The sequence below is a fragment of the Sminthopsis crassicaudata genome, chromosome 4 (assembly GCF_048593235.1).
Source record: "Sminthopsis crassicaudata isolate SCR6 chromosome 4, ASM4859323v1, whole genome shotgun sequence".
NCBI lineage: Eukaryota > Metazoa > Chordata > Mammalia > Dasyuromorphia > Dasyuridae > Sminthopsis > Sminthopsis crassicaudata.
Genome location: NC_133620.1, coordinates 442,125,869 through 442,244,102, shown reverse-complemented (window position 1 = coordinate 442,244,102; position 118,234 = coordinate 442,125,869). Strand labels below are relative to the sequence as shown.

The 118,234-nt window shown below is 37.9% G+C and overlaps 3 protein-coding genes across 8 annotated transcripts; all 3 read left to right on the top strand.

Annotated features, from left to right (window-relative positions):
- Window positions 1-673: 673 nt before the first annotated feature.
- On the top strand, window positions 674-40,290 carry HORMAD1 (HORMA domain containing 1). Of its 5 annotated transcripts, XM_074263417.1 has the most exons (17): window positions 685-760; window positions 3,278-3,403; window positions 5,951-6,027; window positions 7,698-7,764; window positions 8,511-8,655; window positions 9,705-9,768; window positions 10,221-10,257; window positions 11,279-11,299; window positions 11,464-11,490; window positions 14,664-14,731; window positions 15,191-15,342; window positions 15,734-15,984; window positions 21,600-21,666; window positions 21,744-21,820; window positions 25,045-25,128; window positions 37,022-37,093; window positions 38,846-40,290. In XM_074263417.1, the coding sequence occupies exons 4-17, from the start codon at window positions 7,732-7,734 to the stop codon at window positions 38,927-38,929; spliced, it is 1,182 nt and encodes a 393-aa protein (XP_074119518.1). In that variant the 5' UTR covers window positions 685-760; window positions 3,278-3,403; window positions 5,951-6,027; window positions 7,698-7,731; the 3' UTR covers window positions 38,930-40,290. The 5 variants fall into 5 exon arrangements, with proteins under 5 accessions (XP_074119522.1, XP_074119521.1, XP_074119518.1 ...); XM_074263420.1 differs by lacking the exons at window positions 3,278-3,403; window positions 5,951-6,027; window positions 7,698-7,764 and adding an exon at window positions 1,263-1,368 and having other exon boundaries at window positions 678-760; XM_074263419.1 differs by lacking the exons at window positions 685-760; window positions 3,278-3,403; window positions 5,951-6,027 and adding an exon at window positions 6,777-6,855 and having other exon boundaries at window positions 39,579-40,290.
- Window positions 40,291-41,086: 796 nt separating this feature from the next.
- Window positions 41,087-68,436, top strand: GOLPH3L (golgi phosphoprotein 3 like). 2 transcript variants are annotated; one of them, XM_074263423.1, is made up of 6 exons: window positions 41,131-41,268; window positions 44,718-44,909; window positions 45,028-45,094; window positions 63,681-63,812; window positions 64,430-64,544; window positions 66,253-68,436. In XM_074263423.1, exons 3-6 carry the CDS (start codon window positions 45,029-45,031, stop codon window positions 66,678-66,680), a joined length of 741 nt encoding a protein of 246 aa, XP_074119524.1. In that variant the 5' UTR covers window positions 41,131-41,268; window positions 44,718-44,909; window position 45,028; the 3' UTR covers window positions 66,681-68,436. The 2 variants fall into 2 exon arrangements, with proteins under 2 accessions (XP_074119523.1, XP_074119524.1); XM_074263422.1 differs by lacking the exon at window positions 45,028-45,094 and having other exon boundaries at window positions 41,087-41,268.
- Window positions 68,437-96,474: 28,038 nt separating this feature from the next.
- ENSA (endosulfine alpha) lies at window positions 96,475-104,977 on the top strand. Its single transcript, XM_074263416.1, has 4 exons — window positions 96,475-96,674; window positions 99,962-100,087; window positions 101,405-101,571; window positions 104,233-104,977. Exons 1-4 carry the CDS (start codon window positions 96,618-96,620, stop codon window positions 104,246-104,248), a joined length of 366 nt encoding a protein of 121 aa, XP_074119517.1. The 5' UTR covers window positions 96,475-96,617; the 3' UTR covers window positions 104,249-104,977.
- The last annotated feature ends 13,257 nt before the right edge of the window (window positions 104,978-118,234 follow it).

Genomic DNA, 118,234 nt, shown 5'->3' with positions numbered 1-118,234 from the left:
TTCAACATTAAAAATTGATATAATTTTACAGTGGAAATGGCATTAAAGAAAAGGCATTATCTTCTGCTTTTGAGCTGTACCTTAAAGACCATCATACTTGCAGTACAAAAAAAATCTTCCATGTGTGTTCCCCTCCTTAGAATGTGAAAGGTTTCAGAAGGGACTGTTTTATTTTTCTATTTAGATCTCCAGAGCTTATTACAGTGCTTTTCAGAGCAGTACTAAATGTTTTATTTGTTCGTCTATGTGTAAATATGTATGTGTGTGTGTATATGAAGACTAAGTCACCAAAAAAAAAAAAATTTCTTCTCTGGCTAGGCTAACTTGTGATATGGCAGGAGAAATGGAGGAGAGCTATACTCATGTAGCTCCTGTTGATGAATTATATCCAAAGTTGTTTTGAACTTTCTGATGGATAATTCAGTGTTGGTATTGTTCTACTTATTACTATTGTGTTTTATTGCTTTTTCTTCCTTGTTAAAAGCATCTTAAGCAAGTAGTATTTTGCATTATTATGAACTTTACATTTAATCTTAGGGTGGATTTAATGTCCCCTTCCAAAATGATTATCAGAATATTGAAAATTTTTAGTAATAGGGAGAATTCAACACTCCTTTCAATAGCTTCTTTCCCAGAGTCAGATTCTGTTGCTGTATCTTTAAGAGTGGTTTTAGAACCTTGAAATGACAGCTTAACTGCTATTCTTGGAGGAGGAATCGGTGAAGACTTTTCCTGTCCTAATAGAAAAAGATTGTGTCAGGTACAGAGAAAGGGGATGAAAAGAACTTTTTTTTTTTCTTTAGAGGATTCGACTGGTGGGGCTGTGCTACCAAAGTGAGAAGCTGGGTGGTGGTCAGGGTGCCTTAGTTGCTGTTATCTTTCTCACAGATTCAATAATGTCAATAAGGTTTTATCTCACTTTGTCTTTTTCTGGGTTGTCTTGTTAATAGCTTAGCTAGTAACTTTTATATTCAGTTAAGCCTAAAAGATTAGGAATTCTGATAAAGAGGGATTAATATCTGCTTATAGAAAAAAAAAAGTTGCTTCAGTTTGTTTAAATGAGCAATATATAATAAATTGAGGTGGAGGCTCTGAATAATCAATCAAAAAAAAAAAAGCATTTCTTAGTCAATAAGAATGTATTATTAAATCCTTGCTATGTGCTAAGCACTGTACTAAGGATACAAAGAAAGGTAGTTTTTTAATAGTCCTAAAGGAGCTCATATTCTAATTACACATTACACATTGGTGCACCCATACAGCCCCGGACAGACACACATTTACCTGTCTCAAAGGGGAAGCCATTAGCAGCTGAAGAAATGAGGAAAGACTTCCTGTAGGAGATGGAATATGAATTGAAACTTGAAGGTAAGAGCAATCCCTGAATGAGGGACAGCCCCATGAAAGGCACCTAGTGAGACAGGTAGGTGAAACAGAGACTAGAACATTAGGTTGGAATCAGGAAGATCTGAGTGCAAATGCGGCCTTATACATTTACTACCTGTATGACCTTGGGCAAACCACTTAACTACTATCTACCTCAGTTTCCTTAACTGTAAGATGGAGATAGTTACTGTGCCTATCTCCCAAAGTTGTTCTGAGGATCAAAAGAGATAGTGTTTATAAATGACTTAGCACAGAGTTTTATTATTATTGGCTATTATTTATTATGCATAAAAATTGCAAATAAAGTGTCACATTTAAATAAACTTGTCTAGTTGGATTATAAAGTATGTGTTAAAGGAGTAAGTTGTAAAAATACTGGAAAGCAGGAAGAGGCCAGCTGATGAAGGGCTTTAAATGACAGAGACCTGGATTTGATCCTGAGAATAATAGGAACTCACTGAATAACAGAGTAACATATTTATACTGTAAGAAAACCATTTTGACAGTTGAGTGGAATATGGCTTGGAAAGAGTAAAAGGACTTGAGATGGGGAGAATTATTAAAAAAACATTGCAATAGTTTAGTTGAGAGATAAGGCCTGAATTTCATGAGTTGTATGGATAGAGAAAAAGAGAAGCAAACAAAAGGAGCTGAAAAGAGAGAAAAGTCAATATTTGTCAGAGGATTATATATGTGGAGGGAGCATGAGGAATTAAGAATGACACAGGTTGTAAATGTGGATGACTAGGAGCATTAATGGTAATCTAATAGTGATAGGGAAGTGTGGAGTAGGAAGGGGTTGTGGTGGGACAAGATAATGAGAGATGGTGCAATGTTAGTCATTAATAGACATTGTATGCCATAATGGACAAAGCCAGCAAGACTTTAGTTCAAGCCTTGCCTCTATGTGACCGGGACAAATTATTGACCCTCTAGAAGTAAAATTTCAAATTGCAGAAAATTGCAGTCTATAAATTGCAGAAAATTGTAGGTGAATTTCTTCACCCTGAAGTTCCCATACCATTGAAACTGCAGATCTAGACCCTATCCCTATCCAGACCTACCCATGAATTATTCAGGAACTCAGGATTAGAAAGTAGCTGATTAAGGGAAGACCACCTCACTTGGACTACAGATGACTGTAGTTGATTCCAAAAACTCTGTTATTGTAGATCTATTGTTATAGAAATTTTTTTTTAAATATGGATTGGACTGGATGGTGGTCGTGATTTTCTGATTCTGGACAAAAGTTGATAATATAAACTTAAATAGTTTTTAAAATTTAGAAAAGGAATATTAATCTTGGCTTCAAGAACAATTTATGCCACACTAATCTCGTATCTTTTTTTCATTTAAAAAGGCTTGCTAGACTGGTAGAACATAGAAATAACTAAAAGTCTTTCCATATTTCTGCTTGTTGAAATTTCCCTTTTCCTGAAGGCTTAGTTGAAATGCTTTCTCCTTCAAGAAGCTTTCCTAATTCTGCTCATCTAAGTGATTGATCATTAGTCAATCTCCTGCCTCTCTTTTGACTTCTCCAGTGTACTTCATTCTGATTTGTGTATTTGTGTACTTGCACATATTGACATGTTGTATGTGTAACTTAGACACACCAAATTGACCTATCTCCTAAATTTGACATTTCATCTCCTATTTTCATACCTCTATACAGGCTGTCACTCATGGCTGAAATACCCTCCTTCTTCACCTGTTCTTCTTAAAGAATTCTTAGCACCAATTCCAATAGACTTGTTATGGAAAGTACCATCTGCATCCAAAGAGAATTATGGAGACTGAATGTGGATCAAAACATAGTATTTTCACCTTTTTGTTGTTGTTTGCTTTTTTTTTCTTATGCTTTTTCCCTTTTGATCTGATTTTTCTTGTACAGCATGATGAATATGGAAATATGATTAGAAGAATTATATGTTTGACTTACATCGTATTACTTGCTGTCTTGGGGAGAGGAGAGGAAGGGAGAGAGGGAGAAAAATTTGGTATACAAGGTTTTGCAAAGGTGAATACTGAAAACTATCTTTGCATGTATTTGGAAAAATAAGATATTTTAAAAATAAAAACTGCCCATTTAAGTGATCAGTCTTATTTCCTGTTTAATGGAGCTAACAAGTATTAAAACATGTTCTACTAACACAATCAGTTGTTGGGGGGATTAAAAATTCAACTTTGACCAAAAAATAAAAAAATCTTTAGCACCCTTCAAGACTCAGTTCAGATGGCATTGCCTATGGGCAGTTCATACTAATGAGATAACAGATTCATCAAAGTCTTATTCTTCCTACTAGACCCTAATTCTTTTAAGTCCAGGGACTTTTATTTTTTGTGTTTGTATTGCCAGGAACTTGCACATGATAAGCATTTAATAAGTGTTTATGAAATTAATTTTCCTTCAGTGCCTAATACATTTTAACATTCTCTTATCATTAAACCATTCATTTTTGCATCATTATCAAGTCACTGTAAATGCAGTGTCATCTTACCATATAAACATATATATGTCTATGTAGATGTATAGATATATATTACATACAAATATATATTTATCTGAAAAGTTCATTCTATGATAACTGTGATATTTTTAAGTTCTAGGACTAGTTCTGGCTATATCCAACATAATAGCAAATTGAAAGAATTTTTTTGGCGAACTTATAGTTACACTTCTCGTTTAAGTGTCATTTGCTGAAATAGCAATGAGAAAAACTTTTATGATTTCTTTTCTAATCATTATTGTTTTAGGCTAACACTGACATTGTCAGATATGCTTATAAAGAAAAAAAAAACTTTGATGCAAGAGTAATAAATATAAAAAAGAAAGCTGGAAAAGGTGGCAGAAAAAACCTGAATTCAAATCCTATACTTATAATTTATAAGACCCTTAGAAAGTCATTTAATCCCAGTCTTAGTTCCCTCTTCTATAAGACAGGCCTACTTCTTAAGACAAAGTAAAGAGAGTACTTTATAAATTTTAATAATCACTTATGGAGGATAATGAAGAATTTGCCTTTTTCTTCTAATATTGCTGGAACAAAGTATAATGTCCTTAGATTTAGACGTGTGAAAATATATAAACATGTATACTTTCATAGGCTTATTTCTTCAGATGTCAGAATGTTAGATTGCAGAAAAATACTTTGATTTCCACCTCTGACTATTTGAAGAACTGTCATCTAGAATAGGAACTAGACTTTATCTGTTTACTTGTAGAGTTTAGAGCTAGAAAGCAGGTGAAAGTGACAGGAAGGCAAGAGAAAGAAAAATGGGCTTTCTTTTAGATAGTGAATTTACCGTCACTGAAACTGTGCAAACTTTCACATGATCTGTCATGGTTTTTGTTGAGGGAGTTCTTAATTGGGAAGAAAGACAATTTCTTTTAAAGTTTTATTGCTACCTTTTGTTTTCATACAGTTCAAGCATTTCTTTTATTATCTGCCACACCATAATGAACACCCCATAATTGCAAAATTTTTTTTAATAAAACTGATAAAGCTATGTGATATCTCATTCCTCTCCAAAAGAAAAAAGGAAATGTTTTTCATCATGTTATCCAGCACCAAGATTGTTTATTACAATTAATCTGGCTACTTTTTAGTGACATTTAAAAATATATATTATTAAAGTAATGATATGTATTGTCCCTCAGTTCTATTTCCTTTTACTACACAACATTTGGTATAAGTTTTCTCATATTTCTTGCATTTGTAGTTCTTTTGGCATAAATATATTCCATTATATTCACATATACTTCAGTCTTTCTCTAAATTAAAGAACATAAAGTGATGCTCTCAAAAATTTGGTATATCGTGAATAACTTTGTCTTTGAATGGGTGTGAATGATTTAGTGGCTTTTCTCATATAATTCTACGTTCCCCATCTCAGAAAAAAAAACAACACTGGTACCAATTGATAGATCTACCTATCAACAATGCCTTCTTCTATTTACATTTTCCTAATTGTGTTTGAGCAAAAGCTTTTCAGTTTTCTGTAACCAAATTTTTTATTTTCAAGAGTCTCTCATTTAGATAAGAATTTAATTCCTTAGCACAAACCTAAAAGATAACTTTTCCTCCTCTAATATTTAGATGTGACTTTTTATATTTACGTCATACTTATGAGGAATTTATTGTGACATGATCTATGCTACTATGAAGTTAAACCTATTTTGACAAATTTCTTAAGTTCTTGTAGTAAATGGTTTGACCTCTCCAATTGCTAGGATACCAATTTCATTTATTTTTCAGTCTTTAGGTTTTTATGCCCAATCTGATGAGTGTTTGTTTAAGTCAGAGGAAATGAAATCAAGCTTTGCCCAGATACAGAATTAGCTTTTCTTCTGTTATTTCTTCGGAATGTCCCATTGACAAACGTTTCATAGGCTGATCATTTTAAAAGAGGAAATGCAATACTAAAAACACTAGTCCTTCCTTTTTCCACGGAAGGAAACACAATACTAAGCACTTAAGTCTTTCCTTTAAAAATAAAAAAATTATGGAAGCACACTCTTATATTTTACAATAATTATCTAACCAAAAAAAAAAAAATTCTGTAGTTGATTGAAGAAATCACAGAAAAGGAGAAAAAGAGAGAAAAGAGGACAAGTTATGAAGAAAGTCAAGCTGAAAAGAGGTAAACTGATTCATCTTCATCTTCCTCACATTTAAGCCTGATTAACTTGACATTGGCACTATCACGAGAAAAAAGCACTTAAGGTTACTGAAGTTACCTTAAGAAAAAAAGGTATTTATTTGGGACTTCAAGCCAAGGCCAAAAAAAAAAACCCTAAACAAAACCAAAAAATTTAACAGGAAAGGCGAGGTAGCCCCTGCTCTTTAAGAGGTCCCCCTAACTGGGAACTACGTACAAAAATGGTGCAAAATTAATTTCAGAAGAAAAATAGTCCCAACGTGAAGAACAATGTCGCGCAGGCCCACGAGGCCGGGAACCCTTTTGGGCCCATCCTTCTTAAGTGGGGCAGGGCAGGACGCACGGAATGCACGAATGCACCAGTCCGGGTTCTCGAACAGGGAGAGGGATTCTCGGGGGTACGCAACTATCACGCCCAGGACCCGAGTCCCCAAGGCCACGCGGGGAGGACTGAGGTAAAGCACGCTTCGGGCAAAAGCCCGGATGTACAGCACGCTTCGGGCAAAAGCCCGGATGTACAGCACGCTTCGGGCAAAAGCCCGGATGTACAGCAAGCGGAAAGTGCCTCTGAATGGCGGATTTTGCCCGATTTGATGATTACGACGTGACGCTTTTCTGGCAGGCGGCGGGGTTGGGTTAATTGAACGGGAAAAGCGGCCTCGGGATTGGCCCGCGAGCTCTCGCGCTTTGGGCGTTAACCGCTGGGGGTGTGGCTTAGCGAAGGTTGGTGCGTGCGCAATTCGTCTTGCGCAGAACCGAGTGGCGCCCGAGAAATTTTCCTTCGTCACGATTCGGCTTCCCATACGTCCTGTAAAATATGTCTTTACCTCGTTATTTCCCAATCTCTAGTTACTCAGGCTGAATCCTAAGGGTTCTTTAATGCTTATTTCATTTTTTTTTTTTTTGAATGGGCAGAATGTCCAAATAATTAAAAAACCAAAAAAGACCCAAAGTTTATCATTTTGCAGGCTCATGTTGCGTCCAGGCCACATCTCCCTAATAAGGCTAATCTAGGCGCTCCAAACGTATGCCGAGCCCTGGTTATCTGCCGTAAACATTTAAAATAAAAAGTCATAAATCCAAAGAGACTGCAAAAGATTTGTTTAAAAGTATCAAGATGCCTAAAAAAATGAATTTTTTTTTTTTTTTTTTGCTAGCTTTGAGAAAATTTCTGGAGTCAAATTGGGTCTAGGATGTTTCAGTAGAGGAAGAATAACAATGTTAAACTGCTGACTTAAAAGAAAAAGAAAATGGAATTATTTTGAGGGGGGGCAGGGAGGCCATGAAGGGGTAGTGGGGTGACAACTTTTATTAGTCTTTACTGAGGGATTTTCCAGGTGCGACAGGCTGACCAAAAAAAGAATACGTAGAAAAGAAACGGGCAGTATTAATTCTTTTTTTGTTTTTACGAATTTTTTACTTCTGTAACTAAATTTCACAAACCATTAAACTTGGCTTTTTACTTTCTCCCATATGATCGTGCTAGTCAAAGAATAAAAAATAAGAATGCGTTCAACTCTTAGTCATTGGAAATTCTTTTCTACTAAGTATAGAAATGAGATTTTAGAATGGTGAGAATAAGAATAAAATCTGGAGTTAAAATTTGTTTTTTGTTGTTGTTCGTTTTTTGTTTCGTTTTGTTTTTTCACAAGGTTGGAATAAACTGGACACTTTTTGTGAGGAAAAATGGCCACTGCTCAGATGCAGAGAAATTATATGGTATGACTCCATTTATATGAGTATGATACTTTGCCACCAGAAGTATACCAAGAAGTCTTTAAGTGGGGTTCTCTGATTTCCAATTACTTTATAATGAATTTTTTCATTTAAAAAACAATAATTTCATGTTTTGTGTCTTATTATGTAAATTGTTTTCCCAAGAAATAATGATCAATTTGCAAGTGCTTGACATGTTGAGAATACGTTAAAAATGGATTAAAAAATTTGGGGGGAGTTTATGCTTAAATTGCTAGTTCACAGTCATTTTATACTGTATTTTACTGAGAGTTGTTTATTGTCTTTAAGGAATTTAAGTTTGTCAACTTCTGTCCATCTCTGAAAAAGGAAGTTCATCCCTCAAAGACAGTTCTATCTGTTTTTCTTCAAAGTGCTTGTTGTTCTAAGTGTAGAAGAAGCTTATGTCTGTTGTTTCTGTCTAGACAATGACAAAAAAAATTATCTGGCAGGTCATTACTATTGTGTACTTGCATATAATTGTTCTGTTACCAGTTTATGTTAGCTGAGTGGTGTAAATTTGAGTTACAAAAAGTCTCCTTTTATTTAGCATGGGATTCCTCAAAATATATTTAATCTAAAAGAACCTACCCGTTTCCAGGGTTCTTAATTACTTAAAAGACTAGTAGGGGAAAGTAACTAAACCTATTCAAAATTGTTATTGCACTATTTTTGTCAACCTTTTTTTACAATGACATTTGGAAAATGTTTTAATTGTCCTTAAATTTTAGAGTGCAGTGGTGTTTCCCAATAAGATTTCAACTGAGCAACAGTCTTTGGTGTTGGTGAAGAGGCTTCTAGCTGTTTCTGTGTCCTGCATAACATACTTAAGAGGAATATTTCCAGAATGTGCTTATGGAACAAGATATTTAGATGGTAACAACTTATTAAAGACCTTTTTAAAGGATGTGTCATTTTAGGTTTTTTCTGTGTTAAAAATTCTAAATTAGCTTTGATTTTTTAACATTTTAATTTTTAAGGTTTTAACAAATCCATTTGAAGTTTTGCATGTCTTTATATGTATAATGGGTATTATATTTCTTACCTTTTCAGTGGGTGGGAGCTGGAAGAAGGGAGAAATTTGGAATTGAAAATAAAAATAATTTAAATAGAAAAAAGAATCCATTTGCCCCCTCTGCTCCCCCTTTTGAAGGCCAATGAAGATTGTTATTTATTTTATTTTTTATTTTTTGGCTTTGTTTGAATTATTTTTTCCTGCCATTATATGTGAATAGTACAGTGTATTGTACAGTCATATATAATAATATCTGTTATTGTGTAAATTTAAATAAATTAAAATAATATGGGCATGGTATACTCTCATTGATTCTTTTTTAGGCAGTCAGTTTCTTGGTTCTTTATATTTCAATGAAGATGATAGAATGTTTTTTCTAATTTTTCAAGATTATATAGTAATCCTTATAAGAACTTACTTTAATAACTAATAAAACAATGTGTTCATATTTTTCTTGTTAAAAAAATACACATTTAGTAATATTAATTAACTGTAAATTAACTGCTAAAATTCAACAATAATGTAAATTTAATCCTTGCTATGGAGTACTAGGTGGTACAGTGTATAGAGTGTTAGGCTTGGGGTCAACAAGATTCATCTTCCTGAGTTCAAAAGTGGCACAATATACTTACTATTGTGTGACCCAGGACAACTACCTTAATACCCTGTTTGTCAAATAAGCTGGAGGATGAAAATGGCAAGCCCCTTCATTATCTTTTCCAAGGAAACCTGAAATGGTGCTGCCTGAAACAGACAAGACTGAACAACCAAAAAACCATTGAAATATCGTTTGCCATTTCATTCTTACTTAGTTTTACTGTAAATATAATTTCATTATTTCTAAATTTTTATGGTTTTTTTTTCAAGAAGCAAAATATTATAAGCCTCTTTCCTATATTTTTATGTTTAGATCTTTGTGTCAAAATTCTGAGAGAAGATAAAAACTGTCCAGGATCCTCCCAGTTAGTGAAATGGTAAGCTACCTAAGAGGAGAGCTTTCCCTTAAATCACAAGAATATGTGTTGTTTTAGCTATGCATACTTTAAATTATTTAACTGAATTTCAGTGAACCATTCAGCCCTTACAAATTCATTATGTTTCTTCATATTTTCTCAGGTTCTATAACAATACAATAGCCTCAATTTCTTAATTACCTCTCATTACCCTCTTCTCCAATGGCTTCCAAAATCTTCATTTTTGCCTTTAGAATAATTCCTCTTGTCTCATTTCTTATTTCCTGCTATAATTTTATAATTTTTCCAGACTGTGTAAAGGAGAAGACTCTAGTTAACTACAACAGTGAAACCGTTTTAAAATCACTTTTATAATGAGCTATCTTGAAGACTTATGCAAAGAACTTAATTTTCTGGAAATTGAAATATGCAAGAGTTCAGGATAGAAGACAAATAATATTTGATTTTTTTAGGATGCTAGGATGCTATGATGCTTTGCAGAAAAAATACGTAAGTCTTCCATCGTCATTTACTTTTTATATCTGTAGATTATGTTAAAGGATTACTAATTAAAACTAAAAAAGGCACACTCCAAATTAAATAAAAACTGATTTACAGAATATTTATAATGAAATAGTCTTGTTACTTTGTCATTTCTATCAATTGAAATTAATACTAAACAAGTGTTCCCAAGTCCTGACAGCGTTGTTTTAATTAATGGATTAAGACATGTTTTGTTGTGAATGATTATTAACTTAAAAACAGCATATTAAAGTTATGTGGATTAGTAAGCTTTCCATAAGCTTTCTTTTTCCATAACTTCCTCAGCATATCTTTTAACCATAAGTGTCAGCATATCCTCTAACCATAGTGTCAAATATGTTAAGTTTTATATGAATTAGCAGAGATTGCATTAATGAGAATTAACTCCAGATTTCTAATATACTAACTTAACTAAAATTTGATATGAGCATAAGTGTATATATATATATATATATATATATATATATATGTACATACATTATACAGAAATTTAGCCCTAGAAAAACTTGTGAAATAAGCTATTTGTAACAAAATTCATCTCCCTTTTTAGGGCTCTCTCAAACACTTTATTGGGGTCTCTTTCCTTCCTATTTTAGGCATTCATGTTTTACCTTTTCTTTCATAAAACTAGCTCCCAGAAAAGGAGCAGTCATGTCATTCATGTAAAAGTATAGATTATTGATGTATTAACATTTTAAATTTTTCAGTATTTACTTTTAAAACTGGCTTTAAAGTTCTTATTTTATTTCAGCCAAAAAAACTGACAATTATTATTGTTTACATCTCTTATTCTGAAATTTTGAGCAGTAAATTGTCTGATAGGGGATAATTGGGGGACAGGAGGGTTTTCTTAAGCCATCTGTTTATGTAGTTCACCTTATGCCATAGTAATTTCCTGTTGGAAACATAGTGAAATGGTAGTTTTAAAATGTTAATGACCTATCATCAAATGTTTTACCAAGTTTTTGTTTTTATTTTTGTATTTCAGCTAAGGATGATTGTTCTGGCAGTAAGTATTTTTGATTCTTTCTTTTCAAGATTATTTAATTTGGTCTTCTCTAAATGATTTCAAAATTAAAGGTAGTTTAATCAGTTGTTTCTTTTATTGAATTTCCCTAATGAATTTAATTAAAATAGACTTAGTCTTAAATAACTTTTCATTATTTTTTACAGGTTTACAGCAATCCAGAAGACCCTCAGGTAAGTCTGATTGATCAAGTTAAATAATGTATAGCTTTTAATGTCTAAAAAGACTTTATTTTTTTGACTTATGATATGACACAGGGAAGATATTAGACAACTTTGTCGTTTTCAGGAGCTTTCACACAATTCCTTATTGGATAAGGAAGTTAGGGCTCCATGGGGATGGCAGGATTGAGAGCAGCAGGAGCTGTTGTGAGGGGTGTGCCCTGTAGTAGGAGGAGGGCGGCTTGTAAGTAGCTGGGGAATAGGATGGAGATAGGAAGAACCTGGACACAGAGTGTTACAGAAGTGCTTCGGAGTAGCTCTGTGGACTACCTGGCATGCAAGGGGGCATTCCAGGAGGGTCGGGTTCCACACATGCATAGAAGTGGAGGCCTGAAGGGCCCTCACATATGCAAGGAGTAGAGACAGGATAGGACAGGAGAAAGGAAAGCAGAAAAGCCGTGCAGGGTCTTGAATGCCAGGCAGAGGGCTCTGAGCTTTAGTGTTTCTGAGAAGAGGGGAGGCATTGCCAAATGCAGGTGCAAGGAGTAGTATTCTGGAAGGAATACTGAGGAAATGTGGGGAAGGCGAGAAGACTAAGGAGGCTAATAGGGGGAGGAGGTGAACGTCTCTACTCATTCTTCTGGGAGTGAAATAAAAGGGAGAGGGAGAGAGATGTGGGAGACATGATGGTGCTGGGACCTAGGACCAATAACTGCATTTGTATGATGTGCATTGGTATAAAGAATTGCAGAGTAAGAACTCAACTGCCTTTTGTAACTTAAGAGTGTTGAAGAGCTGGCAAGGAAGGTTAAGTGGCTTGTCTGCACAGCTAGGAGGTAGTAGAGGCTAGATTTCAGTCCAGGACTTTCTGGTTTCAAGGACATTGTCCATCCTTGGACTGTGCTGCCTCTCATAACTGATTGACTAAGAGAGGGACAATTAATGATAATACCAGGGATAGAAATAGTGAAGCAATAATGTTGAAGTGAAAACATAAGCTTGGCTTTGGACGTATGTAGTTCTGAGTCCCTGGTGACATACTGAAGTGAAGTAAATAGATGAAATTTAGTTTTCTTATCTGTAAAATAAAAGGATTAGGTTATAAGATTTAACTTCTTTTCTGCTACTAAATCTCTTAGAGCAATGATGAGATTTGGGAGCTGGCTGCATAGAGGTACTAATTGAAGCCCTGGAAATAAATCATTGTCAAGGGAAGAAGGTGTAAAGGTATAAAAATCAAAGAAAAGAGGAATTGAAAACACTTACATTAAGAGATTGGTAAAGGATTAGGAACAGACAGAAGGAAGGAGAGAGAAAGGGAAAAAAAGAGAGAGGGGGAGAAAGAGGGAATGGGAGGGGGGAGGGAAGGCAAGTAGGCAGGAAAAAGAATGGGAGTGAGAGAGAGAGAGAGAGGTTGGCAGAGATGTATGAAAAGAATCAGGAAAGTGTGGTGTTTGAAGATAGAAGGAAAAACAAACCAATTGGAAAAAACAATAAAATAGTATTACCCTTGCAGAAAGGCCAAGGAGAAGAACTGAAAAAGAGACCATTTCCTGGGACAATGACCTAGCAGTTTCAATAGAATGATATAAGGCTGCAGTGATGCTGTTTGTACTAGGATTACTTGTCTACTGCTTTTTATTATACAAAATACTGCTTCTCAACTAAATCCCAACAATATTTGATGTCAGACAGAAGAAACTAACATTTTCTTTGATCTTCAAACTCTCAATAAGCATACTCAGTCCTTTTGCTACTCATTTGAAATTTGAAACACATTTCAATCAAGGAAAGAAAAAGGTCAGAAATGAAGAGAAAGGTGTAGGGAAATTTATAAAGACAGTAAAAATAAAACAAAGAGTTCCAGAGATACTTAAGACAATTCTGAAGTGAGAGTAGAATGAGAAAAAAGTCCCTTTCCATTTAAAGTTTTAGATTATGCAGAAAATAATCAAATATCAACATTTCTTGAAGAAAAAAAAATTTTTTTCCTGATTCTTTTGGGTATCCAAATGAAAATACACATGATTGTAAGGCCTTATTAATCATAAAAGGCTATGGAAATGTGAGTTTTAGGAAATAGAAGATAATAAATTTATGTTGATAATAATAGAATATGGCACTTAATCTCATTCTCTACAGGCAATTTGAATGACAGTACTGTTGCTTTGATAAAAGGGTGTGCAGAAATTGGGTCTTATGCTGATTGGTGGAAAGATTAAATATATAAATAATCTATCTTATACCTTGACCATAAAGCCCTACCCTCAGTACCATCTTGTGGTAGTGAACATGATTTCTTGAAGACATCACCAAGACACAAGTTTTGTCAAGTGCTACAGAGTTTTAAATAAGGGCTCAGGGACAGTGTATGTTAGCCAAAGACTAGGCTAGACAAGTTAGGAGAAGACCATCATTACCAAAGAGTTGGGCACCAGATAAATATTTTTGTTTTTTGTAGTACATAAAGATTATCTACAAAGGCATAGATAGAAGGGTTGCAATTATGGCTCCCTAATTGTAGTGAGTAAATGAAACTGTAAACAAGTCAATATATTTCAAAATTTAAAATAATAGCTTATGTCTACATATTGTATTACAAGTTGCAAAGGAATTTAAATGTTATTTAATTCTACAACAGCTCAGTGAGGTAGACAGTGCAAGTATTTTTATGTCCATTTTTAAAATGAAAAAATTGAGACCTAAAAAGGCTACTTGCTATGCACAGGTAGTTTAACATTTTCTGTTACCCATAGATGGTTATGTACTTTGCTCACCTTTTTTTTTTTTTTTTTTGTATTTTATCTTTTTGTATACAATTATTTATATATATTTATATATATTTATAATTGTAGTTAATATAAATATAAAAAACATTTTCAATTTTATTTAATTTATAATCTCTACATTTTAATAGTAAATCAAAGCAGCAAATAAACATTTGGAAACTAACATTCTGGGGCATCTAGATGGCACAATGGATAGAGCACCAGCCCTGAAGTTAGGAGGACTTGAGTTCAAATGTGGCCTCAGACACTTAACCACTTCCTAGCTGTGTGACCCTGAGCAAGTCACTTAACTTCAGTTGCCTCAACAACAACGAAAAAGAAAAAGAAACTAGCATTCTATATTAAATACATAACTATAATTTTTTTTTTTTTTTTTTTTTTTTTTTGTATTTTAAGACAATTTCAGAATGTTATCAATTTAAATTCAAGTATACCAGCAACGGACCAGTCATGGATCTCACAAGGTATTTTTCTGCTAGTTTCTTCCTTACTGAGTTTCACTTATTTCCATTAATAAAACTAATATAAGAGTTTTTAAAGCTATTCAAGCTACGCTATCTGCCCACTAATGCAAAGCTGTTAGAGTTGTGATCCTTTTGTAAAGCGCTATACAGCATAATTGTGTCTCAGGAAATGTTAGTCTTATGAAAAATCTGAACGAGTAGAAAGGTGTTGAAATTACTTAACTATTTTATTTGGGAATTGGAACGAAGTAAAATTAGACAACTCTAGTTTCTTTTGAATGCTTTTATTTTTTAAAATGACTATTAAATTACTACTATTAAATTTAAAAATAAGTGTTTATTTTCATGAAAGTTTTTACCTGAATAATGTTTTGATATATTTGAATATATTTTAAAACATTAAATCTGATGTATAAATTATTGCTACTTTAATTTCTCCAATTTTTTTTCTTTTTTTAGTAAAAGCAAAGGCAGCTGTTCCAACTTCTCATCTTCTGACACAAAGAAAGCAAGTATTCTCTTAATTCGCAAGATTTATGTTCTGATGCAGAACATGGGACCTTTACCTAATGATGTCTGTTTGACAATGAAACTTTTTTACTATGATGAAGGTACTATTTATATTGCATTTTGTTTTAGCAAATATAAACAGGTTTTATTATTGAAATAATTGAATTTAACTGTCCTTTAGCTATATGGTCTTATAGCCATACCATTATAAATTTCAGGAAACTTCCTATTTAATGTCAATATTTGAGAAACCGACTTGGAATAATTTAACTATATAAAGTGTTAGTAGTTAGTACTATATATTTTTCTAAAATGACAAGAATATGTTTTAGGGGCACTTGCCTCTCTAAGTTACATATATTTTATTTGACTATGACTTACTTGTTATATTAAGAATTCAGATAAGGCCTTGTAAGTTGTACTATTAATTTTTCTTTGAGTTCATAAGAAATGAAGTTTATATTTATTTATATATATGTGATTTTTTTGTAGTTACACCACCAGATTACCAGCCTCCTGGTTTCAAGGAAGGTGACAGTGAAGGAGTATTATTTGAGGGGGAACCCATGTACCTAAATGTTGGGGAAGTTCCAACACCTTTTCATAGCCTGAAAGTGAAAGTGACAACTGAGAAAGAACGAATGGAGAACATTGATAAAGCAATATTAACACAGAAACAATTAAAAACACCACTGCATGAAATCCTGATGGATAAAGATGATCTGGAAGAAGAATTTATGAATGTAAGACTTTGTGAAGGTTTTACTCTTAACTCTAGTAGTCGGGGGTTAGGAAAAATGATCATTTACCTTATCTTCTGTGAACTTCATTTAGTACAGTCTAGGTAGCACATTGGATAGAGGGCTGTACCTGGAGTCAGGAAGACCAGAATTTAAATCCAGCCTTAGATACTTACTAGTTATGTGACTTTGGGCAAGTAACTTAATCTCTGTCTGCTTCAGTTTCCTCATCCGTAAAATGGAGATAATAAAAGTACCTATTTCCCAGGGTTATTATGAGGATAAAAATGAGATAGTATTTGTAAAATACTTTGTAAACCTTAAATATTAAATTTGCTAAATACATTATATTATTAAAATAAAAGTTAGCAATTATTATAGACTTAATTTGAAAGAAAGATAATTCAAACTGGGAAGAAAAAAAATTTCCCTATTAACTTTGCTTCATTAATGATATATGATGTTATTTAGTGCATTTATCTTGAAATATTCCAAAATCTTTGATATATCTCCTTTAAAATATCCTCAGGTATTATTTTAGATATTATTGGGGCATACAGATTATTTTTCATACTACTCTGTCACTTGCAATCTTCTGACTAAAGAAAAATATAGGATCTGTAAGAAGTGATTTGCTAAATGGTGATATCTGGGCTCAGTGCTTCCAGTGATGCTAATCTTTATTTCAACAATTATTTCTTTATGTTCTGATGTAGAGTTGGTGTCCTTTACCTCATTATGCCTCTTTATCCATGATCCTTTTAAAAAATATAATGTTCAATGTACTAATCCTAGGTATTGGAGATACAAAAAAGACACCTAATGTAGATGATGCTCTTAAAGAACTTAGGATCTTGGGCGGGGGAATACCTGGAAACAAATAATCTGTGCAAGAAAGGATGTGATAAATATTAAAGAGTCACTTAGGTAGAGTGCTCTGAGTGATTTGAAGTAGGAAGAGATCACTTTCATTTGGGGAAAAGGTAGAATCCGAATTGGGCCTTGGAGGAAGAGAGAAATTCAAAATATGTGACTGAGAGGAGAATAAAGATAGTCCATTTAAGCATGGTGCTCAAATGAGAAAAGATGAGATTGGAAGGGCAAGGTGAGACTAGAGGATAGAAAATAAGAAATTTTGGCTGCAATTGTGAAATGAAGGAATAAATGAAGGAGTAAAAAGCAAGATGGTGTAATGGAAGTCAAGTAGACCTGAGGTCAAATCTGTTTTTACAGTAACCAGTTGTGTAGCCCTGAGCAAGTCATTCAATCTTTGTCTACCTGTTTCTTCACCTGTAAAATGGGGATAGTAATACCTACCTCCCAGAATTGTGAAACTCATATAAAGTGCTTTGCAAACTTTCAAGCACTATATAATTACTAGATAAGATTTAGTATCATGTGGATTCAAGGCCCTTGATTGCCATCTTCTGGACAATCTGCAGCTCATCTTTGACCTTCTCAAATAATAGTTTTCAGAAATGAACATAGTACTGAAGCAGGGATGCCTTAATTATACTGGGACTATTTTCTTTCTATTCCTGGAAGCTGTGCTCCCCTCAATACAATTCAAGATTACGTTAGTTTTTTGGCTGCTACATAATATTGCAGAATGAATGAATGAATAAAGCATTTCTTAAGTGTTTATTATGCAAAGCTTAGTATGTAAGCCCCAGGGGATATGGACAGAAAAATAAGACAGTCCCTTCTCTTAAGGTACTCACATTCTAATGAGAAAGACACTCACAGGGTTGAGTTATCATCCTTACTCTATCTCAGAGGAAAAACCTAGCTTTTATTCTTTCCTGGAAAAATTTAGAGTATTTCTAGGAAAACTAAAAATGAGTTTATTTTTTAAAATGTTTTCACAGGAAACTTTCTTAAAAGCCTTGGTAAAACTTAGATAAATTATATCCACAGCACTCTCAATTTCTAGTTTAGTAATTCTATGAAAAAGGAAATGAGATTAGTCTCTCGTGATTACTGTCCCTTTGCTTGAAGAGGATATATTGGCTTTTTTAAAACACTGCTTCCCTTCCTAGATGCTGTATCTTTAGCCATCCAGTCTAGAATTTTCCAGGAATCAAAATCAAGCTTGCTGGACTATCTGTAATTTGCAGACTCCATTCTTTTCCTTTTTTGAAAATCAGGACATCATATTCCCTTTTCACAACTATAAAAGATGGGTTTCTATCATTTTGCTGACAGTGATTCAATCATCTCAGCCAGCTCTTTCAAGACTCAAGCATATCATCCATTTGGGCCAAGTGACTTGGATTCAGAAAAGACAGTTGGTGTTCTCTAGGCACCTCCTTATCTTGGATATCTGCTACATATAAGTTATTTTTGTTTTATCTTTTCTAGTATAAAAGTCATTCTCCACAGGGAAAACCAAAGAAGAAATCAGTAGCTCACCTTTGTAATTCTATTGTCAGTCATCATCCTGATCTCCTGAAGAACCACTTTGGTCATCCTCTTTCTTCCATTATAACTTTAAAAAAAAAATTATCTTGCACTTTATTTGCCAGAATAAGCTCATTTTGAGCTTGAGTGTGCCTATTACAATTTTTATAGGACTGTGCCTAGTTTCTTTCTTTTTTTTTTTTTTAATTCTCTATTGCCTGGCCTTTACCTCTGTGTTTTGAAATTTATTTTTATAATCTGATTTGTTACTAAATTCCTGTGATGTTTTCAGACAAATCTTACTTTTATTGAAATTATTTCCCTTTGTGTCTTTAGAATTTCATTCTTGAAATGTCACATCTGAGCGGACTTCCTCTGAAATATCTTTTCGCTAAATACTTCAAATTCTTCATTCCCCAAATCTATGTAATATGTCATAATATGTCTTCATTACCTCTCCTTTAGTAGAAAATTGGGGCAAAAAAATGCCATCTTTCCACAGGATTCATATACTTTCCACTCTATTGATATAATTTCTCCCTATTAGTGAAATAAGATCCCAAATAGAATTTCTCCTTTTTAGTTCCTCTGCTTTTTTTTTCCTGCTGACCTGTATTCAAATCCTGCCTCAGATCTTTACTAGCAGTTTGACCTTGGGCAAGTCATCTCTCTCAGGCAGTTTCCTCATCTGTAAAAGAGAGGTAATCCTAGTACCTATCTCAAGGATTGTTGTGAGAAGCAAGTGAGTTAACATGGAAAGCACTTGGCAAACTTTTTTTTTAAAAAACAGCTGGAAGGATAGACATTTCAGGAATAGAGTTCAGTATATGCAAATGTTTTCCTGACTCCAGGCCCAGTGCTGTATACACTGTACCTCCAGGGTGACTCTAAATATTTTTTACAGAGTGCTCTGTAGCTGGAGTCAAGAAGATGAGAGTTCAAAACCAGATACTTACTAGCTGTGTGACCCTCAGCAAGTCTTGTCATAGAGAGATAACATGCTCACAAAGATGTTTATAACTGTCAGGGAGAAGATCTAATGGTATTTTAGTTGAAGCAAGATAGGAAAGTTTCATAGATGGTCAGGTTTGCATATAATATTGTGCTTATTGCACGAAGGCTAGAATACTGCAAAGCTTCCTAAATGAGATAATTCAGAAGTTTGCTCTATCTATACCAAAAAAAAAAAAAAAGATAAAAATTCTAGTCATATATATTAGAATATATAAAATATATAAAGCTTAGTATTTTATATGTATAAATATATTTTAATGTTTTATTTTTATATTTATAAAGCAGTATTTTTACCTTGGACAGATATTGAAAATAGAAAGTGACCTGAACACAGAATTGAACAGAGGAAGAATAGGTTAAATTTTGACATATTGTAAATTTCCTTTAATAATCTCCATTTGTTCTTGAAATTAAGGCTTATCTATTTAAAATCCATATTATAATGCTGCTATTGTATGACTGCAAATCATAATCAATCATTGTCTCTGAAACACTGAGGTTAGAGATCCCAGAAAGGGTCTCTGGGCACCATACAGTGTGCGTGAGTGAGCTACAAGAGGACTTCCATTAGACAAATCATTTGCCTGCACAAAATAGGCTTTGGTCACAAAATAAAAGGCAGGATACCAATAAGAAGTCTGTGTGCTTCTGTGTTATCTGTGAGGTAACCAGAAATCCCAAAGAAAGGCTCCATGGTCCCTTGTTCCAAACATAATGAGAGAACAGGATTAAGAGTCAAATAAGACTTGACAATGTATAATCTGTCTCATTATTTGAATATTGGAGTGATAAGCCTGTGAGATATTCTTAGCCTTATTTTACAGATGAGTAATCTTAAATGTTAAAGATAAGTGCTTCTTTGTGCTTGCTTCAGCAGCACATATACTCTCAGTTCACATGATTATTGTTAAAAGTATGATTAGAAGTCAGGTTTTTCTGACTTTCAGGTCCATTGACCTATTCATTACACTGCATGCCTTTCTAAATATGAAAATAGTAGATAAAATTAACAGGGTCTGGTTGTGGAAAGTGAAGGAAAGAAAAGTCAGAAGTGGCTACAAGGTTTAAAGATGGCAGACTGGAAATCAACTGGAAATAGAGCAGATTTGAGTAAGAAGATAATATATTTTTTGACATATTGAGTTTAAGATGCTAATAATTTTTCTAAATATAGATGTGAATAACCAGTAGGCAATTGAAGATACTGAACTGGATCTCTGATACAGTTTTTTAGAAGCATCACATTTTAATGAGAAACACTTATGATTTGCAAGAATTATATTTCTACAAGCATGCAGCAGATATAGTATCATATTATGTTTAATCTTTAAATGAAATAAATATGTTTAAAAATATGTAACTATCATGAGAAAAGATGGGAGATATAATTTCAGACAAATCTGGGAAAATTTGCATAAACTAATTCACACTGAAGAGAGAAGAACTCTGAGAACAATTTATATAGTAACAACATTTTGTAGAAAAACACTTTGGAAGACTTAAAGACACTGAACAGCAAAACAACCACAACTCCAGAGGATAGATGGTAAACCACCACTCCAGAGTGGTGATGGACTGAGGATGCAAAATGAGATGTACATTTAATTTAACACAGTGCGGGAATGTGTTTTTGTATTACAGCACATATTTGTTTTTTTGTTTTTTTCCCTTTTTTCTGAGGCTGGGGTTAAGTAATTTGCCCAGGGTCACACAGCTAGGAAGTATTAAATGTCTGAGATCACATTTGAACTCGGATCCTCCTGAATTCAAGGCTGGTGCTCTATCCACTGTGCCAACTAGCTGCCCCCCTAGCACATATTTGTTACAAGGATTTTGGTTTTTTCCAAATTTGGGGGAAGGAAGCAAGAAAGGAAAATAGAACTAGGGATAAGTACACTTCTTCCTCCAAAGAAGAAGAAATCACAGACAAGCAGGATGACTTTAAAGGTTGCATCATATTAAATTTATCATATACTTTAAAAGAAAATTAAGTTCTGTATTTCAGCTCTATATGTAATCATCTTTGATATTACAATTCATACAGAAGTGCTAAATTTATTTGGTGTTAGGTTTCAAATACAAATAAAGTTTAAATTTTTTAAAATTAATTTTTCATGGTAGAAAATACTTCCATCTAGCTGTTTTTGTGTGTCTCAAAAATATGTACATTTCATTCTTGTTTTCATTATATGCTTTCTATATAGGAAGATTTTTTCGGTAGTGATAAAATGACAGAGGAGGGAAAAAACGATGAATCTTCAGAAGTTGGAGGTAAGTTTATGAAAATATAGATTAATTCACCTTCTTAATTTCTATTTTATGTCATTTTAATCTTATTGTTTTTACAGAAATAAGTTTAGCTTGTGAAGAAGATGAAATTATGAGGTCTGAAGAAAGTCCAAATCTTTCCATCTCTCATTATCAGGTATAAAAACATTTTAATTTCACTTTAAAAGGACTTCAGTTTTTCTCAAAAGAAATCCAAGCTATTAATAGCCTTTTGAAAAAAATGCTCTAATAATAAATAGATTAGAGGAACAGAGATCTCTCAGATCTGTGGAGGAGGAAGGAATTTATGACCAGAGGAGAACTAGAGATCATTATTGATCACAAAATAGAAGATTTTGATTATATCAAACTAAAAAGTTTCTGTACAAACAATACTAATGCAAACAAGATTAGAAGGGAAGTAACAAATTGGGAAAATATTTTTAAAGTTAAAGGTTCTGACAAAGGTCTCATTTCCAAAATATATAGAGAACTGACCCTAATTTATAAGAAATCAAACCATTCTCCAATTGATAAATGGTCAAAGGATATGAACAGACAATTCAGATGATGATGATCTCAGATGATGAAATTGAAACTATATCCACTCATATGAAAGAGTGTTCCAAATCACTACTGATCAGAGAAATGCAAATTAAGACAGCTCTGAGATACCACTACCCACCTGTCAGATTGGCTAAGATGACAGGAACAAATAATGATGAATGTTGGAGGGGATGTGGGAAAACTGGAACACTGATACATTGTTGGTGGAGTTGTGAAAGAATCCAGCCATTCTGGAGAACAATTTGGAACTATGCCCAAAAAGTTATCAAACTGTGCATACCCTTTGATCCAGCAGTGCTACTACTGGGCTTATATCCCAAAGAAATACTAAAGAGGGGAAAGGGACCTGTATGTGCCAAAATGTTTGTGACAGCTTTTTTTGTAGTAGCTAGAAACTGGAAGATGAATGGATGTCCACCAATTGGAGAATGGTTGGGTAAATTATGGTATATGAAGGTTATGGAATATTATTGCTCTGTAAGAAATGACCAGCAGGAGGAATACAGAGAGGCTTGGAGAGACTTACATCAACTGATGCTGAGGGAAATGAGCAGAACCAGAAGATCACTGTACACTTCAATGTTGTATGAAGATGTATTTTGATGGAAGTGGAAATCTTCAACATAAAGAAGATCCAACTCACTTCCAGTTGATTAATGATGGACAGAAATAACTACACCTAGAGAAGGAACACTGGGAAGTGAATGTAAATTGTTAGCACTACTGTCTATCTACCCAGGTTACTTATACCTTCGGAATCTAATACTTAATGTGCAACAAGAAAATGGTATTTACACACATATATTGTATCTAGGTTATATTGTAACATATGTAAAATGTATGGGATTGCCTGTCATCAAGGGGAGGGAGTAAAGGGAGGGAGGAGATAATTTGGAAAAATAAATACAAGGGATAATATTATAAAAAAAATTACTCATGCATATATACTGTGAAAAAAATTATAAATAAAAAAGAAAAAAAGAATATATAAACACATAATACTTATTAAAATGAAATAATGTGAACAAAATAAATGTAAAAAGGAAAAAAAAAAGGAAAAAAGGCTCTAAATCACTAAAAATTAGGGAAATGAAAATTAAGCCAATTTTGAGATTCTACCTTATATCCTGTTGATTGTCAGAGTTGACAAAAAAAAAGGGGGAAATGAAAAATGTTGGACTTGTAGGAAAACAGGTACATTAAGTACATTAATTCATACTGATAGAGTTATAAATTGTTCCATTCTATAAAGCAATTTGGAATGAAATGCAAAAAGGCAATAAACTGTATGGCATGGCAATATCACTATTAGACCTTTACCCCAAAGAGAGTAACTAATAGGAAAAGGATCTGTATGCTCAAGAATATTCTAGCAGCTCTTTTTGTAATAGCAAAGAACTGGAAACTAAAGAAGCATCCATTAATAGGAAAATGGCTGAACAAATTATATGAATGTAATAGAGTACTATTCTGCTGTAAGAAATGAACACTGGTTTCAGAGAACCTAGGAAAACAAATGAATTGATGCAGTGTGAAATGAGCAGAACTCATTTTATACAAGAATGACAATATAATGATAATACAACTTTGGAAAACTCAAGAACTTTTATCAACATAATAACAACCATACTTCTCAGAGGACCTGTGACAAAACAGATTACCCATCTCCTGACAGAGCAGATGGACAAAGGGTGCCAGGGAGATATATTGTTTTGGATATGGCCTTGTGGGAATATATTTCATTTGACTACACATATTTGTTGCAAGAGCTTTTTTAAAATTTCTTTTTCAGTTGGGATGGGGAGGAAGGTGGAAGGGGAAAAGAAGGCAGATGTGGGTTAAATTTTTTTAAATTTAATTTAAAAAGAAAACAAAAAGCATTTATTTCCCAAGAATGAACTATTTCATTTATTTATTTTGGCTAGATGTATTTTTTTCTTGTCTTTTTTTTTTTTTTTTTTTTGGAGACAGTTGGGATTATGTGACTTATTTAGGGTCACACATCTAGTAAATATTTGAGGTCAAATTTGAGCTCAGGTCCCCCTGACTCCAGGATCTTGGTCCCTGGCTAGCTATGTCTTATAATTTATTGGCTTATTTTCAGTTCTTCAAAAATAATGTCCATCAATTTGCCTGTTTTAATAAAATCTTCCTACTATGTTGGCAGAAAGTTATTAGAAGTTGGCAGGTTCATTTTATAATAATCTTACAGGCCATTCATATATAATCATATATTTTCATGACTAAAAGGGATTTTATAGATATATAATTATAACTCTTATTATTTTACATATGGCTCACAGAATGCTGTAGCAGGAAGGGTCTTTAAAGATCATATGACCTGGAGGCAGGAAGACCTGAATTCAAATGCATCCTCAGATACTTATTAACTGTGTGACCCTGGGCAAGTCACTTAAGCTCCATCTGCCTCAATTTCCTCATCTGTAAAAGGATAATAAAAGAACCTATCTACTAGGGTTGTTGTGAGTATAAAATGGAATAATATTGGTAAATTGTTTAGCAAGCCTTAAAATGCTATACAAATGCTATTTTTCATCATTATTATTATTATAGACTAACCTCCTTGTTTTACAAGTGAGGAAACTGAGGCCTGTGAAATTGATGTGACTTGTCCAATGTCACACAGTGTCAAAACTAGCTGGCCCAGTGCTCTTTCACTTACACTAAAACTACTTTAGTACCTCTGATGTTAATCTCTTATTTTTTTCAAAGTTAGAACAAGATATTCTTTAAATGCACTTTTCACATGTAATGTTTTGTAGTATTGTACTAAAATGATATTATCTGTTTTAGGTTGAGCAGTTGATCAATAAGACTTCAGAACTTGATGTGTCTGAAAGTAGAACAAGAAGTGGAAAGATTTTTCAGAATAACCTGGTAAGTCATTCAGAATATACTAGTTATAAAATTAGTTTGTTTTATTTTTTAATCTCAATCATAGTTAATGGTGTTGCAGTTTTTAGATGATATTAAGTTGAAAGGGTGTGGCCAATTGGATGACTGCTCAAATTAAGATTTATGGGATATCTTTATCTTAGAGAAATCAACACAAATCAATATGGTATTTAGCTTTGTTGTTTTAGAAACCCAGCTTTACCAGTTTACCAAGTGGTGATCAAGCAAACTCAAAATAAACCAAAGCACCAAATCTTCCCCTCTCTTGAACTTCCCTATTGTTGTCAAGGGCACTACTGTCCTCTTGCAACTTCAGTGCCGTTATAGACTTTTTATTCTCACTCATCCTATATATTATTCATTGTTACCAAATCTTCTACCTTTACAATCTTTGCATTCTCTTCTCTACTCATAACCATCACATTAATTCAAGTTCTCATTGCCTTTTGTTTGGCTTATTTCAATATTGTCTCAGTTGGTATTCCTGCCTCACATCTCTTCTCACTTCAGTCTAGCCTCTACCTAGCTTCCAAAGCAGTTTTCCTAAAGCATAGGTCTGACCATTTCTGTCCCCACTCAGTAAACTCCAGGGGTTTCCTTTTATCTTCTAGGATCAAAGTCCTCTGTCATTTATATTATTTCCCTCCATGAAGTCTGTTTTCTACTCACTTCTGACTCTTAGTTATAAAGTATCTTGTATCTGATCTTCTTTAGTCATTTGTAATTATTTTCTTTATATTTATAGCACTCCTGGGGATACTTCACTAATTCCCTCTCATATTGACCAGATAGGTTTCCACAAGACAATGGGCTATCCTCAGAATTTTAAGGATAATTCTGAGGTATTATTTTTTAATAATGTCAGTCATGAGCCCCATTTGGTCTATTCTCTATTGATTATGAGTCTTCCCAAGTTGATCATAAATTTGTATCTAGTTTTATACTTTTTGTTAATAGGTTCAATCAAAAAATCTAGGCTTTTTAGGTTTATGTTAATTGGGGTGAGGGTTTTTTCCTTGCTCTTATATTTTCTGTAATACTTGTATTATATGTGCTTATCTACTCTACTTCAAAGTAGGGATTGTTTCATTCTTTATATTTATCCCACAGAACTTAGCATAATAGAACACATAGAAGGTGCTTAATAAATGTTTTTTGATTGATTGCAACAATTGGGGCCCTGAAATACTTGATAACTGATCCCTTTCTACTTTTCCCAGATTCAGGTTCAGTATACTTATTCGGAGTAATAAATTATGTAAATAATGCCCAATTCTCCACCCAGGAGAACCAGACCACCTTTTAAAAATCATCCTATCCTATAGCAAAAGCATTTAATAAAAACGTAAAAAGCAATGTGCATAATTAAAGGAGATAAAAGAGTATAATTATTCTCTGTCTTCCTCACACATACAGTTTCCTACACTTCCTCAGATATGAGATGACATAGAAATCTCTTGAGAAAAACTTACACAGGATGGGGAAGTGTTTTCAGCATGTTCTGTGTTTCCATTTGCAGAGATTCAACCTGCATTTAAGGCAGCTGGACTCAGCTGAAGCTTCAGGTTGGTTCTGAGGTTTTCAGAACTAACAAATATACATCATGGCAGCTGTGCTCCAGAGACTCCCCTTTCCATCCCACAGCTCTGTTATGCCAACCTAGGAAGCCCATGCTTGACCTTGGAACCTCTCCAGGTCACTTCCTATCTCTTCTTTTTCTTTTCTCCACAGATTCTATTCTCTTTTCTTCTTCACTAGATTTGCACTATTTGACTCAATCTCACAGTCCTGCAATATCCACTCAATCCCCAAGACCTGGAAGCTATGCTTAGACTCACAGAATTCCTAGAGCTGTCCTTGGAGAGCTCCTGCCCAAGTTACACAGTGCTCTGTAGTTTAAAATTTACTTTCCTTAAAACAAGTCCTGATTTAGACTTAGCACTGCTTCCATTTTACAGATGAGGACACAAATGGAAGAGGCTAAATGATGTGCACAGGTTGGTAGGATCACCCACAATTTAATAGAATCAAGGATCAAACCGAGGAATACAGTCCAGTGCTCATTTCTCTCTGCTGCACTTTCCCTAGCCAACGCCTAAAGAATTCGAACAGAGAACACTGTGCAAAAGCCCAGAATGGTTGACTCTATAAAATATATAATAATTTTACCTTAAACAGATCTCTTACTACCTCACTAACTTTTCTAGACTCTAGGTAAGCCATTATATTTTTGTCATTGTGTCATTATCTCATGAGTCATGTTGCCATAGTTATATATTACCCCCTCTCCTTTTAGGACCAGAAAAGTGACACCACACAGACCCCTGTTGACGTTATTGACATTGCTATTCAGCCAAAAGAAACAGGGAATTAAAAGAAAAGACATTTCATGAAATATCATAGAAGGAAAGCAAAATTAGCTTATTCTCCCCCCAGAAAAATATTACTTTGGGGACACCAAAAATGGACAACCCTCCCAACTCATTTATCATCAATAGGAAGAGTAGACACCTATAAGGATCATACATGAGACATAAAAAATGTATATAGGGATGTATATAGGGCACACACATGGAAAGGCATACCCGTATGGAACACATGTGGCCAGGTCATGTATGTGGGTGACACATGGAAAGGCATACCCATATGGAATACTGTTTTCTAGAATCCTCAGCTAAGAACTACAAGGTCTCAACAAGAAGATGAGTATGAGTCTCTGTCCTTTCTCTTTTAGCTTAAACTTCAAAGGCAGAAACCTTACTTAGTCATTAAACCAGAGGAAAGTTGCTTTTGCTTTCTAACAGGGTTCTTAATTTGGTGTCTGGAACTGATTTTCAAAATATCTGTAACTATTTCAATAGAATTAAGTTTCCTGTGTAATCTTATGTATCATAAGCACTTAAAAATATGATTCAGGGAAGAAGTATATAGACTTCACCAGATTGACTACCAGAGGTGGAAGAACTTAAGTATTTTGAGGAGAAAGTGGTCTCTGCTTGAGGATAGAGCTAAGCTTTTTTTTGAAACAAAAGCCAGTCAGCTAGTTAGAACTATAAGCATCTAAAATTTCTTTTGAATTTCCTCCTGACAGAATTGTCTGTCCCAGCCTTTTCTCTGACTTAGAGCTAAACTATTTTTGCTAGCCCATTAACCAAGGAAACGCTACAGAAGTTACATGGGTTGGAGAAACAGGACTTTTCCTGAGTCTCCAAAGCAAGTGAATGAGTAAAAGACAGACAAGAACAAAAGGCTGGGGAAAGGGGAAAATTATATGTAAGGCTTCTGCCCTCATTCCCTGCAGTTCAATTATTTTGTTATAAATTCCTTTGTTCCACATGCAAGTATAGTCAGTAACAAATCTGTGTTCTTTTAAGCTTTCCTATAATCAGATTACTTATTATTTTATATTGGTTACATTTTTTAATGTTTCCATGATGTGATTTAGGTGACAGTGTAGTCTCATTAGCATCATATTTACAAATATCTCTTAAGATGAACAACTTCTGCAAATGGTTAATCTTATTACATCTTTATATTAATTTTTTTGTTTTCAATTTTAGACCATTTTCCCAAATTCAGGGGGGGGATACTTTATTTAACTTGCATCCCCCTTATGCATAGAATTTAAAATTTAATAACAGCTTTTTAAAACATATTCAAAAAAATTTATTCTCAAAGTTCACATCAGAGATATAGGGATATAAATTACAGTTTATAATAAAGGTACTACATTGTGCCTCAATATGTAGTATACAAGCGTGTATCTTGTTTTCATTCTCAATGAGAGAAGAGCACATTCCTAATGATAACCATTTATATTTTTATTAGTTTGGGCAAATCTTTGAAGACTCCTCTTAGTGGGAGTATGCATCATTTTAATAAATGGTGAATGTTGACGTGAAACAGTAATGAAATGAATCATGACTTACGGTCTATTTCTAGCTCTTTGAACATATAGCAGGTATGTACAAAGAAGGATTGAATAAGCTTCTTCCCCCTCTTTCAAGGAAGACTGCTAGAACACATTAAGAAATAGGGGAGCCAGGGGCAGCTAGGTGGTGCAATGGATAGAGCACCAGCCTTGGGTCTGAGTTCAAATGTGATCTCAGACACTTAACACTTCCTAGCTGTGTGATCCTGGGCAAGTCACTTAACCCCAGCCTCAGAAAAAAAAAAGAAAGAAAGAAAGAAATAGGTGAGCCTATTCTGTATGAGGGATTACCACATGGCCATAAATGGAAGACACATAGTTAAGCACACCATGCAGACTTGGAAAATGGGGGGCAGACCAGACAAGACAGAGATGTTAAGATGCACGTGATCCCGAGAAGAGGCCTTCATTGAAGAATGCTGCATTCACAGGCACCTGGAGGGAAGGACATGGCAGGAAATGGCATTAGGTAGACTTACTTAGCTACAAGACTACCTAGAAACAGTCCTACACTGAAGGGCAGTGCACCCATACAACTCTAGAAGAAAGGAACAGGTACCAGATGAAGATGCTGAAACATAGGTGGACCAATAGGGGTGTTGCAATAGGGAGAAATACCAATATGGTCAGACTCTGGAAATGAGGACTAGGGGAAAGGCCAGAACCAAACAGCAATAAATACAGGACTGTAACCTGAAAGAGCAAACCAGAACCTTGCCTTTTCTTGGTATGGTGAATCCTATAGATTCCATAAGGTTCCAGAAGATCTAGATCCAGGTGAATGTCAACTCTTAAGCCCCACATGGTACAGCGATGAGATGAAAGTAAATAAATAAATAAATAAATAATGTATAGGTCCCTGTGGGAAGTGGAAGAGTTTTTTTTTTGTTGTTGTTTGTTTGTTTGTTTTTTGTTTTTAACTATTGGCTTGAGTATGGGTTCTTTTTTTCATTTTTTGTACTAAAAAACAAAATAAAAACATACTCAACTTTTGTATAGTTAACAACCTTTCAGTCCAAGCAGTCAGGTGAGAAAAAATCCAGGAGAATTCTTAGTCAGGAAAACCTGGAAAGAATGAGTGTTCAGTGGAGAAGGTGTTCAACAGTGTTAAGTGGAGCAGAGAGGCCAAAAGGATTAAAATTCAAAAAGACTTGTCAGATTTGGCAGTAAAGATATAAACTTGGTAATTTTGGAGAAAGCACTTCTGTCACTGAGACCTTGCTGCCTTGACAGTCCTATCCAGTATTTCTTGGACCTTCTCACATTCTCCTGTTGCCACTTCCATATTCACATTACTCCCACCACTCAGTAACCTTCTCTGAGATTCACTGTATTCAAACTTATCACTCACTTCAGTTCTTGAAGACTGATAACCCTCATCTCCCTGCCCTACTAAGAACTTCTTTTCCCCTATCGGAATCCAATCCCTTGCTCACAGTCTTTTTCAGCTTCAAATCTTGCTCTCATTTTGGGGACTTACATAAAAACTAGTTTCCAAAATAGCCTAATCTCCCATTTTCTCAATTTTATCAATTCCTCTGACCTACTCCTCTCTCCATTTCAACTCTACATTGTTTGGGGTCTCTATCTCTCATTAGTGTTCTATTTCCATTTTCAAGAACTCTGAAATTCCTTTTTCTTATCCTAATTTCCGTTATTTCCTATATTTATATCCTAATTTCTGTTATTCATCTCTCTCTATGCCTTACTTTTCTTAAATCTAACCCTTATCCTTAACTGAATCTCCAGCTTTTCTACCTCTTAGTATTTCCCAAGCTCTCACCTCTGTTCTGCCTATCTCTCTGTTCTTTTCAGACTTGAACCTTAGTGAACTAGTTCAAATTGACCTTATTCTCTACCTTGGAGTTTCTTGCTCTCTTCTCCTGCCCATGCTCATCATGCCTTTGCCAAGGCCTAACCCCATATTATTCCCACTATTTGCCTTCTTTGCTGCTATTCATGTACAGGAAGAAGTCATGCAACTGCTGCTACAGATTTATTACCCATTCTTAACTAAGCTTTCACTGAAATAAGATATCTTTTTACTCCTCCCTAATAAATATCCAGTTTTCACAAGTGTCTATTTCAAGTTTTCCATCTCTTCTAAAGTCTCTCAATCTCATCCATTAATCTCTTCTCATACTTATACTAATAAATTCCCTCTTCTTTCTTCCTTATCTCACAAGAACTCTTCATTTTAAGATCCCTTCACATCCTCCCTTCTTTATCATCATTTATTCAATTGATCAGCAAACATTTCCCAAAAATCTATTATATACTAGAAAGGGCAGGGAACGAAAAGAAAGGAAAAACATTTCTATAGCACCCACTGTGTGTTAGGCCCTGTGCTAAGCATATTTACAGATATGAGACCTCTTGCACTAGCTGCCATATAGGTGAGGACACTGTGATGCTAAGGTATTTATTCATCTCTTAGTCTCTCATTTTCAGTATTATTCCTCCCAAGATTCTAACCTGAACCATCTTCTCCCCTCTAAATTCTTTACCTTGTAATCTCATGAGTTCCCATGGCATGACAACAGCAATAATAAAAAAGATAACCACAAAACTAAGTGAATTTTATAATGTTTGTGCTTTTTTCAAATATGGCATCTGATTTTGTCTATTATCCACATTTTAACACAATCACAATTTGATGTTTAAAAATTTTTAAATAAAATTATACTTATTTAAATTATTCAAAAGGTAGCTTTTGATAATGTCTTATCGTATTTTGCCTGTGGAACATCCTTCCTTAGCATCCAAAAGTGGTTGCTTCAGTTATATTATCCTAGTACCACTTTGTCTTTTTTGTGATTTCTTGATGGAAGCTTTCCCCATGCTTGTTACTTATAGCATGTAAGTTTTCTGGAAAGTCCAAGTGTGAACTTAAATAAATAGATGCTAAATATGGGAACAGTAAGATGATGCAGTGGATAAAGCACTAGCCCTGCTGTCTAAAAGACTTGAGTTCAAATCCAGCCTCAAACACTTAATACTTCCTAGCTGTGTGACCATAGGCAAGTCATTTAACCACAATTGCCTTGCCAAAAAAAAAAAAAAAAAAAAAAAGGAAAGATTTTAAATATGTTACATTCTCTACTTGTGTAAGCTTTGAAAAACATCATTGAGAATTCTTTGGTAATTTCCTGTTTCCCAAAAAGTATTTGGTCATTTAAAGAAATTATTTCCATGTAGCTTCTTTCATTCAACTGATCTTTAAAGTACTCATCTTTTTATTTTGAATAATATTTCTCCCTCTTATAAATAAAAACAATTTTTAACATTCTTTAAAAAATTTTTTCAGGTTCAAATTCTCTCTCTCCCTTTCCTGAGATGGAAAGTAATTTAATATAGGTTATAGTATGTAATCATTCAAAAACATTTCCACATTAATTGTGTTATAAAAGAAAGCAAGACAAAAAAATGGGGAGGGAATGAAAAATAGTATACTTTGATTTAAACTTCATCAATTTTGTTGTGTTTTTTTTTTCCCCCCCTGGGAGTACATAACATTTTTCATCAAGAGTCCTTTGAAATTGCCTTGGATCATTTTATAGCTGAGAATAACTAAGTCATTCACAATTCTTTTGATTCTGCTCATTTCACTTTGTATCAATTATGTCTTCCCAGATTTCTCTGAAATCTTTTTGTTTTTCATTTCTTAGAGCAGAGTTAGTTATAATCATATGCTACAATTTGTTCAGCCATCCCCAATTAATAAGACATCCCATCAATTTCCAATTTTTTGCCAACACAAAAAGAGTGGCTATAAGTATTTTTGTAAAAATATTCCCCACCTCCCTTTCCTTAAAAAATCTCTTTAGGATTTAATTTTGCATATGTATAGCATCTAGTAGTGGTGATTGCTGAATCAGAGGGTATGCACAGTTTAGTCCTTAAGGAATAGTTACAATTTGCTTTGCAGAATGGTTGGATCAGTATCCTCAAGTTATAATCCTAATTCAAGAACAGACACTTTATTTTTTATTATTATTATTATTATAACTTTTTATTGACAGTACATATGCATGGGTAATTTTTTACAACATTATCTCTTGCACTCACTTATGTTCCAACTTTTTCCTTCTCTCTCTCCACTCCCTTCCCTAGATGGCAGGCAGTCTTAGACATGTTAAATATGTTATAGTATATCCTAGATACAATATATGTGTGTAGAACCATATAGTTCTCTTGTTGAACAAGAAGAATTGGATTCAGAAGGTAAAAATAACTTGGAAAGAAAAACAAAAATGCAAACAGTTCACACTCATTTCCCAGTGTTCCTTCTCTGGGTGTAGCTGATTCTGTCTATCATTGATCAATTGGAACTGAATTAGATCTTCTCTTTGTCGAAAATATCCATTTCCATCAGAATACATCCTCATATAGTATTGTTGTTGAAGTGTATAATGATTTCCTAGAAGAACAGACACTTTCAAATCCCACAGATATGCCAAAAACATTTGTAATACTTTTTGGGCAAATTTTGATGTCTCTTTGCAGAAGATCTCATCCTTTTCAGACTGATTTAGAAATGTTAAGTTATGACAAGATTACTTAAAATACAAGACTGCTTTCCTGGTTTCTTATTTGACACAGTGAGTCTCATGCTTATAGTCTGAATTATCAGTTCATGCTTTTCATCCAAATTCTAGGTTGCCGGTGCTTTTGGTCCAAATAATTCTTCATTGTATTAAACAGTTTTTATAACTTGTGGTAGATTTTGGATATTACACATTATGTTTAGTGTTGAAGTATATTTGTTCAACAAAAATAGTAATCTTTTTAATAGTCTTTTGTTGTTTTGAAATTATATAATGTAATATACAGTGTGAGTCAGTTAACAGTCTAACCAAAAGGATGTGGTACAAATAAAGGGTGTGAGCCTTATCCTGATAAGAAAATTTTCTTAACTAGAAGAGTAAAATTTTGCTTCAGATTTAAAGAATAAGTTACATAACAAAAATTATTTAGATAATTTACACATGAGGCATAATAGGAATTTAATTTACAAAATAGAAGACAATTGAGAAAACAATATTAGAAACTGTAATGCTGTTCACTTAATGGTCCCTGACACAACTGAACAAATATTTGCTTCATGTTGAATGTTTCTCTATATATGATAGTAACAGTCTCAGCTGCCTTGTCACAAAATAAATACCTAATGATTTCTTACTCTTTATCTTCCTTAACCAAATCATACTTTATTATTTATATTGCATGTGTAGCAAGGACGCTCTGATTCCCCTTCCCAGAATCCTGGACACCTTGAGGAGTAGGAGTATTTCTCTTATCAAATATCCTTGACTTTTAAGTGCCTGCTGTCTTTTTCTAGTAGTTTCATTTAATGACTTAAAATCAACTAGCTTTTATAAAGGGATATTTATTTTCTAGATAATAGCAAGAACAAATATATAAATATTTCCCTTAATAATTTCCGAGTCATACTCCCAATATCACCTCAGTCTCAAGGGGAAGGGGAGGAGAGGAAGAGGGAACTCATAGCTCAGTTCAATTAATGTATAGCATTTTGTCTATCCAGTATCTAGTCTAGATGGGACATCACTGCTGGAAGTCCCAAAAGTTACCCTAAAAGATTTGCACTTTGGGGGATTGATGTAAGCCTGGCAGCAACATCTTGCTTCAATTCTGACTTTCAGAATTGTTCCTGTGGCTCATTCTTTTGACTATGAAAAAATAAACCAAATGGCCAAGAACAGAGGTTCATTTTGGGGGAAAGGGAGAGGAGGAGATTCTATGGCCAAAGGGGAAGAATGCCTTAAGGTCCTTTTCCTTTTATAGCATGGTCTCTCATCATGAGCTCCATTAGACACAAATGAAGCAAAAAGAGGGAACTGGAACTGATGTAGCCTTTTGGAAGATGCCAATTGTCCCGACCATGCAATCAATTGCAAAAGGTTCTTCCCAGCCAGTTACAGTAGGTCTACACATGCAGGGGTGTTCTATGGCTAACTTATAATAGTTTGTGAAAGCTGATGTTAAAATTTTGATTATGAATCAATATATATGAGGTATAATTATACTTCAAAAATGGACAAACACTATCAGGGCTTTATTGTTTTGTTGGTTGTTTATATATTTAAAAAAAAGTGATGGAGAAAATGTTAATAACGCACATTAAGTTTAACAGTGTATTATTTGCTAGCACACTCCTGGTAGAGAGACCATTTCAGCAAGCTGATGGATTCTACAGATAACTCAAAGAAATAATCTAGATCAAAATATCACAATGGTGGCTATTCAAGAAATAACAATTTATATTTCTGAATTCAGCATGAAATCATACAAATAGGAGAACTAGGTAGCACAGTGGATAGAGAACCAGCCCTGAAGTCAGGAGGACCTGACTTCAAATCTGGTCTCAGACACTTAATACTTCCTAGCTGTGTGACCCTGGGCAAGTCGCTTAACTCCAATTGCCTCAGGAAAAAAAAATACACAAACACACACACAGAAATAAAACTGACTTTTTATATGACAAAATGTGTTGAACAATATTATCAACTCTATATAAATGATTTTTTAAAAATCTATTACCAGCCTCAGCTTCTCTCCTGAACCCAGTCCCACATCACCTTATAAATCTAGGACATTTCCATCTAGATGTCCCATTTAGTTTCAAAGACTCAACAGTTCTACAGGGGATCTAGTTATTTTTCTCCCTAAACCTGTTGCTCATCCAGTCATCCATTTTCATATCCCCTTAGGGATACATTTCACTCTTCCTTGCTCATCCTCCATATCCAATCTATAACCCAGCCTTGTTAATTCTACCTTCATATCATTTCATGAATTATCCTTCTCCACTCAGTCTTTGTTTAGGCTCTTTCCCTTTTTGGAATGGATTACTGCAACATCCTAAACTGATTTCTCTGCTTTTAGTCCTCTTCCTCTTTGATCCATCTTTCATATAATTGTTAAAATATTGGTCATACTATTTCAATTCTCAGAAAGTATTAGTGGCTTTCTGTTGCTTCCAGATAAAGTAAATCTTTTCACCTCACAGTTAATGCTTCCCACAATATGGCTCTAGCCTTTCTAAACTGAGTTCTTATTTACTATCCTTCAACCAATTTGGCCTCCTTGCTAATACCAGAACTTGATATTTCATCATTTTTTCTTTCATGCCTTTGGACAAGCTCTCTTCCATGGCTAAAATGAAGCTCCTTCCTTACCTTCACTTCTTGAAATCATTTAATTTTGCTCAAGGCTCACTTCAGATGTCACCTTCTCCTTGGAGCCCTTCAGAATGCAAAAGTGATCTCACATCATTTCCTTGTCAGGGTTTATGTTGGATGTTGCATCTTCTAGTAGAGTGTAATATAAACTCTGTGAATGCAAGAACTGTTTTTATTTGTCCTTTTATTTCCAGTACTTGTCAGAGTGCTTTAGATATAGTAGGTGCATAATAAATGTTTGTCCAGTGAATTAATGTTTACAATTATCTTCATAACTATAGCTTTCAATATTATTGCCATAAATAGTGATATTTGTATTGCCATATATGTATTATACTGCAGCAATATTTCTATCATGGAAATAAAAATTAAAGAAATATTGCAAGTCTCTATTTTAAAAGTTTTCCTCCAGGAAAGAATAAGGTTATATCTTTTTTTTTTTCCCCCCTGAGGCTGGGGTTAAGTGACTTGCCCAGGGTCACACAGCTAGGAAGTATTAAGTATCTGAGACCAGATTTGAACTCGGGTTCTCCTGAATTCAGGGCTGGCGCTCTATCCACTGCACCACTTAGCTGCCCCCCAGAATAAGGTTATATCTATTTCTTTTTCATAATTCTGAAGTTTCTATCATAATTTTAAACATGAAATTTGTTATGACAATGATAGGAAAATCTACCTATGACCAACTAATGCCTTTCACTTACTTTGAATGCTAACCAATTATTTTTTCTCTCTTCAGGCTTATGGAAATCAGTCAGTGAAGACTTGTAAAGAAACTAAGAAGAGGAGTCGATCTGGATCTGGGAGAAAGGTGAATTTATATGATTACAGAAAAGTCATTGCTGTGGTATATATCGTGTGAAAAGTAAACTATCAAAATAACTCTATAAACTAGCATTAAAATGATAAATAGGAAAGATAATGGGCTTTTCTGTATCATGTAGTATATTATTGGTCTTTAAATGTTGATTTTTAAAGCGAGTTGATTCTTTACCTAAGATAGCTTGTTCACATACCATTTGTAATAAAGTTAGAATCTTTTTCCCCTAAATTAAATAATTTTGATCACTAATTTATGCCAGATATTATTGTGTGCTCTGAGGAGACATGATTTTGTCTGTAAGAGTATTTTATTCCACTGAGCAAACATCATGGTCTTAAGTGAGTTGCTGTGGCCAAAAATTTCATCACTGTTTAACCAACTTTTTGGGTTTCTCCAAACTTTGTTGCCTGATCCTAAGATAACAGGCAGATAGATAGTATCTGCTACTGGTCCAATAGTCAAAGCCTTTTCATTGCAGTAGGATCTGCCATAACTGTACTTCGTTGACACTCTTCCAAAGTTTCCAGGGTCACCTTCATGACAGAATGAGGCTTCTGAGTAGAATTTCAGGAATAATACATTAAGTTAAAAAACAAAAATTTTAAAAGAATAAATTTTTTCAATTATTTAAAAATAAATAGCTTACCACTACTTTCATTTTAAGTTAACACCTACTTTAAATACATAGTAAGATTATTAATACTTTTTCTAAAAAACTAATTAAAGTGCTAAGCACCATTACCTGTAGTAAGATTAAAATATGGCTTCTCATTTTCTCCCAGTGAAATTCAGAAACAATTTTCTGTAAAGTGATTCCTGAACTGCACTTTATACTGATAGCTTTTTTTCCCCAAATATAAATCTTTATGAAAATTAATATAAGCCCAGGAAATCATGTTAATGATGCCCTGATTTTAATCTTATGTAACTTCAAAGGAAAGACATTTTTGCATTTCCCATTCATAAAGTATCTCTTTATGGTTCAGCCGAATTAAACATTTATTATGTTAATGGCACTATCTTAAGCACTGAGGATACAAAGATAAAAATTGATCTGGTGGAATACAACATACACCCACATAGATAGATAGATAGATAGATAGATATAGATATGCACATATACCTATATGCAGTTATGTGTCTATATGTATTACTACACACACAAAAAAAAAAAAACACTCATATGTAGATAGCTAAGGTACATACATACATAAAACACAAGAACTGTAATGCTGGCAAGGGAAACATCCAAACAAAATGCTTTAGAAAAATTTGAAGATGGAAGAATACTTATAAATGCTAGAAACTTCACAAAGTTCCCTAAACTAAGGCTTTATGGAAAAGGATTCTGAATAGTAGAAATAAAGGAATATTTTCTAGAAGTTGGAAGTATCATGCTAAGCTTTGGGAAAAGATTTGTAGTTCAGTGTGGCTTAGTATATAGAATTCATAAGGGCAGTAATATGAAATATATGAGAGATTATTTGGGGAGCTTGATGCTTTTTAATATGGCATTCCCTAACACATATTTTTAAAAGATGTTGTTTTAGCAGCTATCAGGAAATGGACACATTAACAATAATATTCACATAACTTTAAAGAAGCTGTGAGTTCTTTTATCATCAAAGTAAAACCCTACTATCTGGTCCCAAATAACAAATGAGCATAGAGAGACCTAATTCACAGTGAAGAATGTGACAGTGGAAAGTATCATTCCTTAGTTGTGTTTTCTCTTGACAGGTCCTTCAACCAGGTGAATTTTCCTGTAGTCAAGAGTCAGTGCCAAAAAGAAGAAAATATAGTGAACCAAAGGATTACATATAGAGATCACTTCCCCTTTTGCTTGTTTGTAAAGATCTCAACACTGATATCTAAATTAAATAATGAGTGTAGTAATATTACATTTTAACATGTCTTCTCTTACTCTTAACGTCCAATGAATTTGAAACTTCATGTATATAACCTTAAAACAGCACACATTTCAGAATTGACTATAGTTTAAAATATTATGAAGAAAGAACCAAATTTTGATCTACTCTGAAAAAATTTTGAGGAAATTTGTGGAACAAAAGCAAGTAATAACTGTCAGATGACTGGCTGTCATTTTCCAATTAGCAATGAACTATCTCTATTAGGTAGACTATTCATTTAAAAATATACTCATTAATTTTGAATTTGCTTTAATATTCTTTGAAATAATATATTTGAGATACTAACATTTTGAGGGATCCACAATTATATGTGCTTGAACTTTGCCATATAAATTGTGACTGTCATTGTGTTTTACTAATAAAACAATGCTCTTCAGTACTTTTAATAGTATATTAAAATGATGATTTAGAATTTATTGCAAATATTGGTACTTAAATTTTTTTTACAGATGTAATACAGCAACAGATTTTCTGTATGACATTTTAAATATGTCTTTGTTGATATTTTCTCTTTCTCATGTACTCCTTTTCTCTCCTTATAGAAAGTCATCCCTTACTGACAAACAGTATTTTTAGAGAAGAAAAATCAGCACAATTGATCAATACATTGAAAAAGTCTGAAAACCTATTATGTAAGACCTACTTCTACAAAGGGGGATAATAGGCTGGAGGGGCTTTTGCATAACTCTTCATTTGAGCTTTTATTTATTTATTTTTTTAATTTTAGGTATGGTGTTCTTTCCATTTATATTGTTTGAGTCACTGTATATTGTTTCCTTGGCTCTGCTTACTTCACTCTGCATCAGTTCATCTAGAGCTTTCCGGGCTTATCTATAGTCATCCCATGCATTTCTTACAGGGTTTTAATATTTCATCATATCCATAGATCACAATTTGTTTAGTCATTCTTCCGTTGCTGGGCATCTTCTTTCCCACTTTCAACTTTCACAAAAAGTGCTAGTATAAATATTTTGGAGGCTGGGGGGACTGTTTTCTTATAAGCCCAGTCATAGAGTCTCTAGTTCAGTGTATGGACATTTTAGTCATTTATTTGGAGAATTTCCAGAATGGTAGTTCCATTTCATAGCACCACTCACAAATAGTGTGCTGCTCCTCTTGCAATCCCCTCAGTGTTGCCATTTTTGCTAATTTTCAGATATGAGATGAAACCTCAGGGTTGTTTTGAATTTGGATTTTTCTGGAGCATTGTATGGCATTTTCAACAACATAAATAAAACATTTCCTGTTCAGCACTGTGTGACTTTGAAGACTTCTGATTTTTATTTAAATAATAGAAAATGAGGTTTTGCAAGGGGGTACATAGGCTTTTGCCTAGTGGGCGCAAAGGGAATAACGTTATTCACATTTAAGCTCCAAAGGTGGCTCCAAGCAAGGAGGATCTCACCCTTTGACCAAGGAGGGCCCTGGAGCGCCCCAGTGGGGTGTCATTCGAACCCAGAGCCTCAGGTTTGAGGACCATTCGACGCTTTGCGCTAGACTCGGGGGTCTTTGCGAGGAGGCCTCGGGATCCGCTAGTCCGGAGCCCAGGCCGAGAGGGTTGGATCGGCCAGATTGCAAAAGGATGGGCCCGTTGATTTCTGCCCTGACTAGGCCCAGGCTTTACGCGTCCACCGGACCGGCTGGTGACGTCACACGCCCTGGGCCTACCCCCAAAGAGGCAGATTTGACCCCTCTCGGCCTTCTGGGCTTCCCCATCTTCCTCCTCCCCCGCTCCGTCCCTTCCCTCTCCCCTCTTTCCCCCTCGCTCGAGATGCAGCGCCCGCACACCAGCTCCAGGGCTCTGGGCCACGCCCCTCCCTCGGCGGCCCCAGCTGGTCGGGAGGGTGGGCTGTCTTCCGGGCCCTCAGGTTAGGGGTCCTTCATTGGGCGGGCCGCCTGTCAGCCCGAGCCGCGACCTACCTCCTTTTGGTGGGGTTTGTCTGGACGGCCACACAATAACGGAGAGACCCACCCCTCTCTGCCACCTATTGGCTGGAGCTCCTCCCTGGCGGGCCCTGATTGGCCGAAGGGAGAAGCACCAAGCTAGGTTGCCTAGCGATCGCCGAGGAAGCTGATGTGTTAGTCCCTGTTTGCAGCCGAGGACCAGGAAGTAAAGTTGGAGCTTCCTCGGCGCCGGAGAAGTTTCTCACCCCGAAGGACTGCAGGGTGCACAGGTGTCCTGAGCCTGACGCCGTCCGGGCCCCGCACCCCGAGAAGCCGCCGCGACGCCAGGTAAGTCGGCCCGAGGCCTCTCCGCGCGCCGGCGGCCGGGCCGCCACGGTTCTCTGGGCAGCGGTGCGGGCTGGACTGACCTGTTGGTTGTCCGGGGGCTCGTGGTTGTTTCCGCCGCCAAGCGCGCGCAGCCACGTCCGGGGCCTCGGCACGGCTCGGTCGGGAAGTTCTCCGCCTCGGTGCGTCACGCGGGGCTCAAAGTTTCCTGGCCGTGGGCCGGGCAGGACCCACGCTCGGGCTCGGTGCAGCGCCAGGTGCGGTCATTTACCATCTTGTCCCCTCCTCCGGGCTCTAACTCTTCCCAAGCAGGCTTCCAGGAACGCCCCACGAGTGCACCCACCCGGGACTCATTTTGCATGAGAAACCGCATTTTGAGGAATTCCACTTTACATCTTTTTTCCTTTTAATTGTTGATTTTAAATGTTTCTTGCAGTGAACATTTAGGCCTCCTGAAGCTCAGCGTGGCTTATTTTACATGGAACGTCCTTTTAGACGGGACAGAGTCTGGGATGGAGCGCTGAGCCTGGGAATCAGAGGGCCCCTCCCCCGAATCTAACTTTGACACGTGGGCACCCGGACAAGCCCTATCCCTTCCTAGTCCCCACCTGGCCCGATTGTGGAGACCCAAATGAGGTCGCCTATGGAAAGCACGAAGCATACGTAAACGCCACCCCTGTTCCTAGTAACTGGGGGACCTTCCTGAGATACTTTCCCCCTGTTGGAGTGCCCCGTTAGCCCATGTGTAAAATGAGGGAGCCGGACTAGGATCCTTCAAAGTTCCTTTTTAGCTCTAAGTCCTGTCTTCGTAGTGAAGTTTCTTTTAGTCTTCCGATAAAGAAATATTTCTGGTTCATGGCTCTCTTGCACCTTTATTCCCACTTCTTAGTCACAGCGAGGTACCCAGATACGGATGGTCTGGTTGTCGCTATCCCCCTTCTCCTTCCACTTTTACTTTTCTAATGTACTCTGATAGTGCGGCCTTCCTTCACATTTGAAGAAAATGCCACAGATGAACATCTGGAGATCATGTACTGGGAAATGGATTTGAAGTGATCTGACCGCAAACATTAAGCAAGCTCCTACTACGCACAAAGCATCGAGGATGCAAGACAAAAAAAAAAGGAAACAATTCCTATCCTAAGATTCTTTTAGTTTGTGGGAGAGCCATAGCCTGTGCACAGATGTGACACAAAATAATTTGAGGCACGAGTAAGCATTAGCAAGTCAGGAAGGAGGTGGCCATGGGAACCAATCTTTGGAAGTGTTCAGGAGGACAGAGCACAGTCCAGAATAAGGGATGGCACGTGCAAATATAGGCAGGTTGGAGGGTGAAACATTAGGGAAAATTAATAGTGCAGTTTGGATTGAAAATTATCAGGTTAGAAAAGTAGAACAGGTGAAAGTCTAGAACAGGGGTTCTCAAACTATGGCCCAGGCCAGAAGCGGCTGCTGAGGACGTTTATGCCCTGCAGGGTTATGGCAAAGGGCTGAGGGGCGGAGACAGCGTGACCTTTTGTTGTTACTCTAGTCCGGCCTCCCACTGTCTGAGGGACAGGGAACTGGACCCTTATTTAAAAAGTGTGAGGACCACTGCTCTAGAGGGTCCTGAGTTAGGTGGGTTGTAAATAGAAGGGGTTGGATGTGAAAGATATGGATCTAGTTGATTGGATATTAGAAGGGAACAAGAGGAGTATCAAGGATGACTCTGAAGCTTCAAAACCAGGTAACTCGGATTCTGGTGTCCTCCACCTTCCCTGCCACTTTATCTTGTGACCAGTCGTATGTATTTCCCAAATGGATAGCTGATTAAGGTTAATTTAACCACTACTTAGCCCATCACATAATACATAGTAGGTGCTTAATAAATGCTTGTTGCCCCACTGACCAACATGAAGTCCTTCCTAGCCATGGGTAAAACAAAGTTGACTGGCTTCCATGAGATAGAACTCTTATCTAACCTTGACCTCACGTCACTACTACTGTGGATGCACTACAGTTCTTTTGATCATCCTTGCTTGTAGCCTTCTCATCTTGAACTCTTCTCTCCTTTATCTTCTGTCTAAAGATACCAAGTCCTAGGGATTCCACCAACACAAAAGGTCTTAAAGCTGCTGCCTCCTGACATTCCCACTGCTATCACCTTAGGAGAGCCCTCCTCATCTCTAGCCCAGACTGTTGTAATAGCCTTTCTGCCTCCCCGCCTCCTCCTTTTCTCCGGTTCATCCTGCATGTCACTACCAGATTAAACTTCCTAATTCACAGCCCTGATCACTGTTACACACATCAGAAACCTTCAGTAGGTTTCCATTTTCTGTCAAATGAAGTTCAAAGCCTGTATGTAGTCTGGCTTTCAGGGAAGACTTTGCAGTCTGGTACTAGCCTATCTTTTCAATTTAATCTTACACTCCAGTCTCATCATGAATTCTAAATATCAACCAAAGTGTGCTGCTTGTTCGACCCTGAAGTACATCACCTTTTTTCCCCACTTTTGCCCATGCTATTTTCCTTCTGCTTAAATGTCCACTTCTTCATCTCTGCTCATTGAAATCCTATCCATCTTTGAAGCTCAATCACTTCCTTTTCCATTATTCTGTCTACTCTAAAGTGAAGTTTTCTTCAAATAAATCTCATACAACCTTTTTCCCCCACATGCTGTTATATTCTATTTTATGTTGTGGCTATTAGAGTCCATGTCTTATTTACCCTACTAGAATGTCGTCTTCTTGAAGACATGTTTGTCGTTTATTTTCAGATCTTTCACAGAATGTGGTACCCAGATGCCTAAAAAAATGCATATTAGATAATGAATGGACAGTGTTAATAAATCATGCTGCCTATCTTTTTTAATTGTAGATACAATGTGGAGGATATTTTACATTAGGTCATAGAAAGTTCATTTGAGCACTAGACAGGAAGAATGTTCTATTAGTCATAAAGATTATCTAATTGAGCGCTTGGTTTCATGGTTTGATCTTTCCTGATATATGAAGAAACTGGGTCATTTTCCCCCCCTCAATTTTTTTTTTACAAATGCATATTTACTTTATTATTTAATTAATTTTAATTTTTCCTCTCATTCACATGTAAAAACCGTTTTTGACCTTCATTTTTTATAATTTTGAATTCCAAATTCTCCCTCTATTGCCATTGAGGAGGCAAGCACAGTTTGATAAAGATTATACATAGGCAAATCAGGCCATTGCCTTTTTAAAGCAAATAGGATTTTCTAATTTCATTGTTATAAGTTTCCCTTTCACTCTATTATCAACTTAAATTTCTAAGTATTTCTTGTTTTGTAACATATATATTGTAAGATATATATTGAGAAGGGAGATAGTTGACCATATACATGTGTGTACATGCATATATGCACTTGTAGGTATCCATCCATCCATCCATATACACACATACATATATGTATATGTTCTTATCCAACCTCCTCGGGACAGGTGAGAATGTCATCTTTGACTCACCGAGGCCGGCGGCGAGCTGAGGTTGGCAAGAATTCTGAAAAGAAGTTGGAAGGTGAGGAAGACTCCAACCAAGAAAGAGGCCTGGATAATGATGATTCCGGGGATTCTAAGGATATTCGCCTTAACCTCATGGAAGAGGTGTTGCTCCTGGGCCTGAAGGATAAGGAGGTAATGGAGTTCAAGTATCGATCTCCGTGTGCATGATGTTTTAGTCGTATTAATGTTGAGAAGTGTTAAGAAAAATAAAACTCCTGGGAATTTTTTTTTTTTTTTTTCTTCTCCAAAGCATGAATTTTGTAGTCCACAATTTGGAGCTCCATTACCCTCTGGGGATGATGACTGAGGCCTATAAGGTAAGACCCAGAGGTATAACTAACTGAGAGGCTCCTCCAAAGTCTTGGATTTTGTGGGAGAGGCAGGTTTACTGTACTTGCAGTTTCCCTGGACTAAATTTTTTTTTTTTTTTAATTAATTTTATAATTATAACTTTTTTTTTTTTTGACAGTAATTTTTTTTTACAACATTATCCCTTGTACTCCCTTCTGTTACGAATTTTTCCCCTCCTTCCCTCCACCCCATCCCTTTGATGGCAGGCATTCCCATACATATTAAATATCTTATAGTATATACTAGGTACAATATATATGTGCAGAACCGAATTTTGTTGTTGTTGTTGTTGCAAAAGAAGAATTGTATTCGGAAGGTAAAAATAATCTGGGAAGAAAAACAAAAAAATGCTCACATTTTACACTCATTTCCCAGTGTCTTGGACTAAATTGTTGATGAAATCAGGATTAATTAGCTACCTGCTTTAAAAAGGGCCCACTATAGACTTCCTCTTCACTTCTGAAGGAAACTTCTTACATTGAAACATCACCTGCTTTACACATGAAAGAATAGTGAGAAGAATCCTATGTTTGGAATGTTATGGATTCTGTTCTTGGCTTAAGCTTAAATATCCTCATTTGATGAGGATTTGGGTTTAGTTTCACTTTTAAAATAATTTAAACTTTCCTCTTCCTGCTGTATTTCCCCTTACCATGACAGAGCATTTATTATGTAATTGCTTTATGATATAAATGCAAATAATTGCTTTGAGATGTTAAGCCTTGGCTAAGAGATGCTTCCTCCAAGTAGGATATATTACCCTATATTTAGTCATTTAACTTTTCTGTGCCTGTATTTTTTTACCCTTCATAGAAAGTATACATATAGAAAGCATTTGCAGATCTTCTGCGTAAATACGATAAGTCCTCATTATTAATAGATAGAGATGTGGAAAATTTCTTAGACTGAAATATTGTCTCAATGTTGATTTGATTTGAAAATAATGAATTTACCTTGGGGTTTTTTTTGTTTTGTTTTATTTTTTAATCTCACTGCTATTTGACTTGACCTGAAAGGCAACGTGACCAACAATGGAATGTTTCAGGGTACTTGAGGAAAATGTCCCAAGTGTTATCATATCTCCCTTGCCTTGGATTCTTTGGTATAATTGAAAAGAGTTACATCTTTGTTACATCTTTGGCTTGCAATTACGACCTCTTTATTTTTCATTTTTCAGGTGAAGCTGTAGGCTTCTTACAAAGATAGTGGTTAATTTAATATTAAACAAATGCCTGGTACATGGATAAGAGACATACATAGAAAGTCTTATGGAGATCTCTGTGGCTGGTAGGAATTTATAGGCTTTTCCTTAAGATAAAATTATAGGTTTGTTAATTGTAATGACAAAGGAGTTATATATTTAAAGGATTCTAGTACCTCTTTCTTTTCCTCCCTTCCCCTCCTTGTCAGTTGAGAAAGTTGAATTGGGGCTCTGTATGACAAAAGAAATATTGAATATGAATCAACTGAGAAAACAAAACTCCATTGTATTACTAGAGTTAACTAGAAAAGTTGGATTGGCTCTTGTATTATATAAGAAAAATTTAAAGAACCAATTAAGTAAGCACAGCTACTGATTGGGAAGGATATTCAGAGCAACAGCCAGAACATTTCTCACAAAGTATGTAACACTGAATACTGAAGGGATTGATTGGTTCACTGTGCATGGCTGCTCAGCCCTGGTGCAGGGAAGGGAGGGGAGCTTGCTGCTAACCAACGGATGCTCAGATTTATGTTGCTGTTCTTGAGACCCCCATTCTCTGTTCTTGTTTTTGTGAGTCTTTTTATGTGGGTGCTAATAGGAATCTTACAGCATGGGACAATTCTTGTGATACAGGAAAGGGCCTAGGAATGGGAGGATTAGTTAGAAGAACTCATAAAAAATTATTTATCTAGTAACACTTTAAAAACTGTTAACCAGGGGCAGCTAGGATAAAGCACCAGCCCTGAAGTCAGCAGGACCTGAGTTCAAATGTGGCCACAGACACTTAACACCCCCTAGCTGTGTGACCCTGGGCATGTCACTTAACCCCAACTGCCTCAGGGAAAAAAGGAAGAAAAAAAAAAAAACATGTCAACCCGCATGCATGATGTTTTAAACACAGTAATCATAGAAATAAATCTCTAAGAGGATGGGAATCCAGCCTTGCATTTAATTGAGTAGAGAAGTCATTGTGGAGGGGCAGGTTAAAAAGAATTCAAACTCCTGGAGGATAGAATCTTAGAGGTCAGATCTCAGAGGAATCTTTGGATTCAGAATCAGTGGACCTGGACTCCAGTCTTGGTTTGGGCAAGTCCCTTAGCTTTTTGGGGCCTCGGTTTCCTCATTTGTAGATTGAGAGGTTGGACTTAGTCTGTGATCATCAGTTAGTGTTTTGTGTTCACACATTATGATAGTGTCATCTATCTTCTCTCCTTTCCTCCCTTTGTAGAAATCTCTACACAACAGCCTGTCTCTGATTAATAATCTTCTAATCTCTAACCAACGCTGCTGTGTACTGTGCCAGGAGTGTAGCAGACACTAGTTAGTTAAATGGCCATTGAATTGAATTAACAGCCTTTTGGATCGCTCTGTTTAGCTTTCAAAGGAAAGATCATAAATAGGGTTTTTATCTTATTTAACTCAAGGGAATATAAGGAAAGTTTTGGGAAGAAGTAGTCTAATGTACCTAAACTTAGCAATTCTGAACTGCCACTTACCTTTCCTATCTCTGCAGATGTATAAATTAGATAGCATCTACACTTCCTCTACTGGTCTTCCACATTACTGACTTAATGAATATTCTGAGCTGAAGACAATTATGTGGCCTTGGATTTTATCCTATAAGTAGGAGATGAAGGGAGCTGTGAGTGGAGGGGCTATTGAAGCTTTTTAAGCAAGAGAACATCATGATTAAATTAAAAGTTCGTTTAAGTACTTTAGCCAATTCAACCATTTGCTTCTGTTAGGATTTGTTACTCCCTGTGTTTATTCTCTTTAGCCAAAGAACTGGGTGTGTAGTGTTTGGTGTCAATCATATAGGGATAGGTTTTGCTAGACCTCTGATTCTTTGGTACAAAAAACTTCTTTAGCTGGTGTAGGCCAACACTTTGTTGGAATTTATAAGCTTGGAGAGCTTCCTGGATCATTGAAGGGTTAAGAGTTGCCTAAGGTTGTATTCCCAATTGTGTCAGAATCAGGCCTTGAATCCAAGGCCTTTCCTGATTGCTCACCTATTATGTCATGTTGGCTTCTCAGAGACTTTAACAAATATGAAACTGTTTCTTTCTTTGAAAAACTTTATAACTTGAAAAGACTTACCTTTAAGATAATTTTGCTAATGATTTCCTAGCCTCTGCTTTGAAACAATATTATTTAATGGCACTAAAAATTAAATTTAGATCTATATTTTAAAAGCTTAAAGACAAATTTTTCAGATTATTGATTTCAAAGAAGACCTCACTTCATGAGGTTAACTCATTCAGCTGTAATGGATTGATTGTATTCCAAATTCTACAGAAAGTTAGCTAGCTATCTTTTCTTAGAAATTTGTAGTTTAGAAGATACACTACAAATTTATTTGAAAATATAAATTCCTTCTTTGATACATTGGGAAATTCAAATATGGAAAAACACTTTTGGAAAATTTGGTATTAACATAGATAAAGAACACTTGGCATCAAATGAGTACACTGAACCTAAGCTCCAACCTGGCCAATGGAAAATAGATTCATTTCCTGTTGAAAACAGGATCCTGTTGAATTGTCAATATTGCCTTTGTTAAGAATTTATAATATACTGAGCTTTCATTGACTCACTGATGTTTAGTTGTGAAAGACTGGGATTTTGTAACTTGATACTTTATTAGAATCTATATTTTCTAGATATAAATTTATCCATAATAAGAATTAAGTAAACAGTTGTGTTTTAATGATTTGGGAGAAGAGTTCTTTTAATTTCTTACAATTACAGTACCTGGACTGGTATTCATTTGTAATTTCACTAATCCTAATTTATTGAATACCTACTATTTGTAAGTCACTGTTTAATTTCCTTTCTTATTCATTGGAAATATAGTATATTAATATTACTCTCATGTTCACTGAAATGCAAATGGAATAGCCGCAGGTTTTCAAAGAAAAAGTTCTGAAGGAAGGAGGCATTTTTAAAATTTTCAAATTAAAATTTTTAAACCAAATCCTAATTAGCATTATATAGGAATGTTTTTTAATGCATTATCATTTTGACCAATCTTGCCCATAGAAAAAAGTTTAAAAGTTTTTGAAGAGCTTAAGAATACTTAATATGGAATATAGTGCAAGCTATCAGATAGGGTCAGCCTGTCAGTCATATTGAACTGGTTTGAGTTTAGTTTTTTTATTTTAATATTTGTGACTATAGAATCCTCAATGGGTGGAGGAAGGTATATATTTGGAAATAAATATGATGTAAAAACTCAATAAAATTTGTATTAAAAGTGGAAAATAATGCAGTGTTTCCACTATCAAAGAATATAAAAAAGAAATTATAAAACAAATTAGACAGGGTAAGAATTTTATTTAAAATTGTGAACATGGTGCCCCCGACCTTGACATTGTACTTGATCAAGCTATTGCTACCTCTTGCTAAGAGCATTATTGTTAGTTTCTTAGAAAGTCCGAGGTAACTAAGGGTTTTTTGGTGTGTATTTAATCATTTTAGAAGAATCTTTCAGCCATTCTATGACAATCATGTAAACAACTTGTTGGAAAGAATGAATGAAATAAAACCTCTCTCCAAAGATTAAGCTCTTTTCTGTGTTTGAATTTCCTGACATTATAAGATAGTTGAACTTGATATTTTCAGGAACATTTTACTACTAAATTAAAATTTGTGATTTTTTTTTTCTTAACAGGTAGTACTTCCCACAGAGATTAAAATGGTTATTGCTATTATTATTAGGGAAAATGTATTATAGAAGACTTATCAAGCTGTTCTGCATAGTCTGCAGAATTCTATTTGGTTATCAAGCTTCATAAAATGATATTGATTGATCATTGTTATTAGATTCATATCATAGAAGAAAAGAATCACTGGCCTCATAGCTTGAAAGGCTAAAGTCTTATTTTGTATGTGGAATAACTATAGTTCAGATAAACTAACTCATCTCTGTTCCTTCTTCAAAGTATCAACTGTCTTCTAGATCTAACTTTGACAGTGAGGAAAAAAGTCTCATCTTCTCTTTTTTTTTTGACTGGGGTTGAGAGCTTAGAGTTGACTTTTCAAACATTTTCCACTTGTGACCCCAATTTTCCACTTTTGACCCAATACATTTTTGTATAACACTGGGGATATATATGTGTGTGTGTGTGTGTGTGTGTGTGTGTGTGTATATATATATATATATATATATATATATATATATATATATATATATATATATATATATATATATATATATTCCAACATTTATTGATAATAAAACATGATTTCCCTCACATTCATGGGGTTTTATGGGGTTGTGACACAGTTTTAAAATCTTTGGCTTAGAGCACTGGGCCTGAATCAGGAAGACCTGAGTTCAAATGTGGCTTCAGACACTTACCAGTTATGTGAACTCTGAGCAAGGCATTTTACCTTAAAGTGGGAATAATAACAGCACCTACCCCACAGCTTTATCTCATTTACAAGTAAGATAACATGTGAAAACCAGTGCCTGGCACAGAGCAGGCACTGCTTAATAAATGCTTGTTTTCCTTCCCTTTCGCACCCTGATGATGATAGGACCATTCAGCCCAGGAACTTGATATGATGCCATTTTATTCCTGCACCTTACTGTTGAAAATGTCATGCTTTTAAAAGATGACATCGCTTGTCGCCTGTCTTTGTCCTCCTTACTAAGCCAAGGGTTGCTGTTCAGGCTTGTTAATTCTCTTGACTAGCATTCCCAAGAATTTTATGCCCTCAGGTAGCTTCATAGGTAATCTAGTGGTTTCTCCTATGTTCTGTTAAGCAGTAAGGGTAAAACTTTCAGTGAATAGCTGTTTCATGAGCCATTTGTCCTGGGCTCAACTCACAGCTTCCCAACTTGTGGATTCTTTATCCCTGTATGCTCTGGAATCATGATAAGGAATCCAATATTCTGTTTACATACTAAGCACTGTCATTTTTACTTTTTTTTTTTTTTTTTTTTCTGAGGTTGGGGTTAAGCCCAGGGTCACACAGCTAGGAAGTGTTAAGTGTCTGAGACCAGATTTGAACTCGGGTCCTCCTGAATTCAGGGCTGGTGCTCTATCCACTGCGCCACCTAGCTGCCCCTGCACTGTCATTTTTAATCATTATTTAGCTCTAATCAAATATGCACCATAGTTCAATATAGTAAATAAGAGAACATCAGTTGGATACAGAATAAAAGATATCGGAAATGTTTGCTATTTTTCAGACATAAAATCTCTCCCTTTCCCTTGACCTGGGCCTGTGATTTCATTAGTAGGGAATGCCTGTGGGGAAAGGCTCTCTGTAAGTGCTGCTCAGTCACTGCTTTTCTAGTACTAGTCTCAAAAAGGTCCCGGGAGCATTGACTTTCCCAGAATCACACACTCAGGATGTGTCCCAGAAGGTCTTCCTGTCCATTCCAGGATCTGCTACATCTATCGTGCTGCTTTTCTTATATTAAATTTTCTTAATCACTGTATACTCATAGTTCAATTACGTGTGGGGTTTTGAGAAATTACTTGACGTTAAAAAGGCTGCCTTACTCAAAGCAATTTGAGAACCACTCCTCTAATGTTTAATATCTTGACATGCTCACCTGTGGTGTAAGACCTCAAGATGAAGCTAAAGTTGAAATTTGGAAACTGATAAAGTCACTGCCTAAAGTAACATCCAGAAGATAGTCCCAGTATCATGAGAAAAACTTTGGAAATACTCCTTTTGACATCGAACATAAAATGACCCAGAAATAAATAAGTGTTTTTAAGAATGACTTTAAGTTTTAAGTGATTTAAAATTGTGTCATGTGAGGAACAGCTAAAGGAATTAGCTTGTGTCATATGAAGGAAAAACTGCTTTCAGGCAATCAACAAACATTTAGCATCCGGTACAATGGATAGAGTGCTGACCTGGAGTCAGCAAGACTTTCTGAGCTCAAATCTGGCACTTACTATGGTGTGATCCTGAATAAGTCACTTCACCCTGTTTGCCTCAAGTTTGGTTATCTGTCAAATAAGCTGGAGAAGGATAATGGCCCGCCATTAAAGTATCTTTGCTGAGAAAACTCAAAATGGGATTACTAAGAATTTAAAATGATTGAACAACAAACATAAATGAGGAAGGCACTTTGCTAAGGCATGGGAATACAAAAGAAAAGTGAAAGATTTGCTCCTCTCAGGAAGCTTACATTTTATCAGGAAAAAAAATATCTAAGTTTATTACATGTAGTGGGGAGAGGGGGGAATGCCAGTGGCACTTGATTTGAGCTCTGCAGAAAGGCAGTGAAGAGAGAAGGAGACACGTCCCACATCTGGGGAGTAGCTTCTGCAGAGACATAAAGATGGTGACATGAGTTTGACTGGATCATAGAGTGTGGGTGCAGACAATAATGGACAGTAAGCCTGGAAAGATAGCTTGGAACGAAACTGAGAAGTCTGGTCTTGGTCCTAGATATCTGGAGCGAATGGAGTTTATTGAGGAGGGAATGACATGGTGAGAACTGTACATTCAGAGTATTGCTTTTTCCAAATAGTAGTTCTGTAATCTGAGGAAAGAATTTTCTTAATTCTTGGTGGATCCAGAAGACAGAACCAAGGCCGCTGCTTGTGAGTTGGAGGTCCTCTCCAGACTTAAAAAAAAATTCCAGTAACCAGTAGAGCATCCACAAATGAGAGGGAGTATCTGGTGATGTGTTCTGTCACCCCTGCCCCACCAATCACAAGAAGCAGTGAGGTGGTGACTAGGCAGATAGGTTAGAGAGCATTCTTGGTGGGGGAAGTCATACCTCTTGATCTCTAAAAACCATTCCTGTCCTAAGATCCCCTTAGGGGCCTAGGTGCTGTGGTCTGCCCAAAGTTAAAAAGAAGGGTCCATAAGGAAATGTCTGATTCTTCTAATCACACTTCAGAGATAAGAGTAGATAAGTTCCACCTGGGAGACAAAAAAGTGCACTTCACCCTATTTTACTAGCAAAGCATTCATTTAAAAGGGGAGTAGAGGAAGAAAATCTCAACAAATATGTTTTTCTTTTTGAAATCTCATTTCTTAAACTGATTTTTTTCCCAATTGCCTTTAAAAACAATGTTTAACCTTCATTTTTAAAATTTTTGAGTCCCCCCAAAATTGTAGGCAATTTAATACAGGCTCTAGATATACTTCAAAACATTGTTAAATCACTTTTCTACCAATTGCATTTACGGGCAAACTAAGACATTCTGAGCACAAATGGATCCACCAGGGACCTATAACTTTTAAGTGACAAGAAGGTACTTAGATACAATTATCCAAGGATACAAAATCAAGGGAGAAATAAGAAAGTTCAGGAAGCCCTATGTTCCCAGTCTCATGTCTTTCACCTGCTGGCTTAGTAACTCTGGACAAGTCCCTTAACCTTAAATTGTGGGTCATGACCCCACATAGGGTCTGAGTGTGGAGTCTTATTAACTGACTGTGGAGGCTTATTATCAGTAAATGTTTGCTTTGTATACCTATTTTATGTGTCTGTATGCCCAGGGTCACATAAAAATTTCTTGGGCAAAAAGGGATTTGAAGTAGAAAAAGTTTAAGAAGCTCTGATCTTGATTGTTCTGTCCCATGTGAAGTCAAAAACTCTTTGAGATTGTTGCTTATATGTTTACGCCATTTCTTCTCATTAAATGAAGCTCCTTAAGGGAAATGGCTTTTCATAATTATTACACTCACAGAGGCAGCCAGTGGTGCAGTAGATAGAATGTTGGACCTAAAGTCAAGAACCCGAGTTCAAATTCAGCTTTGTAACCCTGGGCACCTATTATCTTCCATTTGCCTCAGTTTCCTCATCTGTAAAATGAGGATACTAGAAGTACGGACATGGGTTGTTGTGAGGATCAGAGAAGATATTTGTGAAAAGTGCTTAGCACAGTGCATGCCACACAGTAGGTGCTATGTAAAATGCTTGCTCCTTTCCCTCCTCCCAGTGGCATTCCATCGCTTGTCTCCCTCTGTCTGTCCTCATCTGGCTCCTCCCCAACATGAACTTTTTATTTCAGTTTTGTTATTCAGAGAGGTTTCCTCTCTGGCTTCTTTTTGTTCACGCTTCCCTTCCCTCTGCCTGAATTTTCTTTCCTCCATCTTTTCTCCACTTCTCATTTGTCTTTTATCCATCAGATAAAATCCTATACTTCTTTTGAGGTCCAGATCAAGTCTCATCAACTCATCCTTGAAACTTTCAGCTTCTCCACTATATGATGATTTTTCTATTCCCTAAATTTTCATGGTCCAATTCTACATTCAATTTTGAGCTTATTTAGACACTATTGTTGTTCTCTGAAGGGCAGGTAAATGGTGCAGAGAATAGAGCACTGGGCCTGGAGTCAGGAGGACCCGAGTTCAGATCCATCCTCAGATACTAGTGGTGTGACCTGGGGCAAATCACTTAACCCTGTTTGCCTCAGTTTGCTCATCTGCAAAGTGAACTGGAGAAAAAAACCCCAAAATGGGGCCACAAAGACCAAAATGACTCGACAACAACAAAATTGTTCTATAGTTGTGTCTTAATTGTTAAGTTGTAAATTCCTTGAGGGAAAGTACCATGGCCCCTGCTTGGTTTTTATGGCACACAGTCATCACTTTGATTTGATAGCATACAGGCTCAAAATTTTAAAAGCAGCAGTATCTTATGTTTGCTTCAATTGAAAATAATTATATAGCTTATCTGTACAACAAGCAACTGATTTCACAGTGACAGAATTACTGTGATAACAAAGTTCTGGATATTTCCTTCACTAGAGAAGAATAGCGATTAGTATTTCAATTTTAAGACATGGCTTTAAAATTTGAGTGGTTTCTACCTTATCAAAAGGAAGGAACTATCATTAAGGTGAACCAAAAAAGGATTTTTGTAGAAGGTTGGGAATTCTGTTTGAAGAAAGTCAGGAAGTAGAGATGAAACAAAGAACATTCCCTGCATTTCAGATGGCTATGAAAACATGTGTTGAAAATGTTTGTGGGTACTAAGGATGAAACCAAGGAAAGACTGAAAATTAGAAGGAAAATAGAAGAGGCAGATTTTGGGAAAGACAGAAGAAAATGGGACTTGCAGAGGCATTGACACAAGAAGAACCGTCTCATTGGACAGCATGGGCATTGGGGTAGGGCCGGGGTGAGGAAATACCAGAGTAACCCAGTATTGGAGCTTGGCAGGATGTGAGGGGCATCAAGTCTGTGAGTTTTAAGAGTAGCACATAGGATGGAGTGGAATGGATGAAGATTATAGAGTGGGAAGAGAAGTGAATGAAGTCAGAGCAAGAATGATGGCTTGTGAAAGTACTGAGGAGTAGAGAGGTTAGGAGGATGAAGAATTGGTTTAAGTCCTTTGAAGCCAAGGCTAGGCCCAATGAATTGCCCATAGGGAAGAGAGCTGCTAAACATGCTTTAAGGTCTGTCATGTAGAAAAGGATTATTCAGCTTGTCCCTGGAGGGTCGAATGAGTAGAAATGAATGGAAATTGAGGATGCCTGAAAAAATGTGTCTTGGACCTGAGGACCTCTGAGGTCCCTTCCAACTCCAAATCTATAATCACATAATAATTGGAACTTTCTGAAAGTAGAAATAGCTCCATCAGGAGAGAGTGGTTTGCCCTTTTCAGAAATCTTCAAGTGAAGGCAGGATGGCTTTTGCCTCCTGTGTTATAGAGGACATGCCTTTTCAATAATGCTAGATAGTCACAGGTCTCTTCCAACTCCAAAATTCTGTAAGTCAACTGAGATTTTTATATGTGTGTGTGTGTTATTAAATAAGATAATTTGTATGTAATATCTAATATACTATCTAATATCTAATGTATCTAACATAATAATACATTATATATTACATGAATATATTATATTTTATATGTGATTATGTGTAACAGTAGAATGTATAATATATAATACAAAATATATATGTAAATATAATAAAACCTATAAATATTGTGTATAATCATAAAATGTAATGTGTATTTATGTAATATATAATGTATAACACATTAGATTTTATATAAAAATGTGTTTATCTTATTTAATAATATATTATTATACATATATATAAAATCTCAGTTGACTCATAGAATTTCAGAGTTGGTGACCTCAGGAAGCCTTCCACTTTGCTAATTATTGGTGCCCTTCTTTTGGAAGTCAGCTCCTAGGAACTGTGGACAGACTGGAGAGTGAAGCAAAAGACTTGTTTTCCATTTCACAGGATAATAGGGCAATAAAGGGGGGGAAAACAGTCCTTCTTTGAATGATCATGGATCTAATTGGACAAGTTTTTTGGTGTTCCAGTGCTTGATATAATCAGGACATATCAATTGTAAATAGAAGCAATTGAAAAACCAAACTCACTGATAAATCTTTCTTTGTATATTAGGTTCTGTGCAAGTTCTTTGCACTGATAGATAACCTTTCTGTAAGTAAATAAGTCTCTTTTTTTCATGGTTTGCTTCTTGATGCTCAGGTGGTTGATGGAAAAAGTTCTTCTTAGTCTTGTACAATTTTAATGTAGGGAGACTGCTTGTTTGAAAAGAGTTCTCAATTTGCACTTTTCAGTGTGATATCAAATGCATTTTTTTAAACCAACCAATAGCAGATAGTTTGGAATATTCTGGTCAGTTTTCAGACTGTATCGATTTCTGCTATAGAAAATAATCATCAAAAACCTATTTGTTCCTTTCTAATGTCATTAAGGGTACTGTTGATGTATGCATCTGGGCTATTTTCATAAAGGTTTCACAGATAAAATAGCTTAAGAATTGGTCATTGTTCAGGATAGCTATGTGTGGGACAGGTCTGGTGTAAGACCCCTTTTCCAATCCAATTAACTAATGAGAGACATCATTATGTACAAAGAGAAAACATTTATTTAATCCCAGATACACCCAGGAGCCATCCTAACTCTCTCCATGTGCATCTGGAATCTGACCAGGCTTCCCCTTGTCTAGGGTTTAAAGCAAGACTCAAACCTTCTCATTGGATAGACTAACAGAATGTAACCATCCTTGACCAATGATCACTAATGCTGGCTGCCTCCCAGAGGTCATGACACTTTCTGCAACTTCCTGTATCTCTGGTTCAAAGTCCATTCCTTCAAAGAGTAAATGACCTCCCCTAAGGTCCAAAGTTCTGGGAACCGGGATCATGTGACAATTCTCTGAGAAATACTTCAGCCAATCAGTCCCATTTAGCTAGGTGGCAGAGACTCCTGCCCTGGAGTCAGGAGGACAGAGTCAGCTTCGGACACTTGATGCTTACATCTGTGTGACCTTGGACAGGCCACTTAATTCCACTTAAGGAATTGATCATTTTTCATACTTTCTTGGTCACCTTTCTCTTGGATTCAGCTACCACTGTAGTGCAGGCCCTCATCACTTCATGCTTGGATTATTGTGGTAGCTGCTGGGGAGGGTCTCTCCATTCTCCATTCTGCCCCTAAAGTGATTTTCCTAAAGCGCAAAAAAGATCACATATGGCATTCCTTGCTCCTCCTGTCCCCTTACAGCAAGCTCTAGTGATTTCCTGTTGCCTCCAGGATCAAGGACAAAGGCTCTGTTGGGCATTCAGAATCCTTTATAACCTTGTCCTCTTTCCAGGCCTTTGCACATGACTCCAGTACACCTTCCGATCCCGTGACACTGCTGCCAGCTCCTACTGTTCTGTGAGCAAGACTGCCTCTCAGCTTCAGGCATTTCCTCTGCCCAATGTCCCTCCTCCACTGGCTGCTGACCTCCCTGTCTTGCTTTAGGGCTTAACTTCAATCCCATTTTTTACGTAAAGCCTTCTTCAACCCCTCTTCATTCTCATACCTTCTTTCTCTCAATTATTTCCTGTTTATCCAGTATATAATTTGCTTTGCATATCCATTGCCAGCTCACTAGTTGTGGGGGTAAGGAAGAGGAGACTTTGGAACTCTGGTCTTTTACTTGTGGGACTGGCCTTGGGAGGTTCCTCCTTGCCTCCAGGCACAGGGTGAGTCCTGGTTCAGTTAGCTCATTCTCCAAGACCTGCTCCTCCATTCTGCTTCTCCAATACAGAGATAGTCCTTGGTCAATATATACAAATGTTCCACTTCTGTGTTGATCAACTATGAAATTTTCTTATCTGATCCGTTCCCCTTACATCCCTCCTGCAGCCATTTTCTTTGTCTTCTCTTCTGACCCTCCTACTGCTCAGTCCATTCCCAAGCTGTAATCCTTGCCTTGACTCTCTTTCCCATGTTGACAGTTTTAAGTATGTGTAAAATTTTATTGATTGTAAGTACCTGCTGTGTGCCAACAGCTAGTACTGTTAAGGTGCTAGAGATACAAAAGCCTGGCCAAGAAGATGCTTTTCACTCTTGGCCCTTATGGACTGTTCCTCGGTACTAAGATTTCCTCAAATAATAAATACTGTGGGGTCGATCCTGAACATGGATTGATATGCCACACAGACCAGTGGTGTGATGGTGCTTTCCAATCATCCTGTTATAAACTTGAATAGCTTCTAATACTGGTATTTTCTTAATGATCTTGATGCGGTTAGTGGCAGTGCAGAGAGTTGTGAGAATTGGGGTGGGAATCCCCGTGGTGCGCAGGTCCAGGGTGAAAGAATTCATGAACTTGAAAAGTCTGAATGGCAAAAAGGAAATTTATTGGCACTGAGAAGGCAGCTTTGCTAGGAAGACAGACTTCTGAGTGGCAAAAGGTCCTGGCAGAGAAATAACGAAAGGTTATCACTGAGAAGAGGGTCTCTTCACAGCAGGCAGGAGTCCTGGCAGGCAGCTTTGCCAAGAAGAGAGCTTCATTGGCAAGGCATACCTACTTCGGATACTTGCAAAGATTTGGAGTTCAGAATGGTCATTTTATTGGCAGTCTGGAGTAGGGCTTCCATTGAATGAGATTCCTTCATAATGTTGTCACTGCCCCCAGTCCTAGATTTCCAGCTGAATATCTAATTTTAATGAAACCACTTATTGCCCGGAAGAGTGGGTCTCTGTCAGAGGAGAGTTTCAGAGCTCATCCCCATGGCTTCCCCACAAAAGTCACAGGGGACAGTTTCAGGGTTCATCCCGTCAACCTCATCAGGCCAATATTCTTTATCCTGTTATGCCAGTTCTCAGTTTTTATAATTATCCTGACTCAGTTTCCCTGTTTCACAAAGCTCAGTCCTGCAAAACCTCCTCTCCCTCTTTATCAGAATACTTGATAAGGATAAAAGATCTTATGTTTTAGAATATAAGAATGCCTCTCCCTATTCCAACCTACTAGTAGGTCAGATATCTTATTAAGATGCCTCTCCCACTGTCCAGGGTGCCTCTCCCATTATGTCATCTCTTCTCTGTGGTTCACTCCACCCTGTCAGAGTGTGCCTGATCTCTGTACCTAGACTCCGCCCCTATCTCAATCTACCCCCTGCTTCCAAGCCACTTGTATATATGTCTTTGAGAACTCTCATAGTTTGCTGGATTCTTAGAGACGATAGTCTCATTCGGCGCTGGGACCAAACCATGGATCCATTTGCTCTCAGTATATCTCTCCATTTAATAATTAAATACTATCTAATCTCTATTTGGCTCAGTTTCTCCAGCATTACAATCCTAAAATGGACCCTTGAGAATTAACTTCATGAGCTTTGTCTGTGTGGATTAGATAAGTTGGGAAGGCATCAGACAAAGGGATAGACAAAGGCAGGTACCAGGGCAGCACCGCAGTACTCTTTTTCATCTGCCCCTTCAACAGACTGAATTAAGAAAAAATGCCATATTTTTCAGAAAGCACTATTCGACATAATTTTATGAATTAAAATTACATTATTTGTTTGGTATTCTTTCATATTTCTCGGGAACTGATTCCTTCTTCTTTGGAAATTAAACCAGTCTTCAAGTCAGAAGTTAGAAGATATTTTTAGTGTATGCTTTGAAGATTTTTTTTTTTGTCCTATCTTTAATTCTATTTGCTCTGGAAGCAGGAAGCTTTTAAATTCTTGGCCTTCATAGAATTGTTTTAAGGTGTGTCTTTAAGGAAGCTTCTAATGGGGAAGGGCACTATGTATACATTGTTGGGTGGAAATTCTGGCAAGATTATTCAGGTAGAAGGTTATTGAAATTTCTTGACCTAACTAGTGACCCTTTTCATACTTTCCACTCTATTTAGTTTTGCAGACAAAAGAGCCCCTGAAGTTTTTTGGCCAGGTGAGTTTCATGATCAAAACACCATTTTTTGGTAAATATGCCTATCGCTATAAAAAATTGTAATTTACAAGCAGGAGAGATTGTGGCTTCCAGAGCCCTGCTAACCAGAATCTTTAATCTTAATTTAGTCTTTAATCATATCCTCCAGAGTTGGTATGAACCATAGCTTCAGTTGCTTTTTGGAACTGTGCAAACTAGCCATCCTGATCCATCTGTTCCAGGCTTATAAAATGGACTGAGTACTTTTAAAACTTGCCTCTCTTTTTCCTCTGAGCTGTCTATCTCAGATCTTTTCTAACCTTAATTCTTCTGCCCAAATTCCTAACTCTTACCCCATCCCTTGTTACTGACAGGTCAGCAGAAACCTTAAGGAACTCCACCTCATCCCTCCCTAAAGCTTCCTGAGTTTTGGTCTACACACTTCTCTGCCACTAGACCACTCCATTACATTCCTTTTTCTGTCTCACTCTTGTGTGATGTTTTGCTGGCACAAGCACTGGAGAAGGGTTTGCTTCTCTTGCACCAGATGGTACTGCTCAGACTTAGAAAGTGGTGGCCCTTCCTCACGAGGGTCCTTCTGCAGGGATAGAATAGATTGGATGGATTTGTTATGTTTAGAAGGGAATATCAGGAAGAATTCTTCAGAGAGCCAATCTATCCTGGCCTGCCAGGTATTATTTACCGAGATTGTGTCATTATTCTCTTTATTCTGAGATACCACCAGGGAAGGGAATTACAGCTTCAGTCACATCTTGAGCCATTCTATTCTTCCTTGTCCGTCTTTATCCTCTTCTGCTCCTGCATAGTCGTAAAGGAAGGCATTTTTCTGGGTTTTAATAGGTTTTGTGAGGCTGAAGTGGGTAAGAACGCTTTTTGAAGAAATCTATTTGTTCACCTCCAGGCTTTTGTTGCTCCTTTATTAACATGGTTGAAGTCTTTAATCTCCCTGTAATGAAAATCAAAGCCGAGTTGTGAGTTAGAAGAAAGCCCTGGCAAAATAGAAATACTTTCCTACTTATACACCTAGTTGAAATGTGTGAGGCCACCAAGGCCTTGATTTGCATCTACAATGTATTGCCTCTCCACATGGCATTGTTGGTCAGGAATATGTTGTACTTTAATGTGACAACCAGCAGATAAAGGGAAGAAGCACCAGTGTTTTTATGAAAAGAATAGATGTCCTTGTTTTTCCACAGGCTCTACACAGCAGGTGCAGGTCACTGGTAGAGAATTGGGTAGAGTAGACCTCAGGAAGTTCCAGGGAGGGAGTTTCTAAAGATTTCTGCCAACCTGTCAGCATTAAATGGGCCTTGGGATGAAAGAGGGAGGATCTTGGTAGAAGAGGTAAGGTTAGAAAAGATCTGAGGTGGACAGCTCAGAGGAAAAGCACTTTGTCTTCTTCCTTTAAGGATGTATCAGGATAACTAATTTACCTTGTCAGGGGAAGCAGCTGAAGCTGTGGGTCATACCCATAGCAGTGGGTATGATTTAGCAGGACTCCAGAAGCTAGAATATGTTCTACTTGTAAATTCCTCTGCTCCTGTTTGGATCGTGAAATTTATTTGTTCAGAAAACTACAGGAACTCTTTCAATCCTTAGTCTGGTATTCATGACCCTCTACAATCTGGCCCTGACCCGTCCACCACCTCTGATACATCCTAAAAATACCTCGTTTTCAAAATGCACTTTGTATGTTTCTCCCCTTTCATTCATACTGTTCCCTCAGTTTGGGATGCCTGCCCTAGTTCTGTCTCCCTAGCATAAATGTAGCTCAGTCTGCTTCTCTGTTACCTGGAGGACTCCCAGTATAAAGGTCAGTCCCTCTGAACTTTTAAGGCACATTGTTGGTACCACTTATGTATCAATCAATGGCCTTGTGGTCTCTCCTCTTCTCCTTTATCTCTTATCTCAACTAGATTAAACTAGTTCTGTCAGCACCAAAGCTAAGGCACCTCTAGCATAGCCTACTTAATGTCTGAGAGCTAGATGGTTTGTGGTTTGCTCTTCCTAACTAATCTGTATTCTTCCCTAAACTCTGGAATATCTCAGGAACAGTTTGTAGAAAGCTCAAAGGTGTTTTTCTACAACTTAAATTTAAGGTGTTTTTGGTTAGCATAGAATCACAAGACTATACTTTGGAAGTACTTCAGAAACCATCTGGTCTGGCTCATACTTCAACAAAAATGTGCACGTACACATGCATGTGCCTGATAGACGGCCATCTGGTCATCTAGACTTTGCTTGAAGACCTCATGTGACAGGAGACACCCTTCTCTCTTCCTCCCTCCCCCCCATCTCCCACACTAGACCGTTCCTTGTTGTTTAGTCATATTGGACTCGTTGTGATCCCATGGATCATTCTACCCATGGGGTTTTCTTGGCCAAAATACTGGAGAGGTTTGTCATGTGCCATTTCCTTCTCCAGTGGATTAAGGTGAACAAAAACTAAGTGATTTTTCTGATCATACAACTAGAAATTGTCTGTAGGCAGATTTGAACTCGGGCCATCCCGAATCTGGATCTAGCATTGTATTCACTAAGGTATCCAGATGCCCCATTTCTACTTTGGAATTATTTGAATGGTAAAGAGATTTTTCCCTATATCAGAACTAAATCTACCTCTCAGCAGTTAACCAAACTTTGGAGAGAACATAAGTTCTTTTTTAGAGAGACTGACTTTTAGAGAGACTGCCAGTGGCCAGGGACTAGGGAGAAAATGGTCTTTTCTGGAAGAGCCACAAAACCTCAGGAGGAAGCAGGCTTTCTTGTGCCGAACTTTCACAGGTCATCTATCCAACCCCCTAATTTACAGGTGAGGATCCTGAGCCCAGAGGAGCTGGCTCTGTGTCCCCTAAGCATAGTAAATGACAGAAGCCAGGTTTGAATCCATTGTCTCTGAATCATGTGCTGGTGCTGGAGGAAAGAGACAAGGGAAAGGAGACACTGTTCCTTTGTTCTGGAAAGAGCCAAAGCTTCTGGGGGAGAACTAGCTCCTGCCAAGGAAAGTTTACAGTCTGTCAGGGGAGCAAGAACACACAGACGCGCCAGAGAGCCTCATGCAGACAGGGGTATAGATACGTGCTTATATATACATGGGATATATAGGTACATGCTGAGAAAATGAACCTGAGCAGTGAACTGCATATCCTCAGAGGTTCGGCTGGGTCTGAGCCCTCCTCCAACCTCTTCCCTCCTTTCCGTAGGGTTACACGTCCTTCTGGAACGACTGCATTTCTTCCGGGCTTCGAGGAGGCATCCTGATAGAATTGGCCATGCGTGGCCGGATCCATCTGGAGCCCCCCACCATCCGGAAGAAGAGACTGCTGGACAGAAAGGTAATGCATCCCTCCCTTCACACACAGACACGGATGCATTTCCCACCTCTGCCCTGGGAAGGAGACCCCAGGAAGGGGAAGTAAGCAGGTGAAAGAAATGGGTCCCTGGTTGTGCCTTCTCAGCTGCTAAACAGTTTCCTTTTTCTCGACTGAACTCGGTGGACATGGGAGTCATGCCCAGTGCTCTCCTGTCTCCTCACAGACTCACCTCGTCCCCTCTGGGAACTAAGGGCTCATTGGTCATTAATGATTAGCAAGCACATCCAGATACCTCTTCTTAACTCTAAACCACATTTCTCACTGTCTTCCCAGACCAGCATCCCTTTTTTATTTCTGTGGATCTCTGTCTTATTCACGCAGTCTCTTCGTATCTACCCTCCCTTCCTGCAAACGCTCTTCTTACATTGTTATATTGATTTAATTTGGGGGGGGGGGTTATGTCCTAAGTCTTCATTCATTTGTAAACTCCCAAGAGAACACATATCTTTATATAGCATCAATGTAACATTGTATAATATATATAATTATATATAATATATAATAGTCTCTTAATAGCCATTTGTGAAAACTTTTGGATGAATAAATACATGTCCCTTTTTTCTTTCCTTTCTTAAAAGGTGTTGCTAAAGTCAGATAGTCCTACTGGTGATGTCTTACTGGATGAAACACTCAAGCACATTAAGGCCACAGAACCGGCAGAAACGGTTCAAACATGGATAGAGCTGCTCACAGGTAAAAGAATTCAAAGGATGTCTTGTTACTGCTCTCTTGTGGCTTCGATGTAGTATTGTCTCCTTGCCAAGAAAAAAGAAGCAAAAATTCAGATTATTTTGAGAGAATAAGAACTTGGTTTTGAATGCATAAAATTAATATCAATAATAAGTCACTACATTATGTAGCATCTACTAGGTGCCAGGCACTCTGCCAAGGGCTTTATGAATATTATCTCATTTGATCCTTGCAACAATCCTGGAAGTAAATGCTGGTATTCTCATTTTACAGATGAGGAAACTGAGGTTAAGTGAGTTGCCGGAGCAGCCCTCCACCCACTGTGCCACCTTAGCTGCCAGAGATGCCAGCACTGGCCACCTGATTGTAGCTCTCTCTTCCTTCCCCCCTTATTTCTGGTGCCTTCTTGCAGCTTCTGAAGTCTTTAAGAAAACTTGGTTGATGATTACATGGGAGGCGAGGATATGACAGGAGTCACACTAGTCTTTCGGAACACCAGCCTTTGTCCTCAGCTTCTAGAAGATACAGCCTGAGTATTTTATATCTGTTCCCAAGGCAGGGAGGATAGAAAAGTCAGTAAAAACTGGGGCCTGTTGAGAGAGTCAAGAAAGAGCCATCAGATGGCTCCCAGGGGCTCCCCTGAGTGGGGCTGTGAGGTAGGTGCAAAGGCAGAAGGAAAACTGGGCCCGGGCCCAGCAGGGCCCGTCACCCAGCTGGCCGCATCAAGGGCTACCCACTGCCTGTGGGTCATGTTGTTGTTACTGTAAATTCAAAGACCTCAGGCCCGGGATGAGTCTCATTTTCTTATCGCAGAAATCCCCATTTGGAAGATTTGGCAAATAACCACATTATCCTATAGAAAGTAATTAATCTGGGGTTTTTTGTGTGCTTATTCTTGGTAAAGTTAAGAATTTATTTCCTTTCATGCTCAATAGGGGGTTTGTATAGCCAAGGAGTACAGAACTTGAAAAAGACTGGGAATCTCCACAGGGCTGCCTGCTGGGGACCATTGAGCCCTATCGTACGTGTGTTCCTTCATCTGTGTCCTATTCCTCCGTCGGTGGCCCTCCCTAGCTGGGAGATGTTTCTTCCTTGCCCCTTTCAGTCCTTCTCTCTGGTCCAAATCACTGGCCATGTCACTTCTTCCCCACCACCGAGGAAGGCACTGGGCAGGCTCAGGCTGGGTGCATCTCCACACTTTCCCTATGAGATGGACACACTCAGCCCTTTTTTTTATTGGTCTGCCAACTCCTGTCCATCCTTCTCCTTTTGCCTGGTACACAAAGAGCCCTCCCATGCAGATTGTCTTACAGTGTGGGCAAGTTTCAAGAGGGACTTACAAGGAGGGATGGATTCTCTGTCACTGCAAAGCCTTTGTTCTTATCATATTGGCTAGGATTCAGTCTTTTCTCTCATCCAGGAACATGGAGAATTGATATCTGGAGAGAATCCAAAAACTTTCAGCCTCCTCTCCCTCTGCCATCCCAACCAGTACCTTTCTCTCCTTTTCACAAGATCTTGTGGCCACTGCAATGCTTATTCAGTGATGAACCCTAGAAGAAGGGTCACCCCCTGAATGTCTGGCGAAGCCGTGGACTGCAGGGCAAAGCGCTGCAAAATTTACCTGAGACACCTAGAATTTAATACATGCTACTACAAAATTAACGTTTGTTTGTCTTTGTGCACTGTGTCCATTCACCCATCATCACAGGTGAAACATGGAATCCCTTCAAGCTGCAGTACCAGCTGAGGAATGTGCGAGAACGGATTGCCAAAAATCTGGTGGAAAAGGGCATTCTGACCACCGAGAAGCAGAACTTCCTACTGTTTGATATGACCACGCATCCAGTGACCAACACCACAGAGAAACAGCGGCTGGTCAGAAAGCTTCAGGAGAGCGTTCTGGAGCGATGGGTGAACGACCCCCAGCGCATGGACCGCAGAACCCTGGCCCTCCTGGTGCTGGCTCACTCCTCAGATGTGCTGGAGAGTGTCTTCTCCAGCCTGGCAGATGACAGATATGACATAGCCATGAATCGAGCCAAGGACCTGGTAGAGCTGGACCCGGAGGTGGAAGGAACAAAGCACAGTGCCACAGAGATGATCTGGGCTGTGTTGGCAGCCTTCAATAAATCCTAAAGCCTGCAGGGGGCTCCTCCTTTCCCCCTGCTGCTGCTGCTGACCACCAGAAGCCACATCGCTCCATTCATGGGATGAGGTGTTTGTTTGGGAGTTGGTTGATATTCACCTTTTTTTCCTTCTCTTGGACCAAATTCTTGGTGAGTAAGGGAGCAACCTCAGGGCATCGCCACAGGCCTTGACATGACAAATTAAGACTTGCCACTTTCCCCAACAGTTCTTACCCGCTGGAGGAGAACGTGGGGCTCAGCACTCCACTCCTTTTTTGGCTCACCTCGTGGCTTGGGCAGATATGACCAGTCAGGCGGGATCTGGATGTTTCAACCACAGAGTGTCAGGCAGAAGTAGTAGAGCAAGCTCTTCATTTTTCTAAAAAATGTGTCCCATCTTAAATATATAGCTTACTCAAGTCCTTTGTGTCTTGGACTCTCTCAGCGTACTGTAGTTTATTAAAGTAGCATCCTACTTGGGTGAAGGGCAGAAATCAAAATCAGTTTTTGAAGCACTTGAGATATGGTATTTGTATATCCCTATCATGCCGACGTTTCCCCCCATCTTTGCATTTCTGGCTTAAAGCATGTCTAAAACCTACCAGCCTGGTCATTAGAGATGAGATATAAATTTTCAGACTCCCTCCTACTCCATTTCAACCTTCCCACAGCCAGAAAACCAATTTCAAAATTTATCTCTTAGTTAACTACCTCCTCTATGTATTGCAACATTGGAAGCTGTGATAGGGAAGGAACGAAATTCCTGTCCCTTACTACAAGGTGATTATTTTGGTTCGCTCCTTCCTCCTGTGCCCTCCAGTCCTTTTCATGTATTTATTTTGGCTTTAGCCAATGAAAGTAGAACTGAAATTGCTCTTGGAATGCAGCCTCCTGAGTTCAAAGTGATCTAGGTCTTTATTCCATCAAGCTTCCTGACCAGAGGTTGTGATTCCCTGTTTATTGTTAGGGTTATGAAGTATCTTTGCTATGGCCAAACCCCACCAGAACACACATCTTTGAACCTCCTTCCCAACTTAATTTGTAACAGAAAGGTCTCCTGTCTCCTGCTCTCAACTCTGTAGAACAGACAGGAAGAACTATTGAGGGCTCCTCTTGGGGCTTATGTATCTTAGGGAAGAAGGAAACTTGGTATTGGAAGGACAGGTTCCAGGAATGAGTTTAGCTAATATTAGAAATTTACCCACCCCTGTACCTCCCTCTTCTCCCTCCCCCCAAATTAGCACTGCCTTTTGACTTTGACTAAAACATAGTCTGTCAATGGCCAGGCCTCCTGGTAGTTCTGGAATGGACTTCTCCGGTGAGTTATCATGCATGTTCAAAAGTAATTGAATGTATCAGCATAACCCCCCTCCTTCTCCATAACCTGGCCATAGTAACCACAAATATTATCAAATTAACATGTCTTAGTTTTTCCTTTAATGACCTTTTGATGACTAGAAGCAAATTGTCAGTAATAATTATGAAACTCGGCTGAAGTCCAGCTTGGTTTTGCTTTTCTTGCAATTTGAACTGTTCGTATGCATGAAAACCAGATTGCCCTATGGAAAGCATCAGTTTAAATGGTGCTAGAGGCCATCTTGAGTTTGGTTATTTCCTTGGTTGGTCATTAATTTTTGTATTTCTCTCTCAAAAAGACAGGGAGAGGCCAAGTAGAAATAAATCTGCATTGTGTATACTGCCATTCAGCTTCCTTTTATCTGCATATGGCCAGCGCCTTTGTTTCAATAAAGTTTGTATTCTTGGCATTCGGTGTCTCTCTGAGTATAATTTTATAGCAACTAAAGCTCTGTCTGGAGGTGGGTCCTTTGTGAACAAGTCCAGAAATGACTTGCCCTTCCTCCTCGCTCCAGTTTATTAAGGTGTGTTGTTTCATTAAGCAATCTAGCAGTTTAGGGCTCCAGGATCTCATCAGTATGGCTACTCCCTTAAGCAACCTTTCTGACTGACGTCTTAGTTGCTATGACTGAAATCAGTCAGTCCTACCACAGATAGCCTGGGTCTTGGAAGACAAGTATCCAAAGCTTTTCCACTTTGGCAGCACCCATTAATCATTCAGATCTATGTTCTATTGGCCAAAGCCTTCAAGACCCCAAGGCTAGCACCTTAGTACTTTTTAGTAAATGCTGCTTTGTTATAGTAAATGCTGCTTCGTTATAGTAAATGCTGCTTTGTTATAAGTGGGAAATCTGAGGTACACAAAATTTTACAATTGTAATATGTGTATATGCTTAGTGCTTCTATATAGACATGTTTTGGCTAAAATCCAAACTCCAGAAAATGTGGACCTTCACCAGAGGAAAATCTTTCTTTGTAATATCAGCATTTTACAAAAAGATCAAAAGAAGAATATAGTAATAATAGCAATAGTATGGAAACTAGTAGAATTATTCTCATACTAATTATTGTCTGCTAGAATTAACATTACTTTGTTAGAAAACTAAATCTCAAACTTAAACGTAGCAGACTTTCTGAAACCACTTGGAAAGCTAATAATCCTAATGGAACTAGTTTATTTACTTCCTTTTAACTAATCCCTTACCTGTAATAGAACATAACAATTAGAAATTTTATTAGGGTCCTGTGTGTATTTATGTGGTCATCTGTACTTTAGTCATTTGTTTGAACAGACTCCTTTTCTCTTGGGGTCATCCCATCCATAAATGATTGATTGATAGTGCTTATATTTCACTGATAATTGAATTTTAGATAATCGTAAATTCCTAGAAAAAAGTCTTACACTTAAATTATCTTTTAACAATTATATACATGTGTTTTAAATTAATGAATGTATAATTTGTTCTTCCCCTTTGTAGGCAGTATCACCTGATAATGGCCATCCCTCCCTTTTTCCCTTGCCCCCACCACACATCACTTCTAAAAGTAAATATTTCACTTCCTAGGGAAAAAAGTACACTTTGTATATATAAAAGGGAAGTTCAAATTGAGTAAATCAAGTGCCTTTCAGAATTATTTTCTATATCCTATATATAAACAATCAGCTAAAATACTTTGTTAGCCGTTTTTCTGGCAATATGCTGGAAGAGTTAGCTGGAAGTTTAGAGCTTTCTTACAGCTAGTTTAAAAATAAAACAAAGGTCTCTTATACTCCACATTTCAGTGTGATTTGATTTTTTTTCCTCTTATATTTGAAAATAAACAAAGAACAGAAGGTATTATGCTAGGTGCTAGAATTATAAAAAGGAAATGGCCTGCCCTCAGGAAGCTTACACTCTTATTGGGGGAGGGGGGTGAAGTATACATCTACACAAATAAGTATAATGTAAAGAAAATTAAGAACAGACAATGGCATCAGGTATAGCTTCATGGAGGCAGTGACACCTGAAACTTGAAGGAAAACAAAGTTCCTAAGAGGCAGACAGGAGACAATTTAAAAATAGCCAGTAGTTCAATTTAGCTAGAACATAGTGTTTGTACAGGAGAACAGAATGAAATAAAACTGGAGGTGTAGGTGTGGGCGCCAGATTGTGGAAGGCCTTCCAAGCTAAGGAGTTTTTTAAAGCTGATGTGCCAGAGAATATTTTAGGATTCCTGTCCTACTCTCCATCCCCACTTCTAGTTATAAAGATAAATCTCTAGTCTGTCCCTATTTTGTCCTTTGCTCCAAACTCTCAGACTTCTTTTCATAAACAGTATCTATGTCCACTCTAGGATAGGATTGGAGAGCAGGAGAAGATGGATTAAGGTTGAAATGAGAAAGTTTTTCCCCAAATCTAAAAATAAGCAAATTCTTTCAGATTTAATTCAATATTTGTTAAGTTCTTACTTTGTGCAAGGACAGAAACAAAGAACAATTCCTGACTGGATTCTTACTAAGCTTTATGTGTATCTAAAAGACTGAGCACAAGTGGCTTCTGTTAAAGTGCTTTGGAATATATTTAGAGCAGGTACAGGTATCATTGTCAACTAGTTTACAAACTAGGAGATTCTTCCCCCTTCCACTCCAATATTTTCCATTTTCTTTCCTCCCTGGACCCCCGCCATTATAACTCTTCACAGTAAATAAAATACTTATTTTATGCATGTCTTTGCAAGTAACAGATAAGTAAAAGCTAACCACTAATTCCTATGATGTTACTGTGGTTCATTTAAATAGGCTTGCCTGGCATTTAAGTCTTTCCAGCTAATTAAATTCATTTCAGCAGACACATCAACAATCCTATTAGTCCTACTATTCGTCCTAATTTATATCAGACGTTACTTTCTAAAATATCACCAATTTTTTTTTCCCAAAGTCTTTAACTTGAACATTTTTTTTTCTTCTGCTTATTCCTTTTTTTTATTTTGTTATCACGTAAAACTTCAAGGTATTTAATTCCTCCAGGTAGGTGAACTCTTGTAACTTGTAACTATGATTGTGATCAATGTTGGGATCTAATACTTGTTCACTTTTAAAGAAGTGGATGACATCATGTGGTTGCCATAATTAGATATATTCTTTTGGATTTGCTTTGCTTACTCTGCATCATTACATATAAATCTTCCTCTATTTCTTTGCAGTTTTCAGAAAAAGAAATTGTCCATTAGTGTTTCAATTGTCCCACATCCCTTCCAATATTTATCATTTTTTTTTCTGTCTTACTAGCCAGTCTGATTGATGTGAAGTGATACCTCAAAGCTGTATTATATTTTTCTAGACTGAAATACTGTAATGATGTAGAGCATTTTTTCATATGATTGTAGATAGCTTTGATTTCTTCTACAATTATAATTAGTGTTGCTATAAATTTTCATGAGATATAGGGTTTTCCTTGTTTTCAGTAAACTCCTTGAAGTATAAATAAACTCAATTACTGGCCAGTAAAATGTAAGCTCCTTTAGGACAAGGGTTTTGGTTCTATCTGCTATTGCCTTGCTTAATTGTCAGTTGATAAATATTTGAATTGTTTTATTGAATTGAATGAACAATTTTTAAACTTTTCTTGCACAATTTTTAATTTTCCAAAATAGCTGAACCAATTCACAGCTAACCAGCTGTTAATTATTCTTTCATTCCTATCATTTTTTCATTTCCTATTTTGGCCAATTTTAAAGTATGAAATGATCTTAGAATTTTTAAGACTTAAAACTTTTGACAAGGTATTTAAACTTGTCAAAAAATGTTAAGCTACAAAGGACCTCAGCCTAACTCCTCATTGTACAGCTGAGGAAACGTGGGCCCAGAGAGATTAACAAGAGCTTGCCTCTAGGTCAGCTGTTTGATATAGTGAGGGCATTGTTCCCACATTTCATAAGCCTCATTTTTTGGCCAGAAATTTCCATCTCTTTTCCCCAAATTGAACTTAGCGATCCCATGGCCTAGCTTGAGCTTGGCCTTCTTTTGTTTATCCATTCTTTGGTAGAAGTATATGAAGGAAGAGCAAATGGAGTTCATCAGTAAAGATTAAATCCTGGATCACTGAAGAGAGAGTTGATCCTAAACAATATGGGAAAGAAAACATTTGATTTAGGCTTCCCCCCACGCCAGCTCCGTGAACTTTTTTTTCTCTTTAAGGAGCTCCTCCATCCTAAGGGACTCACTATTCCCTTACTGCTTAATAAGTATTACCAACCCCACCAACCCCAGCCATGGCACTTAACCTAGGTTTGCCTTTTGTGTGTGTGTGTGTGTGTGTTTTTATTTACCAGATATTTGCATGGGTAATTTTATAACATTGACAATTGCCAAACCATTTGTTCTAATTTTTCCCCTCCTTCCCCCCCCCCCCAGATGGCAGGTCGACCAACACATGTTAAATATGTTAGAGTATAAATTAAATACAATATATGTATACATGTCCATACAGTTATTTTGCTGTACAAAAAGAATCAGACTTTGAAATAGTGTACATTTGGGGCACCTAGGTGGCGCAGTGGATAGAGCACCAGCCTTGAATTCAGGAGGACCTGAGTTCAAATCTGGTCTCAGACACTTAACACTTCCTAGCTGTGTGACCCTGGGCAAGTCACTTAACCCCAGCCTCAGGGGGGGGGGGAATAATAGTGTACATTTAGCCTGTGAAGGAAATCCAAAATGCAGGTGGACAAAATTAGAGAAATTGGGAATTCTATGTAGTGGTTCATAGTCATCTCCCAGAGTTCTTTCGCTGGGTGTAGCTGGTTCAGTTCATTACTGCTCTATTGGAACTGATTTGGTTCATCTCATTGTTGGAGAGGGCCACGTCCATCAGAATTGATCATCATACAGTATTGCTATTGAAGTATATAATGATCTCCTGGTCCTGCTCATTTCACTCAGCATCAGTTCATGTCAGTCTCTCCAGGCCTTTCTGAAATCATCTTGTTGGTCGTTTCTTACAGAACAATAATATTCCATAATATTCATATACCACAATTTGTTCAGCCATTCTCCAATTGAGGGGCATCCAGTTTCCAGTTTCTGGCCACCACAAAGAGGGCTGCCACAAACATTCTTGCACATACAGATCCCTTTCCCTTCATTAATATCTCTTTGGGATACAAACCCAGTAGCAACACTGCTGGGTCAAAGCAAAGGTATGCAGAGTTTGATAACTTTTTAAGCATAGTTCCAAATTGCTCTCCAGAATGTCTGGATGTATTCAGAGTTCTAGGTTTGCCTTTTTAAACATTTTTCAATAGTATTTTATTTTTCTAAATACATGTGAAGATAGTTTTCAACATTCATTTTTATAAGACATTGTGCTCCAAATTTTTTTCCTCTTCCTTCCTCAAGACAGCAAAGTAATCTGATATAGGTTCAATATGGGCAATCCTTTTAAGTATATTTATATATTTGTCATGTTGTGCAAGAAAAATCAAATTAAAAGGGAAAAAAATTAAGGAAAAAAAGTGAAATGTTTTCCATCTCAAGTCTGTTGGAATTGCCTTGAATCACCACTGCTGAGAAAAGCCAAGTCCATCACAGTTGATCAGCACATATTCTTGCTGTTGCTGTGTACAATATTCTCTTGGTTCTGCTCACTTCACTCAACATCAGTTAATATCTCTGCAGCCCTCTCTGAAATCAGCCTGCTGATCATTTTTTATAGAACAATAATCTTCCATAACCTTCATATACCATAGCTTATTTAGCCACTTTCCAACTGATGGGCATCCCCTCAGTTTCCAGTTCCTTGCCACTACAAAAAGGGCTGCCACAAACATGTTTGTACATGGGGGTCCCTTTCCCTTTTTTATGATCTCTGGGATACAAACCTACTAGTGACACTGCTGGATTGGTTTTATAACCCCTTGGACATACCTCCAAATTTTTCTCCAGAATATTGGATCAGTTCAGAACTTTATCAACAATGCATTAGTGTCCCAGTTTTCTAGCCTTACATTTCAATAGAAATTCCATATTCTGGATTATTCCCTGATGTCATCAAAGTAACTGTCTAGTGTCAGCTCGATGTATAAATGAGGTCAGCATACCTCTTTGGTATGATTTTTAGGTGAAGAAACCCTGCCTTTTAAAAACTTCTCCCACTGGCCTATGAGAATGTTTGAAATTTTGCAGTTATTTTCGTTCAAAAGATTTGCCAAACTTTCAAAGGACTTTATTTTATCAGAGCTTTTGTTTCCGAAATACATTGGCTAGTAGTATTTGTGAAAAATGTTAAAGGCTCTAAAGCTAGTCACACATCCCATCTCAAATGGCTAGAAGCTCCAGTGTTTTAATTGGTACTTCTCCCAGGTGACTTGCTTGCATTTTAATGAGCTTTGATCCAAAGGTTAAAGGAAGGGGGTTTGTGGACAACTGGAAATGAGCCACAATTGAGTTCCTGGCTGCCAACATGAGCCAGTTATTCCTGGGTTGCCTTCTGTTTGATGTTCTCAGCCTCACCATAAGAGGGCACTGGTGACTCTTTGTAACATGCTGTTGTCTCCAGAAGCTGCTGATTGCTCTCTGGGAGGAGATCTGCTGTGTCAACTCAAATCTCTTGGACAGATTCTTCTTCCTGTAGAGAACCGTTGTCTCCAGACAGTTGCCGTTAACTCTGGTCCAGAGTAGCAACTTCCCTCTTTTATCCTCCCAGAGAATGGGCATGGGATAATGCAAGGGCTTCTGGGAAAAATTACTTCAACCAATGAACTTGCTCCTCCTAAGCATGCAAGCTCTTCCCCAGAAATTCACAAGTAAAACTTCCAGTAAAGGCCTGAGCTAGAGAATTGTCAAGTACCGACTTAGCACTTAGTAAGAACCTAATATCTCTAAAGTACTGACTTAGCATTTAGTAAGAACCTAATATCTCTATCTCATTAGCACTTAGTAAGAACCTAACAATTCTTGTGTTGTGGAGGGGCATCATCTCACACCCTGTCTATGCTTAGCCTATTATATATGCAATGGTGACTGGAAGCTGTCCTCCTTTAGGAGAAGTGTGCTAGACAAGGATGCTGTCAGGTGTGTGACTGAAAAAAAGGTGGGCAAGTTACGTGGAGAAAATTGAGAGTCTACTCCACAGATATATCTAGATAATATCAGGAAAATTACAAGGTTCTCACCACGTGGGTAGTCACCATAGGAGTATTTATGGAAAGGCAGAGGAAACTTAGAATGAGAGTATGGGATAGGCTGCAATCTGCATGGTTGAAGTTCTAACCCTTTTTTTTTTTTTTTAATTTTTATTTTATAATTATAACATTTTTTGACAGTACATATGCATGGGTAATTTTTTACAACATTATCCCTTGCACTTACTTCTATTCAGATTTTTTCCCTTCCTCCCCCAACCCCCTCCCCCAGATGGCAAGCAGTCTTATATATGTTAAATATATTACAGTATAATTTAGATACAATATATGTGTGTAGAACCGAATTTTTTGTTGCACAGGAAGAATTGGATTCAGAAGGTAAAAATAACAGTTTACACTCATTTCCTAGTGTTCCTTTTCTGGATGTAGCTGGTTCTGTCCATCATTAATCAATTGGAATTGGATTAGTTCTTCTCTATGTTGAAGAAATCCACTTCCATCAGCATACATCCTCGTACAGTGTCATTGTTGAAGTGTATAATGATCTTCTGGTTCTGCTCGTTTCACTCAGCATCAGTTGATGTAAGTCTCTCCAAGCCTCTCTGTATTTCTCCTGTTGGTCATTTCTTACAGAACAATAATATTCCATAACATTCATATACCATAGTTTACCCAACCATTCTCCAATTGATGGACATCCATTCATCTTCCAGCTTCTAGCCACTATGAAAAGGGCTGCCACAAACATTTTGGCACATACAGGTCCCTTTCCCTTCTCTAGTAGTTCCTTGGGGTATAAGCCCAGTAGTAGCACTGCTGGGTCAAAGGGTATGCACATTTTGATAACTTTTTGGGCATAATTCCAGATTGCTCTCCAGAATGGTTGGATTCTTTCACAACTCCACCAACAATGCATCAGTGTCCCAGTTTTCCCACAGCCCCTCCAACATTCATCGTTATTTGTTCCTGTCATCTTAGCCAATCTGACAGGTGTGTAATGATAGCTCAGAGTTGTCTTAATTTGCATTTCTCTGATCAGTAGTGATTTGGAACACTCTTTCATAGGAGTGGAAATAGTTTTAATTTCATCATCTGAAAATTGTCTGTTCATATCCTTTGACCATTTATCAATTGGAGAATGGCTTGATTTCTTATAAATTAAAGTCAATTCTCTGTATATTTTGGAGATGAGGCCTTTATCAGAACCTTTAACTGTAAAAATTTTTTCCCAATTTGTTACTTCCCTTCTAATCTTGTTTGCATTAGTTTTGTTTGTGCAGAAACTTTTTAATTTGGTGTAATCAAAATGTTCTATTTTGTGATCAATAATGGTCTCTAGTTCTCCCTTGGACACAAACTCCTTCCTCCTCCACAAGTCTGAGAGGTAAACCATCCCATGTTCCTCCAATTGATTTATGATTTCGTTCTTTATGCCTAAATCTTGGACCCATTTTGATCTAATCTTAGTATGTGATGTTAAATGTGGGTCCATGCCTAGTTTCTGCCATACTAATTTCCAGTTTTCCCAGCAGTTTTTTCTGAATAATGAATTCTTATCCCAAAATTTGGGATCTTTGGGTTTGTCAAAGATTAGATTGCTATTTTTATTCACTATCTTGCCCTGTAAACCTAACCTATGCCACTGATCAACTAGTCTATTTCTTAGCCAATACCAAATGGTTTTGGTGATTGTTGCTTTATAATATAGCTTTAAATCAGGTACACTTAGACCACCTTCCTCTGACTTTTTTTTCATTAATTCCCTTGCAATTCTCGACCTTTTATTCTTCCATATGAATTTTGTTATTATTTTTTCTAGGTCATTAAAATAGTTTCTTGGGAGTCTGATTGGTATAGCACTAAATAAATAGATTAGTTTGGGGAGTATTGTCATCTTTATTATATTCGCTCGGCCTATCCAAGAACACTGAATGTCTTTCCAATTATTTAAATCTGACTTTATTTTTGTGGCAAGTGTTTTGTAATTTTGCTCATATAATTCCTGACTCTCCTTTGGTAGATATATTCCCAAATATTTGATACTATCAACTGTTATTTTGAATGGAATTTCTCTTTGTATCTCTTGCTGTTGGATTGTGTTGGTAATGTATAAAAATCCTGAGGATTTATGTGGATTTATTTTGTATCCTGCGACTTTGCTAAAATTCTGAATTATTTCTAATAGCTTTTTAGCAGAGTCTTTGGGTCTAGCAGAGTCTAAGTATACCATCATGTCATCTGCGAAAAGTGACAATTTGATTTCTTCATTTCCTACTCTAATTCCTTGGATCTCTTTCTCGGCTCTTATTGCCAAGGCACCCTAATTTTATCTTATGGGTCCTTGAAAGTCTATATAGAAACATTATCCCAGAGCCTGCAAAAGGGAGGGAAGAATAAGCATTAATATAATGCCTACTGCGAGCTAAGAGTTTTTTCTGGTTTTTTTTTTTGTTGTTTTTTTTAAACGATATTATCCTTACAATTAATCCTTACTACTCTGAATATAGGTGCTCTTATCTCCATTTTACAGTCAAATGGTGAACAAGTTTAAACAGAGGCAAACAGTTTAAATGATTTGCCCAGAGTCACACAGCTAGCAAGTGTCTGAGGCCACATTTGAACTCATGTCTTCTGGCTCCAAGCTTCGGTTTATAAGGTCATCAGCTCCCTCATGAACCTTTTAAATGTCAGGGGTTTTTTTTGTTTTGTTTTGTTTTTTTGTTTTTTGTTTTATCATTTCAGTAGATATTAGTGACTTGTATCTCCTGGGTAGAAATAGACTTCCACCTCTTCCCCAAATTTCTTTTTTTTTGGAATCTATGCGAGAGCTTTCCCTATGTTTCTTTCCCCTTAGGTCACTTCTTTGTTGTGCCTTCCTTCTTTACCAAACCCCTGCAGCATCAAGGGAATGGTTTTGTCCCAGTCAGGAGCCTAATCTAACCCCACCAGTTTGAGACCTCAGAGAAATGAAGGTCCCCTCCTCCACCTTAGAGGAATCAAGACTTGGAGAAATGCTCAGAATGCGTTCCTATGCTTGAGAAACTCTGCATAGAATCACAGATTCAGGACTGGAAGGAACTATAAAAGTAATTTAGAATGCCACCAGAATTTGAAGATGAGACTTTCCAATATGATCCAATCCAAATAGAAAAGAATACCCAATATAACATACATAACAAATATTCATCCAGGCTGTTTGAAGACATTTGGATAGAGAAATTATCATCTCCCCAGGAAGTCCATTATACATTTTTAAATTATTCTAATTGTTAACAAGTTCTTCCTGATGTCAGATCGCCTCTTTGCAATTTAGCCCATCACGTAAATTCTACATTCTGGGGTCAAACCAAGCAAATCTAATCCTGCCTTCACTTGATAGCCCTTCAAATATTGGAACACAGCTATAAAGATGTGCTCAAGAATGAAAATATGAAGACACAAAGTGAAACACTTATGAGAAAGAAAAATGGTGATTTTCAGTAACTGAGATTTAAAAAACAAATCACAAGGAGACAGCTAGGGTGGTGCAGTGGATAGAGCACCAGCCCTGAAGTCAGGAGGACCTGAGTTCAAATTGGCCCCAGACACTTAACATTTCCTAGCTGTGTGACCCTGGGCAAGTCACTTGACAACTGTGAGGTATAGAAAATCCTATCCAAAAATGACTACTCAGAGATCACTCATAGAAAAGCAGAATTATTTATTAGAATCTCAAGAAGCGGACCCCATCCTGGTCTGTGAGCCAGATTCACAGCAGGAGAGAGCCACTCCCTTGAAGATGCTCACGACTTTTATACATTTCAGACAAAGAACCTTCAAAATCCCACCCTCCATAGGTTGTGATTGGTCATATTTGGTCAGTGGAATGCAGCTGGCAATGTGATTTATAACTTCTTCGGCTGTGTATAGGTTAATCCCTATTTGGGCAAAGGAATGCAGCCTAGGCCTTCACGGGACTGGGGCCTATAGGCCTGATTTTACGTTAGCTAGCAGTCTCTGATCAATATGTGCTTGATCTGTAAGTTCTTCACCATACCTTACTCCACACACCCCCAATTGCCTCAGCAAAAATTAAAATTACAGAAGATGGAAGCAAAGCCAGGCAATGGAAGGTGAATATAAAATCTTGGCACAATCAGTAAAAATCCCATAGGGTAGTTTAGCCAGTTCCTCTAATTTGTCCTCATATGAGATGAACCCAGAACCCTTTACTGTACAGGTTACTAGGTTACTATGTATGCAGTTTATCAATGTCCTTTTTAGACAGCGATAGAAGTGTCTAGATGAAATCTGACCAGAAGAGAGTACAAGGGGATTATCAGCATCAACTTGAAAACTATGCCTTAATGCAAACCAAGATCATATTTGTTGTTTGGTTATAATTTCATACTGCTGACTCAAATGGAGTTTGCCAGCTTCCAAAATCCCAAATCTTTTTCAGAATCACTGCTGGGGTTGGGGGGGGAGCCAAGATGGTGGAGAACAGACGCAACTGTGATTTCCTCTGACCTTCTCTGAAAACAACAGCAGATTAAGCCTCTGAACTGGTTTTGGAGTCACAGAACCCACAAATATCTGGAGTACAACACATTCCCAGAAGAAGGTATCTTGGAAGAACTTCAGAACAGGTCTGTTCAGACAGGGACAGTCTGAGGAACCCAGAGCGCAGCACAGGAGCCCCAGGCAAGGAGCTGGAGCAGAGAGTCAGAGCCTTGTGGATCTGGTACTTAGGAATCTTCTGTGAGCCTCTTAGGTCCCTCTGTCCTGGTTGCAAGCAGGTGGTTTGCCAGATTTGCTACAAAAGGCAAATTGTAAACCACTGAGCTGTGGAAGAACATGGGATCTAGCCAGGATTACCCAGCACTGGAAGTCAATTAATGGACTGCCCCAGGGCAAATTAAAGCAAATTTTGCCCCCTAGATTGAATAGACCTCAAGTCTTAAAAAAATGAATAAAAAAACCAAAAAGAAGTCTCACCATAGACAGCTTTTATGGAGAGAACAAACCTCAAATCCTGAGGTTCCTAAAGGCACAGCAACTTCAGATGAAGCCCAAAGGGAGACATGAGCTGGGCCCCATTTCACAAGGCTTTCGTAGAAGATTGCATAAAGGATCTTAAAAGTGAAGAAAAATGGGGGAAATCAAATGAGATCATTACAAGAAGGAATGGAAAAAGCATATAAATGCCTTACAAAAGATATAAAAAAGACACCAATTCACTGAAAAACAAAATTTTTTTTTTTAAATTTTTTTTATTATATATATATATATATTTTATAATATTATCCCTTGTATTCATTTTTCCAAATTACCCCCCCTCCCTTATTCCCTCCCCCCGACGACAGGCAATACCATACATTTTACATGTGTTACAATATAGTCTAAGTACAATACATGTGTGTGAATATCATTTTCTTGTTGCACAATAAACATTAGAATCCGAAGGTACATGCAACCTGGGCAGACAGATATTAGTGCTAACAATTTACATTCCCCTCCCAGTGTTTCTTCTCTGGGTGTATCTACCTCTGTCCATCATTGATCAACTGGAAGTGAGTTGGATCTTCTTTATGTTGAAGATTTCCACTTCCATCAGAATACATCCTCATACAGTATTGTTGTTGAAGTATACAGTGATCTTCTGGTTCTGCTCATTTCACTCAGCATCAGTTGATTTAAGTCTCTCCAACCCTCTCTGTATTCCTCCTGCTGGTCATTTCTTACCGAGCAATAATATTCCATAACCTTCATATACCACAATTTACCCAACCATTCTCCAACTGATGGACATCCATTCATCTTCCAGTTTCTAGCTACAACAAAAAGAGCTGCCACAAACATTTTGGCACATATATGTTTCTTTCCGCTCTTTAGTATTTCTTTGGGATATAATCCCAGTAGTAGCGCTGCTGGGTCAAAGGGTATGCACAGTTTGATAACTTTTTGGGCATAATTCCAGATTGCTCTCCAGAATGGCTGGATTCTTTCACAACTCCACCAGCAATGTATTAGTGTCCCAATTTCCCCACATCCCCTCCAACATTTGTCATTATTTGTTCCTGTCATCTTAGCCAATCTGACAGGTGTGTAGTGGTATCTCAGAGTGGTCTTAATTTGCATTTCTCTGATCAGTAGTGATTTGGAACACTCTTTCATGTGAGTGGATATAGTTTCAATTTCTTCCTCTGAGAATTGTCTGTTCATATCCTTTGACCATTTATCAATTGGAGAATGGTTCTGAAAAACAAAATTTGTGAAATGCAATAAAAAAAAAAATTCAATTGACCAATTAAAAAATGAGTTAAAAAAAGGTAACTGAATGTGGTATATGAATGTTATGGAATATTATTTTCTGTAAGAAATGACCAACAGGAGGAATACAGAGAGGCTTGGAGAGACTTACATCAACTGATGCTGAGTGAATTGAGCAGAACTAGGAGATCACTATACACTCCAACAATGATACTGTATGAGGATGTATTCTGATGGAAGTGGATATCTTCAACATAGAGAAGAGCTAATCCAATTCCAATTGATCAATGATGGACAGAATCAGCTACACCCAGAAAAGGAACACTGGGAAATGAATATAAACTGTGAGCATTGTTTTGTTTTTTGTTTTTCTTCCCAGATTATTTTTACCTTGCGAATACAATCCTTCCTTTGCAACAACAACAACAACAAAATTCGGTTCTGCACATATATATTGTACCTAGGATATACTATAAGATATTTAATATGTATGGGAATGCCTGCCATCTAGGGGAGGGGGTGGAGGGAAGGAGGGGAAAAATTCGGAACAGAAGGGAGTACAAGGGATAATGTTGTAAAAAAAAAATTTACCTATGCATATGTACTGTCAAAAAAAAGTTATAATTATAAAATTAATTTTAAAAAAAGGTAACTGAAGAAAATACACGAAAAATTAGAATTGAACAAATGGAAGTGAATGATTCAATAAGACTTCAAGAATCAGTCAAACTAAGAATCACTGCTCTATAAACATACCTGGCCCATCTAAGAAACTTGATTTTTAGCCTGAAAAGACTTATTTGAACTGGTGCTAAGTGAGGTGAATAGAACCAAGAGAACATTGTACACAGAAATAAGAATATGTGATGATTGAATATATGATGATCAAGTGTGATGTGGCTCTTTTCAACAATGAGATGATTCAGGGCAATTCCAAAAGACTTGTGATAGAGAGAGCCATCCACATTCAAAAAGACGACTATGGAGACTGAATGTGGGTCATAACATAGTATTTGCTTGTTTTTTTCTTTCTTATTTTTGTACTGATTTTTCCTGTGCAGCATTATGAATGTGAAAATGTTTGGAAGAATTGTACATTTAACTTGCAGTGGGTAACTTGTTATCCAGGGGCGAGAGGGAGAAAAATGTGGACCATAGAATCCGGCCATTCTGGAGAGCAATTTGGAAATATGCCCAAAAAGTTATCAAACTGTGCATACCCTTTGATCCAGCATTGCTGCTATTGGGCTTACATCCCAAAGAAATACTAAAGGGAAAGGGACCTGTATGTGCCAAAATGTTTGTGGCAGCCCTTTTCGTAGTGGCTAGAAACTGGAAGATGAATGGATGTCCATCAATTGGAGAATGGTTGGGTAAATTATGGTATATGAAGGTTATGGAATATTATTGCTCTGTAAGAAATGACCAGCAGGTTGAATTCAGAAAGGTTTGGAGAGACCTACATGAACTGATGCTGAGTGAAATGAACAGAACCAGAAGATCACTGTACACTTCAATGCTGTATGAGGATGTATTCTGATGGAAGTGGATATCTTCAACATAAAGAAAAGCCAACTCACTTCCAGTTGATCAATGATGGACAGAGGTAGCTATACCCAGAGAAGAAACACTGGGAAGTGAATGTAAATTGTTAGCACTACTGTCTATCTACCCAGGTTACTTATACCTTCGGAATCTAATACTTAAAGTGCAACAAGAAAATTGGATTTACCCACATATATTGTATCTAGGTTATACTGTAACACATGTAAAATGTATGGGATCGCCTGTCATCTAGGGGAGGGAGTAGAGGGAGGGGAAAATTTGGAAAAATGAATACAAGGGATAATGTTATTAAAAAAAAATACTCATATATATATATACATATATATATATATACTGTCAAAAAATTTATAATTATAAAATTTTAAAAATAATAAAAAAAATTTTTTAAAAAGTGGACCATAAGGGTTTGCAAGGATGAATGTTGAAAACTTTCTACAAGTATTTTGAAAAATAAAAAGCTATTATTTTTTAAAAAGAAATTTGACTTTTGTACACATATCTTAAGGTTCTCTCTATATCTGTCTATATTGAATTTCATAGTATTAAATTCAAATCAAATAATGTTTTAACTTGTTTTTAGAATTTTTTTCCCCCTGATTCTGGCATCCACTGTTTTAACTATCTGTCCCAAATTTGTGTCATCTACAAATCTGATGAGCTTGGCCATTTGTTTCTTTATTCCTTGTCACCGATAAATCTGTCAAATTATACACTGGCTCCTGAGGTTCTCCAGAGTTTATATTTTATTCACACTAAACCATCTACCCTCTGAGCCTGCCTATCCAGCCATGTCTAACTCCATCTAACTGTATTTTCATCTAGTCTACATTTCTCTATTTTCTCACAACTCTGCTAAAGCTTATATACAATATTCTCATTGTCTATTAGTTTAATAACTTGTCAAAAAAAATTAGTTTTGCCTGGCATGAATTGTTGATGAAACCATGCTGGCTCTTTATAATTACCACTTCCTGTTGTGCATGTTAATCCACGCCCTTCCTTTGTCAACCATATCTTTACTGATCCATTTCCAAGAATTAAGGTAAAAATTACTGGTCTATAACATGCAAACTCTTCAATTCCCTTTTTGGAAAATTGGGCTCTTCTCCAGTCCTGTGTACCTCTCTTGTTCTCCATGATCATTCAAATCTTGAATTCATCAAAGGAAACTGTACTTTCATAATTTCCTCTAACTTATCTTGAGTTATCAACTCCTTGTCAGCCAGTTTTGTTCTTTCATTTCCAAGCAAAAGTACTTTCTCTTTGAATAAGACTACGACAAAGTAAGAATTGAGCTGCTGTCTTGTCCCTGTTGTCAGTTATTCTGTCCATCCCAAGCAAAGGTCCTCTGCCTTCTGTAATTCATTTTCAATTATCATCACAGTATTTATATATTTATGTTGCATTTTAAGGCCTGCAAAGTGTTTTATAACAGCTCATTTTATCTTTATAAGAAAAGGTGAGAAAACTGAGATAAGCAAAGGTTAATTGGCTTGTTCAGGGTCACTGTTAATAAGTGCATGAGGTTGGATTTGAAGTCTTATCTTCCTGAGGACAAGCCCAGTCCTCTATCCACTATACCACCTACTTGCTTCCCAGTATAGGTTTAAAAAAACAAACAACTCTTATTGATCTTAACTTGTCAGCTTCAACTTACTTTGAACTTTTGCATTCCTACCATTTTCACAAGATCATGCCAAAAACTTAAATCTATTCTCTCATCTGACTTTGCCTTCATCATTGATTACTAAGTTACTTTGCATTTACATTAGTCTCTTAAGAAAAGTCCCATTTTTCCCCCTCATTGTAATTGTTTTGTCTTCAGATTTTCATTCTTGAACATCTGTCATCCATGTTTGGCTAATTTCCCATGCAGAATTTTAATACATAAGATCTTACATATTTTTCCTCTAAAACTTTCAAAAACAGCTTTCCCAAATTCTAGGGTACATGCTATTCCACCTGAATTGCTCTTATCACAAACCAAGAGTGTTGTCACTTTCCCTCAAAATTCATATCATTTCTAACCCAGCAACTAGCTAATGAAAAATCAGGTCCAGGAAAAAATTTACCCTTGTTAGTTTCTCCCATCTTTTGAAGTTTGAAATTATCATTAAGGCAAGTCAAGAAATCATTAGCTTGTTCTGGCTCTAGCAGAATGAGCTTCAACAGATATCTAGATAATTGAAGGCCCTCATCACTAATGATAATCTGTCTCTCCGCCAGGCTTTTGATCTGTTTCCCAAGCACTTTATTTCTTTTTGTCCAGGTAGTTTGGTCGTATACTTTGATAACAATATCACTTCTATTTCTCATAATGATTTTTACTTTCTCTAAGTTCAGTCCCTCTCTGGTTCAGTCATTTCATTTTACAGATGAAAAAACAGATACAAGGAGGTTGTGATTTGCTGAAGATCACAAACCTAGTGGTAAAGCCAGTAATTGCACCCAGATTCCTTGTATCAAAGTTCAATAATCTTTCCATTGCACTATGATACTTTCCCTGTTTTATGGTCTCAGGAAATGTGATTGCTAGGGGAAAATACAAAATCCTATCCCTCCTATAATCTCATTTTTCTCCTCTGGAGAGTTGTTTTACCTTTCAACTTTGAATTCAACAAGCATTTTTAAAATGTATAAGAGTTGTGCAGTAAGTGCTAGAGGAAATAGAAAACACTCAGCGAATCATAATACAAAATATTACTCATTATGTGCTTAAGATACAAACAAAATACTACAGGAATATTTTGTCATCTTTATTTCTTGCTTCTACTTCCTTACCTCCCCACTAGTCTTCAAATTTGCCATTCAACTGAAACTGTTCTACTGTAACCAGTAATTCCTTAATTGCTAAATCCGTGGCCTGTTCTCAGTTCTCATCTATCTTCTCTGCAAGATTGGATACTTGACCAGCCTCTCTTCCTTCCCATCTTTTTATATTTAAATATATGTATATATATATATATATATATATATATATATATATATATATATATATATATATATATAATATATTTAAATTTTTTTTACATCACTTACATTTATTTCCCAATATATTCTCCACAGCCACCCCCAATCTTCTAGAGCCAAAGAAAGGGGAAAAAAGTTCAACAACACCAACAATAAAAAAGTTTGGCAGTATTTATTCACTTCATGGGTTCCAAATTTCATAGTCTACACTTCTGTATATAACGTGGTAATTGTCTTCTCAAATTTCTTTTTTAGAACTAAATTTGGTTATGATGATTTCATAGCATTCTGTTTCCATTGTTTTGTTGTTCTTTCCATTTACTATATGTGTGTATATATATACATATATATACATATATATGTATATATATACACACATATGTGTATAGTTTTTTCTTTACATCTTTGTATTAATTCATATGTCTCTTTATGATTCTCTTCATCATTTATTACAAGTAACATTATGTTATATTTATGCTTAATATTATATTACAACATGCCACAATTTGTTTAGCCATTCCCCAGTTTATAGGCATCTACTTTGTTTCTAGTTCTTAGCTCCTACAGAAAATACTGCTAAAATAGTTTTGCATCTGTCTTTCATTTTAATCATTCACTTTCTTAGGATATAACTGGGATTTCTAAGATCTAGACATCCTAGGCTTAGGACTTCTGAGATCTTAAGAGACCAGAGGAATCATAAAGAGCTATGATGATCAAGAAGAAGAGAATGCTTCAAAAGCATCCACAAGCAAAGTCTGGATGCAAATCCAACAGGAATTCCTAGAATAATTAAAGCAAGAATTTAGAAAAAGAGCTACAAAAAAAAAAAAAAGATAAAATTATTTTAACTATCAAATGGGAGCTATAAAAGAAAAATATGGAAGGAGAATTAATAGCTTGGAACAAGAGGTACAAAATCTTATCCAAGAAAATTACTCCCTGAAAATTGAAATTAACTAAACGAGATATCAAGAAATATTAAAACAAAGTCAAAGGCCTGGAAAATAGAAGAAAATATGAGATCTCTCAAAGCTAAACAACTGGTCTGGAAAACAGATGGTGTAAGAATCACTTTCAAGTGAAAGCCATGACCAAATAAATCATAGGAAATTTTATGAATTTTAAGAAATCATAAAAAACCCTGCCCCAAATCTCTTAGAAACAGAGAGAAAAGCAAAAATTTAAATAATTTTCCTAAAAGAAATTCCCAAATGAACAGCTTAGGAATGTTATAATCAAAATCCAATGCTCCCAAGTTAAAAAAAAAAAAAATGCTGCAAGCATCCATAAAGAAAAAATTCAAGTATGGCAGACTTAAGAGTCAGAATTATATACAATTTAGCAGATTCCAATGTAAATAAGTAGACAGCTTGGAATATAATATTTCAGAAAGCAAAGACTATAAGATAACACCAAGAAAACCCAGAAAAACTAAGCATAATTCTACGTGAAGAAAAATGGATCTTTATTGAAATAGAGAACTTCAGAGCATTTCAGGTGAAAAGATCAGAGCTAAGTAGAAAACCTGACATACAAACACAGGAGTCAAGAGAATCATTAAAAAAAAAATTAACACATGTGCAATCATAAAGGACTAAAATAAGGTTAAACTGTTTACATTCTTACTGTGTAGATGATGGATGTAGGCCCCCCCCCTCAGAATTCTATCAACATTAAGAATCACAGAGGCAGTCTAATTTGGCAGAGAGTCTGGGAGTGATTCTCTTTTTTACAGTTTTTTATTTTTGAAACTAGAAAGAGCAAGGAAGAACACAAACAGTCCCCCACTGCCACAAATCATGCAGTAGTTTCCCACAGCCCATCTGGAATGCAATGGCTAAGTCTTCCTAGGGCAGGAGATACCTTCTTGACCATGGAATTACCCCTAAAAGAAAAATGAAAAGAATAGGAAAACTGACTATCTTGGAAGTGTAAGGAAGAGAGAATAATGGAGAAATTTTTTCAATATAAATAAAGTTTTGAAAGTAGAAATTTATACAAGGAAGAGGGAGTGGGGAGGTTCACTCATCTAAACTAGTCCAAGGAAGAAAGAAAGCACACACAAAAACATATATTTTTACATAAACTTACATATAAATATATTTATACTTCACCCAACAGGGAAACAGAAAAAGAAGGAGTATAAGGATAAAGGAATAAGACAGAGATAAGATTAAAGGAGGGGCTAATCAGAAGCAAGACAATCTCTTAAACAGAACAGGAGGAAAAGAAAAAACAATTGTCAATGTGATTAAGATGAACTCACTTTATAAAACATGATAGATTACAATAGATTACAAACAAGATCTAACAATATGTTTTTACATAATACAAAAAGATAGTTATTTTACACATAAACAGAAAGATGCTTAAAATTAAAATATGGGGATAAAGCAAAATCTATTCTACTTCCATTGGAGTTTAAAAAAAAGGCAAAAATATAAATTATGACCTCAGACAAAACAAAAACAAAAATACATATACCTAATAAAAAAGATGAATTAATAAAAATACTAAACATATATGCATCAAATAGCATAGCCTCCAAGTTCTTAAAAGAAGAGATAAGTAAATGAGTGAGAAAAGTAAAACTATAACAGTAGGGGATCTCTTATGGAGCTGTGCATGTCATCTTCACAAAAACTGACCATATATTAGGGCATAAAACCTCATAAATGCAGAAAAGTAGAAATATTAAATGCATCTTTTACCATAATGTAATTTTTAAAATTACATTCAATTAAAGAGGGTCTTTGAAGCAAAGATTAAACACTAATTGGAAACTAAGTAACTTACTGCTGAAGAATGAGTGGGCAAAAGAAAAAATCATAGAAGCATTCATTAAGATAATGACAAAAATGAGGCAACATATCAAAGTCTTTAGGATGCAGTCAAAGCAGTACTTAGGGGAAATTTTATTGCTCTTAATATTTTCATCAATAAAAGAGAAAAGCAGATCAATGAAATAGTCATGCAAATTTTTTTAAAACCCTAGAAAACTAATTTAAACACTCCAACTAAATGCCAAAATATAAATCATGAAAAGAAGAGATTTACAAAGTTGAAAACAAAAAATCCACTTAGACAAGCCATTAATTGATTTTTTAAAAAGAACCAAGTTACTAGTATAAACATTTTTGAAGATCAATTCACAAATCAATAAAGAAATAATAAATCATTAGGAGTTATTTTGTCCAACTATATGTCAATGAAACTGATAATCTAAATGAAATAGATTAGTATTTATAAAAATATAAATTTCCCAGATTAGCAAAACAGGAAATAAGAGTACTTAAAAAAAAAAAAAAAAAAAAAAAAACAAAACTCAGAAAAAGAAATTGAGCAGGACTTAAATGAACTCCCAAGGGAAAAATTCCCAAGACTAGATAGATTGATTTGCAAATGAATTCTCCTTCACATTTAAAGAATAATTCTAAAACCACACACAATTTTTGGGGAAAAGGAGGGTTGCTAACAAGAGATCTATCTATGATACAAAGATTGTCTTGGTACCTAAAGAGAGCCAAAACTGAGAAAGAAAACTATACAGATCAATATCTAAACTAAAACCGCACAAACCTTTTGATCTAACAATACCATTACTAGTTCTGTATCCCAAAGAGATTTTTTTTTTAAAGGATGAGAGAAAGGACCTATTTTAACAAAAATATTTATAACAGCTCTTTTTGTAGTGACAAAAAATTGGACAGAGGGATGCCCATCAATTAGAAAATGTCTGTACAAGTTGTAGCATGTGGTTATTATGTGTTATAAAAAATGAGCAAAATGATTTCACAAAAACATGGGAAAACATATGAACTGATCCAAAGTGAAGTAGGAACAGCAAAACAATAAAATCAATATTATTAAGATGATAAGCCCTGAAAGACTTAAGTCTGATCAAGATAATGATCCAAGACAATTTCAAAGGACCTGTGATTAAAAATGTTATTCATGTTCAGAAAAAGAACTGATATACTCTAAATGCAACTTGAAACATATTTTTATAATAGCTTTTCAAAATATGTACAAATATAGTTTTCAACATCCATCCTTGCAAGACTTTGTATTGCAGATGTTTCTCCCTTCCTGCTCACCTCCCTTTCCCCTGGACAGCAAGTAATACAATATAGGTTAAACATGTTCAATTCTTCCAAATATATTTCTACATTTATCATGCTGCACAAGAAAAACCATATCAAAGGAAATAGAGGGGAAAAAAAAGGTGAAAACACTACACTCTGATCCATATTCAATCTCCATAATTCTCTCTCTCAATTCAGATGACTCTTTCCAATCCATGTCTATTAGAATTGCCTTGAATCACCTTGTTGCTGAACAGAGCCAAGTCTATCACATCGATCATTATATTATCTTGTTATTATTTTTATTATATTATTATTATATTATCTTGTTATTTTTAAATTTTTATTTTATTAATTTTGTATTTTCTTTTGTATGTAGTTAATATGGAAATGTTTTGCATAACTTCACACATATAACTGAAATCAAATTGCTTGCCTTCTCATGGAGGGGGAAAGGGTAAGAGAGAGGAAGAGAATTTGAAACTCAAAAGCTTAAAAATTATTGTTTAGAAATTGTCATATATAATTGGGAAATATTTAATAAAATTAATTTTAAAAATTTTTTGAAGAGATCATTGGTTTTTCCCAGACCTTTAGTACTCCAAGAGCTCTTTGACCTCAGGCAGCAAACTTTTTTTTTTTCATGACAGAAATTCCATCAGAAAAAGCTGCATATTATTAACTACATATTTCTTTGAATTCAGGGAAATAGGAGTTGCTTGAAAAAAAGATGAAATGGGGAAAGCAGAATCATGAGAACTTTTTCAAAGAGTGAAATAAGCCCAAATGTAAAGATCAAACCATTCATCAATGTGATGAATTCAGTAATTAATAGATTAACTCACCAACAGAAGAGAGACAGAATCAGGAACATACAGAAGACAGAGAAATCAAAAACATTTGAGACATGCAAATGGTGACACACAAAAATTAAATTGAGGTATATATTAGCTGGAACCTATGAACCTAAAAGTCACATATCATTTTGTAACGCTACATTGAAACAAAAAAACAAAAAAAACAAACAAAAACAAACAAACAACCCTTTTGGAATTAGAAAATAGTATTTCAGGGCAGCTAGGTGGCGCAGTGGATAGAGCACCAGCCTTGAATTCAGGAGGACCCGAGTTCAAATTTGGTCGCAGACACTTAACACTGCCTAGCTGTATGACCCTGGGCAAGTCACTTAACCCCAGCCTCAGGGGGAGGGATTTTTTTTAACATCAAAACGTTAAAATTTACTTCAAGTGATATTTATGTTCCCAGAAATGGAGGCAGAAAGAAATAAAAAATGACTTTGGGGAAATTAGTTATATATATATATATATATATTTTTTTTTTTTTTCTGAGGCTGGGAACATAGTCACTTGCCCAGGGTCACACAGCTAGGAAGTGTTGAGTGTCTGAGACCAGATTTGAACTCAGGTCCTCCTGAATTCAAGGCTGGTGCTCTATCCACTGCCCCACCTAGCTGCCTGGGAAATTAGTTTTAATTGAATAATGAAATCAGAAACCAAGTTGATAAAAGTTTGGAAGAGAATGAGAAAGGAGAAAGTCAAAGGAACTATTTGCCTTTTTTCAAGGCGTTTAGCTTAGAAATGAAATATAGGATGAGAACTGATAAGCAGGTAGAACCTAGTGAAAAGTTTTTAAAGATAGAGAAGACTTGATCTATATAACCAGTTCTGTGGAACCAAGGGCATACTGGGCATTTCAAACTGCATGGCCAAATTCAACTCATACATAACAGAGTGTTATGGGCCAGAAATTGAAACAAGGTGATGTCAATGGAATTGATAGAGACAATGATTATTTAGCATGGTATTTAATAGTTCCCTAGTTCAGTACATGTACTTAGTACTTACTATAATTCTACAAGATTCACACCTTTAAGAGAGCATATATAAGCTAGGAGCCTCAACTGGGATTCAGTCAGGGAGATTCAGAAGCCAGAGTTCAAGCTCTTGGAACCAAGACTACAGAAGGCCTCTAATGTTACAAGGTGCTAAGTCACTGGAATGGATATAATTATGTAATTTGGCATGGTACTTAACAATTCTCTAGTTCACAGTTCACACCTTTCACACCTTTAAGAGAGCATACTTTTAAGGAGCTCGAACAAGCCCAGGGAATACCCACAAGCTCATTCTCTGGGAGGATATAAGGAGCCAGGATTCAGGGAGGAGGAGAAAAGATTTCATTCCCACTTCTATGTTCGTGCTGGCTGGAGACACTCAAACAAGAACTCTCGGCAACCAGAGAGAGAGGCCGGCCTATAAGAAAGCTAGCTGAGCCCCAAGTGTAGGAGACAAGGCTTGAAAGAGAGAATAAAGGATCTGGAGATAAGATTTGGAAAGAGACAGTAAAGGACTTTAACTCCTGGCTGCATTTTGGAGTGATTGAACTGAACTGAAAGGAAGGCTGCCTCCAGAAGCTCCCCAAGAGAAGCCTGCCTCCAAGAGAACGATTATGATTTAGAAGAAACAGAACACTACACTCTAAGAAAGCTAACCAGGCTGCAGGAGAAAAAATTTGGAAAGAGACAATAAAGGATTTGGACTTTAATACCTGGCTGCATTTGGGGTGATTACTGAACTGAAACTAAGGCTGCTCCCAGAGACCTCCAGAAGCCCCCCAAGAAACCTGCTCCCAGAGAACATTACATTTTAGAGAAGAATATTACAACAGAACTCATCATCTCTTCCCTAAAACCCACTCCTCCTCTTCATTTCCCCATTTCTCTTGAGGGTACCACCATCCTCCCACTTGCAGACATTCGTTGTTTTGGCACGACTCACAGTTCCTTATGCATCCTCACCCACATAGGCATTTGCTGCCAAGGCTAGATGATTCCATCTTCCCATCTCATACATTTGCTTCCTTCCTTCTTTCCTTCCACTCAGTCACCATCCCAGCTCAGGCCTCCTCATCTCTCACCTGGACTGTACTATTATTAGCTTCCTCACTGGTCTCTCTCTTCTCCAATCCATCCTCTACATAGCTGCCTCTCTCCTGCTCAAAGAATCCAGCTACTCCTTGTTGCCTAGAGGATCAAGTCCAAATTCCCATTGGGCATGTTTTAAAGCCCTTCATAACCTGGCTCCAATCTGTCTTGGCAAGTCTGCATCCGTGATGTCAAATAGAAACAGATCCCAGTAGGCTGCATATTGATTTGGAAAATCTCAAATTTACATTATCTGTGTTTTATTGTATTTTTGTCTATTTAGTTAACCTTTTCCCCACTGCATTTTAATCTGGTTTAGGCCTCACTCAGGAGTATGGAGGGCCTCAAATCTGACATCCCTGCTCTACATAATCCTCCATTTGGGTTGGGCCCCACAATTTGGCCAAACTGGTTTTCTTACTGATTCTCATGCATCACATTCCATCTTTCATCTTTGCTCTGACTTTCCACAGACCATCTCCCATCCAAGAATGAACTGCTTCCTCATCTCTACTTTTTAGGATCCTTAGCATTCTTCAAAGCTAAACTAGCTAAAGTCCATCCCAGTTGCTTACTGCTCTCTTTCCCAAAATACTTTGCATTTTTTCTAAATTTTTATATGAATAGACATTATTTCCCTTGATAAGACTAGAAACTCCTGAGAGCAACCACTGTTTAGTGTTTTGTCTCTATGTTCCCAGTGCCTGACACATATCAAGTTTTGAATAAATACTTGGTGATTGATTTCTTAGTTGTGGATGACTGAGAAAAGCATACAATCCACTCCTGTCTTTTCTATAAAATATAATTTTTATTATATAATAACATTTGGAGTAGTATCTAGTTTCTAAAATACAAATTAAGAGCAAAATTCAGTAGTATCATATCCAGATCTGAGTTATAGAAGGAATCTTGTCACTAAACTTGTTTTAACTTTAACTTCAAATCACTAGACTTGAAAAAAAAAAAAAAAGAAGAAGAAAAGTGGGGTCTTGATAAATTTACCTAACAATCCCTTTAATTCTAAATATTATCTAGTTCAAAGGAAGACTGATTCAGATTTCCTTCTGCCAAGGTCATAGTATCATCTTAAATCCAACAAAGCCAAAAGAAGGTTATTAAAAGTGCAATATAGAGATTGGTTTTTTTCTCCAAGTAAAGAACTGGTGAGAATTCAGTTGTCTGGTTCTCTTGTAAGGCAACTCACAAGACCACCCTTTCTATCTCAGTCATCTAGGAATTAGATTTGTGGGGGGTAAATACTGAAATCAAAGTTCCACCTCGCAAGAATTCTAATTTGAACCTCTTTTAAGTTGTATAATCTTTTAACTCTCAACAAAATTCTCCCACCTCAGGTTTACTTCCTCTGTTGGTATCATTATCATCATTATCATCATCTATGGCTTTTGTTCTGGACCTGTTGGTGTGAATCACTCCCAATTGATTTCCCATACTAGACTAACAACTTATTTTAAAAAGTGTAATTCGAGAGGGAGAGGGAGGAAGGAATAGGAAAGGGCCAGATTATGAAAAGCTTTAAATGCCAGTGTATATGCAATCCTGAAGTTAACAGGAAGCCACTGGAGTTCATGAAGCAGTGACAAGGTCAAACTAATGATTGAGAAAAGTTACCTTGGCCAGCTGAGCTAACTCTGTGCGCAGCCAGGATTGGGGACAGTAAGAGTGATTGACTGACGTTTGGCAATAGATGAGCAACGAGGATGTGGGGGCAGGAGATTCAAGAGTACAAGGCAGTTTGAGTTAAGTTGGCTTAGAGGATCAAGACTGGAAAAGGGGCAAAGTTAAATCAAAGGCGAATGGCGTAAGTTCTGAGGAGTGGAAGAATTAGAAATTATCTTTGATCAAGAGAAAAAGGTTGAGGGGTGAGGCATAGGAAGACACGGTGATGGTGTGAGTGGAGAAAAGGAGAATGTGAAGTCAGAGACCATAAATTTGGAACATGGAGGGATGGAGAGATCATTTGGGGGCAGCTAAAGTGATACAGCGGAGAGAGAGCTGAGCCTAAAGTCAGGAAGGCTCTGCTGAGTTCATCTGACCCCTGATCCTCGGCAAGTCACTTAACCCTATTTGCCTCGGTTCCTCATCTGTGAAAGGATCAGGAGAACAAAATGGCAAACCACTCCGGTATGTTGGCCAAGAAAACCCCCAATGCGGTCAGAAAGAGTCAAAACAAAAGACTTCGAAACTAAAGTCCAGAGGATTTAAATGATTTGCCTAAGATCACCTGTGTGGCAAGTGACAGAGCTGAGGTTTGCATTTTAATTCTCTGGCTCCAAATTCAGCAAGTTTCCCACTATTCCATCTATCCGGGCATTCTGGAAATTGACATAAAAAATGCCAGTCAGGATAAGAGCTGGGGGAAAAAAGTCATTAATTATCGATCATTCTGTTCTTTAAGATTAAGTTATTATGTAGTCTCTCAGTAAGTTCCAGCTTCCTAACTTTTTACGTTATTCTTCTTCAAGATTTTCCCCATGGGCCCCGGATGGGGATACCTCCTGCACACTGACCATTTGACCCCCAGTTTCCTACATGACTCCAGTCTAATAATTCTTCCTTCCGTAAAACTGCCACCTCCGGTTTATTTCCGGACGTCAGTCATCACCTTCGTCTTCCTCAGATGACCTTGGGCAAATCATTTAAGCACTGGATCTTCTCCACTGTAAAACGGGGCCACAGCGGCCCCTCTTCTGTAAGGCTGCGTTCGAGGACCAGGTGAGGCATGTAGGAGCACTTTGTGAATCTCCAAGGGCTCTGGGTGTTGGCTAAATCGTCAAAAGTGCCGCTAAGCTACAAAAAGGAAACGGCTATCCTTGTGCCACCTGCACTGGGCAAGGAATACTTTGCACCACACGGTGAGTCATTACTGATGGGACACAAGCCTCTGGCCAGATTGGTCACAATTAAGACGGATTCAGGGAATCCCTGGGATTTGCCTATTCAGCCAATAATAGTTTCTGAGCATCCTATCCTTAGACGAGTAGGTCGTTGACATCCTAAGAGAAGGGCTTGGAAGCCCCACAAGAAAAAACACAACGCAGCTCCTCCTCCTCCTCCTCTTCACTTGTCTCCACGACGAGTTCTCGAGTGCCACATTGGCTGGCAGTCCAATCTGATTTCTCGATCCTTTTCTACTTTTCCCGAGCGCTCCCACTTCTTGGCCACTTGGAAATGAAAGTGCTTATAGAAGCCTGAAGATGCTCAGAGCTCACTCTAGATAACGCCCTGAAGATTTTTCCTGGCCTGCCCTCACTACCTAGCCAGACCAAAGGAACTAAGAGCCCAGCAACAGCAGCCCCGCCTCCGAGACCGCCTCCACAGGCTTCCTATTGGTCAGAGGCCTTCATTCTCTTACTCTATTGGCTTTGCGAACTACCCATCATCAGCGGAGAGCCCACCTTCGCCCAGCGGCTATTGGTGAGTCGTGACGTCATTTCCATCGCCCGAACCTCATTGGTTCCTAAGAGCAGAGGCCGTCAACGTCACGAGAGCGGGTCGCCATTTTGACTGAGCTACCCCAGTGACAGGAGCCGGGCAGGCAGACGCAGCTTCTCCCCGCTTCCCCTCCCCCTTCCCTATTCCTTTCGCCACCCCGCGAGCCCCGTACTCCCGACGCCCCGGCCCTGCCATGTCCCAGAAACAAGAGGCTGAAAACCCCTCGGAGGAGACCGGAGAGGAGAAGCAGGTGAAATGGAGGGGGGTGGGGAGCGAGACAGGGCGACCGTGTTGGGGCAAGATATGGCCTTCCCCTGGCGTCTATTGGCGGGTAGGGTCCCGAGCTCGGCTCGGGTTGGCCACTTCCCTCGTCGCGTACGGTGAGTCCCACCACCGCCGATCCTTTGAGCTCGGGTTAGCTAGGCAGCCTGTCGGTCAGGACCGCGCTGCAACCTAATTGGCCGGCCGGTCTGTCGCTCAACTGGGATAAGCCGTGCTATGATTGGCCAGAGCTGGGCGTCGGGCGGGTGCTGGGAGAGGCTGAGTGAATGAAGTGGGCTAAAGGTCTGGTGTGTTACGGGGGCGGCGTGGTGCCGCGACGCTGGGCCGGCGCGTGGGGTCTCTGACTCCTACCTACGCTCTTTGATTCTTCTCCTCCTTCCGCCCGCTACACTGCGAGCGCCTGCTAAACAGTCGGCTGGGCTGGTGGGGGCGGCGATTGGCGTCACGTCTATTTAAGGTGGAGGCTTCTCACAAGTAACAGATTCGTGTTTGTGGAGGACTGAGACAATCTGTTTTCCACCTCCGCCAAGACGGCGCAGGATGCGAGGGGCTGAGGGCTCTTAGGGGAGACGTGGGGGAGGCGGGTGACCGTGGCGCCCCCTCCCCCCCAGCCGAGGCGCGGGGCTCCCTGCGTGCCCTCCCTGCGGCCAAAGAGGTCATCACCAGCGGGGCAGGCAGCCGTGTAACAGAGCCACTCCTTCAGCGGCCGTTCCCTGATGTGTGCTAGCCCCGAAACCGCCAGGACAGCGGTGACCCGGGCTGGACTGCCATGGCTTAAATAGGCCTTCTAGTGGGAGGCAGTTGCCAAGACAACTGATCTCCTGGCAGAGAAGGCCTCAGGTTTCATTGATCAAGTGGCTCTGAGATGGGCCTTGAAAGAAACAAAAAAGCTCGAAGAGAGCGTTTCAGGCCCACGCAGCTAGGCCCGAATTGTGGTCCTTTGTTTCGTCTCCAACGTGGTGAATGAATTGCAAGGGGACCTTTTTGTGCCCTGTATGCAGCTGAAGAACTTGAGGCAGAACCTACTACTTGCCAGCATAGTCAGTCAGCACCTACTGTGTGCCAGGCACTGGGCTGTCGGTTGCTAAGATGATAGCTGACGTCACAGTTTCTCAAATCTGACCCCTTTCTCTCCCCTCCCCTGGACCACCGCTCGTTTATGGCGTCACCACCTTTCACTTGAATAATACTGTGGCCTTCTGATTGATTTCCTTGCTTCCAGCTACACCTCTCATTCATCTCCCATACAGTTGCCAGCACAAATCTCACTTGTCAAAAAGCTTACAGTGAAGATTTCCTTTGGAGTAAAATATAAAATCTTCTTGGTGTTAAAGGCCCTTCATAGTCTGTTTCCAGCTGTCATTCTTTTCCCCTATAGTCCAGTTAAATTATAATATTAGGTGTTCCCCTTATTACATCTCCCTCTGTGCATTTGAATAAGCTTCTCTAATTCCTTTCTGGACCTCTCAAACTCTGCTTCTTCCAAGGCTGGACTCTGGTGCCTTTGGCCATTTTTCCTCCCTTTCTTCTCCCCCAATAAAATGTAAACTCTTTAAAATTAGAATATTGCCCATCTTTGTATCTCCAGCACCGAATAGTGTAGGATTCTTTACGTATTTTACTGAATCAACATATGGTTCAGTTAGCATTAATTAATATTGTGCCTTCAAGACCATGGAGAGCCCTGTCATACAAAGAGAAAAATGAAATAGTCATGCCCGCAAGGAGCTCCCATTCTGATATAGGAACAAAATGTACACAGAGAAGTAAATGCAGAGCATATGCACAATACAAAAACAAAGCATTTCAGAAGTTACTTCCAGTAGCATCAGGGAAGGTCTCTTAATAGAGCCTCAAAGGAAGCTAAGTGTTCTAAGAGAGAAGAAGCAAGAGCACTTCAGGCAGAAAAACCAGAGGGAGAATGTCATGTAAGAGGCATAGCAAATGGGTTGGGCCCTGAAAGATAGAGCTTATTGGGAGAAATATGTATAACTGGCCTGAAAAGATAAGGTAACCCCAGATTGAGTATAAATACCAAACAAGGGTTTGCATTTTGTCCTGCGGGCGTTAGGGGCCACTGAAACTTCAAGAGTGGGCAGTGACATGTTCAGACCTGTGCTTTGGGAATATAAATTTGGCAGTTATGTGGAAGATTGATTGGAAATAGGAGAGAAACAGGCAGGGAGACCAATTATGATGCTGTGGCAGTAGTGCAGGTGAGAAATGATGAAGGTAATAATTAGGATGATGTTGATAAATAGGTATAGAGCAAAAGCTTGGTAGCATTTCCCAGAGGAACAGAGCATCCAGCCTACTTCTCTACAAATCTGTGGTGGTAGCTGTGTGAGAAGAGAAAAGCGTATAGATAAGAAAGATATGGAAATAAAATGACGGCTGATGGAGTATCAAGTGAGAAGGCAAGGATGACACCAAAATTTTTAGTGAATTACTGAAAGATTCTGGTTTCAGAGCTGTAAGAGTCATATAACCTAAATCTTTCTTTTTACAGTTCAGGAAACAAGACACTTAAGTAATATGACTTGCTCCTCAAGGTTACATGGGTACAGAGTTAGTATGATGGTGTCTTGGACAGAAACAGGAAAGTCACTCAACCAGCAAGCATTTAAGAAATGCTTACTGTGTGTCAGACCTTGTGCTAAGGGCTGAAAATACCCAACTGGATAAAAATGAAAAGGAAAAGCTAATGAGGCAGAAGGGAGTACCATGCTTCTGGTCAAGGAGCAATTAGAAACGAGTTCAGTTTTGTGCTGGAACTTTTATTGCCCCAGTACTATTAAAACTTCTGATAATGAGAGAATTCTATGTAGAATCTGGCATTCTATTTATCTTTCTTATCCCCCCCCCTTTTTTTTTTTTTTTTTTACTAGTATAGATAGCCTCTTCTTGGGGCACCCAAAGTTTGTCCTTAGTTTTTGAACTTCCTTGCTGAGAATGAGCTGTGTGGCTCATTTTACATGAGAATTGCTCCATAGTTAAAACTGCTGTAGTTGAATATTGACCCCTGCCCAGGCCTTGTAAACTGGTTAATTGACTGGTATGGTGTGAGCTGCACCTCTTCTTACCCTGGGTGGTAGGATAGGAATTGTCTTCACCTTCATGGATTTGAGCAATGATTTATGAGAAGCATTGTGGACGCTCTTTAAACAGGAGTAGGGAGTGGGTGATAACAGTGGGGTTAACCACACCTGTTACTTGGTCCTTGTTTGACAAAATAGTTCCTGTTTATCTCCCCAGGACACACAGGAGAAAGAAGGTATTCTCCCCGAGAGAGCTGAGGAGGCAAAGCTAAAGGCCAAATACCCAAGCCTGGGACAAAAGCCTGGGGGCTCGGACTTCCTCATGAAGAGACTCCAGAAGGGGGTATGAGGCACTACCTTTTCTCTTTTTCTGTTATGTGTTTGTCATTTAGGCCCTATAAATTGTGAGGGGGATTATAAATTAGGGGGAGGAGAGTGAAGGAGAACTGAGGAGGAAGAGAGCTGTAGCTGTCTTGCTGTCCCTTTTTCTGAAACTATAACATTATAAACTCTTGTTTGTGATATATTTCACCCAGATCAATTAGAAATGGCACCCCTAAGTATGTCAGAATTTAAAGAAGTGTAATAGGATATTGTTGGGAAAAAAAGGGAAAAGGAAGAGGTCCAAGGAGGTTTCATTTAGATAGGTAGAGAATGGTAGGAAAAAATAGGATCCTGACCTCCCCCAAAAAAGTTTCTATTTCCACTGTGTTGTTCTGTATATCTGCCCACTTGACATTTGAAGAATAATGGCTAAGCTGTGTGTATTTTAGAATCCCTTACTGAAGGGAAGGCCAGACCATCCCTACCATAGAAATCCTCCTTCATGCAGTGAATAATAAAACTACTTCAGCCCCTTGGAGACAGCTCCAGCTTTTGTTAATACTCCCTCTAGAAGGCAGTTTATCTTTTCCAGAATGATTCTCTTCCCCTTCCCCCTCTCCCTCCCAAGGAAGGAGAGGTTCTATCTTCATAGCTGCCTATGTAGGAGCTTTGGCTCCCAAGGTACTGGAAAGTGCTTCTTGTAAATGGAATGGGAAACATAGTTTGTGAGTATTAGTCACTCTTGGTGATAGAATGCTGACTTTTGAGTCATCTTGCTAAAAACAATGAAAACCAAGGCATTTTTCAGCTATGGAAAAGTGTGGAGGAAAGAGGAGAGAGATCAGATTTTTCTCAAAGACTGGTTCAGCTTCTCACTTCTAGGGAGTTCATTTCAGCTCTGAACCTGTTCTGCAAAGCCTGAGTTTATGTCCAGCTGACTGATGAGACAACCAAAGACTGACCAATAGATCGGGCAGTCAAGCTCCTCCCCTCCCTCCCTCATTCATTCTTTGCTATTGATTATGCTCTCTTTTGAGTGCTATGGTATTCACTAAAGAGGAAAAAGGAAACATGGTTCCTGTCTTCTGGGAATTCAGAGTGTAAAGTGGAGAAATTAGATGTGATTACAGGAAAAAAAAATTCGATAAAGAAGCATAAACAGCATGAAGAAAATATATAAGTAAGTGGTAAGAAATCACAAAGATGCTAATTTCTTGGTAAATGAGACTTTTGAACAGAGTTCGGGAAGGAAGGTCAGAGTGCATATTTCCATTTTGAGCCAATACAGAAGTCCTAGACCCCACTTTTGCCTCAATGTTTCCCTCTTGTCTTCTAGCAAAAGTACTTTGACTCAGGAGACTACAACATGGCCAAAGCCAAGATGAAGAACAAACAGCTGCCAAGTGCAGGACCAGACAAGAACTCGGTGACAGGCGACCATATCCCCACACCGCAGGACCTGCCCCAGAGAAAGTCCTCCCTCGTCACCAGCAAGCTTGCGGGGTAACCTGTGCCCCTCCCCTCCCCCTCCTTCACCATCGGACTTCTCTGTATTATAGGCTGGGCTGGGCTGAGCAATTAGTCATTCAGATCTTCACAATAATCTAATCAAAAGGGAGCAAGCAAATGGAGAGATGACTTTGGACCTGGTGTTGGTAGCTGGAGGCTGCTGAGGATGGGGGCAGGTGCGTTGAAGAAAGGTTCACATTTCAGCTCATGACCTTTTGTTCACATGGAAGATTTTCAGGGCATCACCCGCAGCCTTGGAAATCCTCCTTAGTAAGAGATGTTGGTGTGAGAAGATGGTATAACTTACTAGCTCTGATAAGTTGGGAGGGAAGGCAGTCTCCCCTTTCTTATGAGAAGAGATTACCCCAAAGAGTGGGAGGGAATGAGTCAGATCCCTTTGTGGTAGACATGGTAACCCTGGTGGACAAGCTCTGCAGACAGAGGATGGAGGTGGCCTGGATGGAATGTACCTTTGGGACAGGTTAGGAGAATCCTGGAGAGAGGGAGGAAACTCCTGGACTTGTGCAAAACCTTAAAGCCTGCCTGTCCCCTCCTCCCCGAGGTGTCTCATCAAGGCCAGCCTTTGCCCTGCCTTCATGTGGCCGGGTGCTGGCGTGGTTGGAGCAGCTGCTTTCACTCTTGACCCATGCTTGAGTTCTGCTACCATTCTGGTCACTAAGTGGTAGTGTGACCTTGAACAATATTTAACCTTTTTTTCTTTTTAACTGCAGAAGTTGGAGCCAGTTGCTTCTAGCTCTCTTGAGTTTCTGCTTGAAAAGCTTTTTGCTGTTAATCATGTGACTTTAAAATGATAGACTCTGCAGGTCAGCAGTTGCTTGATGTAGGTTTCAGCTAGGCAGGGCTATAGGCTGATTCCATTAAGGATTGCATGTAGAGAGTAGAAGGGGAAGTTTGGGGCTTGTCTGAGAGGGGTGAGGCCCCCCAGTGTGAGGACCAGGAGGAAGATGATGGAGAAGGCAATTATGGATGTTTGTCTCTGACTCATTCTCTCTCCTTAGCTCTAGGCCTAAAAAGTGGCTGAGAGCTTAATCCCTGGGCAGGCGGGAGCCTGCTCATCATAAATAGGCAAAGTCCGGTGTTTTGCATGTATTATTAGGGAGCTGGAATAGAAAAAAATGGAAGGGCCCACTCTTCAAAGGGCAAGGAGCGGCAGCAGGGCCACAGATGTGGAACAGCCTTTCTTACCTTAGAGGAGGCTGGGAAAAGTGGGAAGTGTAGAGAAGGGCTAGAAAACCTAAATCCTTAAGGGTCAGGATTCCCAACTACTAGGGAGCAGAGGGCTAGCACATCTTAGAGCTCATTCATAAATCTACCAAGGGAAGAGGAACAAATGCATGCCTTGGCCTGAATAGAATTGTTTGAACAGGTTATACTTCGTTGCTGTTACTTATCAGAGAGGGACAGAGTGAAGATTGTTCCCTACTTTCCTTTTATTATAAAAATCCTGATAATCCGTTCACTCAACTTATGTGAATGACTAACTGATCAACTTGTTATATGTGTATATAGAAGTGTGTATATATGCTTTTCTCCTGCTTAGCCTGTCAGATTTCTTGCTGCCACTTGAAAAGTTAAAGAGTGTGGCAGGATCAGGGCCACAGTCTTTCTGACCCACAATTTCACTGGCTCTCACTTGTAAATGTATATAACTATTTTTGTGTTTCTTGCTCCATTTCCTCATGCTCTCTTCTTAGGTCTAAAGCCCCATGTGGAAGGGGAGAATTGCTAAGCACCCTGTATAGTTGCCTCACCTGTCCTGACCACTTTGTACATAAATATGTCACATATATTATTATATATATAAATATATATATAATTTTTGTACGTCCTTTTCATCTCCAATCTTCTTGAGTTCTCTGTTCATTTCTTTCCGTTCCAAGTTACTCTTTCCATCGCCCAGTGTGAGGCCTCAGGACTGATGATCATTATGAAGTTTGACTTTTAGGAAATACATAGAAGAGATAGGAAAATTAGACCTTCCATTGCCTTCCTCCATGTCTGTTTTCGAGAACTATGAAAACAGGGAACCAAATCGTTTTCTGAGCAGCCTGCCCTTTTCCACAACACAGAGTTCCGTAAATTTGTTAACAAAGAAAGGCTTTTTTCCAAAATAACTTGAATTTTTGTTGTGTTCTGTCCAAAAGACATTTTTGTGTAAGATCCAAACAAAGGAACTGTCAACTTCCATCATTTATTCAGGTGTCTCCACTTCATCAGTCCTGCTTCCTCAATCAGCTTGACCATTTTGAATGGTTTTAGTCTGTACCTTTGAAATAGAACCTGCTCTCAACCAAGAAATTACCTCTTGGATTTGAAACCCCAGATAACAGATTTTTGTCTAAAGGATGATTTTGGTTCTTTGAGCATCTCCATGTGCTGCAGAGGGGCAAGGAGAAGGCTACTGTGAGAGACATAGGATTGGGGATTTGTCTCCTCCTCACTTCCTTCTTCTCTTTGCTGCTCTGGGGAAAATAAAAAATTTCCCTGTGTGGACGGGGATGGGGAGAAAACCAAGTGGCTTAACAGTTGTTGAGTATGGAGCAGAGCTATGGGGTGGGGAGAGGATTGGGGCTGCATACTTTTTCCCCTGTTACTTGACAGTGTTTTTATTTTTTCTTCTGTGTTCGTCCGCAGTGGCCAAGTTGAATGATGCTTCCCGGGGCTCCCGACAGATCCTGAGACGCTGCCCCCCTGGGTCCTGTGCTGGCTCCTGCCCCTCCTTGCCTTAGTGGCTAGGGGGTCAGGAGGTGGCCTGGGTGCGGGCCGGAGAGGCAGAAGCCCCTGCCCGACGGTGTCCCAGCGCATGGAGCCCCTCGGGTTGAGCACCAAGACCTTGAATCTTTTTTTGTGTTTTATTTTTCCAAACATCTGCTGGGAAAAATCTCTATGAAATCCTGGTGTGGGGTTGAGAGGGTGGGGTTGGGTGGGTGGGAATATGGGGTAATATGAATTGGGGCTTGGAGCAAAAAAAATTTGCTGACTTCCCTCTTTCTGTAGCCCTTGGTTGTGATGGCTGGGTGTGGGGTTGCTGTAGGGAAAATGGACTGAAGATGGAAGGATCAGTCCAATTCCAGAGAAAAATGCCTTGTGTGCTGGGCTTGGTGCCGGGTGATTTAGTATCAGGTAAATGGGACTGTCCATCCAGATCTGACTGCTACAAATCCAGTTCCCTTGTCTCTGCAAAGCAGGATGGGAAACTTAACTCTAACATACCTGTCTTGGAGGATTGCTGTCCCTTTAAAGTAGCGCTAAGGTGGGAATTGGGGCTGTGAGTTTGGGGGAAGGCATAAATGTGTGGGAGCCCCAAAGAGCCTAGGGAACTTTTTAAGTATTTGAAATAAAAAAAAAAGACACCCACAAAAAAACCCCAGAAGTCCTCTGAAGCTGCTGGTGTGTTTTATTGAGGGGGGAGAAAGTAAGATTATAGAGACCATCAGAGATAAACCTGGTCTAGAATCTTGGATGGGCATGGAACAGGGACACTTAAATAAGTTTTGGGTGGGTTCTAGCTTCTGTCATTGAGGGGTGGGGTAGGGAATGGAATAAGGACATAGTTGAATAGGCTACAGCCTTTCTTAGCCTGCAGGTGATTGTCTCTTTGGTTTCTGTGGTGGATATGGGAGGGCCAAATCAATCATCTGGCTATCATTAGTAATGGCTTACACAATCATAAATTCAGTGTTCTAAGTATTTTCATGGTCCCATTTCAAAGTTCTAATAGGCTGAACATAGAGGGAAAAGGAAACCCCACCTGCCTCCTTTCCACTTAAGTTTTTCTCATTCCCACTCCAGCTTTCTTTGCCAGAGCCAAAGCCTTTTCTGCTTATGACCCTCAAGGAGCCAGAGAGTATTCTCCCAAAGCTGTCTCAAGCCCAACCTGGCAAACTGCCCCTTAGAGCCCAGAAGCTGTCTCATGATGTCAGTTAAACTCTTCAAGGTGCACATTCCACCCCCAGCTGATTTTACCTGAACTAGCATGTTTTACTGGGATCTGGTAGGGGCAGGTGATAGTCATATGTTTTTTAAAGTACGATTAAAGTATTTAGGAAGAGTGTGCTTGTATGCTTGAAAATGAAGTGATGTTGCAAGGGAGAGAGGCATTCCTATAAAATAATTTTGTCTCTTCTGCATGGGAGGAGCAGGAATAGGCAGAAAGAAGGTTATTCTTTGGAGTCAAGTAGGTCTTCCCCCAGCCAAATGAATTCTGTTCTAGGAGCCTGGCCTTTACATCTTCAGAGAAAGTATATGCTCAGATATCTTCCATCTGGTTTGATTCAGTTAATATCAACTGAATAGCTAATATGTGCTGTGGATGGTTGGTAATAAGATGAGTAATTCACTGCCTTTAAGGCAGATATGAAGAAGGGTGGGGAAGAGGTGGAAGAAATAAAACATTCAGCCATAATGCAAAGTAGAATGTGATTAAGCTAGATAGGATCTAAATGCCACAAATTGCTCTAGATTACAGGCAAGGGCATATTTTGTTGTGGGTAAAGGGAACATTTTCATAAAGGAGGCTTTGAGAGGCCTTCAGAAACACTGGTCACCTGTATGTCTTTGCCCATATGATAGTGTGGGGAAGAGCTACTGCTTAGGGAAGAAAGGGTCTGCCTTTATGGAGCTTTAGAACTAGTACAAGAAATGACATGTACAAGTTAATGATGTTGCAAGTTAAATACATTGAAGAAGTATGAAAAGCTGGGGTAGAGAGGAACATCAGGGGGTCTGGGGGAGATGGCATTAGTGATGATGAACTTAGAAGGATGCTAAAGTAGACATAATGGTGGAGAGGATGAAATAGTCTAAAGATTAAGACATTTAACATCAAAGAAGCCTAATTTAAAGTAGATAGAGGGAATTGTGAATTACTGCTGAAAAAGCAAGTGCCAAATTAATGCCCAGAAAAGGAGTTTGAATTTAAGGACAGTGGAGAGCCAATGAAAATATTTTGAGTAGCATACTCACTAGATTTAGGCCTAAAGAAAATTAGTGAGCAGGGATAGGGATGGATTGGAGGAACTAGGTAGGAAAGACATGTTAGGGTGCTACGTGTTGGTTCAGATGGGAAATAAAGGGGCCCTATTAATAGGATGATCACAGGGAGAATAGCGAAAGTGGGAGAAATTGGAAGCACCTGGTCATGGGTTAGACAAGGAAGAAGCAAAGATGACGTACTGATTTGGAACATGGAACACAAAATGATCTAAAACAACATAAAAAACAGGATTTGAGTATTTGATTTTCTACAAGTTGAGTTTTTGGTGTTGAGGGGACATCCAAGAGATGGCCTGCAGCTAGCTTTTCTATGTAGTATTTGAAGGTCTTGCATTGTCAGAAGTTGGGGGAGGGGTCTTACCTAAATGGGTGCCCAGTTGTGCTGCCAAGCTCTTGGGTCTTAGTGCTGGAAAGCAGGTGTCTCCTAATAGAGAGGGATGGCCTTGGCACAGGGGTCAGGAGGGTGTGCCGCCCATCCTGGCCAAGGAAGGAGAGGCAGATGTAAGCCATGAGGCTGGCCTACAACATGGGAGAAAACACCAGGTGTGACTTGTCTAAGGCCACACAACTAAGATCTGAGGCCCTATTCTAACTCAGATCTTTTAGATCCAGTTCTTCACTGTGCCACATAAGTGCTTGTAGGCAATTGGGGATTCAACTCTAGAGCTCAGAAAAGGAGGAGGTGGAGATTTAAAATGTCATTTGCATGGAGATTTTACTTGAGCCTCCCAAAGAGAAAAATGGGGAAGGCTAAGTGCAGAAACTTGGGGAGCCCTTACCTTAAAGAGGTCTTGGAGTGGAGAGAATCAAGAAAACGTCTAAAAGTCAAGGGAAAGGTAGAGAGGAAAGTGAAGATGGGAGCTGTTGAAGACAGAAAGGTGACTATTCCAAGTGGTGCTGAGGCCATCCTTAAGAGGCAAGCCAGGTGGCATGTCGGGAAAATGCTGGACCTGGAGCCAAGAGGGTTTGGTTCAAAAGTGGTCAGAAGGTACAAGCTGTGGGACTCAACCTCTGCCTTAGTTTCTCCACATGTAAAATGGAAATAACATCTACTTCCAAGAGTTTAAAGTTCAAATGGAGCATTTGTTAAACATTTTGAAACAGATGCTAATCTTGTCCTCAAAACCACCTCATAACATAGCAAGCATGAGGAACTCTTGGTCAGCAAAGCTGTAGAAGTGAGAAATGGTGAGATATTTGAAATAATGTAGTTGTCAGGTTGGCTCCACTATAGGGTAATAAAGGAGAATATTTACTAAGGACATAGTTGTGAATATTTGAATACCCTTTAATGCCAAGCTGAGAAGTTACAGTTATCTACCTTAAGAGAAGTCTAGTAAATATAGGAAGTCCGATGTTAGGTACTGTAGGAGGTCTAGAGAAGAAGTTCAGCCTGTGCCTTTGAGCCCAAAAACCAAATGGGAAAAGAACAATACATGTAAGATCCTAAAAATCACTTTGTAAAGCAATTTTAACATGCAAATTAACAGAATCCTAGAATTTTCCTGAACTGAAAATGCACTGCAGTGTGAAGGAAGTTCATTAACAATGCCCAAGCCCCAAACTAGTCCCATGACTACTTTTTAGTACTGTGAGGTGTAATTATTAGTGTTTCATTTCAGACTATCTAGAAAATATCAATAAAGGTGAAGGCAGATGGCAGGAAAACTTTCAGATCCCTGAGCCTTATTCATTTAGGAAATGCCAAGCACAATGTGTAAATGTTGAGCAAACAACAAAAATAGTCTCTCTGACCCCAAGAAGCTTATATACTGGTAAGGCCTAAGACTTAATGATTATAATAGAACACGAGTCCAGGGAGTTGCAAATTGTTACGCGACATTCAGAGCTGGGATGAAACAAGATTGCATGGAAGTGGGAACACTGGGCAAAAGGCATCAGGATTTTAGCGGGTGGACATGTGAATGAATCTGGGTAACTGAGCCAGGCCTAGATGATTGAACAAATGCACAAATTTGGGGATCATAATTTGCAAAGCCCATATTGAAACAATTGAAAAGAAGCAAGATAAGTCTGCAAAGCTCAATTGGAGACAAACTATGGAAGACTTCTAATGCAAAGGTAAAGAGTTTATTTAGACTGGCAGACAGGCAGAGAAGAAGCCAACAAAGATTCTGAGCAGTGGAATGATTTGATGTATGGATAAGAAACTTGGGGCTCATCATTCAAGCTGAGCCCCAAGTTTCTTATTTTTTCCATTTAGTGAAGATGGAAAGTGGAGAAAGAGAAAGATGATAAGGGACAGGAGACAAAGATGAGAGGGTGTCAAAGTTGAAGACTAAAGAAACTAGGGAAAGATGAGTGAAATATCATGGTATTTTATCTTTTTGGTCTAGATCTGTAATTTTGTTAGTCTAGGGACTTCCTAGTATGGAAGCTTTTTTCATTGATGCAATGAACAACTCCATACATAACACTTGTCTGGGGCTATTGAAAGATTTCCCCATGGTCACCAGCTAAGTATCAATCGGAAACAAGGTCAAACCCAGGTTTTCCCATATTAAAGGTCTCCACCATCCTACTTCTATCCCATGAATATTTAATGTATTTTATTTAGTTTTGACTCCTAGCAACGACTGATATCTTGGAATCTGGAGCAGAAAAAATGGAAGGGAGGGGAAAGGGGAGCTCGGAGCATGGAGTGGTATACATGCTAGCTCTAGAATGACAGTCAAGGGAGTAAAGAATTTTTTATCCTGGGTCAAATAAAATCACCTGGGGAAAGGGAACAGCTTTGAAAAATGGGAAAGTGGATCTGTTTTCAAATTATTAAGCATCTGCCATGTCAAAGGCATTTGTGCACAAGAGTACATTCTCTACCCTCAAAGAGCATACATCCTACTGGAGATCTAAATTATGGTGAAAACAATTGATTCAGTAAAAATAAAAGAATAGAGTTCTTTAGAGACTGATAGATGAGAAGACTTTTTTTTAAAGTTTCTTTTCATTAATACATTTTTTACCTCACCATAATTTCTTCCAGTATCCGTCCTCAGCCAAACCATTAAGAGAGTATTTTTTTAAAAAAGGGAAAATCAGCATAATAACATAACATATTGAAAGTCTGAAAATAATGTGCGATATATAACCTTGTGCAATATATACCCTGCCACTGCAAAGATATGGCTGGATGTTGTTATTAAGAGGACTGTGGTGTCCTTGGGAAAGCTGATAGGATAAACAGGAATTTGTGTAGAATGGAGCATGGTATGGGAGTAAGAATACTAGAGACATAGGGGAGCTTGTGTTTAAAGGCTGACTCTCACTTGGGCTGTGATGATAATTAGGTTACTTTAAACCTCTATTACCTTTAGGTGCTTCATCTGCTGATATGGAGTTCTTCCACCATGAGAGGTATTGAATCTGTGACTCAAAAGTTAAATCCCAAGTATCTGATGAGTTATAAGAGGTTGTGACTTGGCTAGCACCATATATAAAGTGTTGAGACCATTTCTAGTTATGGTGTTCTTACCACTATTAACTTTCTTCATCTGTAAAATGGAGAAAATACCTGTAGTACTTACCTCATAGGGTTATTGGGATTATCAAATGAAATAGTTTGTAAATCTTAAAAATTTGCCTGATATAGTCAGGAGTCAAGATCTGAGTTCAAATTTTCCTTCAGGCACATACTTAGTGATCCTGGGCAAGTCATGGTACCTCTTATGGCCCCAGGTAATTTTTAAGAAAGTAAATTACAAATGAGTGGCTGGTTTGCATGTACAAAAACTTTACATATTGGAAGTTACCATATTAACAGGTCAAAAAAAAAAAAAAAAGGGAAAGTATACTATACTGCAAAAAAAGGAAACCAGAAGGGATAAAATTTTGTTGAGGGAAGAGTCAAGAGATTATCCAATCCCCAAATTCAAGTCAGAAATACTTGCAAAATGGAACTTTGACTTTAGTAATTATCCCCCCCCCAATAAAAATCTGGTTTCTAGGTGATTGTGATTAAAAAGGGGGTCTTATAAATTGGCTTACAGAGACCAGACAAAATAAATTCACATCAAAATGTTGACTTATTTTCTTGGAGGAAAAAAAAAACTCTAATCCCAATTTAATAAGATTCTTTTGCCTTTATTGACTTTAAGATGATAGGGAGTTGAGGGGAGAAGTTTTATCCCTTTAAACAGTTCTGGCAAGGAAGTTTAGAGAATTGACCAAGGAATGGAGAAAAATCATCCCTGAATGATAAGCCTCCACTTTGGAGTTTGTGACAACACAAAAACACATAAAATTCAAAGCAGAAAGTATGGCCTTGGCAGAAATCTGAATCAGGTCATATTCAGAGTTAAAGGAATTATTAGGTAAACTTGCCAATACCCTACTTTTAATTTTTTTAGTCAAATTATTAAAACTGAAGTCTAAGGACAAGTTTCTTTACATAACCCAAATCTGGGTATGACACTTGAATTTTGCTCTTATTTGTATGTCATAGTATAAGTAGAAATTAGATACTATTCCAAATGTTATTATGGAATAAAAATTGTATTTTTATAGAAAAAGGCAGAAGTGAGTGGATTGTATGCTTTTCTCAGTCATCCACAACTAAGAAATCAATCACCAAGTATTTATTCAAAACTTATGTGCCAGGCATTGGGGACATAGAGACAAAACACTAAACAGTGGTTGCTCTCAGGAGTTTCTAGTCTTATCAAGGGAAATAATGTCTATTCATATAAAAATTTAGAAAAAATGCAAAGTATTTTGGGAAAGAGAGCAGTAAGCAGCTGGGATGGACTTTAGCTAGTTTAGCTTTGAAGAATGCTAAGGATCCTAAAAAGTAGAGATGAGGAAGCAGTTCATTCTTGGATGGGAGATGGTCTGTGGAAAGTCAGAGCAAAGATGAAAGATGGAATGTGATGCATGAGAATCAGTAAGAAAACCAGTTTGGCCAAACTGTGGGGCCCAACCCAAATGGAGGATTATGTAGAGCAGGGATGTCAGATTTGAGGCCCTCCATACTCCTGAGTGAGACCTGAAACAGATTAAAATGCAGTGGGGAAAAGGTTAACTAAATAGACAAAAATACAATAAAACACAGATAATGTAAATTTGAAATTTTCCAAATCAATATGCAGCCTACTGGGATCTGTTTCTATTTGACATCACGGATGCAGACTTGCCAAGACAGATTGGAGCCAGGTTATGAAGGGCTTTAAAACATGCCCAATGGGAATTTGGACTTGATCCTTTAGGCAACAAGGAGTAGCTGGATTCTTTGAGCAGGAGAGAGGCAGCTATGTAGAGGATGGATTGGAGAAGAGAGAGACCAGTGAGGAAGCTAATAATAGTACAGTCTAGGTGAGAGATGAGGAGGCCTGAGCTGGGATGGTGACTGAGTGGAAGGAAAGAAGGAAGGAAGCAAATGTATGAGATGGGAAGATGGAATCATCTCGCCTATGCCTATGTGAGTGAGGATGCATAAGGAGTTGAGAGTTGTGCCAAAACAGCAAATGTCTGCAAGTAGGAGGATGGTGGTATCCTCAAGAGAAATGAAGAGGAGCAGTGGGCTTTAGGGAAGAGATGATGAGTTCTGTTATGGATGAGTTGAATTCAGCCATGCAGTTTGAGATGTCCAGTATGCTCTTGGTTACACAGAACTGTTTAAGGCTCCCCCATCCTTAAAAACTTCACCAGATACTAGTATGCCCAGCAGCTCTCATCCTAAATCTCTCCTTTTTTGTAATGGGCCAGAATTCTGGAGAAGCATACTTAAGGCTCAGTATGATTGATTTAGTCCTACAACAAGATGTTAACTCAGTAGAATTGATAAGACAGTGGTTGTCTAGTTTTACAGGTACTTAGTACTTAACATAGTTCTACAAGATTGACACATACAATGAAAGTATGTAAGAGCCAACAAGGACTGGAAAAAAGACATTCCATCTTTAATCAGTCTCCTGGTGGCTCTACTTCACAGTCTGTCTCCTTCACCCGAGGCCTGGCTACCTTTCTGGAAGGCCTTCAGCAGGAACTGGTTTCAGTGGAGAAATGGAGAGCCACCAGGAGCCTGATCAAAAATGGAATGTGTCTCTGGAGTACCAGAGCTTGAGCTCTAGCCTCCAGTCCTCTGTCTTTTCTGAGTCTGTCTCTAGGTCTGACTCTGACCTCTTAAATATTGTATTACAATTAAATCCACTCATACTGAGTATAAGCTAATCATTATATCACTAGGGAACCTTTATTTGTTTTAAGATTAATTCACTCATACTGAACTAGAGAACTATTAATCACCATGCTAAACTAGATAACCAGTTAAACTTCTTGAAAAAGTCACCTATACTAGGTCCCTTGACTTCTCTCATTCACTTCTAAACCCGACTTCTAACCTTTTCAATTGAAACAAGTTACCAGTAATTTTTTAATCACCAAATGCAACGCACATTTTCTGATCTTCTCAAACTTCATTGATTTGTCATTTGATACTGTTGATCAAATTGGGGAATACTTTCTGGGTTTTTGTGACTCTTCTTTCCTGGTTCTCCTACCTGCCTAATCAATCATTCCTTCTCAGTCTTTTTTTCTGGACTTTAATCCATGCTGTCTATTAACCATGAGTATGTCCCAAGGTTCTGTCTTCAACTTTCTTTTTTCCTTTACTCTTCCCTTTGTGATCTCATCAACTCTTCTGGTGCAATGATCTCTATCCAAGTGTGATTTCTGAGCTTCAATTCTTGAATAACCAGCTGCCTAATGGACATTTCAAACTTGATGTCTGGGTAGGCATCTCATATTCAACATGCCCAAAACAGAACTTAATCTTTCTCTCTCAAACCCTCCCCTCTTCTAAATGTACCTGTTCTCCCAGGTTCATACCCTTGGTGTCAGCCAGTCACTTGGTAAATCTTGTAATTTCTTCCGCTAAAATATCTCTTGCATATAATCCCTTCTTTTTAGTTATACAATCATCAGCCCTGTTCACTCATCACTTCACATATTGCCTAGACAATTACAATTGCTTTCTAATTGTTCTGTGTCTCAAGTCTGTCTCTATAATAATTCATCTTTTAACTTAAGCCAGAGATTTTCCTAAAACAAGTTTAACCATGTCACTTCTCTCCCCTAAGCAATAAACTCTAGTGGTCTCTTATTTCTTAAATTCCTTTGTTGAACATTCAAAGCAACTTTCCCCTTCCTACTTCTCTAATCTTACATTTTAATCTGAATACAAGCCACACTGGCCCACTTGCTTATCCTCACACACAACACTCCTAATTCCCTGCCATAACTTCTCAGTTTACACAACCTATTTCTCCCCTCCACCTCAGCTAAACACAGAGACATCTATATCACTGATCTTGCTATCAACTGAATGATCTTTAAAATTAAATTATCTGATCATAATTCTGTTTCAATCCATCTTTCTCTATGCCTTATGGCCCTTGATTTTTTGTTTTCATCATGACCTCCCTCAACCCCTCAGTAATTTCCTAAGCCATTATTCCTTCACTGACTATACTGTTTTTGTCCCAGACACAACCCCTTGATGAATCAGTTCCTATTTTTGCTAATATCCTCTATTTGCAAATACACTGCCCCCCCTTCTGTCACTGGTCATACCTTGTCTAAACCTAATTCTGGATTTCTCATCATCTACTTCCTACTCTCTAATTCATATGTCACTGAACAGAACTGGAAGAAATCAAAAAGCCATGATTGGGACTGCAAATTTATGAAATTGCTCTCAATTGGGCCCTAACAACAAGGCAATCATCTACTATTTTCTAATTTACTATTGTATTCTTCAGAGCAGTTATCCTAAACTATTCTCTTTGCAGCCTCTTCTTCACCAAAAATAATTGAAACCAATCGCCAAAATATCCTTCTCCCCTCCTTACATCACAGACATCTCCTATTTACTCCAGTCTTGAATGAAGAAGTGGCTGTTCTCCTTTCCAAGGACAAAGTGTCTATGTGAATCTATAATTCCATCCCTACTTATCTTTTCCAATGGATTGTTCCCACTATTATCTCTACTCTTCCTTAATTTATCCTTATTCTCTCTGTCTTTTTCCTTGCTACCTATAAACATTCCCATATCTTTCTCATAATTAAAAAAAAAAAAACCCAAAAACTCTCAATCCTACTAGTCATGAGCTATTATCCTATATGTCTTTTCTCCTCAACTAAATTCCTTGACAAATTATCTCTAGATGCCTTCACTGCTTCTCATTTTCTTCTAGGTTCTATTCTTGTCCTTCAGCTGAACCTTCTCCAAACTTATCCATGATTTCAGTTGCCAATTCAAATGAATGTTTCTCAGTTCACATTCTTGATCTCTGTTAATTTGTCATTTGACACTATTAATCATCCTCTCCTTCTGGATACTTCCTTCTCTATAAATTTTGAAGACACTGATTTTTCCTGGCTGTCCTATCTGTATGACTTCTTAATCTTCCCAATGCTCTGTTCTGGGCTTTCTCTTTTCCTTGTTTAGTTTGTTATGTGGTGATCTTATCCATACCCATGTTTGTCATTTCTATGCACATAATTCCCAAATTTATATAACCAGCCTTTCTCTCTAAGCTCCAGTTTCTTATCATCTACTACTGCCTTTTGGACAGTTCAAATTTGATGTCTCATAGACATGTCAGATCAAAACAGAATCATTGTTTTTCCTTCCTCCTCCTTCCAAAAAAAATCTTCCCTTTTTCTAAACATCTCTATTTCTCTCAAGGTCACCACTGCCATTTTCCCAGTCACCTAGGCTTGCCACTTTGGTCTCATCAAACTCCTTTCTCACCCACGTGTCCAATTCTTTTCTAAATGATGTCATGTCTACCTTCACAGTGTATGTACCTTCTCTCCACTACAACCATGACCCTTGTTTAGAACCTCATCACCATTCTTCCGGACCATTGCACTTCATCTCACTGCCTTAGGTCTATCTCTATTCCCATCCATCCCCCACTCAGCTGCCTGGCCCTGAGAATCTCTCCCTCCTCAGGAATTCCATTGGCGCTCTACCAGAGTTCTGTTTGGCTTTTAAAAAAATCCTTTCTAGGCTTCTTAGCCTTGACTTCCTTGTCACACTAAGTGGAGCCACTCTTCCCTGGTTGCTCTGTCTCAGACCTGAGTCTATTTCCCAAGCCTTTTCACTGGCTGTTCCCGGAATGTTCTCTGTCCTCGGCTCCCAGCCTCAGTTTCCCCTGGCTTTCTTCTCATCTAAGCCATATACTGCTTACAGAGGAGGCTTTCCTGCGTGCAAGAAATGTGAGCTCCTTAAGGGTAGAGGAACTCTTTTCATTTTTTTGTACTGCTAGGGATACTCTGTACCTGCTGAATAGCACTCAGTAAATGCTTTTTGAGTGATTGAAAAAGGAGTGAGGAGAAGAAAGGTGACTGGGGTAGACATTTTTTTTTTCTAGGAGACCTGCAATGAAAGAGAGAAGCAAGCTATATGGTAATAGCTTGGATGGTAGGGCATTTTATGAACAGAGAGACCTGTCAACAAATCTGTCATTGGTAGCAGAGAGAAAGCATTTCTGGATAGGGAGAGGCTGAAGATTAGAAAGGGGAGATGAATGGCTGCTCATTTACCCCGAGATGGGATCAAGGGCATGAGTACTGGGCACAAGGAGCAAGGTCATTTCTTCTTGAAGACTAAAGGACTAAAGGTTACAGAATTTGAGGCGTAGAGGAGGAGAAAAGAGAAAACTCAAAACCTCTCTTTCCTTAGGCACAGAGCCAATCCTCAATTCGGAAGGGTGGAGCAGGAGAAATTGGCATCGGAGCCGGTTTGAAGCTTAAAACAACTGGCAGAGAAGGAACTCTTAAGAGCCAGTGAGGGAAGAGTTTGTCATTTGCCTTGTTACAGTGAAAGTCTATTGGGTTTCAATGGCTGTGCCAGGCTGAGGGGTTGCTTGGAAATACAAGTGGGGGAGGACAAGAGGGCAAGAAGGGACAGTGCCAAGTAGACCTGGTTAACCTCACAGTCAGTTTGGAAGGAGGAAAGATACTGAAAGTGGAAGGAGGAAGTCCCGGGAAGTGGGGAGACTTGGCCTGAGGAGGAGGGAGTCAGGGTGGTCACTGAACTGTCACTAACGAGTGCCATCTGGTGGCCGCTCCCCCAGAGTGCTGCTGTACTACTGTACAGGGTGTTCAGAGAGAACCAGGTCCTCCTGGGGGAGAGCTTACTGCTCACGCTTTGGGGTCTTCTGTTGTCCAACTCCCGCCTGTGGCTCCGAGTAGCCGCATCCCGAGAAAAGCGTCTGGGCTGTCAGGCCTCGTGCTGGTCAACAAGGGAGGGGGATGTCTTCCAAGCGGGTGAAGAAGACAGGAACACCTTTGTGTCAATGAAGGTAGCTCGGTCAGACAGAGGAAGTGCCAAGGTCATCCACCGCATCCTGGGCCACTGCTTACTTGTCTTCACTTCTGTCTTGCCATTGAATGCCATCTGGAAGTGAGAGCGAGGCTGGACCACTGCACAACTCTGTCTCACCAACAGTGGGATGTCATTGATATTCTAAGTCAAGGACATCATGACTTCAAAGGAATATGAAGTTTTCAAGGCCTTGCAATTCCAAGCCTGAATAGTGGTGTTAAAATCATATCCTGCCAGGGATATTTCTAGAAGCAATATTTCTGTACTAATGAAAACTAAAATGTTAGTACTGGAGTAGGTATATAAATAAGGAAGAGAGAGGCAGGAAAACCATCTCCCCACTTCCTGAGCCACGCTCCCTAAATCAAACCACCTAAGGGAGTGGTGCCAAACTCAGAACACAGGCAGCCTGCAGCCTGCATAGAGACTGGCTTCACATTTTAATGCTATGTTTTATTGTATTTTTTTCTTAGATATTCCTCAATTACATTTTGTAGAGCAAGAATATTACATTACTTTTAAAGTCATTCCCCAACTGATGGACATCTATTCAATTTCCTGTTCCTTGCCACTAAAAAAGAGCTACCACAAACATTTTTGCACATGTGAGTCCTTTTCCCTCCTTTATGATTTCCTTGGGAGACAGACCCAGTAATGGCACTGCTGGGTCAAAGGGTATACATAGTTTGATAACTTTTTGAGCATAGCTCCAGATTGCTCTCCAGAATGGTTGAATCCATTCACAGATCCACCAACAATGTATTAGTGTCCCAGCTTTCCCACATCCCCTCCAACATTTATCCTTATCTTGTCCTGTCATCTTACCCCATCTGAAAGGTGTGAGAGGTGGTACCTCGGTCATTTTAATCTGCATTTCTCCAATAGTGATTTAGAGCATTTTTTCATATGAATAGATAGCTTTAATTTTGTCATCTGAAAACTGTCCATATCCTTTGATCATGTATCAATCCCCAATTACATTTTAATCTGTCAGGCTGCACCTAATAGGAGTATGGTGGGCCACATCTGGGCCCTGTGGCTTTGTGTTTGACACCTCCAATGCAGACATCAGTCTCTTTCCTATGAGTGCCCATATTCATTAATCAAGCCCCAGTAAAATACACAGTCCCTGCCCATGACTCTGAGTCAGCCTAAGTCATTTCCTCTTCCACTGAAAGGGAGGCATAAGGAATTTCCCAGGTCATCCTAGGAAGTTCCTGTCACCCAACTTCTCCCCACAAGAATCTGGCTTCATAAAAAAAAAAAAAAAAAAAAAAAAAAAAAAAAAAA

Bases quoted from the DNA above. Each gene is read 5' to 3' on its own strand.
- ENSA (XM_074263416.1), top strand. From the start codon at position 96,618: ATGTCCCAGAAACAAGAGGCTGAAAACCCCTCGGAGGAGACCGGAGAG. The intron at 96,675-99,961 runs GTGAAATGGAGG...TTATCTCCCCAG, and splicing joins AGACCGGAGAGGAGAAGCAG to GACACACAGGAGAAAGAAGG. The intron at 100,088-101,404 runs GTATGAGGCACT...CTTGTCTTCTAG, and splicing joins TGAAGAGACTCCAGAAGGGG to CAAAAGTACTTTGACTCAGG.
- GOLPH3L (XM_074263422.1), top strand. From the start codon at position 44,724: ATGTCATCTTTGACTCACCGAGGCCGGCGGCGAGCTGAGGTTGGCAAG. The intron at 63,813-64,429 runs GTAATGCATCCC...CTTTCTTAAAAG, and splicing joins AGAGACTGCTGGACAGAAAG to GTGTTGCTAAAGTCAGATAG. The intron at 64,545-66,252 runs GTAAAAGAATTC...CCATCATCACAG, and splicing joins ATGGATAGAGCTGCTCACAG to GTGAAACATGGAATCCCTTC.
- HORMAD1 (XM_074263417.1), top strand. From the start codon at position 7,732: ATGGCCACTGCTCAGATGCAGAGAAATTATATG. The intron at 8,656-9,704 runs GTAACAACTTAT...TTTTATGTTTAG, and splicing joins TGGAACAAGATATTTAGATG to ATCTTTGTGTCAAAATTCTG. The intron at 21,821-25,044 runs GTATAAAAACAT...TATCTGTTTTAG, and splicing joins TTTCCATCTCTCATTATCAG to GTTGAGCAGTTGATCAATAA.